The sequence below is a fragment of the Clarias gariepinus genome, chromosome 20, assembly GCF_024256425.1.
Source record: "Clarias gariepinus isolate MV-2021 ecotype Netherlands chromosome 20, CGAR_prim_01v2, whole genome shotgun sequence".
Lineage (NCBI taxonomy): Eukaryota > Metazoa > Chordata > Actinopteri > Siluriformes > Clariidae > Clarias > Clarias gariepinus.
This window is the reverse complement of record NC_071119.1, coordinates 10,964,300-11,108,478: the sequence shown is the minus strand read 5'-3', so window position 1 is coordinate 11,108,478 and position 144,179 is coordinate 10,964,300. Positions and strand designations below refer to the sequence as shown.

Below are 144,179 nucleotides of genomic sequence, written 5' to 3'. Positions count from 1 at the left end.
GTACTTGTAATACACTAAAGTGTATATATTTTTTCACTGGGGTTCCCCTGACGCCAAAGGCATAATCTGTTAATTTGAAGAATTTCACAGCATCTGCTTTTAAAGCTTTCTCTTCTTGTTGCGTAGATTTTCAGCTCCACCTTTTCTTTTTTTCAATTTTCATCCATGGCTATTATTCATTCTTTGCTGTATCGAGAAAGGATCCATATCTCTCCCTCTGTAAATTGAAAGTGAAAGGGGCGTGGCTTCAGAACACGTATGGAATAGGATTACAATACATTCACATGCACACAAACTGTGCCGTTTTGGGCCGGATAGCCGGGGAAAAAGAGCTCAAAGCCAACAATAGCGTTCAGCACAAAACCTTTATCAGCCTTTTTTAGCGTCACAAAATTATAATACAAAACATACAGTAAAAGTAAAGAAAAGGGTAAAACAAAAAAGCGTTTTGGTGGGGGGAGCAGCACAGCTGAGCTCCTGCTCTGTTCTCTCCTTCTCACGCGCACACACACACCTCCTCAGCAGACACGCGCAGCAACTCATAAGGGCTGTACATACATTATGTGGTCTACAACATGGTAGTGGTTTGTTATTATGGTTTCTGTCATTTTTAAAATAAATTTACGTACTGACTGGGCCAGACACATTGACCAGCGGTCATTGCCTAGCCCATTATTGCTAGCTGTAGCGGCGGTCCGCGGAGCAGGTATTCAGGGAAACTACTCGATTTTAAAGGTTCAGCCAATAGCTGCGCAGGTCCAACCCACTGGCACTGACTGACAGAACGACTCATTCTGCTGAAAAGTCACATTATGAAATAAATAGGCCATCGTGAAAAATGGGATTTTTAAATAAAAACTGTCTTTGATAAAATTACATTTTGGAACAAAAACAGCCGGAATTAAATAAAATGCCTCTGCAGTAATCTCTGTTATTGGGAAAAATAATGACCATAAAATATTATTTCATAATAATAAGTAAATTTATATAGCAGAGAGCAATATATTACACAATAATAAGCTTTTTTTTTCAAAATGTGTTTCATTATTTCACAATATCATTCTCATATTACATATCTGTGTCTTATTTATTCATAGAGTTATTTATTTCATTATTTCTTATTTATTTATTTATTTTTGAACACTTTGGAGTTCCATAAACTAGGGACTGTTGAGGTCAGTGGTGACCATTGCATTTATTCCCATTTTTACGACTGTGGTAGGACCTCTGATCAAAATTTACACACTCATTCACACACTACGAGGTTTTTGGGAACCCCCTTTTTCGAACTGTGGGAGGAAACCAAAGTAGTCTGAGAAAACCCACCAAACACAGGAAGAGCAGGCAAACTTCATGCACACAGACCCTGAGGCAGGAATTGAACCCGGACCCTGGCGGTGCATGGCTCAAGTGCTAACCACTAAGCCACCATGCCGCCCATATTATAGCATCTATAAATACACAACTATTATATGTTAAAAAAAAAAAACATTTGGACACGCCTTTTAATATCATGGTTTTTCCTGATTTTTATTTCCTTCTACACTGTAAAGTAATACTGAAGATGCTGACTTAGATATTGAAATGTATCTGCTACTTCTGCTCTGTAAAGCGGTTACAACAGCTCTAATCTGAGGTGCTGTTTGTTAATTGGTGATTTTTGAGACTGGTAACTCTAAATGAAGATTTTTGATTCATGAGTGCCAGTTTCATTGTGATGCTTGATGGGTTTGTAAATGCTCTTCACAATACTGTTCTTGCAAGAAGTGTTATAGAAAGGCTCATCTCTGTGTCTCAAAATAACAACTGACTTGTTGTTGTTGTTACTGATTTACCTAATGTATTACCATATGTGTTATTTCATAGTTTGGGAAAAAATAATTCAGTTTTGCTCTAGAATGTAGTTAATGTTACTGTATGTGTTTTCAGTCGTCTGTTCAGCAGTCTGTTAAAAGTCTTAACTGCCTGGTAATGGAGAACCCCTATGCTGAGTGCCAGTGTAGTGGGTTCTTCCTTGAACAGGATTGGATACATATGATCTATGAATTGCAGTACTGCAGAGTGTGTTTGACACATCATTCTTATTTATAGCAGTAGTAGAGCTTTATTCTCATTACTTAAACACAACAAAATGACAGTAGGTATCACATGGCTTAAAATAAATGCCCTGCCCACTTTGCATGTGTGTGTGAGTGTGTGCATGCATGTGTGTGCATCCTGTGTGTGACCTATGTGGTTGTTGGTGTAACGTTTTTCTTTTTTTGTGTCAGAGAGCGGTGGTTAAGGCTGATCTCAAACCAGTAGAACTTGTTTCTTGCAACCTCACAGTAAAGCTGCATAAAAACTTCTGAAAAAGTAAATCTACAAATAATTCCAGACTTTCTGCAGAAACCTGTCGACTAATTCATATGACAGAAATAAACCTGTTATTAATATATTTATTGGTCTGGAAATCAGAAAGTTAAAAGTCTTCATTTTAGTATTTATATAACTGCTAGACTTTAACGACAACATCTAATTTATGCATGACAACTTCAGCTCAAAAATCCTTACACTTTGACCACAAGAAGCCACTGATGCTCCTCCTCTATTATTTTTCAACTTCCTCTGACTCTTTTTAATTACATCATCACATGTAACTCACTTCCCACAGAGTACAGAGGCTCAGCGTGTCAGTAACATTTACACATAGGTTAAAGATGCTTCAGTCTTCTTCTGAGCGAGTGGAGATGGTGGTGGAGATCTATGAAAGTGCAGATGGTGTTAGAGGTCACGACCTTGATACAGGGAAGGAAGGTGCTGGTGCAGAGAGACGTCTAGAAGTACAACGTACAGGTACAAAATGTTCAAGTTTGTATAATCAGAAGTGTTAAAAACTTATAGTATTGTATAGATTACAGTGAGAGGAGATGATGGTGGATATCTGTGAGAATGTAGACACTGTGAGAGATAACACAGAGACGGAAGTGAGAAAATTTCTCTCTTTAATCACTTTTCCAAACTTTGCATTTCTTTTTGATTACAATTACAGATCATCAGTGTGTTACAGTATCTGTCTGTGTTCTGAGCTCAGCCATGGACATTTAACTTAAAATTCTAACATTTGCATTAATTTCTACATTTTTATATACAGTATATTGCTGAGTTTAAGTTACTTTTTATAGTATTTATCAGATGCTCTTAGGCAGAGTGAATTACAGAAATGGTTTAAAGTCTTTATTAAACACATCCTCATGCTAATCCACTTGGCCAGAGACAAACCATGTCAGCGTCGCCCCTAGTGGTACGTAGCTGCAGCCACTTTGGATTTTGTGTCTTCATGCAAATATACATACGAGTATGAAGAAAGTGTTTGAATGTTTTCAGTCTTTGCAAAAATCCAAAATGTTTCTGAAAATCACCAAAGTTTAGCTTAACTTTTCTTTATCAAGGTGCAGAGGGAGAACAGGTGATGTGGTTCAAATCTGCAAGTCAGTTTATTTAAAACCAACAAAAAGCCACGAACATTACCGCATGTACTGTATTTAGTGTAAAGGGAGGAGTTTCACAGTGATGGCTGGATAGAGTTACTGATGAAGGGATTTGATTTTACTGAAGTTTGTAAGATTAAACTGCACCAAAACTGATTAAACTGATTATGGGCTCAATAAATTATATTTCTCTAGTGTTGACTTAGTCCAACTTTACATCTAATAACAACTTTTCATCAAAAGGTAAGTTGTCTCCCATTGTAGCCCATTCATGTAGTTGGTTTAAACGATTGTTTTTAAAATAAAAAATTAAATCAGGGTACCCTAACAATACCTCAACAATTAAAACACACAAACATTACTTTAAAAAAGTTAAAAGAGTGATTTGCATAAAACAGGAGAATAGACATTCTATTTGGCTTAAAGGTCAATAAAATGCCTGGAGACCGGATTCTTATCAGTATCTTACTGATTCTTTTACATCATAATAACCATGTTCTGAATTAGCAAACATTTGACTTTGAAGACTATTTTTTTGTCAAAAAAAAAGAGTATCTATGGCAACAAGAGTTCGTTTCTCAACATGTGAATCTGAGGGGAGTGTATCTCTCCAAGTCCAATAATAATCATTCGGATGGCTTCATAGGTGTACGTCCAGTCCTTTTGGAATTCAGTGTTTGGAGCACAGACCTGACTACTGAAGCTCTGCTACTCCTTAACTGTTGAACAATTCAGGGTTTTCTAATAAATAAACGTTTAGCTCGCTAACTCCTGTACAGTGCAGTAACATGAAGGCTAACGTTAGCTAAGCTCAACTCAGTAATGTCAAAGTGCCTCAGTATAATTATAAACGGAAAAACAAGGGTTTTTTATACAGTAATGCTAACTGGCTAAAATACCTGTAGGCTAACTGTAACATATTTAATTTAAATAAATAAATAAATAAATAAATACTTACCCAGAATAAAGAGTTCACAAAGTGTCCATCTTCACCTCTTTAGTGTAGTTTGATAGCATCAGTGCGACAGGGGGGTGGGGGGTGTAGGCCTTATAAAATCACATGACTGCATCTTAATGAAGGTAAATTACTGACTTCACTTGATTTTTTTAGTTTATTCAGTCTGTGACTTCAAAGTTTGCAAGAACACAATGTTACCTGTTGTCTCAACAAATCCCACTGGAAGAAGTTAAACATCAATACAATATTAATTCATTCAACATTTATCTAGTTGGAGTTTTTATAGTGTATTAATGTTAGTTCTGTATTTGGAGACTAAAGGACGTGTATTTGTGTCTATGTACCTCTAGGAGGCAACACTGCATGGAGCAGGTGTTACAGACTGACTGTAGTGTGTGTGGTGCTGCTGTGTGTTCTCCTGCTGACTGCCGTCACACTGCTGTGGATCAAATACAACAACCTGTATACAGAGAGAGACCAGTTCCTGAGGACATTTTGTGTTTCGTGTAAGTAAATGAATTTCGTGTTAAATTTTCTGCTGAACAATAAACTATTATCAAGTTCTACAGAAGTACAAGCTGTAGTGCTGCAGAAATGCCATGTGCTCTTCATATTTAAACTGAGAAACAAAAAGAGAAAATAAATGCTGCGCTCAGAACACAAAATGTTTAAACTAGTTATTTATCTAATGCTTTACTGAGCGACTTCTCTGTATTTACATTATTTTTGTGATCGTCAAATGTTTCTTTCCCTTCATTAATCACCTTTTTAACTCACAAATTATCTTTAATAGCATCATTTCTCCTAGTTTGTGTTTGTTTCATTATGTGCAGTGTGAGAACAGGTGCATCTGAATAATCCATTCATCATCACTTTAACTCTCTGTACATTTTATTATTTATTTCTTTAGATAAATGGACAAGTTTAAACTCCAGTATTTACTTCATGTCTACTGAGAAGAAGAAGAACTGGACTGAGAGCAGACAGGACTGCAGGGACAAAGGAGCAGACCTGCTGATCATAAACAGCAGAGAGGAACAGGTGTGTGTGTGTGTGTGTGTGTGTGAGAGAGAGAGTTTTACACACACTTTATTGTGACAATTTAGAAGAATGGACTATTTAATATTTTTATTTTCTATATATACACACATACACACACTTATTCATACATATACTGTACACGACTCATGCACACACCCATACATGCACACATACAATGTATTAACATATTTACATTATTTTTTGTGACCCATCCCGTGACCCTCCACCCCACTAAAAAAAAGTCTTTTAAGGTCTTAGTTCGAAGTTCATTAGCTCTATTACATTTTATAGTCGGTTTATTTTCTGAGTCATGAGTGTGTAGTTGTGTTCATTATATTATTCTGTCCCAAGCTGCTGTCAGTGTCCATGTCCTGTGTTCTTTCTTTGCTGGAGCAGGTTTCAGTTTCTTGTTAGCTGATGAGGGATTTTTTTAACATTTTACTGTTTCCTGGAAATAAATTGGTTAATTTGTTCCTCGATGTCTCTTTGCGGTTCTCTGTGTGTGTGTGTGTGTGTGTGTGTGCGGTGCTACATCCTGCTTCTGCAGGTTTTACTGATTTGTTTCGTGGTGGACGTCTCGTCTCTTTTTCTCCTGGGTTTCAAGGTCATAGAGCCGCGCCCACTCTCTCACTCTAAACCTTTAGCTTTTTTTTTGTAGTTTTTTTGTGTTTTATTTACAGTTTGTAGTTTGGTTTCAGCTGTTGTCCATGTTTTTCTTCTTCTTTTTGAGTGACGGTTTGTTTTTTGTAACCTGTTATAACGTTTTTACTACCCGTTTCCTCTCTGTTTTGGACAGCTGTAGGAATAGGTTGACCTGCTCCTCTATGTCTACAGGTGTGTGTGCGGTGCTGCACCCGGCCTCCTCACTCTCTTGTACCGCGGTGCTCTGAGTCTGACTACGCGTTTTCCGCTTATTTGTCGGTTCTGTTCCGGACGTCTCCTCCTGTGTTCTCTATTCGGTTTTGTTGTGTTGTCTTTAGGTGTCTGTGGTGGTGCGTTGGTCTGCGGCTGCTGTGTTTTGGTGGAGACATTGAGGGCGTGGTCACTGTCAGCACTGAACACTGTACCGGCATCAGGTTTTGCACTCGCGCTGTGTACAGTGGTACCGGTGTTGAGTTCAGCGCCAAACGTCAGGTGTGTCTCAGTGCTGCCGGTGTGTTCAGGGCTGAGCTTTTGAAGTTTAGGCACGGACTCCTCGGTGCTCCCCCGCTGGCTGTCCTCACGCTGCTGCCGCTGTTTCCTGGCCGTGTCGCCTTGCGGGCTGCATGGCTCTGTGCGGGCAGCTCAGTCTTTTGTGACCGACGTCCCCACACTCGAAACACCTCAGCCCCTCCGTGGTGGCGAAGACAATGTAAGTGTTGTTTCTGTCTTTAACTTTAAAATTAACGTTCAGTGGGCCCTCCTGATCGTTTAAAATCATTAGGACTTACCTGCGAAAAGACAGGGCGTGCTTCATGCTCAAGCTTTTACACCCGAGTGGAATGGGTTTTATAGGGCCGGTGAACTTCCTAAAGCTCTTTCAGTATCTGTGCGTCCTTAATGAACGGGGGGACGTTGAAGATCACCACTCATGTTGCTGGCACAGACATAGGGGTGACCTGGACCATGATGTCTCTCACTCGTATCCCGTTTTTTGTTGTCATGGTCACGAGTGTTTTTTGGTCAGGAAGACCACCACTGCTTTATTAACCCGGGAGGTAAAGTAGATGTTCTGGCACCCAATCTGCTCCCCCCTCACTAGCAGAACTTCCTCCAGCAGTACACCGTCTTCCACAACACACCTGACGCTATTCTGGAGAGATAAAGTCTCCCCTCCGGCCTCAGAGGCCATGGTGCCCTGCTCACTCTCTCTCACTATAATCTTTTAACTTTTTTTGTTTTTTTAACTAATAACATAAACAAAAAATAAATAAATAAACTCAGCATTAGGTCTTAAAACTTGGCAGGACGCCAGATAGCCTTGTGCACGCTCACTCACACCCAGAGCATGTGCAGAGCGAGAGAGAGAGACTAAAACATTTTCATTGTGTTGTCATTTACAGGAGTTCATCAGTAAACAGCTAAACAGCTCTGTGTATTGGATTGGTCTGAGTGACAGAGATACAGAGGGAGAGTGGAAATGGGTAGACGGTAAACCACTGACCACTAAGTAAGAAACTCAGATTCCTTCTGTCACTGTTAATTTTTATGTTGCTGTAAAATTAATAACACATTGAAACTGTTCTCCAGCTGGAAAACTAATAAAAATTATTCTTACCATATTTATATTCCCGTCGTGTCCCAATGTAGATCTCAGTAAACAGAGGCTGAGAGGATTCAGTTAAATGTGTGGAATTGAAGGAAACTGAACACTGAACTGAGTCTGATTCTGATTCTCTGGATTTCAGGTTCTGGGGTTCAGATGAACCGAGTAATACAGGTAAAGGTAAAGATGAGGACTGTGTTGAAATTTATTTTTATTCAAATAGTTACATCTGGAATGATCTGCCATGCTCTGTTCCACTACACTGGATCTGTGAGAGACGTCTTTCTCAGTGACATTTATCATGTTATAATAAAGTGTTTAGATACACATTTAGAATACATTCAGTATAAAAGACAGTATGTTGAGGATAATTGAATATCAGTGTATGATGTTTTGTCAGAGTGAACTCAGTAATCAGTCAGTGATACAAAGTGCACAGAGACTGTTCATGTCTGCTCCAACAGTAACGCTTTTAATCCTTTTAATATCATTTAAACAACTCACTTTAAAAATAAAATAAACTTACATCTTTATAAAATATCTCTGGCACTGCAGTCATTTTTCTATAAAGAAGGTAACAGTGTTTTTAACATGTTTTTATAATAAATCCATCTGTGATTAATTTTTATTTTTTTGTAATGTGGCACATTTTATCTGTTTATAGTTTAGTTTAATGTTGTGGAACATCTGTACAAGTTATTTTCTGTTATCACTTACGTTATAGCATGTATGTGTAAAAAATAAAAAAAATAAAAATACAACACACACACACACACACACACACACTGAACGAGAAATCACAAGGCACAATCTCCTGTGTACTGAACACATACTAATGAAAAAAATAAATTTACTGTTATGAAGTAAATATTAATATTAAATGTCCTGCCCACTTTGTGTGTGTGTGTGTGTCTGTTTGTGTGTGTGTGTGTGTGTGTGTGTGTGTGTGTGTGTGTGTTGTTATGGAATGTTCTAATGTTTTACTATAGGAGATTGTGTGCATTGTGTGAAGCTGAAATTGTTTCAGATATTAAAGCAGGGCGAGTCGCAGCTCGGCGAGATCGTTGGAGTCTTAAGAAGATGCGCAAAGTTCTGGCGAGAGGAAATGCTGCAAAGACCCTTCCTCCTTAAATAGCTACATCATCTGTGGAGAAAGAATCGGTTGACATTTGCAATTCTGCAGGCAGCAAGACTGATGTTATCTGCAATGTTCTTCACACCTAAGATGTACTATGTGATGTAATGTCCGACAGTCAGCAAGACGCAGGATAAGAATATGTATTCTGTTGATTATGTTAAATCAAGTTAGAAGCAGTAGAGAGCAGATTGGTTCATCAGTGTTTGCCTTATAAGGTTAGAACCTGCTAAGTGGTTAGTGGAGCAAGGGTTTTGGAACATGAGTCACAGGAACAGGGTATAATAGAGTTCTGTTGCACTTCAATAGTGTTCTTAGGCAGTGGTACCATGCATTGTTAATTTAAGTTCACAAGATGTTGTGTTCTGTTATTTTTCTATGAATCCTTTGCTTAGTTATACTTATTTACCATTTATTGTTTTTCTTTGCTAAAGTTGTAGTTGCTTGCAATATAAAAATAATAAAAAGGCTGCCTCCCATTGTGAAGTTAGTACCCCCAGTACTGTGCCGCAGCTGTGAGATCTTTGTGTTCGGGAACAGACGATTCCAGGGACTACATTTCCAAGGACACTTTTTAAGGCGAGTGTTGCGCTGACCTTTACCGAATTTGACACAGAAAATATTGGTTTTGTATTTATATACTATTGGACTTTTAAAAAAACTTTATGGTATGCAAGAGAACTGCAGCTCAAACGTCTTCACACTTTGACCACAGGAAAACACTGATGCTCCTCCTCTAATGTGTAACTTCCTCTGACTTCATTTTCTAACAGCAGCACATTTAATTCCCTTCACACAGAGTACAGAGACTCAGCCTGTCAGTCACGTCCACACAGAGACGCATCATTTCATGTTATAGTGAGTTTTTATAGAACAGAGATGTTTCAGTGTTCTTCTGAGCAGGATGAGATGGTTGTAGTTCTCTATGAGATTGCAGATGATGTTGAAGGTCACGACCCCGACACTGAAGACACTGAAGCAGTGAAACGACCAGAAACACAACACACAGGTACAAAATGTCCACGTTTGCATAGTTAATAGTTTCATAAAATACAGAAATGCAGTAATTCAGGCTTGTATAGATTACAGTGAGAGAAGATGATGGTGGACATTAAATTCTAACATTTGCATGTACAGTATTTATGCAGTTTTATGCACAGATTATACTGCTGAGTTTAAATTACTATTTTTAAAAAATGACATTTACTTAATTTATTAGATGATTTTATCCAGAGTTGATTACAGAAGAGCTGTGGAGTCTCTATTAAACACATCCTCATGTTAATTCACTAGATCAGGGACAGAGAGTATAGTGTACAGAGAGTATGTCATAGTCGCCCCCTAGTGGTGCACAGCTGCAGCCACTTTAGATTTTGTCTCTTCATGTAAATGAGCTGTGGTGGAAACATGCTTTATGTTATGGGAGATCAACAGAGGTGGAAAGAGTAATAAACTTGTGTACTCAAGTACAAGTACTGTTACTTCGGAGAAAGTTTACTGAAGTACAAGTAAAGTTACCATTATATAAATCTACTCAAGTAAAAGTAAAAAGTAGCTCTTTAACAAAATTAAAATTACTTTTAATAATCGCCTGTAAATAGCTATAAGAAGTGCTGGAAAAGCACCGAGTGTAAGCTCGGCCGCGATCACGTGACTGCTGCTAAATTAGAAGATCAGGTCGATCTGGTCCAAGCTCCTTAACTTTATTTCTTTCTTCGTCCGATCGCCTTGCGAAGGGTATTTTAGCAAAGATATTACAGCATTTCCTCTTATATTTCTCTGGATTCCACGTCAATGACTATTCAATCCATTAACTAACAATCTGCTGACCGTTAATAAGACTCGGGGAATGGTTCAATCACATGAGCCTAAATATTTAAAAACAATATTGATTCGCTAAGAACAAAAGTGGTAAGGTTCAGGGCGCGCAGTGCTGCGCCCTAAAGATCCAATTAAAGCACAGCTTCAAATCACATGCTTTTCAAAAATGTAAGGTATTTTTGAAAAGCATGTGGTAAGCATGTGGTGGAAAAAATGTACATAGACACTCTTTTGTCCGGCGACCACGAATGAACGTAATACAGTTCACGTAATACAGTCTGTCCACGATTCGTCCTCTGCAACTGATCCAGAATGCAGCAGCACGTCTTGTTTTTAACCTCCCCAAATTCTCCCACACCACCCCACTCCTCCGCTCCCTGCACTGGCTTCCTGTAGCTGCCCGCATCAAATTCAAAACACTGATGCTTGCCTACAAAGCTAAAAATGGCCCGGCACCCATTTACCTCTCTGCGCTAATTACACCACGCACTGCACCACGTTCCCTCCGATCCTCCAGCACTGCTCGCCTCATCCCACCATCTCTCAGGGATCGAGGGCGGCATTCATCCAGGCTCTTTTCTGTTCTGGCACCTAGGTGGTGGAATGAACTTCCTCTAGATGTCCGTACATCAGAGACTTTGACTATCTTTAAACGACGACTCAAGACTCATCTGTTTCTCCAGTACTTGGACTAACCCCCCCCAAAAAAAAAAAAAAAAAAACACTTCTTAGTTGTGTTGGACTAATGGCACTTAGTTATTAAACTAGTTAACCCAGTGTAAGTATGTATCCAATTATGTAAACATTAAAGCACTTTTTGTAAGTCGCTCTGGATAAGAGCGTCTGCCAAATGCCTAAATGTAAATGTACAGTTTAGTTTTTTATTTATTGTACATAAATTATATTAAGAAATACAGCGGAATATTGTGACTAATTGACTTTATTTCATTATTAAAATGAATAATTATTCCGTTAAATAATTACATGTTAAAGTAACATTCTTCTCTGCCTAACTATAAGGGGGTGACGCCCCAGCACCGCTCATTGACCGGCCGACACTGATCAGTAGTGAATATGGTTTCAAATGTAGCGAAGTACAATACTTCAAACAAAACATACTTTAGTAAAAGTAAAATTTCAAATTTTAAAAACTTCTTTAAAAAGTAGAACTCAATTACAGTAACATGAGTAAATGTAATTTATTACTTTCCACCCCCACACGAGTATGAAGAACGTGTTTTCAGTGTTTCACTGTAAAGGCATTAGAAAAAAAAAAGTTAATACATTTTTTTAAGCACTCATCATGGTGCAGAGGGAGAACAGGTGACGTGATCCAGATCTGCAAGTCAGTCTGTAATTTAAAACCAGTTTAAAGCCCCGCCCCCCTGCATGTATTTAGAGTAAAGGGAGGAGTTGATGTGATGACCGGATAGAGTTACTGAGATGTTCTCCGGCTCACTGCTGATTTGGGTATAAATGTTAGTTCTGTATTTCGAGACTAACAGTTTGTGTCTATGTCCCTCGAGGAGGCGACACTGCATGGAGCAGGTGTTACAGACTGACTGTAGTGTGTGTGGTGCTGCTGTGTGTTCTCCTGCTGACTGCCGTCACACTGCTGTGGATCAAATACAACATTCTGTATACAGAGAGAGACCAGTTACAGACCCAGTACAACAACCTGACTATAGAGAAAAAACTGTTACTAAGGACATTTTTTGTTTCGTGTAAGTGAAAAAATTTTCTGCTGAACAATAAACTATTATCAAGTTCTACAGAAGTACAAGCTGTAGTGCTGCAGAAATGCCATGTGCTCTTCATATTTAAACTGAGAAACAAAAAGAGAAAATAAATGCTGCGCTCAGAACACAAAATGTTTAAACTAGTTATTTATCTAATGCTTTACTGAGCGACTTCTCTGTATTTACATTATTTTTGTGATCGTCAAATGTTTCTTTCCCTTTATTAATCACCTTTTTAACTCACAAATTATCTTTAATAGCATCATTTCTCCTAGTTTGTGTTTGTTTCATTATGTGCAGTGTGAGAACAGGTGCATCTGAATAATCCATTCATCATCACTTTAACTCTCTGTACATTTTATTATTTATTTCTTTAGATAAATGGACAAGTTTTAGCTCCAGTATTTACTTCATGTCTACTGAGAAGAAGAAGAACTGGACTGAGAGCAGACAGGACTGCAGGGACAAAGGAGCAGACCTGCTGATCATAAACAGCACAGAGGAACAGGTGTGTGTGTGTGTGCGCGCGTGTGTGTGTGTGTGTGTGTGTGTGTGTGTGTGTGTGTGTGTGAGAGAGAGAGAGAGAGAGAGAGAGAGAGTTTTACACACACTTTATTGTGACAATTTAGGAGAATGGACTATTTAATATTTTAATTTTCTATATATACACACATACACACACTTATTCATACATATACTCAACTCATACACACACCCATTCATGCACTTATAAAAGTCTTAAGTCTTAGTTCGAAGTTCATTAGCTCTATTACATTTTATAGTGTCATAAGAGTGTAGTTGTGTTCATTATATTATTCTGTCTCAAGCTGCTGTCAGTGTCCATGTCCTGTGTTTTTTCTTTGCTGGAGCAGGTTTCAGTTTCTTGTTAGCTGATAAGAATTTTTTTTAACATTTTACTGTTTCCTGGAAATAAATTGGTTTATTTGTTCCTCAATGTCTCTTTGCGGTTCTCCCTGTGTGTGTGTGTGTGTGTGTGTGTGTGTGTGTGTGTGTGTGTGTGTGTGTGTGCGGTGCTACATCCTGCTTCTTTACTCTCCTGTGTTGTGGTGTTTAGAGTTTGGCTGCAGGTTTTACTGATGGGTTTCGTGGTGGACGTCTCGTCTCTTCTTCTTCTGGGTTTCAAGGTCATAGTGCCGCGCCCACTCTCTCACTCAAAACCTTTTTTTGTAGCAACATTCCCTAGTTAAAACAACCCAATAAAAAAAAAAATTGGGAAAAAAAAAAACGAAAGTTTTTACAAACTTTAGGCAGACGCCAAATAACGTTTTACATGCTCTCCTCACACACAGCGCATCTACAGGTTGAGAGAGAGAGAGAGACTAATACATTTGCATTGTGTTGTCATTTACAGGAGTTCATCAGTAAACAGCTAAACAGCTCTGTGTATTGGATTGGTCTGAGTGACAGAGATACAGAGGGAGAGTGGAAATGGGTGGACGGTACAACACTGACCACTGAGTAAGAAACTCAGATTCTTTCTGTCACTGTTAATTTTTATGTTGCTGTAAAATTAATAACACATTAAAACTGTTCTCCTGCTGGAAAACTACAAAAACAATTCTTACTATATTTATATTCCTGTTGTGTCCCAATGTAGATCTCAGTAAACAGAGGCTGAGAGGATTCAGTTAAATGGGTGGAATTGAAGGAAACTGAACACTGAACTGAGTCTGATTCTGATTCTCTGGGTTTCAGGTTCTGGGGTTCAGGGGAACCGAGTAATTCAAGTGGAGGTAAAGATGAGGACTGTGTTGAAATTTATTTTTATTCAAATAGGTACATCTGGAATGACAATAAATGCTCTGAGTCACTACACTGGATCTGTGAGACACGTCTTTCTCAGTGACATTTATTATGTTATAATAAAGTGTTTAGATACACATTTAGAATACATACAGTATAAAAGACAGTATGTTGAGGATAATTGAATATCAGTGTATGATGTTTTGTCAGAGTGAACTCAGTAATCAGTCAATGATACAAAGTGCACAGAGACTGTTCATGTCTGCTCCAACAGTAAAGCTTTTAATCCTTTTAATATCATTTAGACAATTCACTTTAAAATAATATCAACTTACATCCTTATAAAATGTCTCTGGCACTGCAGTCATTTTTCTATAAAGAAGGTAGCAGTGTTTTTTTTACGTGTTTTTATAATAATATTTAATTATTAAATATTAGTAATTTATTACAATTTATTTCCTGTTATCACTGAATATATTGAATGAATCTCTATATATATTGAATGAAAATCTGAATATATTGAATGGATTCTGAATATATTAAATATTACAATTCAATATATATAGAGTTTAATTCAATATATTCAGACTTTCATTTAATATATTCAGACTTTCATTCAATATATTCAGAATCCATTTATTATATTCAGAATCTATTTAATATATATATAGTTTCATTTAATATATTCAGAATCCATTCAATATATTCAGACTTTTTATTCAATATATATAGAGTTTTCATTGAATTCTCTTATAAATATTTTCCTAAACAGCTTGCCATAATATATATATATATATATATATATATATATATATATATATATATATATATATATATATATATAGTGGCGTAGGCAGGGTTTCGACTGGCAACCATCATGCTTTGCGGGAGGGGTTGCTGTGTGTTTACCCTGTTGTGGAAAGGTGTTTAAGTTAGTGGCTTCGGCCATGTTGTGTGTTAGGTGTGTGTGTTCTATTGAATGTTTGATTCATTGCTGAGGCTAAAGTGAATGTGGTTCTTCTGTGAAGGTGCTGTTCATGCTACAGTGCTGTGCTTAAATAAAGTACTCCCAGCCATTTGCATTGGGCAGCAAGGAAGCTCACTCGTCTCTCCAAGTTCCTTCTTAGCGGTTAAAAACGCTACAATATATATACAGTGGCTCGCAAAAGTATTCGGCCCCCTTAAACTTTTCCACATTTTGTCACATTACAGCCACAAACATGAATCAATTTCATTGGAATTCCACGTGAAAGACCAATACAAAGTGGTGTACACTTGAGAAGTAGAACGAAAATCATACATGATTCCAAACATTTTTTACAAATAAATAACTGCAAAGTGGGGTGTGCGTAATTATTTAGCCCACTTTGGTCTGAGCGCAGTCAGTTGCCCATAGACATTGCCTGATGAGTGCTAATGACTAATTAGAGTGCACCTGTGTGTAATCTAATGTCAGTACAAATACAGCTGCTCTGTGACAGCCCCAGATGTTGTCTAAGAGAATATTGGGAGCAACAACACCATGAAAGCCAAAGAAAACACCAGACAGGTCAGGGATAAAGTTATTGAGAAATTTAAAGCAGGCTTGGGCTACAAAAAGATTTCCAAAGCCTTGAACATCCCACGGAGCACTGTTCAAGCGATCATTCAGAAATGGAAGGAGTATGGCACAATTGTAAACCTACTGTACCAAGACAAGGCCGTCCACCTAAACTCACAGGCCAAACAAGGAGAGCGCTGATGCAGCCAAGAGGCCCATGGTGACAGGGACAGGGAAGCTGGTCAGAGTTGATGGGACGGTGGATGGAACCAAATACAGGGCAATCTTGGAAGAAAACCTCTTGGAGTCTGCAAAAGACTTGAGACTGGGGCAGAGGTTCACCTTCCAGCAGGACAACGACCCTAAACATAAAGCCAGGGCAACAATGGAATGGTTCAAAACAAAAATTATCCATGTGTTAAAATGGCCCAGTCAAAGTCCAAATCTAAATCCAATCGAGAATCTGTGGCAAGATCTAAAAAACTGCTGTTCACAAATGCTGTCCATCTAATCTGATTAAGCTGGAGCTGTTTTGCAAAGAAGAATGGGCAAGGATTTCAGTCTCTAGATGTGCAAAGCTGGTAGAGACATACCCTAAAAGAATGGCAACTGTAATTGCAGCAAAAGGTGGTTCTACAAAGTATTGACTTAGGGGGCTGAATAATTACACGCACCCTACTTTTCAGTAAAAAATGTTTGGAATCATGTGTGATTTTCATTCCACTTCTCACGTGTACACCACTTTGTATTGGTCTTTCACATGGAATTCCAATAAAATTGATTCATATTTGTGGCTGTAATGTGGCTATTCAAGGGGGCCGAATACTTTTGCAAGCCACTGTATATATATATATATATATATATATATATATATATATATAATAGCATGCATCTTTATACATTTGGAATCTGCATCTACATTTTCTGTTGCATGTATAGAATTAGTTTCAGCTGAAACTCATTATCAATGGTGTTAGGGTCCTCATGTAGTGATAATTTGTTTCTGCCAAATCACTAAAACTAACAATGGACTATGAGAGGTGGTTGGTTATTTATTTATTTATTCCCTACAAGGGCACTAACTACACAGACCAAACTGTTATTTTCTTGTAATGTTATAAAAATTCTGAATATAAACAAACAAAAAACAGCTTTTTTTCTCAGAGGCAAACGGAAAAGTGAAGTTGTTCAGCTGTTTAGTGTCAATATGTCATAAACAGTGAAACAACGTGGACTTATCGCTGTGCTTGTTGTAACTGAAAAAATGCTGCAACTGCTTCAAAGTCTTTCCACTCTGTGACCGCTGAAATTCAACATGACACTACTTTAGGCTACGGCTTGACTCATTTGCATACCGACAGTGATTGGAATGTTTACCGAGGGCTCAGGGAAGGTGTTTGTGTGTGTGCGTGTGTGTGCGCCTGCTTATTGTACTTTTATAAAAAATTCTAAATCTAAACAAACAAAATACAGCTTTTTTTTCTTAGAGGTAAACGGAAAAGTGAAGTTGTTCAGCTGTTTAGTGTCACTATGCAAATGTTACACTCAGTGTAGGTACCGAAATCTCCGAATTTAGTTCTCATTGAGTGTCCACGCATCACTTCACATTTCCCTCACTTTTATTACATGATTCTTATGTGAGCATAAACAGTGAAACATTCCGCAAGTTTATATTACACCGCGGCCAAGTGAACCACATTCCCGCCAATTAGGCGCGTGGTCCGTTGCCTAGCAACACTGAACAAAACGAGGCATACAGTAATCGTGGTGTTCGCTTTGATTATGACATAGCATAGTTTATTATCTGCTTTGGTAGATCTGATTTATTCAAATTCAATATTGTTTTAGCGATAATTTCACGGAAGCGAGTTCAGAACAAAATCGCTCCTCCTGCTCCATCCAAGACGTTCAGAAGTTTCAAATAGAATGAACGAACTGATAAATTTTCTTCATACGATATAAAATTAATTAGAGCTTTCCTTTTTGTTATAGTATGAAGCCCCTAGATGGACAAAGGAGGAGAAACGTCAGCAGAAAAGTCATGCCAAAAACTTTTGGTTATAATGCGAAACATGACTTGTTTTTTTTTCTTCTGCTGTTTTTTCCTCTTCCTTTGTCCCCTTAGAGACTCTGTAGTAGGATTTCTCAGTTGAATATGAAAAAGAAAAAATACCGCTGATTATCAACGCGCGAATGAATGGCGCATTGTCCAAGTTGATCTTGGAGCTAAACTATTCGCTTTGGGTAAAAGCACCATCTAGTGATCATTGTGTGTCAGCAACAGCTTTCCATTCAAAACAATAGGCGGTCAAATGACGCGGCGCGGCGCTTCTAGTGTTAAAGTACCTCTACCGGCTAGATCTTGATCGTGCTTTCCTGATCTTGCTACTCCTTTCAGCGTCCCGTGAACTTGTAATTCTTCATTAGCCCATTTATCTTCAATTTTTGTTAATCTCATTATGGGGATAGTTAGGTACACTTTATTCTCCCTTCCTATATAACACCTTTCTCCAGAGAGTGTTCAGTGTTTTAAGGGGATTTTACTACTTATGCACATATCTGGTGGCGGTGGAAATAGTTTTTCCTGTTTATTTTCCCCTTTTTGTTCATTTTCTTTAACCTCTTTTTCCCTTTTTAATATTATATTTATCATTTGTTGTTCAGTTTTCTCCTGTTCCCTTTTCCGTCTAAGCTTTCCTTCTTCCTTAAAAAAGTCTATTAAAATCTTTAAGTCTATTATTCTTAACTTAAGCTTGAGTTTTTCTTCTTTTCTTCTCCCCAGCTTATGATTTTTTTGTCCTAATTTAGTACATGCTTTTAAGTTGAATGACCCATAAGTAGGCCATTGGTCTGGACCTCCTTTTGTTTTTTCATGCCATTTTTTTCATATGCTTTCTGATATCTTTTTCTAGCAAATGGTGTTGTTCAACTATGATCTCTACTGTTTTTTTTTATTATTATTTTGGGACTTTATTCATTTAATAATTTAGTTAATTTATTTTATATATATATATATATATATATATATATATATATATATATATATATATATATATATATTATTTTATTCTTTTTTCCTAATTTATTTATTTATTTGTCTATTTATCTTTGGTTTCCTTTAGCAGAATCCTCTGTTCTCCACACAATGGCATCATTCCCCCCTCCACTTGTTTAAATTAATTATACATGTAACTCCTGGTACATATGGAACACCAGATGGCGCCACAGAGTCAGCATTGAAAGACTACAATACAGCAGTAAATGAATTCTAATCTAATTAGAATTAGTTCTAGTCATAGGACCACAAGCAGCTAGAAGTAAGCTTTCTGATCACACTGATTTTAAATGGCCTTTCTGTTCTGTCAAGTGCAACAGCGAAAGACCTCGGTGTGATTATGGATTCCAGCCTTTCATTTGAAGCACATGTAGATAATATTACCAGGATAGCATTCTTTTACCTCAGAAATATTGGCAATATAATGTATTGTCCCCAAATTTTGCACAAAAACTAGTTCATGCTTTTATCATCTCTAGGTTGGATTATTGTAACGCCTTACTGTCTGGTTGTTTAACTAGGTGCATAAATAAGCTTCAGTTAGTTCAGAATGCAGCAGTGAGAGTCCTCACTCGAACCAGAAGATACGAGCACATCACCCCTATCTCCACGGGTGATCTTGCTCTCTGTTCTCCCCCATTACTCTATCTGATGCTGGATTATTCCTTCAGAGCTACAATGTGTTACTGTTTTTTTTTTCTTCTCTATGTCTCCGGTTTATCTCTCCAGCTCATGTAGATTTTGCCATCGTGCGCAAACACATCTATCCAACTCTGCCAGATCCCACTTAAGGGATGTTCCAGGAGTGATATAGGCGCATTTGCCACCAAGAAGTTATTCTACTTTTGTTACTATTACTTTCAATCATGCGTGTATGTTACTGCATGTATACAGTGGGGGAAATAAGTATTTGATCCCCTGCAGATTTTCTGAGTTTGCCTGCTTACAAAGAAATTAAGGGTTTATAATTTTTATCATAGGTTTATGGTACAGGATAGAGACAGGATATCAATCAAAAGTTCAGAAAAAGCACATAATACAAATGTTATAAATCGATTTGTATTCCATTGAGGGAAATAAGTACTGTATTTGATCCTTAAGTGAAACATGACTTAGTACGTGCTAAGGAAACATTTGTTTGCAAGCACAGAGGTAAGACTTTTCTTGTAGTTGCTTACCAGTTTTGCACACATTTCAGGACGCATTTTGATCCACTATTCTTTACAGATTTTCTCTTACTTTTAAGATTTCTTGATATAATGCTTGAGATAATTCACAAGCTCCTCCCTTGTAGTCCTGCACTGATCCCTCATTTTTCTCATGATTATTCTTACCCCATGAGGTAAAATCTTGCATGGAGCTCCAGACTGAGGGCGATTGATGGTTACTTTGTATTTCTTTCATTTGCAAATAATCACTCCAACAGCTGTCTCCTTTTCACCAAGCTTCTAGCTCATGGTCGTGTAGCCCATTCCAGCCTTGTGCAGGTCTACAGTCTTGTCCCTGACCTCCTTTGGCACCTGCTTGGTCTTGCCGATAGTGATGAGATTTGAATGAAAGATAGAGATTTTGTGGTCAGGTGGCTTTTATACACATTATGCGTTGTTGTTTTTAGGAGCTCCTTCTTAAATTATTATGTGTACCATATGAGCACATAACCAGTCTGTGAGAGCCAGAATTATTGTTGGTTGCTTGGGGATCAAATATTTATTTCCCATTACTGAAATGAAAATCAATTTATAACATTTGTATTGTGTGCTTCTATTCTGTCTCTATCCTGTACCATAAGCCTTAGATAAAAATGATAAACCCTTCATTTCTTTGTATATATACACATATATATTAGTATGTATATTACTTACTCATGTGGTATTCTGGTTTTACCGCCACGCCTCATTTGGGTTTGTGCGTTTGATGGCTTCTACCGCTGAGTGGTGCTATATAACTATAGACTGACGCCTCGAGCATCAGTTCATTCTCTCTAGGATTAACACTAGAAGCGCCGAGCAGCGGTCATTTGACTGCAAGGGGGTAAAAAAAAATAAATACTTCACACTCGATCAAATTCCAGGACCCTCCTTCCATGACTTTTCCTAGATCTGTGAGCTTAATCACCCTGTATGCTTAAATTTTTAAAATCGCACCAGTAAAAGCCAGTATGAAGCTTTTTTGCTCTTATTTACGTGAAATCGATGACAGCTGCGCGGCGGCATGACGTTTCCTGTCTTTTCCAACCTGCGATTCTCATTTCTCTCAGCAGATGGCGCAAGGGATCGCGCCAATTATTTATGCGTCATTCAGTGCGTATATGTAACTATCTCAGGTTTCATTCCATATATGCAGTTTATATATATATATATATATATATATATATATATGCTTCCGTAAAATATCGACAATTCGCCATTCGTTCTGGCGTTGATAATCAGCGATATTTTATAAGGACATTTAGGGGATTTCGCTTTACTTAATTTTATAAGGTTTTGAGAAAATTAATTAGTTTGTTCGTTCTGTTAGAAGCTTCCGTGAAATTATCTCTAAAACAATATTGTTTTACATATTACATATGTAATGACCCCTCCTGAGGATATAAAGCCTCATTATTGAATTTGAATAAACTAATTGAAACTAATTCTATACATGCAACAGAAAATGTAGATGCAGATTCCAAATGTATAAAGATGCATGCTATATATATATATATTCCGCTTCAGCGTGTTTCTTAATCTTTCCCTATATATATATATATACTTTTCAAATAAAATCGCTATTACTTGAGCCTGAAGTTTAGTTTAGCACACAATGTAAGCAACTCACATGTATAGAATTAGTTTCAGCTGAAACTCATGATCAGTGGTGTTGGGGTACTTATGTAGTGATAATTAGTTTCTGCCAAATCATTAAAACTAACAATAGACTATGAGAGGTGGTTGGAAGGTGGTACTCTGAATATAAACAAACTAAATACAACTTTTTTTTTCTCAGAGGTAAACGGAAAAGCGAAGTTGTTCAGCTGTTTAGTGTCACTATGTCATAAACAGTGAAACAACGTGGACTCATCGCTGTGCTTGTTGTAACTGAAAACCGCTTGAACTGCTTCAAAGTCTTTCCTCTCCGTGACGCTGAAATCCGACACGACACCACGTTAGGCTACATCTTGACTCATTTGCATATCGACGGTGATTAGATGTTGACCGAGGGCTCAGGGGAGGTGTGTGTGTGTGTGTGTGTGTGTGTGTGCGCGCGCCTACTTCGTGTACTTTTATAAACATTCTAAATATAAACAAACAAAATACAGCTTTTTTTCTCAGAGGTAAACGGAAAAGTGAAGTTCTTCAGCTGTTTAGTGTCACTATGCAGATGTTACACTCAGTGTAGTTACCGAAATCTTTGATTTAGTTCTCATTGAGTGGCCACACATCACCTCCACATTCCCCTCGCTTTTATTACATGAGCATAAGCAGTGAAACATTCCACAGGTTTATAATACACCGCGGCCAAGTGCACCGCGTTCCCGCCGATTAGGCGCGTGGTCCGTTGCCTAGCAACACTGAACGAAACGAGGCATAATCGTGGTGTTTGCTTCGGTTATGACATAGCATAGTTTATTATCTGCTGTGGTAGATCTGATTTATTCAAATTTAATATTGTTTTAGCGATAATTTCACGGAAGCGAGTTCAGAACTAAATCGCTGCTCCTGCTCCATCCGAGACGTTCAGAAGCTTTAAATAGAATGAAAAAACTAATAAATTTTTTCCATACGATATTAAATTAGGTAGAGCTTCCCTTTTTGTTATAGTACGAAGCCCCTAGATGGACAAAGGAGGAGAAAAAACGGCAGAAAAAAGTCAAAAACTTTGGGTTATAATTCCTGTACTCTGTAGTAGGTTTTCTCAGTTGAATATGAAAAAAGATACCGCTGATTATCAACGCGGGAATGAATGGCGCATTGTTCAAGTGCAAGTTGATCTTGGAGCTAAACTATTTGCGCTTAGTGAAAGCGCCATCTAGCGATCATTGTGTGTCAGCAGCAGCTTCCCATTCAAAACAATAGGCGGTCAAATGACCGCTGAACCGCGTTATTAGTAGGTGACACTGGCGCGGCACTTCTAGTGTTAATGAGCCGCGCTCCGTTAGAGCTACACATAGTAGCGGATAAAATCAAGTGAAGTAAGTTGTAGTTAAACAAATTTATAATCACAGTCTTAAAATTACAGTACAAATGTAGAATTTAAATTAAATTAAATCTTATTAGGATTTAAGCAAAGTAAATGTTAACACAGTGAGCCTTTAGATTGTATCATGTGTAATTATAAAAGCTACGCATATGTTTTTTTGTCATCTTATATTTTGTGTTCTTTAAATTTGTAGTAGATTTATTAACTGAAATAAATGAAAATAAATTACCATAAAATTCTAACATTGTCAGGCTGTGCTACTGCGTCAGCAGATGCCGATGTGTTTTTGCCTTATTATAAGAATTAAATGTAGTTGGCTGTTATGATCATCATAATGTTCTTTAATAAATAATAAAAACATTTTAACAAATTACATTTTCACATCCCAGCATGGCGTTGCACTGTACCACCACCGGCAAAACCTTATAAAATACAAGTAAAACATTAATCGAATTTATCATCACAGTACTAAAATTACAGTACAAATTAAATTAACTTAAATATAGGCGTTTCTTAGTTCCATCGAATTTAAGCAAAGTAAATGTTAACACAGTGAGCCTTTATATTTTATCATGTGTAACACTCGCGTAGCCAGAAAACTCTGGGTGTGTGTATCAGAAAACGTGGGTGAGTCACAGGTGTTGTCAGATTAATGGGCAAAAACTATATAACAAACCTATATAAGCTACATAGCCTTTATAAGACTTTACTTTTATTTAAGTGCACGCACAATGACGACAAAACGTTATGATGTAAAATAATGAAAGCAAACAGAGATACAGCGCTATTCTGTATCGGTTTCTGTGAACTTGAGCACGTCAGAAAATAAACCGAAACTCCATGTATACTCGCCTCACAGACGTGAAAAATATATCCTTACAGAAAGCAAAATGTCTGCTTTTATATAAACTAATGTAAAAAAAATCAGCTTATGTAATTCGTAGGAAACGTGGATTACTAAAGCGCATCAACTCACAGCCGAAATGAAAAGACATCAATTTATCAATGAATTATTAAAATGGCCAATCAGTTTTCTTGCTGTTTTCCCCGACGCATTCATAATCATTAGTCTAGTTCTGCCGGTGCTGTGTTTCTTACCCCACCCCCATTAAAAGTGTATTCAGAGAAAGCCTCGCCCGCGAGAGGTTGTGCGTGGCGGTTCACTACACAGCAGTAACATATTTGTATATTATGACTGAGATACGGCGGCTCACATCAGCGTGCGTTTCGCACAGCGCCGCAAACACACCGCTCATTTAACACGTATAAATGTGTGTTTGTTATATTTCAGGGAAAGAGAAATCTCTTATAAATCTCTCATATCGGCGTGCGTTCATCTGACATCAAAGTGAAAAAGCGCATGCGCGCGCCCCGGGTTCACGCGAACATTTTACATTCACTAAAAGATTTATTTACAACCATATTTCGGCCATTCACACACATGCATTGTGCTATGTTGTTTGTACACACTTTTACTTTTCCCCTTCTAATCTCCCCCTTAATCAAAATGCTCCCGATATGAGCCAACACGAGCAGCTTTGTTTCATAAAGAGAGGCGACATATACTCGATTAAACACTGCATTTTTTAAAAGTGAAAGTGCGCACGATGTGAGCAGCTTTAATTATTAATAATTAAATAATTATTCAATGCTGGACATAAGCAGCTAAAATCAAGATGAATGTTATTCTTTAGATTATTATTATCATGTTTTTTTTGCTGTTTGGGTTCAGCGTTAAATGATTATTTGAAACTGAAGCTTGTAGATTCATGCCAGAGTCATTTTATCATACAAAGATCATTACGTTGTGTTCGGACCACTGACTCCAAAATTGACATTTTTACCGTTAAAAATAAAAATGTTTTTACAAACCCTTGAGCTGTTGTTTGTGCTGTTTTTTTAAAATAATAACAATAACAGTAGACAGAGAGAAACATAGAGTCTGTCTAAACAAAATTAATTGCAGTCATTTGCAAAATGTCCCTTTGCGCCACCTGGCGGTCATTTCACAAATTACTTTAAATTGTGACTGATTTATTTTGGCTGTTGCCAAATAATGCCAAAATTGACCAGTGTCCTCTCAATGGCCAGCAGAGCTCGGCTGCTTAATCGGCCTTGGCCCATTGTGTTTCGGGTGTAGGACTTGAGCCGCTTTAAAAAGGAGAAGCTCCTTTCTACACCTGCAGATGTAGCTCCAATTGTTGCCACTAATGAGAACAGTTTGTGAAGCTGAGGCATTGCACTGTCCAACTCCATGTCTTTAAGGAACACCAAGTAATCACACAGCTTTCCCCTGTTACCCTGCAAGTCCTGATCTGAATACAGGACTTGAAGTTCTGACCTCAGTCTCCCTGAATCAAAGTGATGACCATAACTTTTCAGGACACTTTGGAAGGCCTCCTCTGGAAATACTTGTCTCATGTCATCAAATTTTTCTGGATTGGCTAATTCTAAGAAGAGCATGCTTTTCAAATTTGAAAAACGTCGAGGAATCTGCTCCAAGATGTTATCAAGGATGGCCATGTACAGATTTCTGTATCGCTCTTGGGGATCCTGTAATTGGGTCAGACGGCGCTTTCTCATGGGCTCATCTCGTGGGTCTGATGTTAAATCTGCTGTTTTGGCATAAACAGCTTGGAAAGCCCCCTCTGACCTCTTCTCTTTGACAAATGCAAGAAGAGATTCAATTCTTTTCTTGCAGTAAAGAACATCCATCGCCCTCTGCTGGACAATATCAAAGACTCAGAGAAGATTTGTTCATATGTGTACAACATGAACACAAACTCAAAATCCTCTAGTTTCCTCACAAAGCCTTTGGCACAATCCAGTCTATCATCATCCATTGTTGTATCTGCAATGATGTTCTCAAATGTCTGCAGGAGGCCATCATAATTGTTTGCCACAGTGCTCACTATCCGTGATGTGAAATTCCACAATTCCGCAACCTTAAACAGCCTGCAGACTCCTGAAAACTTTTGGAGTGCACTTTTCTTTGGGCCCATGTTTATTGAAATTCTCTTTTTGCTTTAATTTTAGCTCCCAGGAAGCGCTCTCCTCACTCATCTCGCCTGAGGATCCTTCTGAGAGCAGGCGGGTATTCCAGAAAGCAGGTTATGTGACATACCCGGATAAGTTTGAAGGTAAGTTAGTGGATAACCTCAACTTTCGGTTCCAAAAACGGAGGTAACTTTCTGGGTATGTATATAACCATAGCAACTTACTCTCTGAAGATAACCTGCTCGGTAGGAGGTTATATTCCAGGGTAAGTTTGTTTCAGAAGGTTATTCAGCATGGCGCCCCCTTTTAATGATAATCCCGTGGACATGGAGGCACAAATTATACAAGTTTTTTTTTGCCAGGAGAGAGTTATAAGACCGCGTATTGATGTTTTTTAATTCCTAATGCTTATTTGAAAGAGCGTTATTGGTTTTCAATGAAATCGTTAATTTACTTGAAACCGCATATTGCAAATGTCACAAACCGCGGGTCTGCGCTTAGAAAACATTCTGTACATAGCACTTCGGTTTTTTGCATCCGGGCATTTTTTGTACAACGTGGGCGATGCAGAGCATGTGGGAAAGGCAACTGTCTGTCTGGCACTTAAACACTTCTTACACACGTGTGTACAGTTCTTTGGCCATAAACCTTAGCATGGTATTAAAGAGGAATTCCACAGAGTGGCAGGTTTGTCCTTTGTAGTAAAATAGATGATGCATACTAATGATGATGCCAAATGGCCAGGATCTGTGCATGATGCCAGAATTTTCCACAAGTCATCATTATGCCAGACATTTCAGCAGGGTATGTTTTGCTCTATACAATGTTGTTTATATATATATATATATATATATATATATATATATATTAGTATTGTACACTTGAATCATTACAGGACAGTACAATGGTTACTTGCTGGGGGACAGAGGATACCCTGGTCTGCCCTATTTAATGACACCCTACCCTGAATCTGATCCTGGACCACAGACACGCTTTAACCTGGCTCACAGTCAAACACGGGCCAAGGTGGAGATGACTATAGGGATCCTCAAGTCTAGGTTTCAGTGTCTGCGTGGGCTCTGGGCCAGTCCAGAAAGGTATAAATAGTGGCTTGTGTTGTGCTTCACCACATTGCCACTATGAGAGGAGAGAGCCACCTTCCTTGTATTGAAGAAGATGGCCCAGAGGAACCTCTACAGATTTTTGCACACAACAGAGATGGAAAATTACTTTTATTAAATTGTTTGCACTGGTCTGCTGCACACTTCATTTCTTTATTTCCTGAAAAACAATTAAAGTAAAATGTGTTTTTTTTAATGACATTGCTTTATATACACAACACTTTTAACATGCAACAGATTAATATACGCCTAAGTTCTCACCTTAAGGCGACTGTCACAAACTCAGCCTCATGGTATAGTGAACATTTCTGAGCGTTTAACCCTATTTTGATTTCTCGTTGCCAACCCAGATTGTCTGTTTATTCCCTACTGCCTGCCGCCTGCTTTTTGACCCTTGCTCTGCTTACTGGATTTACTCTCTCGGATAGCCGCCTGCCCTGACTCTTCTGCCTGGACTTTTGACTCTGCCTCTAGTTAAACTACATTGCTCGGTTTGCTCCTATTTGACCCTGATCTACGTGTTTTGAGTGTTGTTGTTATTAAATTTGCATATGGATCGTAACCCTGCTGACTCCGCGTCACAGAAGACTTCGCCACTTACCGATCCAGCAACCATGTCTCAGCTCACCACAGAACTGTCTGCTCAAGCATCCGTGTTGGCGGCTCAACAGCAACAACTTAACCGCCTCACCGCAGTCACCGAGGAACTGGTAAAAGCACTACAAGGACTCCATCCGCCGTCCGCCGAACTGCTTACCCCCACTCCTCGGCTAGCGATGGACGCCTCGACCTCACCCACAATGACGGCCAGCCCGCGACTGGCGTTTCCGGATAAACTCAACGGGAAACCCTTGAAGTGTAAGGGCTTTCTGTTACAATGTTCCGTGTTTGTTAACCAGCAACCCACCCTCTACCCTACAGAGACTAGCCGCATAGCGTTTGTCTGCACACTATTATGCGGTAGGGCTCTCAACTGGGCCACGGCGGTATGGAGGGAGGACCGCGTCGGTTTTCCTTCCTTCGCTGACTTCTTACAGAACTTCAGGGAAGTCTTCGACCATTCAGCGGAGGGCAAGAAGGCTGGTGAGCAGCTACTGCAACTTCGACAAGGCAATGACTCCGCAGCTGACTACGCGCTAAGCCCGCACACTCGCGGCTCAAACTGGGTGGCCGGACGGCCCCCTTAAATTGCTGTTCCGCAAAGGACTCAGCACTGAACTCCAATCAGAACTAGCCTGCCGGGATGAGGGCAAACCCCTGGCGCGGTTCATCCATCTCACCATTCGCATCGACAACCTCCTAAGGGCACGTCGCCCACTACGAGCGGTTCCCCCTGCTTTCTCCACTAACCCGCCATGACTGGAGAGTGAACCCATGCAACTAGGAGTCACTCACATCAGCCCAGAGAAGAGGGAACGGCGAATGCGAAGGAACCCATGTATCTACTGTGGCTTACCCGGACACCTGCGCTCATCCTGCCCCACACGCCCCCTCGCAAGTCTGCTGCGGTGAGTTCTAGTTCTTCGTCACATACTCATATTGAGATTCCCGTAGTATTGAAATTCAAAAATAAGATTGTTCGGACCGCAGCTCTTGTGGATTCCGGCGCGGCTGGAAATTTTATCGACCGCGATTTTGCCAGAACCCATGCCATTCCTCTTATACAGTGCATCTCCCATGACAGTCATCTTCTGGGCTCTGGGCAGATTCAGCACACCACTGACGATCTCACCCTGTGTCCCGGGGCTCTCCACACTGAAACTATCCGCCTGTTTGTCCTATCTGCATCACAAATGCTAGAAAAACACAACCCGGTGATTTCCTGGACAGAGAAACAGATCCTACGACGGTCCGAACCCTGCCAAGCACAATGCCTCTCTCACATCCCGTCCAAAGTGGAGGGGAACGAAACCAGCTCTAGATTATCCAACATCACAAAGTTACCCAGGGAGTATCGGGATCTAGCCGACGCCTTCAGAAAGATCAAGGCGTCACAACTACCTCCTCATCGATCCACCGACTGTGCCATCGACCTGCTACCAGGCAACCAGCCTGCCAAGGGCCTAATATTCCCCCTGTCTCAACCCGATTTCGCCGCCATGAAGGCCTACATAGAGGGGGAACTAAATAAAGGCTTCATCTGTCCATCCACTTCACCCGCCTCGGCGGGGTTCTTCTTCGTAAAAGAAAAAAGATGGTGGACTCCGTCCGTGCATCGACTACCGCGGTCTTAACGAGATGATGGTCAAGTCCCGCTACCCACTCCCACTGGTCCCGGCGGCCTTGGAACAACCACGCACTGCCAAGTTCATAACCAAACTGGATTTGCGCAGTGCCTACAATCTCGTCCGCATAAAGGAGGGGGATAAATGGAAAACCGCCTTCTCAACTACCACTGGTCACTACGAGTACCTCGTCATGCCCTTTGGATTGGTCAACAGCCTGTCAGTGTTCCAGGCCTTCATCAATGATGTCTTCAGGGACATGCTCAACTGCTGGGTCATCGTTTACATTGATGATATTATTATCTACTCTCTAGACTCTCTCCACGACCACGTAAATCATGTCCGATCAGTACTTCAACGCATCCTACAGCATCAATTATACGCAAATCTAGGTATTTCCAGGTATTTCGGTTCTACGGTCTCCCAGAGGACATCCTCTCTGACCGTGGGCCCCAATTCATGTCCCGAGTGTGGGCATCATTCTTTAACCTACTAAACATTAAGGTCAGCCTTACATCAGGGTATCATCCACAGTCCAATGGCCAGGCTGAAAGACTAAACCAAGAACTCGCTTCCTCAGATCATATTGCCAACAGAATCAAACAGACTGGAGTCGCTACCTCCTTTGAGCCGAATATGCTCAGAACTCTCTCCGGAAGCCCTCAACTAATCTCACACCATTTCAATGTATCCTGGGATTCCAACCACCACTCTTCCCATGGTCCGGTGAGAATTCCGAACTCCCAGCCATCGATTCCTGGATCCGCCGAAGCGAGGAGACGTGGAATCAAGCACACGTGCATCTCCAGAGGGCCGTTCGTCGCACCAGGGAACAGGCTGATCATCGGAGACGCCCAAACCCTGCCTATCATCCGGGTCAGTGGGTTTGGCTATCTACCCGAGATCTCCGCCTTCGGCTTCCATGCAAAAAGCTCATTTCCAGGTAGGTGGGTCCATTTAAAATACTTAGAGAAATAACGCCGGTTTCATTCAGGTTGGCTCTACCCCGAAATTACCGTACCTCACCCACTTTTCATGTCTCTCTGCTCAAGCCCGCTGGTAGGTCGAGAGGAGCGGAGGATCCGGAGAAGGCAAGTGACCAGAGTAACCCCCCTCTCATTGTCGAAGGCGAGGAGGTCTACCAGGTCCATGAGATCCTGGACTCACGTCGCCGGGCCCGAGGTCTCCAGTACTTGGTGGACTGGGAGGGATACGGACCAGAGGAACGCTCATGGGTCAACGCTGAGGACATCCTTGACCCTAGTCTGGTGAATGACTTCCACAACTCCCACCCGGGCCGGCCAGCCCCTCCAGTACCTCCTCGCGTCAGAAGCCGCTCGCAGGGGGGGCGCTCTGTCACAAACTCAGCCTCAGTGATTCCCTCCGATCACCACCAGAGGGAGCCATCACCAGAGTACTAGTTCCCATTCAAACTCCATTACCCACAACCCCGTGCTTGGGGCTGATCACCAGCACAGGTGTCAGCCATTATCCACAGACCTTAAAAGAGCACACTCACACTCACCATGTCGCGAAGTCTTGTTTTGCTGTAGTAAACATTTCTGAGCGTTTAACCCTATTTTGATTTCTCGTTGCCAACCCAGATTGTCTGTTTATTCCCTACTGCCTGCCGCCTGCCTCTTGACCCTTGCTCTGCTTACTGGATTTACTCTCTCAAATAGCCGCCTGCCCTGACTCTTCTGCCTGGACTTTTGACTCTGCCTCTGGTTGATCCCCTAATAAATTCCTTTGAGAGTATCTGTGTCTGCTATTGGGTCCTTTTCTTTCCTGCCTTTTCCCCCTCTGTGACAGTACACTGCGGCCATGGCAGACCCAGCAGACACTTTTTTCCCCAGGACGGGTCCAGGGGAAAAAAGCCAAACTCCAGTCCAGGACGAGTAACCGATCCGAGGCTAGGCTTCGCCAGACTGTCGCCCAACAGGGTGCTCTTATTAATTCCCAGCAGCAAAGCCTTCAACAGATTTCCCAAAGTTTGTCACAGTTGTCAGCCCAGTTTCAGCAGGTCTGTTCAGTTCTCCCAGCTACACTCGCACCCCTAGCTCAGCATGACCGCCCAGCACGGCACGAACCTCGCCTACCGAATCCCCAACCCTACGTCGGAGACCCTGGCACCTGCCGCTCGTTTTTATCACAATGTTCTCTGCTACTTGAGCTCCAACCCTCGCCTTTTCCTACGGAGCGCTCTAAGGTGGCATACATAATCACCCTGCTTACGGAGAGAGCCCGGGAGTGGGGAACGGCCGTCTGGGACGCTAACGACCCTTGCTGCACCACCTTTAGCGCCTTCACAGAGGAGATGAAGAGAGTATTCGACCATTCGAATTCGACCATGTGGGAAGGGAGGCCGCTAGGCAGCTCTTGGAGCTCCATCAGGGTTCCCGGTCCGCTTATGACTACGCCATTGAGTTCCGAACCTTGGCAGCCACCGCTTAGTGGGACACTCAGGCGCTTTACGATACCTTCCTAAATGGACTCTCTGAGCCAGTTAAGGACCAGTTGTTGTCTCAGCAGCTTCCTGGAGACCTGAACGGGTTGATGGACCTTGCAGGGCGAGTGGATTCACGCCCCGACGTAGGCACCGCACTTTTAGCCAGACCGGGCAACGGGTTGGGACTTCTTCCTCACTGACCATGCCAGTTGCCGCTCCTGCTGAGCCCATGCAGGTTGGGCGAACCCAGATCTCGCCAGAGGAACGGCAACGCCGGATGCACGCGGGAGCATGCCTCTACCGTGGCCAGGTTGGGCACTTGAAATATTAAGAAACATTATGATCTAAAAAAAAAAGAAAAGAAAAAAACAAACAAAAAAAAACACTAATACAGTTTCACTGTGGCATCTTTGCAAACTCCACAGAATCAAAGGGTAATGGTTCAATGGAAAGCTGCTCTTGAAGTGGCACCACAAAAAGCATGTTTTTCCCATTATTTGACACCGATTTCAGAAGCCGAGTAGAGTATCCATCGGAGTCTGTGGGAATTATAGACAGCTTACGCCACCCACCACCACCTAACAGTAAAATCAGAGAAGAATCAAACTCAGAATGCTGCCTTCATGTGCTATCAAAACTGAAATGTGGTATTGAATGTTCTCTTTTGTTGTATTTACCACTGGGAAGCTCAGTGATCATTTTGATGCCCAAGTTGCCCAGACCATAAACTTTAAACAAGGTGGAGGAAAGAACAATCTCCTCCTATGACTGCTATGCATTATTGTTTTTTACACAATATCTACATTACTTTTTAATGCGTTTTTACATTAATGAAATGTCACTTAAAGAGTTTATGTTTTACCCAAAGCAAAAATTGTCTGTATTGGACAAAGATTCCAGAAACAGCAAAGCAGCAATTTAATGTTACAAGCTTGTAATTAGGACTTAAGAAGTGTAAAGTAGGACAATTTAGATAGCACAAGGCAGCAGCTTAATTTCCTATTTTCATACCCTTTCTTCAATGAAATCAGAAAGATGTAAATCCTTTATTACATGTTTTATTTATACTTGACATGCAAAATATAAATACCTGTAGACTTGTAAAACATCCAGCCCCCCTGAAGAACTTTTAATTTAGGAAATTCTTCCTCAAGCAGAATGACAATCTAAAACAAGCACAAAAAAAAAATACGTTCATCATTTATTTACTGTAAGTTATGGAAAGAAAATATTTGCATCATATAATTACTTGCATTATTATAATGTTTGCAATTACCTCAGAGTGTTTAAAATTGTCTGAAACAGTTAACAGCCTTTTCCCAAGCCCAGCATGTACAAGATCTAGGTCTTCATCTCCTTTTGGAGTAAACAGGCTTGGTTTGGAGAGCACATGAAATTGAAAATCATTTTTTTTCATGATGCCTGGTTTGGCAAAAGAAAAAAGTTTTTTGCCCCTAGGCTGATCATTTTCAGTACCAAGTTATTATTACCATTGAATATTACCATTATTTAGGTAATGTTAACCGGTGTTTGTTTACTGCTTAGCCGCGGAGCTTTCTCTGCTCATGCGTTCTCCTGCATGGTATTTTGTTGTAAGATGTAAGCAGCGGTACAACTCGTGTGGCACAAAGTTTCGTCCTGGTAAGTAGGTTTCATTTTCTCTGGTTCATGGAAAAGATGTATTTTAGGTGTTAGTGCGCTACCGGAGTTTGACGCGGTGCCGGTGAATAGCTTGAAGGCGGAAGTACTTGCCCTTCGCATTGACTGAGAACAGCGCTGCTGTTTCTCCTGTGTTTCTCCTTTTGTTTTCTTTTCTGGTTTCTTTGTGTTTTATTGTATTTGTTTTCTTTCCTTTGGTGACCTGCTCCTGGCTGTCGGTTATATCAGGCCGGTGTAATGCGATCACCAATTGCTGACTGTATAAGTGATTTGAAGTTACCCTGCTACGGTTCGAAGGCTTGTTTGGGCTTTTGGCTATCTGCATTTGTGATTGTTTTGTGGAGAGTGTTGTAATGTATCTTCCGGAGAACTCTGAATTTCATACGACCATTTCAGCGAGCAGTTAGATTGAAATTTTCATTAAGTATTTTTTTTTTTATTGTTATTTTGTTTCTTTTCCTATTTCCTGTTTCTTTAGTGTTTGATGTAACTTTGTTCTCTTTATTCTTTTTTTGGTTCTTTTATATATTGTGTTTTTTTTGGTTAATTTGGATGTGTTTTTGTTTATGACTGGATGTAATTTTGTTAGTCCATCTTAGGCACTGAGTCCTGGTGGTAGTATAACCGTGTGGGGTGTAGTGCTGCTCGGATTCACGGTTTACCTTGTGTGAGTGTGTGTGGATGTGTGTGAAGTGCACCTTAGGATTTGTACCTCATTTAGCCTGCCCCTGCCGCTGGGAAGCCTGTGCCTGAAATTTCTGTTTGTTTCGTTCTTCTTTTGTAAGTATTGTTTTAACTTATTTTTTTCCTTTTTGTGTGATTTTTATTTTGTAAGTACAAAGAGTGCCCTGTTCGACCTATATTGTGCGTGATGGCGATTTGATACATAACATTGCATGCTATTGAGTGTTTTAAATTATTTACTGTGACTTAAAATAAATTTTGTACATTGTACACTTGTCTCTCTGAGTTACTTAGCCTAAAAACTTGTGTTCCTTAATTGGGCTATTTCCCCGGTTAATTTAAAAAATAATTTACATCCTTCCCCCTCCCTCAGCGTTGCCACACTTGGAAAAAATAATAAACTTACCGAGTACTAAAGGCCCCCCAACTCCTTAACTGATAAACACTTCAGGGTTTTTATCCAGCTTTCGTCAACTAAGCACTAGCGCTGCCATGCAAAAGTCACGGCCAAAGTGGGGAAAATATAAACCCGGTTACGAGGGTTTATCTCGCTAGCTCCTGTTCATCTAGCCTCAGCTTGTGTCTCTCATGGACTGCATCACATTATATTCCAGTCACAGAAATAACCTGCAGATTAACTTTTACTCAAAGAATAAATAAATGCTGAATTTATCCTGACAACACTCAATCAGATTCTGAAGGCATTTTCAGAAAGCACAAACACTCTTCCTCGGGTAGTGCAGCTTTTTTAATAGAGACATTAATGGTATTTTTGAAGCTTTAGCATATTTTTGAGGAAAAAAGGAGTGACATAGTGAGTTTGTGACACTGACAGTAAGCTGTAATGTTAACTCCAGACATGGTTAACAGATCATTAAGTTATCTAAAGTCACATCTGACCGCTGCTGGTGCTGCCAGTGATTTTCAAAATGGCAGATAAAAAAACTAAACTGTGAAATAAACTGTAAACTACTCTAATCAAATTTTATAAAATAAAACACCACTTACCCCGAATAATCCATTAAGCTGCCATCTTCATCTCTGTAGTGCAGTTCGGCGAGGGTGGGGTGGGTTGTTAAAATCACGTGATTGCAACTTAGCACAGCTAAATTGCTGTCTTGTTAACGTGTTCTTAAGAACAAACTGCCATCTACTGGTGGAACCAGGTAAATGAATAAATAGGGGTTGAATGGGCGTGTTTACTGTGAAATCTTGACACACGGGGCATCCATGCGACGAGATCTCCAACCAGAGGCAGGGCACCAGGATGGGTCAGGCAGGTCCAGAGGGCAGAGGGAGTCTGGATCACTGGCAGCTGAGGAACGACAAAAAAATAGTACCTAACAACCTTTCGTCAAACTCAATCTTGACAGTTTTATTGCCCCTTTTATGACCTTTTATGACCTTTGAGTTGACCTTTGGATGACCTTTAGGATTTTTTTATGACCTGGAGTTTTCGATAAAAGGTGGGTGTAACGATGCTTATGCATTAGACATCGTTTCATTTTTAATGTTGATGCTAGAAGTTGATTGTAGGTGCTTAGTGTTTTTGTTTTATTAATATCAGTGAAAATGAATGCTTATGAGGGTATAATTTCGGAGCTGCCTTTGACGGCTGTGTATGAGTCGTCTTTGACTAGAGCTCCGAAGAAACGTGTAATGTATTTGCGTCGAACTCAGCGACCACCGCGTGAACCGCTCCGGGAAGAGCTGAGTCTGGATCAGGGGCGCAAGTGGGGATTTGTGTTTAAATACTTAGACGGGGAGATGTTTTTCTATCAACTGGAGAAAGGTGAAACATTCAATCCGTGTTTTAAAAAACAACGATCACCTCAAGCGACTGGGGTGTGTTGAGCTTGATGATTTTCAAGTTACTTAAAGAAAAGAAGAAGAAGATTGAAGGAGCCTTACCAGCGAGTGAGAGTGAGAACTTAAATCTCTGGCATGAAATTGAAGAAGAAGAAGAAACTCGTGTCGATGAAACAACATCAAAGACTGTGCTGCAAAGCGAATCGAAGAAGAAAAGACTGAGAATAATATGGGAAACAAAAGCAGCAGCTACGGGTAGATGGTTTTACCGCGTGAGCTGGGGCTTGACCAGCGAGAACGAGCCGGAGGGATCGGTGACCGTGGAGCGTTTCAACACAGAGTGTGGTGTATTTCACCCGACTCTGAGCGTCCCGATCGACGGCTGGATCAGAATGCACGAAGTTTTCGGGGAGCGAATCACAGGACTTTTCCACAAGAGTCGTGATTGGAGGGATCAGCTCGTGACGAGGCGCGCTCTCTTCTAGCTCCGCCTCTTCTTCAGGCGGGCAGTTTAAATCCCTCTAGTTCGCAGCTTCGTTCATCCGACACGTTTTCTGACTTTATGTCAGCGGTGTCTTGGCGAGCGACTCAGCACAAACTTCTGTGTCTTCAACAATGTCTGAAAGTCAGCAGTGCGACTGGGAGGGCTGTGAGTGCGCGACGGTTACGCTGCGTCATGATGGTGATGAGACAGACGGATGGCTTTCCCGTGTTCATATGGACGCGATAAAAACTGTGGTGACAAGGCTGTTGTCTATAGTCGTGTATCGCTACCGAGAAGAAACCTGCTACGGTTGTATCGTAGACCATCCTAGTCAGAAACACCACGAGTGTCTGTGGGGTTTTACGGACGACTTTTTCCGCGACAACTTTGAAGAAGTGCGGAAGAGACTGTGGACTGATCGTTTTATTCCGTCCATTCTGCGCTTTCTGGAAGCGAACAGTCTGTCACCAGCGGACGAGGTTAAACTGCGCGGGGTGTCCGAGACCTACCTGCATGAGCTGAGAACCACCGTGGACATCGAAGAGACGCTTATACAGATACTGAAAGACTTAACCGGAGAGGACGAAACTACGCCAAAGAACCGAAGCTTGGAAAAAGTTGTGAACTTTTGGTACGGGAACGAGGTCTGAAGAAGAAGAAGATGGGTAACTGCCTGCGGAAATTGAGCTCGTATGCGCACGAGTATCTGGTGAGCAGCGAGATGCAGAGACTGGTGGTTAAAGTAATTGAAAACAGAGTCGACGACGCTTTAAAGTTTAAAACGAATTTCATGTGTGTACCTGACGATGTAAGGAGATTTGAAGAGATTATGTGTATTATTAAATCTGTAACCGGTTCTGCAAACTGGGACGAGCTTGTGCAGGCAATATTACAGCTGAATGTGAATTCCCCAGTCATTACCTTTTGTAAGATTATTGATGTTTTAAGTGAAAAAGAAATGGGCATGCATCATATGTTTACACTATACGCATTGTTTGTTGATATTATGGTTATCTTTATAAAAAACAATCATTCTGTAGAAGTAGTTAACGACATTAGGAAAATTTACCATGTTGTTGTGTATAGAAATGGTAATGTATTACTTACACAAGTTTTGAAAGTAATCAAACGCTGCTGATATTACTATCGTGATTGATTTTTTCTTGTATGATGTTTTAAAAAACAAATATTGATGTTTTGTATGTTTAAAAAATAAAAAATAAAATAAAAATGCCATTGTATTCTTTATACAAGCTTTAAAAGTAATCAAACGTGAATGTTTCTTTTTCTTCATGTATAATCTTTTCTATATAAAAAAAATAAAAATGAGTTAAAACAAAATAAAGGATATTCTTTTTTTCACCTATACACTTCACTCTGACTAAAAACCAAGGGTAAAAGAGTCATAAAACAACCAAATCCTAATTGAACACTTCACTCTGACTAAAAACCAAGGATAAAAGAGTCATAAAACAATCAAATCCTAATTGAGCACTTAACACTGACTAAAGACGGAGGGGTCATAAAACTGTTACACTTCCTAAACGTGGGACAAGGCTAAAAGGGTCATAAAACAGACACTTCCCAAACGTCCATCACCCTTCACAGTGACAGAGACCAGGGGTCATAAAACACTTTTCTGCGTCAAGCTAAACAGATCATAAAACTCTCTCACACACACACACACACACCTTAAACGACAATAGTATACATCACAGACACAGAGAGCGAGTCATAGCCATAAACACTCATTCCGATCAAGAATAAAGTTATTAGAGATGTCTCAAAACCTCGATAGGCTGATGAAAAAAATATATTACGATCCTTCACACCCCGCCAGTTTCGGCGGGGTGCAGAGGCTGCATAAGGCCTTACAAAACGAAACGGGTCGGAAAATAAAACTCATGAGGGTTAAGGAATTTCTAGCTGAACAAGACGCGTACACGTTGCATAAAACGGCCCGAACGCGATTTCCACGAAATAAAGTTTTTACATCGAGACCTCTCAACCAGTTTCAAGCGGATCTCTGCGATATGCAAAAACTGGCGTCGTACAACGACGGATTCAAGCATTTACTGACGGTGATCGATGTTTTTTCTAAGAAAGCCTATGTAAGAGCTATAAAGAAAAAATCTGCTACAGAAGTAACCAACGCCTTCGCCTCGATTTTAAAAGACAGCGGGGTTCCTCGTTTCCTCCAGACAGACAAAGGGGGTGAATTCTACAATAAAACTTTCCAGACTCTAATGAGAAAAAATAACATTACGCTTTTCAGCACGTCCAGCGATGTGAAAGCCTGCGTGGTCGAGAGATATAATCGGACGTTAATCGCTATTTTACCGCTAAAAACACTTTTAGATACATCGACGTGTTGCAGGATTTCATCAAAAGTTATAATAACACATACCATTCTAGTATAAAAATGACCCCTATGCAAGTGACTCCCGCAAACACTTCTCAAGTTTTTCAAAACCTCTACGGTACGTTCCCTCTACGGCATAAAAAAAATTAAAGATGAATTTTAAAGAGGGCGACCTGGTGAGAATATCCAAGCTGAGAGGTGTTTTTGAGAAAAAATATACACAGAGTTTTACGGATGAGATATTTACGGTATCCGACTGCATACCGCGTTTTCCTCCTGTGTATAAATTAAAGGATTATGACGGTGAAGCGTTAGAGGGTACTTTCTACGAGGCAGAATTACAGAGAGTAAAGGTCGCTAAAGACAGAGTCTTTCAGATACAAGAAATTCTGGGAGAGCGTATGATAAGGGGGGTGAAACATTATCTGGTGAAATGGCGAAACTGGCCTGAGAAATTCAACAGCTACGTGAGAGCCGGGGATTTGATCAATGTATAAAAAAATCAAACTCGAAGATGCACAGTCATTTGCGCGATGGAACCTTCAAGCAGAGAGGCTTTCTACATCACCCTACCCTCGAATGCCAGCTGCGACGTGTTTAAGAATAATCCGAGTTCAAGTTTTCGAGTTGACATGGCCAAGCATATAGTCCTCGACGGTGCGTGGGAAGTGGCGCTGACTGATGTTTCATATTCGCATTCCTGGCATAACCTACCAAGAGAGGGAGCCGAGTTTAGGTGGATAGACACTTGGGAACACGAAACTCGGGGCGACGTCGCCGAGATGGATTTGAGTGCGTTTACCCAGCATAAAGTAAAATTAAAATATGGTGTTTATGAAGACAAAGACCAACTCATGAAAACTCTGGATGAGGAATTTCGCCAGATAGGATTAGACGTCGGGCTGAGCTTTAATAGACCCCTACAGAGTTTCCAATGGATGGGGAGCGGTCGCTATCGCCTGCATTTTACAGCCCCGCTGTGTTTCATGCTGGGTGTGAAACCTGGTAAATGGTTTACGGCAGGCCCCGGCCCAAAAATATCCCCATTCCCCGCTGACCTGAAAGCGGGATTTTATCATCTCTATGTTTATATCGACGTCATCACTCCGCAGATCGTAGGTGACGCATACGCGCCTCTGCTACGAGCGGTTAAAATAGAGGGGAAATATGGAGATGTTATCACTCGCTCATACGGCATCCCCCATTACGTACCCGTGGCTAAGAATCATATTGAAAACATACAAGTGGAGATTAAATCTGATCAGAATAAACAGGTAGTCTTCACCTACGGTAAGACGCTACTCACGCTCCATTTCAGACCTGTTAAAACGTCATTATGGCCTCGTTAACTTACAGAGCTGACCCCAGGCGTTTTGTAACTTATTACGAGAACCAAGTGGGCGGATTACCGGGCTTTAACGGCGCCCCGGTCATGTACGGACGAGGAGTCGGGTCGGTTTTTTCGAGACTGTTTCGCTTTATAATACCTTTGGTAAAAAAGGGTTTCAACGTCGCTAAACCTCATCTAGCATCCGCCGCTAAGGGCATCACTTTGGACATGATCAGCAGAGCCGTCAGGAAAGCAGGCGAAGGCTCGGGAGGTCAGGAGGGGTCAGGAATCGCCATTCTATCTCGAAGAGCCATAAAACGACTGCCCGGTCAGCGTGTATCAAAGTCTAAAAAAAGAAGAGTGTCTAAAAAGAGGAAATCAGTTGGTGAAAGTAGATCAGCAAGAAGGAGGTCGACGGCGAGGTCTCGCGACATATTTTAGAGTTGACTGAAAATAAAAATAAATAAATAAATTTAAAAAAATCAGACATGGCTCTTTTACACGAGAAATCGGCCGAATGCGCCATGACGGAGCTCGACTTATTCTCGGCCCCTATGACCCAGCTTTCTATCGAAGAGAGCCAACGCATAGAGATTCAACCTTTATCCGCAATAACCGATAGAGGTCCGATAGAATTTATAATAAACGGTAGCGGGCATCATTATCTGGACCTTTCTGAAACATTATTATTTTTAAGATTGAAAATCACTAATCCTGACGGCTCGGATATTCTGCCAGACGCACCAGTGGGTTTAGTGAATTACCCATTAAACGCCATTTTTTCACAATGCGACGTTACATTGGGCGATCGATTAATTTCTCAAGCCAGCGCAACGCACCCTTACAGGGCTATGATAGAGACTTTGCTCAACTATTCAGAGGACACTCTGAAAAGTCAATTCAGCGCAGGTCTGTTTTACAAAGACACAGCGGGAGCCATGGATTCAGTGGTGGTGGTAAACGGCCCCAATCGAGGCCTGGTTCAGAGGGCTCGATTCAGTCAGGAATCTAGGGAGATTCATCTATTAGGAGCCCTTCACGCGGACATTTTCTTCAGCGAAAGACTCCTGTTAAATGGTGTTGATCTACGAATCAGGTTGATTCGCGCTAATGATGAATTTTGCCTCATGCATCCGAGCAATCGTGCTTATAGTCTGAAAATACTAGGAGCGTCTCTTTTCATCAAAAAGGTCTCAGTCGCAGCCGCAGTGCGTTTAGGTCACGAGGCGGCCTTGACACGAGGCAATGCCTTATATCCTATTTCACGTATAAACGTGAAGACCTACTCTATCCCGGAGAATTCCCGCGTGTGTAATCACGAGAATCTGTTTCTGGGGGCTACCCCCAAATACGTGGTACTGGCTATGGTGAATCATGAAGCGTTCACAGGTAAATGTGACCTTTCGCCGTTTAACTTCATACACAACGACGTTGAATATCTGGCGCTGTGTCAAGACGGTAGACAGATCCCCGCCAAAGCGTTTCAACCTCAATTCAACAGCGGCTTAGCCATCAGAGAGTTTTACAACATATTTACAGCTACAGGGAGACATCTGAAAGATCTACCACTCGCCATCGACAGACAGGATTTCCACGAGGGATACGCTTTATTTGTTTTTAATCTCAGCCCCTCCGAAGACACAGAGGCTGTTTCTCCCGTATCCAGCGGTTCTTTAAGGCTTGAATTACGTTTTCGCACCCCACTTCCCCACACAACTATGCTGATAGTGTACGCCTGTTACAATTCGATTCTTGAAATAAACTCTAAAAGAAACGTCCTACTCGACTATTACTAACTTTATTCCGCCGAAGGAGGGGGAAAATGAACAATCATCAGCTGGAAAATCTTCTCCGTCATCTCCTGGGAGATTCGTTCAGCGGCGTTTATGCCTCTGACGAGCTACCTATGCTATCGAAAAGTTTTCATCGGCCGGCCTATTTCATAGTTAACACGCACCCCCGACACATGCCAGGAGAACACTGGCTCGCTCTCTCTCTGGACGCAGACGGGGAAGCGAGCTTTTTCGACTCTTTTGGTTTCCCCCCTGACTTTATGTATTATCCCAAAACAATCCTGGATTTTTTGGAAAATCAGAGAGGAGTGAAAAACATCTTCTACCATAACAGACAGTTGCAGAGCCCTGTGTCGGCAGTCTGCGGTGAACATTGCGTGTATTATCTGTGTCATAGGGCATGCGGACTGGCGTACGAGGACGTGCTATCTTATTACGGAGATGATGTGATAAAAAATGACAGGATGGTGTCGGAGTTTATGAATCGCTACCAGAGCTGTATAAGAAGTCGTCGAGCGGGTCTATTTAATCACACTGTCTGCTCTCTCAAGATGTTTACAGAGTGTCATAATATGTAACTTGTATTACGATTCTTCTCTGTGTATGTTTTTTTTTTATAAACCTTGATATATAGTCAAAAGAGTGTGATACCTTTTTTTTTTTTTTATTTATTTATTTTTTTTTTTTTTTACCATTATTATTATTATTCATTTACCTTGATATATATGCGAAAGAGTGAAAAAAAGACATGATACCTTGTAAACGAATCAATAAAGATTTTATTTTAAACGGACAAAAACAGTGTTGTTTATTCATTTCATTTCATGAGAAATTAACCCATCGAGGTGAAATATTTGCGAGTCGCATCATCTTCCTCTTCTTTTTCTTTTTTTCAATTACTGATAGAAGGGGTGTCTCTGCGCGTGGCGGAGAGGCTGCGGTATCAGTGTCGTAACTTTTAACCGTCGAGCCGTCAGCGCCACCTTCTTTAAACGATTCAATGTCCCGCCGCGCGTTGCTGTTGGGGATGGTCGATAAGGGGATATTCAGGCTTGAGAGTGTCTGCACAAAAGCGTTCCAACCCGCGGGGCGCCTGTTAAGAGCCATCTTGCGGGTGCTTGTTAAATGTTTCATCAGATCGACTATGTGGGAACCGTTAATCACACGTTTCTTAAAAATAAACTCCCCATTTTCGTTCCACTCCCCCGGTCCCGAGGTCTCTGATATCTTATGTAAAATATAAGTGGCATTCCTTTTGAAACGGGGGTTAATGCATTCGATAACGTCTTTTAAAATAACGTCTTTCTTTTCTTTCTGAGCCTCGACGAGGCTTTCGGGTTCTTTTGGTAAAGTAAGGGCGATCTCTCGAGTCTCGCCTTGCTTCTGTTTCTGAAGATTAAGGTATCTTTGCAGGAGAACGTTGTACTTTTTAATTTTTTCGTCGGGCGATACCCCTTTCTGATCCAGTATCTCTCTCATCTTCTGATCCAGCTCATTTTCGGCTCTTTCTCTGATATCCTCGCCGTGCTTAACCTTCTCGTTTAGATGGTTTAGTTGTTCAAACATTTTTCGCGAGGTCATTCTTTATTTATTTAGAAATGGCACCGCCGATCAGCTGCGCTACGAACGGTAGAGCCGTGCCGAGTAATGGTAGAAGAAAAACGCCTGTTTGAAGAATTTTTCTTTTCTTGGATACAGGGGTCTTCTTGTCAGCGATCAGTCTAATGTGTTTCTTCTGTCGCTGGAGTTTCTTATACTGATGTCTGGACACGGGGATATTACCTTTCAAAAGGTTTAAAGCAATCTCGCACAGAGCTCTGATGACATCAGCGGAACATGTATGCAAAATAGCTTTACGCTGGCGCAGCGGGATAGAGACTAAGGATCTGAGCAGCGGCATGTTTCTTTTCATACGAGCAGACATTTTATATATTTATTTATATATGTATATTTTCAATCTGTTGAAAATATTACTTTTTCTTTGGTAGATATACACAAGCCGTCTCTGCAGGTAGTAGACCGGCTCTCAGTCTGAAGCGGTCTGGACAGGCGGGTGTCAAGTCTAGTAATAAATAGCTGTGTGGCTTATTTGTAGCGTCTTCGTAACTCTCTAAAAAGAAGGCCCTCTGTCTCGGGAATATCTGATTCGCTAATATAGACATCTGCAGCTTGTCACGGGGGTTTTTAAATAAAATAAGATGAGTGCAGTTTAAGTTCAGGGTTCTACTGTATTTACCTTTATGAAAAATGTTCTGAGTCAGAAACATAACAGACATATTTCTGTGATGGCGATACTGTGTGAAAATTTTAACCACTTCAGGATGGTCGGAGGCTTCCAAAACGACGTCGTCCAGAATAACCAGATGATTTTTATCTTTAGGAAAAACTGTTTCATCATCAAAGGAATCAGGCAGACCTTCTAAAAACGTTATCCTTTTATTCAACATTTTTTGTAATTCACTGTACATTGGTTGAAAACATGTGTATATCCAAACAATATTATCAGGCTGTGTATCCAAAACATGTGTACAATTCTCCAACACATTCTTTACAAAGAAAGTTTTTCCTGATCCACTGGGTCCCACAACCAGACATGAAAAGGGTCATTTTAATCTAGGGTCGAAAGTCGTTTCCTCCGCAGCCTCGATGTGTGACATGTTTATTTATTTATTTTTATTTAGTAGCCAAAAGGTAAGGTTCCGCCCCCGGGCAATAGACGTCTCTTGTCAAAAACAACGCGAAACCTTTTTTCGAACGATGAGTTTTTTAAACGGAAACCGTGCTTCTCCCGAACTATGCTATGTTGAGGGGTCGTGAGAAAACTCTCGTGTGAGCCACCGATATAATCCTCGACGAGGTCTTTCACAGTGTCGAAGTTGATTCGTTGACAACACTCGTACGACTGTGTGATGCCCTTAACACGCAGCACTACTTTAGACGCCCTAGTCTGATAGGCGTAGCTTTTAGGACCGGCAGAAACGAATTCTTTTATCGTATCACCGTCCAATTCGTCCGTTAGTTGACCTAAATAATTACCCATCTCAAGAGGGGTCTCGCCTTCTCTGGTTATATAGATCAGGCTATCGGTGTCATAATCTGATCCAGGTTACTAAAAAGGGTCATTCGGCCGTAGCCTGTTGTAAAGGCTGCAATAAAAACATTATCTGTTTTGTTAGGGGGTGCGACACAGCGCTCGCCGTGTTGCCATTGTAGCATAGCGACGTTCTCATTTAGGAAGCTGAAATAGTTAACGTTATGGTTACCTGAAAACATGTAATTAAAGAAGATTTCAGGATCGCTTATGAGTTCCGTGTTAATCATGTTGGAGCGCTGAGCGAATTTACCCCAGAAGCTGTTCAGACAAAGTTTAGCCACCTGTCTTTTGGCTGGATTAAAGGCTATTTTAGCAGCGTCTAACAGAATACCCTGATTGGTGTTATACTCGGCTACGTAACGCTGTTTACCCTCATCGTCTGTAACCTCAGATGGATAACCGCTCGCCTCTTGCTTGCCTTTTAAAAAAGTTTTGATGTAGCCCTTGAATAAGTCGGCACTCTTCTCACTAAAATGCCATACCTCTGTGATCTCGGCTACCACATAGCCCTTATCTAAGGCGAGAGTAAACTCTGGCGTTATCCAGACCCCTGTCAACGCTCGTTCTTCGTCTGTGTGGGGGCATGAACCTCGCTGGAAATTCAGGTCTGCGCATGTGCGACAAAGAGTGAAAACCAGACGTCCTTTCTCCGATCTATAAGGTAGAACCGGGAAAAATAAACCTCTGGGAGGTAAAACACGGGCTCTTATTAAACCGAAATAATCTCGAGGGTTTCCAAAATCCTTAAAAATTATTTCAGGATGACCTACGGGGTAAGGAAATGTATAATTCACATAAGGGTACAGCGAGGTCACGTCTACGTATCTCACGCTTTCAGTGGGGCCCGCTGTGTACCGCAATCTTACAGGGCAGGTCCGGCCGCCGTACAACGCATCGCGGGGGGAGAGCGGTTGAGGGGGGTTAAAGCTCTTAAGAAAACTCTGCAGACCCTGATGGGTCTGTTTCATCTCCTCCCACGTATGCTCCCTTATTGCTACGACCTTCACCCCGTGTTCATGTTGTAAACGCCTCAGTTTACCCTCACTCTCCTCGTTCATGCACTCATACGTTTTATCCGTTAAAGGATTAACGTCCTGAGGAGAAAAACACTGTGTACAACCGTGATAGAAACATCCTTGAAATTCAAAAACTGTCTGCACCCCGTTTACCACGGCATAGCCGTCTACAAAATACCGCCCCAGCTGCTTCTCGCCTCTGTTCAACGCGTGCTGGATAAAGATGTTCTCGCTGAACATGATCCATTCTAGCCATTGAATACCCGCGTATGAATATCTTTTACACTGCCTCCTATAATCGTCGGGCGATGGTATAGCGATGGTGCGCTCATCCAGGAATTGCGTGCGAAAAACAGACATACACGCAGACGCTATGGTTGCTGACTTAAAGGGGTCGACCCCCGCCTCTTCGATATACTCCTTTCTAAACATGGCGCACGCCGTCATGAGTATCTCTGTGTCGTTTTTACAATAACGCCGGGCTTCCTCCTGAAAATTAAAAGTGCCCTCGCACACAGTGCTATACCATGTCAGAAACTCACGTCTATGTTTCTCGCTCATCTGATCGACACCGTAATATTCAGGGTCTGGATAAGCGCCTACATAGTTCAGATTCGCCTCAGAGCTGAACCGATGAGGAAAATAACCTTTTACCTTATCGGTAAAACCCAGGGCTTTTGGAAGCTGAGACAGGGGGAAGGGGAGAAAAGACGCCGAATCGATGAATTTATGTTTATAATCAGGCTCTGTGAATAAAATCACTTTACTCCCTTGCATGACGATCTCGGGTTTTATGCCTAGTTCGATCATAGCATTGATTACAATGTAGCCGTCGAATCCTTTTGAATTATGAGCGATAAAGATGGCTCGGTTGTAGCGAGGTCTCCTGAAGCGCAGAACGAAATCTCTAGCACAGTCAACTCCCTCGGCACACCACTCTTTACCCGACAGTGTTTTAGTGCTCACAAAAAATGGTGTGTGCGCGCCGTCTTGATTTGGAAAAGTTTCAAAATCGTAAAAGACGATTTTTCTAGTGTAACGTACATCTGCGGCCATAGGGAGTATGTAACAAAGGTGTTTGTCTGTTTCTGAAGTAAACTCTGTTTTTTGGCCGCAGATCAGACACTTAAAACCGGGGCATTCGTGAGGTTTTGAAGGCTTTGTCAAACTCACGGAATACAGTCTTTTGCACGTTAAACATTTCTTCACCGTATCGCATTGACTCGCATAGACACCAGCTTGCGGATGCCAATTTTTAACCTTATGCTTAGTTAAACAGTAAGGAGAGCGACATGATCTATTACACTGTCTACACGTTATATATCTCGATTCGTGCTGGCTGCAGCCCGAATCCAAACACACGTTGCAGTGGCCTTTGCATATATGTGAAAGGGCGTTTTCGTAACCCTTGTAACAGAATTCGCATACCTTACGGACACCTAGAAAGGCTGCGACATTTTTTAATCCGTAGTAGTGGTTCTGAAACAGGAATAAAAACAACGTGGTGGATTTCCGAGGAGAAGAAGTTTGGAAATTAGCCAGGGTCTCTCTCCCCTCGGTTCTGTAAAATACTACAATTTTACATTCCAACACACGCTCGAATTTATGTATGTCCGAAAAAGTTACAGGGGTATGTTCAGACAACCCCGCCTGTGTATGAATCTCCCGAGCGAGCGTTTCAGCTGCAGCATCGGTGATTTCAGGATGAAGCAAATGAGCAATGTTGATAGCAAAGCATAACTGATTCGTTGGATTCTCGACTATGTAAAGAAATCTCTGTTTTTTTTTAAGGATTTCGCAGTTCAACGTTTTTTGCAACAACCTCTTCCCGCCGCCTCGTTGATTTCTAACAATCTGTACAACAAGCTCTAGGGTTTTATCGCAAAACACAGACATGTTAGACTGTACCAGACGGTCTAGTAAATCCTGGAAAACCGAAAGATCGGCTCCTTCAGAGACCCGTAACATAGAAGAGAGACCGCTTCTCAGGCTCTCGCCTCTTAACTCCAACTGTAGCACGTCACCCTCTTGAGCGTAAGAAAGCGCCTTATCGACTATGTCATACACGCCACCCATCACGTTCCCATAGAAAGCGCCGTAATCTGCTACATCGCCCTGCGGTATATTTAATAATTGTCTTATTTCTACATTATTAAATCGGGACCTAGTCACCACCCGGGGCTCGTTAGAGGTGTTTTCCCCAGGGGGATTAACGCTACTTTGATCATTAGAACAGGGATGATCAGAGGGGGGTTCTACTAATGAGGTGTCAAGATCAACACCTCCTCTTCCTACTTGCTCTGTTTCGACCTCTTGGTTATCGTCTACCGGTAAGTTTAAGGGGAGATAAGGGGCCGAGACAGAGCGGGGAGGATCCGCGGAGGCTCCTTCTACATGATTATTTATGTTTGATAGCTGTAGTAAGGTATTTTCTATTTGAGCGACTCGAGAAGCTAAAGACTCGGGGCTAGAAGCGTTATCTGATAATATTTGGTGACCTGAATGATCAGGTGCCGAATGGTGTTGATGTATGTCACCCTCGTCGTTTACAGACTCGGGCTGTCGGAGGGCCTTTATTTGATTTATTATTGTCAGATATTCTAATTGCAGCTGATTCGCTGTAGAGGTTACTTCATCATCTACCAGTACCTCTTCAGAGCTACGTAAAGCGTTTGTTAGTTGTAGTACCGCAGCTTCTATTTCAGAAAGCTGCAACGCCAGCGACTCATTATCTGTCGCGGGTTCATGGTGTGTTTCACTGTTTATAGAGTTTATGTTATGAGTAATTACAGAGTCTGGGCGGTGAAGGGCCCTTATTTGATTTATTAGAAGTTGATATTGTTGCTGATCAGCAATATTGTTATTATTATTATTGTTGTTGTTAGGAACCGTGAGATCGTTTAATGGTTGAATATGTAACACTGGTTGTGAACCCCGTGAATCAGACGCATGTAAAAACAACGGCAAAGAGTCTTGAATATCATCAATATTATTTACTATCTCATTCTCCATCTCTAACATTTCCACAAAGTCAATGGTAGCAACATCCATACCATCATTAACATTTACAAATGAGGCCATAGTTTATCAACAAACCCGTAAACACAGTAAAAAAAAACACAGAAAAAACAAAAAACACACAAGCAGAATAAAAAAGAAAAAATCAACGACGGTTCACTTGAAAAGTTGCCCTATAAGCAATACCGACTGAGGAGAGAAGAAGCTCTTCCCGCTGAGTGGTCGGATGGTAGGGATGATACGGTCCTGAACTACGCTTGTAGCTCCTGTAGCTCCTGTAGCTCCTTCGGCGTCTACGACTCTCTGTGTAGGAATAACAGACGAAGAAAAGAAATTAGGTCATGAAAAGTTTTTGCACCATATGCGCTAAAGAACCAGGGCTTAGCCATGACCCCTAGAAAAAAAAAACTCACCGCGAGCCGATGAAGAGGATGAAGAGGACGATGAAGAAGTTCTCCGTCGGCGACGAGTGGATCGAGATCTCTCGCCTGACTTCTCCCGTTCACGGCGTGTTTCAAGAGGCTCAGCCTGTCGCTCGGCTTGTTCCGCCGAGGTGCTGCTATTAGAGGGGTCCGGCTTTTGTTCAGAGGCCTCCGCTTGGCCTGCTGTAGATACCTCTTGGGGTTCGGCCTCGAGGACGCTCAACAGTTCAGCGTCGTCTACTACCAACGAAACAGTGTTCGTTATTATTTTAAAATTGCAAGGCACCATCACGAAAAATAATGATAATAAATAAAAGTAATAATAACCCACCGTAACTAGGATCAGCCTGTAGCTGCTGCGGCCCGATAGGCGTAGACCGTGTCGGTTCAGCTGTTTTAAAAATCAGCGTTTATAAATCTAAAAATAATGAAACTTTGTTTAGCTACAGCACTTTCTTAAGAAGATAGAAATAAAACTGGATACATATATACATTTACAAAAGAGATAAAACTCACCGTCTTGCCAGCCGGCTTCGGTTACGGTGTAGCGAGGATCGACAGTCAGATTGTTTACTGCGAAGGTCAGAACGATTTTTCTTTTTTTTTAAAAAAAAAAACAACTTAAAATTCGTGTATATAAAAACAAGTGAATCTAGTTTCTACCTGGAGCCATAGCGATGATGTGCGACGATCAGGTGTTCTCCGGACCCGCGACGAAATGACAGAGTTTTACGGTTTACCTCCTCTTCTACGTATTTTTTATACATCCCTCCTTATCGCACCCCAAAGAACAAATAAACACACACACACACACACACTAATATACACACAGACGGTCGTAAAAAGCGTCAAGAAGTTTCAGACCCCTCAGGTAACTCTTTAACCTACATGCCGGTCATAAACACCCCCAAACAGCTCTCCTAACACAGGGTTTGATAACTCTAACTGAAAAAGGTATTTTAAAAAATCACCCAAAGATATAGGAAATAGCCTGTTTTTTTTTTGTTTTGTTTTGTTTTTTACTCTACTTTTGACTTTATAAGTATAGGTAAAAACAGTTAGGCCTACAACCCATAGCCTTAGAGTAAAGTACGGCTAACCTGAACATTTCCGTCCTATGCGAGCGTGGGACATCATACGTTGATAACTCTTTTTTTTTTTTTTTTTTTTCCACCATTACTAGTTTTTTATTTTATTTATTATTATTTAAAATGTATTTTTCTTTTTACGTAGCTACATTTCTAAACCTATATATTTTTATTTATGCGTATAAAACATTCGCTTTTAGACGAACGTTTCTAAATGTCGTAAACTGATGAGGAGGCGTGACTAACTCGTCACTACCATATCCACCCAATCACAACTTCCAAGGGGGAAACCCCTTTGATTCATTCACTCGTTTGACAAACTCAGCGCGCCTCCCGTACCAGTCGCGACTTCGCTGCTCAGACGCAACACTCTCTTGACATCGGACAAGCCCGCGCAGACCTCGCTTCTGTCTCCTTCAATCTTTTTCTTAGACTCGCTCGCGTGATCGCAACGCCGCTTTATTCACCTCAACGAAACCAACTTTTTCCTTCTTTAGCGACTCGGGGCTCTCGCCCTCTGGTAACGTTTATTCTTCTACTCTTTAACTAACTTAAAAACTAACATCTTCAACAGTCCTTTGTCATTCAAAACTCATCCAAGTTTTTACCAAAGTTAATAAAATGTTTTATTGTTCACCCTTAATATATAAATAAATTCACTCTGTCTTAATAGTTAAACACAAGCACCTTGAAATCGAGTCCCCTCACCAAGCATATTTTTCATATAAAAACACCCTGAACAAATTCATATAATAAATAAATAAATACGTATATAAATAAATACGTATATAAATAAATACGTATATAAATAAATACGTATATAAATGAAATAAATCTAAAAAATAAATAAATTAAATAAGTGAATAAAACGATGTCTAGCGCATAAGCATCGTTACCCCCCCCCCCCCCTTTTTTTTTATCGAAAACTCCAGGTCATAAAAAAAATCCTAAAGGTCATCCAAAGGTCAACTCAAAGGTCATAAAAGGTCATAAAAGGGGCAATAAAACTGTCAAGATTGAGTTTGACGAAAGGTTGTTAGGTACTATTTTTAACGACATGTGTAGCTTGACAGAGAGAGGGAAGAGACAGAGGGGGAGATAGGGAAGAGAGAGAGGGGGAGAGAGAACAGAAGAGCGGAGAGCAGAAGAGGAGAGATAACAGTTAGGTATGGTCGCAGTCACATAATGTATAATGTGAATGTATATTTAGTGTAGAGTGCAAGCAGAGACTCTGGCGGGACTAACTATAACAGCATAACTAAAAGGGGAGAGCCAGAAGGAAACACAGACATGAGGGCTCCTTGAGATGTAAAGCAAACAATCACCTCACCGTCAACAAACCTGAGTGATCAATGAGAGTGGGAAAGACAGCATCTAAACATACCAGTTCACCATAATATTCTAAGTCCATGAGTCCCCCAGATCTGCCCACTTTACCCAAGACAAATCCATTTATAAAAATGCTTGATTAAATAGATAGGTTTTTAGCCTGGACTTAGAGTCCCAAAAATTATTTGGAAGACTATTCCATAATTTTGGGGCTTTGTAAGAAAAAGCTCTGCCCCCAGCTGTAGTTTTCATAATACGCTGTACTGACAAGCAGCCTGCATTTTGATTCGAAGTTTCTTTAAGGGTGATACTCGGTATGCTCTGGATCTAAATGGGGTGTCGTCAGATAAAGTGATTTTGTGTCTCTCTAATGCTGTTTTGCCCAAGATGTTGGAGGTGGTGCGGGGCCAAGCGGCCATTAGTTTCAGCAGCTCCTCTTCATTGTCGGTGTCCCAGGATGTCACACTTTTTGTGTTTTCCTCCGCGCATAGGAGATCATCAGGAGTCACCGGTAAGGCTAGATACAGGTTAGCTGTAGCCGGGAGATGAGGGTGTCTCCTTAGAACTGACGTAGATGGCGCAGAGTGGGGTTGGGACATTATAAAGGGATGATAAATGACTCCCTCCTCTATTTTCAGCCCGTACTCCCCGCGTGCGACGTCCAAGGTGGCTCCTGTGGCTTTTAAGAAGTCCAGCCCCACGATCAGAGGGAAAGCCAGGTGAGAGTTGCTCATGACGTATGTGTCCAGCTCACATTCGATAGTGTGCCAGATGTAATGAAGCCTTCTCTGGGTTTGCGCCTGGTGTGTTTTCCCATCAGCCATAACAAACTTCTGAGGAGAAGGAACATCACACCTGACTTCCTGTTCGCAGAGCTGCCTCCATAGATGTTCCCTCATCAGCGTGTAGGAGCTTCCTGTATCGACCACAGCATTCACCTTCCTTCCTTGCACTGTTACTGGAACCAGGAGAAGCGAAGGAGTTGCCAGAGGTTGAGCAATGGAGAGTCCCGCTGCGTGCTTTGAAGGAACTCGCTCACCTGCCTTCTTATGACTCTTTTCCTTGTTGTGCTGGGAGTCCACCTTCTGCCAATAGTCTTTGGAGCTCTTGCAGTCTTTTTCCACCCTAGACCCTATCTTCACCAGCTGTTCCACGCTGTTCACTGTTCCTCTCAGACATCCTGCCACTCTTGGGTTGATGTTCTTCAGGATTCGACCCACTAGTTCTTCCTCGGAGATATCAGGCTTCCACTTCATACAGAGGGCGCGGTAGTCATAGGCGAAGTCTCTAAGGCGTTGACTAGGCTGCTGTACCAGAGACCTTAAGTTTTCTTCCACTTCTGTGAGGTAGTCATCCGGTAAGAAAGCCGCCATAAATGCCTGTTTAAAAGACTTCCAGTCCTTCACCTTGCCTTTCTCTGCCTTCCACCAGCTCAGAGCAGGTCCTCGTAGTACTGTGCTGAGGGTTCCTAACAGTTCTGGGCTGGGCAGTGGTCTGATCTCCAGATAGTTTTCACACTGTTCGATGAAGTTAAGAACATCCGCGTCTCTGAAGCGTCGCCAAAGGCTGGAAACTCCAGGCGGATGGGTGGTCGGCCATAAAAGGAAGAAGAAGAGGGTGAAACTGAGGAGGTAAGCTGAGCAGAAGCGTGTGGTTGGACACAAGGAGGAATGTCGTATGTTTCATGACTGCTTATGTGCTTTACCTTTGCCGTAGATGCTGTGATCGCCGTGCTGGGAGAATGTAGAACAGGAGATTGGGGAGATGCAGGGGTGTAGGCCTTTAACCTTTGGATGGTGGGCGTACTTGTGAGCCGTAGTTTTTTCATCTGGTTTTCCCAGATTACGTCACGTCTCAGAAAACAGTCAGTGACAGCTCTTTCCAGTTTCTCCAGGGCCTCTTGGCAGTAGCGCTCCAATCCTTCTAAGCTAGCGTCCACTGCGTCCCGAAAACTGGTTTCTCTGTTCAGACTGCTGTTTACGGATTGTCTAAAATCCTGCTCCAACGTGTTCACTTTGTCAGTAAGCACCCCAATATCCTCCTTGCATTGATTCAGTTCCGTTTGCAATGTATGCACAACATTAATATCAGACACATCATCATCATCATCATCATGTCTGTCAGATATATATAGTGAACTAATCAAGGAGGTTATTTGAGCTGTAGGGTTACGGCGTGTAACAAATGCATCATCTACATCCTCCAGCACATTATTAGCTACAGCAAGGTCGGCCTGCACGGCACCACTAGCATTAGCATTAGCAATGTTAGCATCCATTTTGTTCTGCCAAGACACACAAAACCGGACAATACCCGAAAATACCGATTCCCCGTACGGGCCACCACTATGTAACACTTGGATTTAATTAAATTACTAGTTACTTTGCTACGGGGTCGAGAATCAAAATACGGGTTTTTAAACAACACTTCCGGTATTGCGCAATCAAGACAGGACAAGTAAAGACGCGACACAATAACTATGTATAAACCAAACCAAAGTGTATTAAACCAAACAAACAAACAAAAAAACAAACAAGGTGCACCAAAACCAATATATACAAAATATATACAAATATAAACAATGTGTATGGTGTATGCGGGTGTGTGAGTGCGTGTATAATTGTCCAGAGTTAATGATATTGCAGTGGGTGAAATGATGCACGGGAGAGATTGGCTCGGCCTCACCGGTATTGATGACAAATCCGGGAGCTCGAGCAACGGAACGAGAGGTGAATTGTTAGTGTCTATGAGGAATAATCCAACCGGGGGAAAGTACTCCTTCAGAACCATCCAACAAACTCTCTCTCTAAAAAAACAGCGCGCTAGGTAAATCTCTCCGTCTCGAGCCACTTGCCGGTTCCGGCTTTATACCGGCACACGTGACACGACGCCGCTTCCGGGTTCTCTCGCGCTGCGATTGCGCATGCTCGCAAGAGCTTACCCTGTGACCAACACTGTCAATGGGGACAAATAAAACCAGATCGGGCAAATTTACGAGCACAGGTGAGCAGCATTAGCTCCTTAATCCATTTCCCTGTTTGTTAAAATGCCCTTTTATGTGGCTGCGCTACACTGTACAAGGCTGCGTCATATAACGTCCAGAAGGCGGTAAAAGAGGCGAAGCAGCGCTACGGGAGGAAATTAGAGTCACAACTCAAACAGAGTGACTCTAGGAGTCTGTGGCAGGGACTAAGGACGATTACGGACTATAAAACACCAACAACCGGTATGACGAACGCGACGTGACTTTGGCAGACGAGCTGAACACCTTCTATGCTCGCTTTGAGGAAATCCTAAAGACGCTAGCGATGCTAATGCTAGTGACTTTAGCATGTTGCTAGCGTTATGCTAACAATATTAGTATGTCGTTAGCATGATGCTAACAATTTTAGCATGTGGCTAACATGATAATATTAGCATTTTGCTCTTAACATGATTAGCAGGTTGCTATCATAATGCTAATATTATTAGCATGTTGCTAACATGATGTTAAGCTGATTAGCATGTTGCTAGCATTATGCTAACTATATTAGACTTTTGCTAGCAACATCATTGGAATATTGTTAACTAGAGTGATTAGCATGTTGCTAGCATGACTGTTTTGCCACAGCAAGCACCACTCACATTTTCTTCAGAAAAATACCTCTCTGATTGTTGTATTTTGTTCTTCATATTTGTATTTATGTTATGCCTTTAGTTCTCTCGGCATGTTAAGATTGGATGGTTATCTTTCAATAAATTGCCACTCTTTAGAGAATCTTTGTGCTCGTGAAATTACTGGGGGGAGCTACAGCGGGGCTTAACAATGATCTCAGGCCCGGTGTCTTATAACCCCGCGGTAAAACTGAATAAAACCCTCTGAAAAAAGTACATTTACAAATAATTCCAGATGTACTGCAGGAACATGTTGACTAATTCGTATGACAGAAATAAACCTGTTATAAATATATACATCAGTCTTAAAAGCAGCAGGTAAGAAGTCTAATAGCTTTGTGTAATAATGGTATGAGAAGCAAAAGTATGATGAATCAGTACAATGTATACAGCATAATAAGACAGAAAATGTTAGTTTTGTATTTATATACTATTGAACCTAAAAACTTCTATGGTACGTGTGAGAACTGCAGCTCAAACGTCTTCACACTTTGACCACAATAAAGCACTGATGTTCCTCCTCTAATGTTTAACTTCCTCTCACTTCATTTATTTCACAACACATTTATTTCACTTCTCACAGAGTACAGAGACTCAGCCTGTCAGTCACATCCACAAAGAGACGTAGTCATTTCATGTTATAGTGTGTTTTTATAGATCAGAGATGTTTCGGTGTTCTTCTGAGCAGGATGAGATGGTTGTAGTTCTCTATAAGATTGCAGATGATGTTGAAGGTCACGACTCCGACACTGAAGACAGTGAAGCAGTGAAACGACCAGAAACACAACACACAGGTACAAAATGTTAAAGTTTTCATGAATAAAAGTGTTACAAACTATAGAGATGCAGTAATCTATGCTTATATAGAATACAGTGAGAGGGGATGATGATGGATATCTGTGAAAATGTAGACACTGTGAGAGCTGATACAGAGACGCAAGTGAGAAAAATTTTCTCTTTACTCACTTTTTCAAACTTTTTTTTCTGATTATAATCAGATTATCCGTATGTTACAGTATCTGCTTGTGTTTTGAGCTGAGCCATAGAAGTTCAACTTCAAATTTTAAAATTTGCTTTAATTTCTGCATATTTTTATAAAGATTATACTGCTGAGTTAATTTTTTTTAACAATTACATTTACAGCATTTAGCAGATGATCTTATTCAGAGTAAATTACAGAATTGCTTCTGAATCTTTATTTAACACGTCCTCATGTTAATTCATTAGATCAGGGACAGAGAGTACAATGTCAGAGTCGCCCCCTAGTGGTTCGCAGCTGGATTTTGTTTCTTAATGTAAATAAGCTGTGTTAAAAACATGCGTTATGTTAGAGGAGATCAACATATACACTAGTTTGAAGAAAGTGTCATTAGTGTTTTCAAAAATCCTAAATTTTTGTGATTCAGATCTGCAAGTCAGTTTATTTAAAACCATCCCAAAACCCCGCCCATTACTGCATACAGTGGTGATTGGATAGAGTTACTGAGATGTTCTCCAGCTCACTGCTGAAGGGATTTGATATTAATGAGACTGTTGAGACTGTGAATATTACTGTAAATACCGAAAAAATATTTGTCTTTGTGTTTATGACATCTAGCAGGAGACACTGCATAAAGCACACTAACTGTATTGTGTGTGGTGCTACTGTGTGTTCTCCTGCTGACTGCCATCACACTGCTGTGGATCAAGTACAACATCCTGACTGCAGAATACAACCAGCTACAGACCCAGTACAATAACACACTGACTATAAAGCCAGACCAGTTACAACACCCTGACTATAGAGATAAATCAGTTACAGACCAGTTACAACACCCTGACAAAAGAGAAAAACCAGTTACAGACCAGTTACAACACCCTGACTAATGAGAAAAACGAGTTACAGACCAGTTACAACACCCTGACTAATGAGAGAGACCAGTTACTGAGGGAGAGAGATGAACACCTGAAGACATTTTGTGATTTGTGTAAGTTAATGAAATTAGTGTAAAATCTTCTGCTCAACAATAAACTATTATCAAGTTCTACAGAAGTACAAGCTGTAGTGCTGCAGAAATGCCATGTGCTCTTCATATTTAAACTGAGAAACAAAAAGAGAAAATAAATGCTGCGCTCAGAACACAAAATGTTTAAACTAGTTATTTATCTAATGTTTTACTGAGCGACTTCTCTGTATTTACATAATTTTTGTGATCGTCAAATGTTTCTTTCTCTTCATTAATCACTTTTTTAAACTCATATTATCTTTAATAGCATAATTTCTCCTAGTTTGTCTTTGTTTCATCATGTGCGGTGTGAGAACAGGTGCATCTCAATAATCGATTCATCATCACTTTAGCTCTCTGTAAATTGTATTATTCATTTCTTTAGTTTTAGCTCCAGTGTTTACTTTATATCTACTAAGAAGAAGAACTGGACTGAGAGCAGACAGGACTGCAGGGACAAAGGAGCAGACCTGCTGATCATAATCAGCAAAGAGGAACAAGTGTGTGTGTGTGTGTGTGTGTGTGTGTGTTTGGGTGCGCTTTTGTGTGTATACAGTATGTGTTTGTGAGAGAGAGAAAGAGAGTTTTACACACACTTTATTGTGACAATTCAGGAGAATGGACTATTTTACATTTTCCCTTTATTTATATACATATTTATATACACTTATTCATACATATACACATACAACGTATTACCACTAGAAGCGCCGCTCCAGTATCACCTACTTTTAACGCCGTTCACCGGTCATTTGACCGCCTATTGTTTTGAATGGGAAGCTGTCGCTGACACACAATGATCGCTAGATGGCGCTTTTACCCAAAGCAAATAGTTTAGCTCCAAGATAAACTTGCACTTGGGCAATGTGCCATTCATTTCCGCATTGATAATCAGCTATTATTATAAAAATATTTTTTTTTAAAATTATTTTCATATTCATCTGAGAAAACCTACTACAGAGTCTCTAAGGGGAGTCACTAAGTCTTTACTTTTAAGTTAAATAATTTTATAATGTTTTGAGAAAATTCATAGTTTGTTTATATATATATACATAGCATGCATATTTATACATTTGGAATCTGCATCTACATTTTCTGTTACATGTATAGAATTAGTTTCAACTGAAACTCATGATCAATGGTGTTAGTGATTAAACTCGTGATCAATACTTAGTGATAATTAGTTTCCCCCAAATTATTAAAACTAACAATAGACTATGGCACTCTCTTGAGAGGGGATTGGAAGGTGTTATTCATTTATTTATTCTCCACAAGGGTGCTAACTACACAGACCAAACTGTTATCTTCTTGTACTGTTATTAAAATTCTAAATATAAACAAACAAAATACAGCTTTTTTCTCAGAGGTAAACAGAAAAGTGAAGTTGTTCAGCTGTTTAGTGTCACTATGCAGATGTTACACCCAGTGTAGTTACCGAAATCTTTGGTTTAGTTCTCATTGAGTGGCCACACATCACTTCCACATTTCCACATTCCCGAATAGGCGCGTGGTCCGTTGCCTAGCAACACTGAACGAAACGAGGCATAATCGTGGTGTTTGCTTTGGTTATGACATAGCATAGTTTATTATCTGCTGTGGTAGATCTGATTTATTCAAACGCAATAATAAAGCTTTATATCCTCAGGAGGGGTCATTACAATGTTTTAGCATAGATCTGCTCCATCTAAAGCACTGTCACACTAAAAAAAACATCCAACAGTTCAGTAGCTTCAAAGAGAATGAACAAACAAATATATTTTCTCAAAACGTTATAAATTTAAGTTGAGCTAAATCCCTAAATCTCCTTATAAAATATCGCTAATTATCAATGCAGTAATGCATGGCGAATTGTCAATATTTCACGGAAGCATATCCTCAGGAGGGGTCATATATATATATATATATATATATATATATATACATATATATATATATATATATATATATATATATATATATATATATATAAACTGCATATATGGAATAACACCTGAGATAGTTACATATACACACTGAATGACGCATTGATAGTATGCGCGATCCCTTGCGCCTGCTGAGAGAGATGAGAATCGCAGGTTGGATAAGGCAGGAAATGGCATGACCGCCGCGCAGCTGTCAGTGATTTCATGTAAATAAGAGCAACATAGCTTAATACTGGCTTTTACTGGTGCGATTTAAAAAATGTAAGCATGCAGGGTGATTAAGCTCACAGATCTAGGAAAAGTCATGAATGGAGGGTCCTGGAATTTGACCAGGTGTGAAGTATTTTTTTTCCCTCATTGCGGTCAATTGACCGGTGCTCGGCTATTCTAGTGTTACATACTTACAATTTATATATATATATTTTGTGACCCGCTCGCGCTGTGTACAGTAATGGCGGGGTTTATGTCAGTGCCGGGTGTGGTGTGTGTCTCTATGGTGCCGGTGTGTGCTGGACTGACCTTCGTGAGTGCTGACTCAGTTGTATCGCCGAGGCCCGCAGCAGACTCAGATTCCTCTGTATTTTCCTGCTGGCTGAGACTTAAACATTTTCACTGTGTTGTCATTTACAGGAGTTTATCATTAAACAGCTGGACGGCTCTGAGTATTGGATTGGTCTGAGTGACAGAGATACAGAGGGAGAGTGGAAATGGGTGGACGGTAAACCACTAACCACCAAGTAAGAAACTCAGATCCTTTCTGTCGCTTTTAATTTTTATGTTGCTCTAAAATTAATAACACATTGAAACTGTTCTCCTGCTGGAAAACAACAAAGAATATTCTTTTTATATTCCTGTAGTGTCCAATGTACATCTCAGTTAACAGAGGCTGAAAAGATTCAGTTACTGTAAATGTGTGGAATTGAAGGAAACTAAACACTGAACTGATTCTGATTCTGATTCTCTGGGTTTCAGGTTCTGGGCTCCAAGAGAACTAAATAACCTACGTGATGAGGACTGTGTTGAGATTTTTAAAGTTTAAAGGGATACGTCTGAAATGATCAAACATGTTCTGATTCTGAACGCTGGATCTGTGAGAGACGTCTCTCTCAGTGACATTTATTATGTTATAATAAAGTGTTTAGATACACATTTAGAATACATACAGTATAAAAGACAGTATGTTGAGGATAATTGAATATCAGTGTATGATGTTTTGTCAGAGTGAACTCAGTAATCAGTCAGTGATTCAAAGTGCACAGAGACTGTTCATGTCTGCTCCAACAGTAACGCTTTTAATCCTTTTAATATAATTAAAACAATTCACTTTAAAAATTAAATTAAATTACATAAAATATTTCTGGCACTGCAGTTATTTTTCGAAAAATTTTAACATTTTATCTGTTTATAATTTCATTAATGTTGTGGAACATCTGTACTGTTATTACTTACAGTATAGCATGTCTGTGTAAAAGAAATAGAAACACACACACACCGAATGAGAAATCACAAGGCACAAACTCCTTTGTACTGAACACTCTCTAATGAGGGAAGATTTTACTGTTATGAAGTGAATATTAATATTAAATGTCCTGCCCACTTTGCATTTCTCTGTGTGTAAGTGTGTGTGTGTGCGTGCGTGCGTGTGTGTGTGTGTGTGTGTGCATCGTGTGTGTTCTATGTGGCTGATGGTGTGAACTTGTTTATTTTCCCTTTAGTGTGACAGAGCGGTGGTTAACGCTGATCTCAGACCCGTAGAACTTGTGTCTTGTAACCCCGCAGTAAAATGGATTTTAAAAAAAGTACATTTACAAATAATTACAGATTTACTGCAGGAACATGTTGACTAATTCATATGATAGAAATAAACCTGTTATAAATATACACATCAGTCTTAAAGCAGCAGGTGAAAAGTCTAATAGCTTTGTGTAATAATGTTATGAGAAACAAGAATATGATGAATCAGAGAGTCATTTTATTTAATATTTTTTATTATATTACAAACTGTAGAGTGTTTTGAGCTCAGCCATAAATGTTCAACTTTTAATAAAACATTCTATAGATTTCTGCACTTTTATATACAGATTCCAAAAAAAAAAAAATTACATTTACAACATTTAGCACATAATCTTCAGAGTAAATTACAGAAATGCTTCAGAGTCTCTATTAAACACATCCTCATGTTAATTCACTAGATCAGGGACAGAAAGTACCATGTCAGAGTCGCCCCCTAGTGGTTCGCAGCTGCAGCCACTTTGAATTTTGTGTCTTTATGCAAATGACCTGTGTTGGAAACATGTTTGGAAACATGCTATTTCTTTCTAAACTGTAAAGCAATGCTAAATGCGTTGATTCAGATATTATGTGGTATCTGGTACTTATGCTCTGTAATACCTTCATAATGGCTCTAATCTGAGGTACTGGTTGTTAATTGGTGATTTCTGAGGCTGGTGACTCTAAATGAACTTCTCCTCTGCAGCAAAGGTTAGTTTTGGTCTTGGTTTCCTGTGATGGTCTTCATGACAGACAGTTGCATCATGGTACTTGATAGGTTTTGCAAATGCACTTGACAATATTGTTCTTGCGAGAACTGCCCCAGAAAGGCTCACATATTGGTCTTAAAATAACAACTGTTGTTGTTGTTACTTAATTAACTAATGCCCTATGTGTTATTTTATAGGTTTGAAATTTTAAATAAATCCAGTTTTGCTTTAGAATGTAGTAAATTTAGGTGATTTCAGTAGTCTGTTCAGCAGTCTGTTAAAGAGTCTTAAGTGCCTGGTAATGGAGAACCCCTGTCCTGAGTGCTACTGTAGTGGATCTATGAAATGCAGTACTGCAGTGTGAGTTTGATTACAACAACAACAACAACGATTATTATTATTATTATTATTATTATTATAGTAGTCTTCTAGTCTCCTTCTCCTCCTCCTTCTTCTACTACTACTACGATCTTTCCTCGTTCTTCTCACAGAAGCAGTCAGACCTGTGGGAGTAACCCACATTCTGAACAACTTTTAGATGCTTTTATTGTTTTCTTTTTTTTGCACTTTTTATATCACAATGACACACCATGCTTATAGTAGTAGAGCTTTATTCTTTTTGATAAAAAAATAAATAAATGACAGTAGCGATCACATGGCTTAAATAAATAAATAAATAAATAAGCATTTCACTGCATATCGTACTGTGTATGACTGTGTATGTGACAAATAAAATTTGAATTTGATTTAAATGCTCTGCCCATGTTGCATGCCTGTGTGAGTGTGTGCAAACGTGTGTTCATCCTGTCTGTGACCTATGTGATTGTTCGTGTGACATTTTTCTTTTTTAATGTCAGAGAGGGGTAGTTAATATCTCAGACCAGTAAAATTTGTTTCTTGCAACCTCTTGAAGCTACATAAATACTTCTAAAAAAGTAAATCTACAAATAATTCCAGACCTACTGCAGGAACATGTTAACTGATTCATATGACAGAATTCAACCTGCTATTAATACATTAATTAATCTTAAAATAAGAAAGTGAAAAGTCTTCATTTTAGTATTTATAAAACTGCTAAACTTTATCTACAATATCTAATTTATGCGTGACAACTGCAGCTCAAATATCAATATTTTTTTTTTATTAATCTTTTTAAAGATTTGATTTTTAAACGCCATCCATCACCCCTCTGACTGAATTCTCCACAGCAGAGTTCTGGTTAAAGAAAACAACAGACTTTTTATAAGAACAAAGATGAAACAATTTCACAGAATATCTAGTTATATATAGTTTTTGGAATTCTGATGATGGGTTAAAGCTACATATTGCTTCATATTCAAAAGGGTTTAATTTTTCAAGGGTTTTACTTTGTCATTCTCAGGAGTAACTACATTAACTGATATAACAATCATGCTGTAGATGAGCATTGCAGACTCTTAAGCCAAAATTCACGGCTATTTATATGTCCCTTAACCTACCAGGTACTCAAGCGCCGCTACTCTTTAACGTAAAACAATTGTGAGTTTTTCTCAAACTTTTGTTAGCTGAGCACTCGCGTGGTCGTGTGTGCTGGGGTGAGGCATGGTGCAGTCGCTGAGAAAAAGTCAGGAAAAAGTGGGGGAAAAGACAAATAAACATTTAGCTCACTAACTCCTGTACGGTGCAGTAAAATTAATACTGTGGCGTGGGCGGGGCGCCGGCTGACGACCGTCATGCTTTGCGCCGGGGTTGTCAATGTGTTCACCCTGTTGGGGAAGGGTGTTTGGGTTAGTGGCTTCGGCCATGTTGTGTGAGTTAAGTGTGTGTGACGGACACACAATGTGCTCCGGTTTATGCTTAGGCTGAATTGGTGGTTATCGAGTAAATGTGCTTCCCAGGCTATATATGTGTCTGTGGGAAGTAATAAAGAATACCCAGCCATTTACATTGGGCAGCAAGCAAGCTCACTTGTTCTCCAAGATCCTTCCAGCGGTAAAACGCTACATTTGTGTCAGAAGTGGGATGGAGAATTACGAGTTCGAGCGCACTATCGAGGACCTACGGAAGATCCAAGTAGGCCGCCGAGTGGCAGAGCAACTAAGGAAAGAGAAAAAGCTACTTCCTGATGGGGCTAGCCTGATCAAGCCAGGGCGACCAAAGCAGAGCGGCGAAATGAAGATTCCGAATTGAAGAAATGAAGACTCATCGAGAGTCCCAGTGCCGGAGCAAGTTCCAGCTCTGTGCACTGGCAGCCAGGGAGGCAAGCTGCAGCTGCACCTTCCCTCCAACAATGGTGCCATCGAACCCAACGCATAAGGGTAAGCCACCTCCCACAGCCGTCTTTGTTCCCCCAACTGGCGGATTCAACTTCCGTTCGGGACGTGTAGGAAATCACATTGGGGTCTATGTGGACTGTGTTTTGGACGACGTCTTACTACGGGCGCTCGTGGACACTGGTTCCACTCTTTCGCTGTTGCGCTTTAGATTACTGGGGCAAAGCGAGCGCGTTTGCCGACTGCCTAATCCAGCCTTCAATGTTTGCATTGTTTCTGGGAGCTACGTGCGGATACAGGCGTGTCGCACGGTTCAAGTGAAAATAGGTAAGTGGACTCATGCACATGAATTCTTTGTGGGTAATATTGAGGAGGATTGCATTTTGGGGTTGAACATTTTAGAAAGATGGGGTGCGGTGCTAGACTTAAATAACGAAACTCTGCGTGGTAACTTTGGGTTAGCCAGATTGCTAATACCCAAACCACAGCCGGACATGTTAGTAGCACACACCCGGGGGGCGGAACTTCCGGTGGTTGCACCAGGTAAGTATCCAGTAGCAGGCCGAGCAGGAAAACTACACGCTAACGCCGGCGCTTTATCCCGACGACCGGGCAACAAAGTTCGTAGTTGGTACTGCGAGCGAGTTAAAGGGCACGTGTGCAGTTGCGACGTAGAACCCTCGACTCCGAACATTCTCCCCGTGCAGTCCTCTGGGCTCTCCGGCGGTGATTAGTCGTCCGAGCCGGCGTGCAGCCGAGTTACTGCGTCGCCTAGAGCGCCAACCATAGTCGTTTCGCCTGTGCCACAGCTAGACCATGATCAACTCATTGCCGAGCAGGAGAAGGATCCGGTTCTGCAAAGGGTGCTAGATCGGAAGCGGGCGTGAGACCGGATTACACCGTGGTCGCTCACCTAGGGCGAGAGGTAAAAGCTCTTTGCTCCCAGTTTACTCACCTAGCGTTTCATAAAGGGTTACTCTACCGCCGCTGGGAACGGCCGCGCGGCCCGGGCGAATGCTTTCAGCTGCTGGTGGCAAGGTCTTTGCAAACATGTGTACTGGATTTGGTGCATGGATATTTTGATTCGGGACACTTTGGGGTGAATAAAACTCTGCAGCGGTTGCGCGCTTATTTCTACTGGCCGGGCTGTCATACCGACTCTTTGTTTACCGATGCGACCTCTGCATGGCAAAGAAGGGCCCCACCCAACCTCGCGAGCATCGCTGCAGGACATAGGGCACCTATGGAGCGTATGGGCGTGGACACATGCCGGCGAAACGTCAAACTCTGCGAAGGCCGGACTGCCTCAGGACAATGTTTGCCTTCCTCCCTCCCCCACAAAAGGACCCCGGCGTTCACAGCGCCAGCGCCGACCGCCTTCACGCCTCCAAGACTAGTTGGGGAAGGGTGTTTGGGTTAGTGGCTTCGACCATGTTGTGTGAGTTAAGTGTGCGTGACTTGTTGAATGTGCTCCGGTTTATGCTTAGGCTGAATTGGTGGTTATCGAGTGAATGTGCTTCTCATGCTATATATGTGTCTGTAAGAAGTAATAAAGTACTCCCAGCCATTTGCATTGGGCAGCAAGCAAGTTTACTTGTTCTCCAAGATCCTTCCGGCGGTAAAACGCTACAATACTAATATTAGCTAAGTTCACCTCAGTAATGTCAGGGTGCCTCAGTATAACAATGAACAGAAACACAAAGGCATCATGTAATGCTTACTGGCTAAAATACCTGTAAGCTATTGAAACATATTTTATTTAAATAAATAACTAAGAAGACAATGTTACGTTTTGTCTTAACAAAGACCACTGTAAGAAGTTAAGCCAACAATACAATATTAATTCATTCAACATTCATCTAGTTGGAGTTTTTAATATTGTGTAAATGTTGGGTCTGTATTTCGAGAGACTAAAAGAATTGTATTTGTGTCTATGTACCTCTAGGAGGAGACACTGCATGGGGCATTGTCACAGACTGACTGTAGTGTGTGTGGTACTGCTGTGTGATCTCCTGCTAACTGCCATCACACTGCTGTGTGAGAACTATAACATCCTGACTACAGAGAAAATACAAAAACAGAATACAACCAGCTACAGACCCAAGACAATAACAACCTGACTAAAGAGTTAAAGACCAGTTACAACAAACTCATTACAGAGAGAGACCAGTTACTAAGGGAGAGAGACGGACACCTAAGGGCATTTTGTGATTTGTGTAAATTGTAAAAGTTGGACGGCGTACAAGTTGACTGTCTAGGTCGCAAAGAACGGGCCTTGGAAATGAGGAGCAAGCTTGCATGACAGTGTCTATAGGGAGATAACCCTGTTGGCAAACATGACTATGTCCCCTACATGGTACTTGGGAGCCCTGATGCAATGGCAGTCTTCCTGTTTCTTATATGAGGTGACTGATCGTAACATCTTGCCCATTGCCCATTGCCATGTCTGTTTGCAGCAACGGACAAAGCGTTGGGCAAAGGGAATGTCCACTTCTAGACCACAGGCAGTAAGGATGGGCGGACATGTCTCAGCCTCAATCACTCTCAGCACTGGAGCCCCCCAGGGGTGTGTTCTGAGCCCCCTGCTGTACACATCTGACTGTGTGGCCACTACCAGCTCCACCACCATCAATAAGTTTGCTGACGACACCGTTGTGGTGGGCCTGATCTCTGATAACAACAAGACGGCCTACCTGAAGGAGATTAGGAATCTGGAGAACTGGTGCCAGAGGAACAACCTCCTTCTAAACGTCAGTAAGACAAAGGAGTTGATAGTGGACTTCAGCACCAAGGAGGAGAGGAACTACCAGACCCCTGTCATCAACGAGAGCCCAGTGGAGGGAGTGGACAGCTTTAAATACCTCGGTGTTCACATCATGCAGGACCTGTCATGGTCCTGTCACATCAACACCGTGGTGAAAAAGGCCCGACAGGGTCTCTACCACCTCAGACGCTTGAGAGACTTCCGACTGCCCTCCAAAGTGCTCAGGAACTTTTACTCCTGCACCATAGAGAGCATCCTGATGGGAAACATCTCAACCTGGTTCGGGAACAGCACCATGCAGGTCAGACGAGCTCTACAGAGGGTTGTGCGATCAGCTGAGTGCACCATCCACACAGAGCTTCCAGAACTGCACTCAATCTACAGCAGGCGGTGCTGGACCAAGGCCAGGAAGATCGTGAAGGACCTCAGCCATCCCAACAATGGACTGTTCTCTCTGTTGAGGTCAGGAAAGCAATTCTGCTCCCTGAAGGCCAACACAGATAGACTGAGGAGGAGCTTCTTCCCGCAGGCAATACGGTCTTTCAATCACAATCACACCACCACACAGTACTGACCCACACATATGGTTTTTACACACACACACTGGACATTCTGGACATATGTTTACACTAGTGGCCACTGCAAAACTACACTTCGTGGTCTTAAAATCACTCCATCTCAAGTCACTTTAAATAAATCACTCTAAGCATATTTGCACTGCATAAGTCACTTTAAATATGTGGATTGCACAACCATGGACATTACCATTCTTTTATTACAATTTATTCCGCTGCTCTTTTTGCTCTACTTTTCTTTATATATTCTCCATATATTTTCTATATTGTGTATTTTTGTGTAAAGTTATTATATTTTTAACCTTTATTTGTATATTTTATTTTATTCTTTCCTAGTTAAATTTACCCTTTATTTTAATTTTCATATTTATTTCCTATTCCTATTCTTTTATTTTTAGGTCACGAACAGTTGTCTAATCGTTTCACTGCATATCGTACTGTGTATGACTGTGTATGTGACAAATAAAATTTGAATTTGAATTTGAAAATTTGAATTTGTACACTGAGTATCCAAAAGCACCTAATAAGAAAAAGTCCCTGGAAAGTCTCTGGACATGATGTAATGTCAGCAGACTCATGGGGTGGGTGATCCTAACTGTGATGTCAAATTAAAGGAACACAGACAAATAACCAAAATGTATAAGAAAAATAAGCGCCACCCCTTTATTTTTAAAATTAGTGAAAAGATCGTGGAAAGTTATTTGGTTATAAAACTTATAATGGGAAAAACATGGAGTCAGATGACGAGGTACATGACGTAACGAAACAAGGTAGAAGAAAGTATCATTATAATGGGTTATTAGTTTGGTAAGTGATGCACAGAGGAGGGGGCAAGATGAGCGTCCCTCCCCTTGCAAAAAATGTATAAAAAAAAGTACATATGGCACAGATCAGTCTGTCCTTTTTGATGCTTGGATTTACAACCTAGGCATTTTTAAGGCTGGTTCACTTTGTTTTATTGCTGCAATAAAACTTATCCTTACTTCATCTAGATCTGCACGGAGTACGGTGTCTTTCTTTGATTTCTTTAAATAAAATTTTTTTTTTTTTAAATCCATCACAGGAGTTGTGGGCATATTTGACCAACTGGAGGAACTTGCTACAAGTGGTACAGATGTCGCCATTAAGAATGCGCGTTTTCCCGGGAGATGCCGAAATTTAGCACGCGGCGTGCTGCGACTTGCCGCAGGCAACATTCGGGAATTTAAATAAATGTTTTGTCCTTTACTAAATATCCACCACAAACTCTACTCTCTCTCTTACTATATATCCTTAGTAAGGGCATAGGCCCTAAGAACATCTTTATTTTTTTGTTTTAGTTTCCAGAATCCCTTGCGTTCTCACGTAGACGGCGGAGCTCTGGTTATTTTTATTTTTATATTTTAATTGTGTGTGTGTGTGTGTGTGTGTGTGTGCATGTGTGTACGGAGAGTTTGTGTGTGTCTGCGCTTGCGTGTCATACACAATGTATGTGCTTCATTTTATTTTCATAAGGATGAAATGAGATGCCTAAATTCGTGCTTTGAAATTCATAGTAAATTTCTTATATAGTATTTGTAATGTCTTAACAGGGACAAATTAATAAAAGATGTGGCAATGCCTCGGTTTAAATGGTTTTAAATTAATTTAATTACCTGATAGTGGACTACCTTATAATCTGATAGTGTTAACTATGCGAATGTCCTGATTCGTGAATATGCCAACATATCTTATTTAAAACGTAAAAATGTATTGCCATTATCAGAAGACATGAATGAACTATATAGAATTTTATCATATTAAGTAAATATTATTTTATGAACACAAAAGTGCTTAGGGCTTTTCATCATGTTTTTTGCTGTTTGTGTCCAGCATTGAATAATTTTTTCATCCATTATTTGACCACGGCTGGGAATAAGAGCTGGAATGTGATTGTAAATTTATGACTGAAATAAATAAAGCTGTTCTTTGCCGTGCGGAAACCCGCTGCTCATACTTTCACTTTACAAAAGGGTAGCATTTTGATTAAAAGGCTGCTAATCACGCGCGATTTATCGATAAAATTGCAAACATTCTTGGCCAGAAATGCACCAAAGACAAATACATGTACTGACTGTATATAGGCTACTCGCGTTGTTTTCGTGCGGAGAGATTGTGTGTGTCGACGCACGCTTCACATGTAGGTTGGTATACAGGTCAATCTGCATTTGAAAAGTCAACCAGAATCTCTCTCATTACATGCAGTTTGTAATTTACTTGCGATTGTACTTTTAAAATGTAACCTACGTATCTACAGTATAAGCATATTTAACTACTTTAGCAGTGAATGAGAAATTTGGTTGGTCTGGCTTTTAGATAAAGTTCTTATTTGATATAATTTTATTATTTAATTAATTGTCTTATTATAAACATGATTCTTATTCTCTATATTCTTGCCGAGTATAGTCCTTCATCTCTGCATTTTTCCGCACGCATTTATTATTCTTCTGATCAAAACGCTGCCTATGTTAAGGCTGCGGGTTTATACACGCCGTGAATGAATTTTAGATGAATTTTAAAGCATCTTTTTAGGCCTCCAAACTCAGAAGTCTACGTGTTATAGCTGATAACTGCTCCTTTAATCTGCTGGTTACAGCGGAGCGTCGACTGCTGATCATCGTATAGTAACCTGTACAAGCCAATCTCTTCCCCCAAAAAATAGTGTGAATGTCTGCAACAATCACTGACAATTTAATTAAACACAAATATATAAATTATATTTTCTTTATACATAATATTTTATATATATATATATACATACATACATACATTGGATTTAAGTGTCATAAACATTAAATGTTTAGTTTTTAAATTAAACTCATGACTCATGAGTATTATGTCTCAGGGCTCTTTGGATCACTGAAATAAATCTCAGACATGTGGGATAATTAGTTTGCCAGATAAGCCCAATTAAACAAAAAGTATTGAAGAATGTTGTTCCACATTATTAAGCAGGCCACAGGTTTCAAGCAATATGGGAAAGAAAAAGGATCTCTCTGCTGCCGAAGAGCGTCAAATATTGCAATGCCTTGGACAAGGTATAAAAACATTAGATATTTCATGAAAACTTAAGCGTGATCATCATACTGTGAAGACATTTGTGGCTGATTCAGAGCACAGACAGGTTCGTGCAGATAGAGGCATAATGAGAAAGGTTTCTGCAAGACAAATTCATCGGATTAAGAGAGCAGCTGCTGAAATGCCATTAAAAAGCAGCAACCAGGTATTTGAAGCTGCTGGTGCCTCTGGAGTCCCGTGAACCTCAAGGTGTAGGATCCTTTAAAGGCTTTAATTCAGCCACCCCTAATCAATGCTTACAAGCAGAAATGGTTGCAGTGGGCTCTGGCATACATAAAGACAAGTATTTAAACAGTCTTGTTTACTGATGAGTGTCGTGCAACCCCGGATGGTCCAGATGGATGGTTGTTGGATGGCCACCATGTCCCAACAAGGCTGCGACGTCAACAAGGAGGTGCCGGAGTCATGTTTTGGGCCGGAATCATGGGGAGAGAGCTGGTAGGCCCCTTTAGGGTCCCTGAAGGTGTGAAAAAGACCTCTGCGAAGTATATTGAATGACCACTTTCTTCCATGGTACAAAAAGAAGTACCGTGCCTTCCATAGCAAAATCATGTTCATGCACGACAATGCACCATCTCATGCTGCAAAGAATACCTCTGTGTCATTGGCTGCTATGGGAATAAAAGATGAGAACCTCATGGTGTGGCCACCATCCTTCCCTGACCCCAACCCCATTTAAAACCTTTGGATAATCCTCAAGCAAAAGATCTATAAGGGTGGGAGGTAGTTCGCATCAAAACAGCAGCTCTGGAAGGCTATTATGACATCCTGCAAGAAACAAAAACTGTCCAAAAACTCACAAGTTCAATGGATGCAAGAGTTGTGAAGGTGATATCAAAGAAGGGGCCCTATGTTAAGATGTAACATGCCCTGTTAGGATGTTTTTGATTGAAATAACTTTTGATTTCAGTAAATATGACCTCCTAAAGCTGCAAATTTAACAAAAGCCCATTTTCAGTTCTTTACAATCTATAAAATGTTTTAACACAGTTGTGCATAATAATTTAAAACAGTGCATTTTCAGTTTTTTATTTTTGAATAAATTTTGTTATCATTAAGAGGTTTGTTCAATAAAATTAAAATTATACCCTAATGGTTGATGACTTGAAAATTATACTTGCAATGTTTGCAAATTTGCAATGACTAATTATGAAAATCAGTGAAAGATATCATTTGTGTAATAATTTGGAACATTGTGTATATGATACTTTTACTACGCTGAAGGACCATTTAAAGCTATTTATTCATTTATCTTTTATTTGCTTACTTACTTACTTACTAACTAGCGAATGCTTTTTAAGGGCTCTAAAACTACGGCAGTATGAATGACAATGGAATATCGGAGAACGTGCAAGTTGACACCCTTGCACCGATCACTAACCATTAAAATGTTGGATTTGAATTAAAATGCCACTATATATATATAGCATGCATCTTTATACATTTGGTATCTGCATCTACATTTTCTGTTGCATGAATAGAATTAGTTTCAGCTGAAACCCATGATATATATATATATATAATATTTGTGTTCAATTAAATTCTTAAATCATCGTGTTCACTTATGGGTTTACTGCATAAGCACCAGAACAAAAGGTCTAGGGACAAAACAGAGAAGTTTCTTTTCTCGTTTTTTTTTTTTTTGCATTGAGTTTAATCATGCAGCACTTTTAGTATTCATAGCAAAAGCAACCCAACAGTATGATTAAAGTACCCAAAATAACACTGAATTTTGACCCAGCATAAACAACCCAACAATGTGTTTACAGAAACCCAGCATTTTTTTTTGTGTACTACTACAGTACTAACGAATGGAGAAAGTGCAGTCAAAGCCCGGGGATTCTGCTTGCTGTCACGTTGTATTCAGAGAGTAGTACATTTTTTTGTGGTGTTGTTTTTTTTTTTCATTTAAAGATAATACTACACACTGCTGCCATAATTCAATTTGAGTTTTAAAAAAGGCCATAGATAACAATTGTGAAAGTGTGTATACATTTTTGTTGCCCCTCTGTATTTGTTGATGGACAATAGACTAGACCAATATCTGTTGATGGGCCACAGACCATGTACAGTGGTTACTCAAGGGGAATGTCTATGACTGCCATGCACTCTGTCACGGCCAAACGGCAACAGCCAAAATAAATCAGTCGCAATTCAAAGTAACTTGTAAAATGACCGCCAGGTGGCGCAAAGGGACAAAACGGCTGCAATTAATTTTGTTTAGACAGACTCTGTTTCTATGTGTCTATTGTTATTATTAAAGAAAACAGCACAAACAACAGCTCAAGGGCTTGTAAAAACATTTTTAACTGTAAAAAAATTTCAATTTTGGAGTCAGTGGTCCGAGCACAACATAATAATCTTTGTATGATAAAATGACTCGTGGCATGAATCTACACGAGGTGCTTTAGTTTCAAATAATCATTTAACACTGAACCCAAACAGCAAAAGAAAATGATAATAATAATCTAAAGAATAATAATTATCTTGATTTTAGCTGTTTATGTCCAGCGTTGAATAATTATTTAATTATTTATAATTAAAGCTGCTCACATTGCGCACACTTTCACAAAAAAAAATTGCAGTGTTCAATCAGCAAGTATATGTCGCCTCTCTTTATGATAGATGAATATTTTGACTGAAACAAAGCTGCTCGTGTCGGCTCATATCGGGAGCATTTTGATCAAAGTGGAGATGAAAAGTGAAAGTGTGTAACAACAACACAGCACAATGCATGTGTGTGAATGGCTGAAATGTGGTTGTGAATAAGCCTTTTAGTTAATGTAAGATGTTTGTGTGAACCCGCGGCGCCGATATAAGAGATTTATAAGAGATTTCTCTTTCCCAGAAATACAACAAACACACAATTATACGTGTTAAATTTACAAATACAAACTCCTTGTCTGTCCAACGTTCTTGCAGTGTTAATGTGTGTGCTTTGCAATGTCAGACACATTCAAATGCAAATAATACACCCTCCCCAGGTGTGAATCAGCTGTTCTTACGTTTACACTCGGAGAAACTAAAATGCACCCCTTCCAACTGTGCATGGTTTCAGCAAACTGGGGAAGAACTTGGATCTTGCTTCAGGCCTCTTCTTAAATTTGTGTAAATTTAAAATATTCTGGATTCTACATTCTAAATTTGACATTGTTACCGTTTTTAAATATCTCTTCGGAATGATTCCCCAACATCTCCAGGGTGAGTGGAAGGCTTCTGTGCATGATGGCCAGGAGGGGGCTCTCATCTAGGGCCTGGAGAGCTAGTGGGACCTTTAATGCCTTGGCAGTAGAGGGGCTGATCAGGTTCTGGTCTGAGCCGGAGTCAACAAGTGCCAAACAAGAAATCACAAGGCACAAACTCATATGTACTGAACACTCTCTAATGTGAGGAAATTTACTGTTATAAAAAAATATATATATTAATATTACATATCCTGCCATGTTGCCTGCCACGATTGTGTGCAAGTTTGTGCGTCATGTGTGTTTCATGTGGTTGGTGCTCTGACCTTCTTAATTTTCACTTTTGTGTGACAAAGTGGTGGTTAACGCTAAATGCGTTGCCTAATTCAGATGACAAAAATAAACCTGTTATAAATACATACATCAGTCCTAAAAGCAGCAAGTGAAAAGTCTAATATCTTTGTATTATGATGTTATGAGAAACAAGAATATGATGAATCAGTTCAATGTCTACATCATTATAACACAGAAAATATTAGTTGTTTTTTTTTTTTAAAGATTTGTTTTTATTAACATAATTACTTACAGGATGTGAACAGAATGTATAAAGGATCTACAGTTTGTTACATTACTTACATCCTAAGTACAAAGAATTAACATTTTCAAATTTTGAACAAAAAAATAATAAAATAAATAAAATAAATAAAATCAATACTAAACAAAAACAAATGTTACAGTACACAAACATTTCCCATCCCACCCCCCACCCTCTTCCCTTGTATGGTTGTCAGTTTCTTTTCGTTTATATATCTAAGTAGTCTATACAGTTTATACATATATTCATCTGTATACTCACATACTTAAATCTACAAATTATTCACAATAAATGCATCAATGAGGAGGTTATACAAGATAGAACTGCAGAGGGCTAATTTGAAGTCGATCCAGGAGGGCTCATACTGACCTGGGCAGTCAAGTCTAAAGAAGGCAAAATGTCCATGAAAGGGCCCCAGATTTCTCTAAAGGCTGCATGTTTCCCTCTCACATTATACAATATTTTTTCGGGTGTGCAGTAAGATACAAGCTCATTAATCCAATGTTTTACTAGCGGTGAATTTTCAGATTTCCAATTGATCAGAATACATTTTTTAACTGCTGTGCTCGCTAATAAGATAAAGTATTTTTTGTAGTAATTCACATTAATAAAGCTTGTATCCCCCAGGATCCATAGTTTTAAGTCCTCTTTAATTTGACTTCCTATTACCCTTGATGTTAAGTCAATGACAAGTTTCCATAATTCTTCTATCACTGGGCAACTCCATAGCATGTGTATAAGATCACCGTCAATCATTTTACATCTCTGACATTTGGAAGAAATGTTGCTGTCAATTTTATGTAACCTGTAAGGAGTGTAGTATGTCCTATGGAATATATTAAATTGAATTTGCCTGTGTTTTGTGGAGGTTAGTACAGTCTGTGATTGTTCCAATAGATGACACCAATCTGCCTCCTCATAAGTACAGTCTAGGTCTTTCTCCCATTTCCCTTTTGTAGATGTTTTATCATAAATCGGTAAGTTTCCATTGATGATACCATATATAGAAGATATTACTCCTTTTGTTGATCTGTGTAAACTATTACATAGGTGGAATTCAAGAGGAGATTCTTTCGGGATATATGGGAATGTTTCTTTGGATTTCTCCTTAACCCAGTCTCTAATTTGTAGGAATTTGAAGAAACTTTCTTTGGGAAGGTTACATTTTTCATTTAGTTGTTGGAAGTTAGCAAAAGTATTATCAATGTATAAGTCAGCCACTGTGTGGATTTCTCTTTCCTTCCACCCCCGCAACATTGAGTCAGCTAGATGGTGTGAGAGGTTGGGATTACCCCACAAAGGTGCTCTTCTAAGAAAAGAAATATTTGTGTCGAGAAGTGAATGAGATTCTTGCCAAGCAGCAAATGTATTCAATATTATTAAGTTATTTGTGAGTGCAGTTAAGCATTTTTTTGTGCCTATGAATGGAATATCCTTTAAAGCCATCGATTTCATCTCATGTTGTTCTATTGGGACCCATCTAACTTCACTGTTTCTTCGCATGCAGCCAGACCCAAATCGCTCTGTACTGAGAAGCAAGGTAATAATTCCTAAAATTTGGTAAGTTGAGTCCTCCCCTTGAATATGGAGCCTGTAGAGAGATGAGTTTGACCCTGGGGTTTTTTCTTTGCCATAGAAAAGGAGTTAAAAGTTTGTTAAGTTCTTTGAAAAAACTTTTGGAAACATTAATCGGAAGACATTGAAATAAGTACGTAAACTTGGGTAAAATGCTCATTTTAATAGTATTAATTCTTCCTATGAGAGACAGAGGAAGATCAGTCCATCTTTGAAGGTTAAGTTTAGTTTGTTCCAATAGCTTTATATAGTTATGTTTAAATATATGCTCATTTGTTTTACCAATTTGTATACCCAAATATTTGAAACCAGTGCTGCACCATTTTAATGGGCCAGTGAGTGCTCTAATATTATTGTCCTGTATATTCAGTGGTAAAATCTCACTTTTACCATAATTTAATGTATATCCTAAGACTGCACTATATTCTTTGAGGCATTTCAACAGAGGAAGGACCGATGCTTGTGGATCAGTTATATATAATAAGAGATCATCTGCATACAGAGAAAGTTTATGTTCATTTGTGCCAAATTTAATTCCTGTTATGAAGGTGTTAGAGCGTATGGCGATGGCTAATGGTTCGATAGCGAGTGCAAAGAGCAGGGGGGAGCTTGGACAGCCTTGCCTGCACCCTCTAGATAGTAAGAAAGTGTTAGACAGAATGTCATTTGTTAAAATATTGGCTTTGGGGGCATTAAAAAGTGTTTTAACATATTGAATAAATTTCTCCCCAAAGCCCATAGCCTCTAGAGTCCGAAATAAAAAGCTTGGTTCAATCCTGTCAAATGCTTTGTTTGCATCCATAGACATTATTAACATAGGATTTTGATTTTTTTGAGCAGTGTTCAGTATGTGTAGCAGTCGCCGCACATTGTCTGCTCCGTATCTGTTTTTAATGAAGCCTGTTTGGTCAGCATGAATTATCTTTGGAATAACATCTTCCAGTCTTAGAGCAATTAATTTAGATAATATCTTATAATCAACATTTAAGAGGCTGAGGGGTCTGTATGAGTCACATTTCTGTTTGTCCTTGCCCAGTTTTGGAAGCAGTGTGATTGTTGCAATTTCCAATGAGTCTGGTCATTTTTTTTTTTCTAGAGCTTCTGTAATCATGTTCGCGAGTGGGGTTAATAATTTTTTTGAAAAGGCCTCGTAATACTCGACAGGGAAGCCATCTGGTCCGGGAGTCTTGTTATTTTGTAAAGAATTAATCGCTTCGAATACCTCCATTTCTGATATATCTGCATCCAGCAGATCCCTGTCCTCATCTTGTAATTTGGGAAGAGTTATTCCATCCATGAACCTTTTTGCTCCAATATTTTCAGCATCCTGGCCAGTTTTATATAAATTTTCGTAAAATTGTTTGAATTCTGCATTAATGGATGGTGAATTATCAAGGAGTCTGCCGTCCTCGGTTAATATTGAATGTATAAATTTATCAGATGTTTCCTTTTTAATTTGCCATGCCAAGAGTTTACTTGTTTTGTTTCCGAATTCTTAATAGTGATATCTAGTTCTGGCCATAGCTGCTTCCTCTTTGCTGGTACATAGATTATTATACCGCATCCTTGTTTTTTTAGTGTATTAAGATGTTCTTCCTTTTTGGTGGCAATGTATTCCTGTTCCTGCTTTTTAATATCTCTTTCCAATTTGGTGAGTCTCTCTCTAATTTGTTTTACCTTGTGGGCACTGTATGATAAAATATGGCCTCTCATGTAGGCTTTAAGAGCTTCCCAAATGTTGGCATGCGAGGAGGTAGTCATATATAAAATAAACTCAGGATCTTTCAACATGTAATTTTTAAATCTCCACCTGCGGGTTGTGGGTTGCGGAATATCAGCCATCCATGAGAGTTTTATAGGATTATGATCTGAGAAGGTAGCTGGTAGATAGGAGCATTCTGTAACTGTAGCTATCATACCTTGTGGCATTAAGAACATGTCAATTCTAGAGTGTGTATTATGGGTAGGTGAAAAGAATGAGAAATCCCTCTGGTTTGGGTTAAGATTTCGCCACACGTCAGTTATGCCTATATCTTTCAAACCCTGGTTTAGTGCTGTTGCTGCCTTTGATAGTAAAGATGTTTTGGGTAGTGATCGATCCAAAAGAGGATTTAAAACGAGATTGAAGTCTTCTCCCACAACACATTGACCCCCAATTGTAGCCAGTTTCATAATCAGATTGTTAAAGAACGACGGGTCATCATAATTGGTCCCATATATATTCACTAAGGATATCTTGTTCCTATTTATTTCACAATCTACAAGTAAAAATCTGCCGTTTTTATCCTTTTCAACCGAATTTAATTTAAAGTTCAAGTGCTTATTAATGAGCAAAGCAACACCTCTTGCTTTTGAGGAGAAAGAGGAGTAGAAAACATTACCCACCCAGTCTCTGCACAGTTTTAGATGTTCAGAGTCAGTGAGGTGGCTCTCTTGTATAAATGCAATGTCTACCTTTTGCCTCTTCAAATATGTCAACATTTTCTTCCTTTTAATTGGTGAGTTGATCCCTCTTATATTCCAAGATATACATGTTAGTTTTCCCATAATATAAATTTTTCATGTAGATGTCTCAGAAGGATAATCTGAATCTGAACCTGAGAATAATCTGGATTATGTGAGTAAGTAGAAATTTGAGTTTTAGTGGGAAACCATACAAAACCCCAAAACATTAAAGTAAAAACCCGCCTAATAAAACCCTTGTAACTAAAACACATTAGGTAGGTAACGTTAACTCTCTTAAGCAACTGGTGTGGCTCCAGCAACTGCTGTTAATTAAACACTGGCCACTCATAACAATTTGTATAGGAACGTTTGCAATTTTACAATAGTTGAAATAAGGCAGAAATATGCAAGTTATAAAAAGAAAAGAAAAAAGAAAAAAAATGATGAAAACTATAATCCAATTCTACCATTCTGATATAAACCCTAACATCATGTAGATTAGTTTGCACGTAGGTTCCACAGTTTATCATCAGTCAATGTCTCCGTTGTTTTAAACATTTAAAACTGACCGTATTCAATTATTATGACGTAGCTTGAATCACAACACTTCTTATCAGCGTTTATACCGATGGGCTGTGTACTGCTGTCACTTTAATTAGTTTTATTACTCACTTGGAATGTCTTTCAAAAACCTTTGCACTTCTGCTGGGGTGGAGAAGAACTTAACTGTTTCCAGATACTTGATGCGAAGCTGGGCTGGGTAGATCAGGGCGTATTCCACTCCCTTCTCTCGCAATATCCTCTTCATGTCACGGAACTCATCTCTCCTTCGCTGCAGGTCTGCGCTGTAATCTGGGTAGAATGATATCCTTTTGTTCTCGTATGTCAATTCTCCTTTACTTCTGGCCAGTCGAAGGGTTTTTTCTTTGTCTCTGAAGTTCAGGAATTTGGCGATGGTGGGCCGCGGTCTATCCAACTTCTTCCCGATGCGATGTGCTCTTTCCAAAGTGACAGGTGAGGTGAAGTTATCCTTCCCCAGCATTTCCGGTATAAACTTTTCCAAGAATCCCACAGCATCACGACCCTCAGCTTGTTCTGGCACATTTATTATCCTAATGTTAGACCTCCTGCCGCGGTTTTCCAAGTCGTCAGTTTTGTCTTTGAGGTTTGTTATCAATTTCTCCATTTCGCCAACACGGTCGCGCGCATCTTTGATACTATCTTCATTTGTACTCACTCGTGTCTGTATCTCCTCAACCTGTTCCGCCAGCGTAAAGAGTAAAGACTCGATTTTTGTTAATGTTGTTTGTATATCGGCTGTTTTCTTGTCAATATGCTTTGTGAGGTCGTCTTTAGTTTCTTGAATGGCAAGGAGAAGTTTACTGAAGGATGTTTCTTTTTCCCCGTCCGCCATGTTTCCTGCGGTGCCGTGGAGTTTGAGTTGTGACTTTCTTTTGCTTTTTATGTCTTAAGTTGTAGCTTGCCATACAAAGGTGATCTTAATAGCTTTGCCTCATGCAAACAAATTAAATTGTTGAGAGGTTAAATCAGGATAAAGGCAGATGCTAGGTGCCACTACCGAGAGCTCACGAACACACGTCTGTACTCATCCGCTGCATCCGCTGACTCCCGAAAATATTAGTTTTGTATTTAAATATTAGTGGACTTAACAAAAACGTCTATGGCATGATTGAGAACTGCACCTTAACACTAGAAGCGGCGAGCAGCGGTCATTTGACCGCAAGGGGGTAAAAAAAAATAATACTTCACACTCGATCAAATTCCAGGACCCTCCTTTTCATGACTTTTCCTAGTTCTGTGAGCTTAATCACCCTGTATGCTTACATTTTCAAAATCGCACCAGTAAAAGCCAGTATAAAGCTATTTTGCTCTTATTCACGTGAAATCGCTGACAGCTGCGCGCCGGTCTTGCCGTTTCCTGGCTTTTCCAACCTGCGATTCTTATTTTTCTAAGCAGATGGCCAAGGGATCGCGCATTATATCTATGCGTCATTCAGTGCGTATATATAACTGTCTCAGGTTTCATTCCATATATGCAGTTTATTTTTTATATATCCATCCTTAGGAGGGGTCATTACATATTACATATGTAAAACAATATTGTTTTTAGAGATAATTTCACGGAAGCATATACTTCCGTGAAATTATCTCTAAAACAATATTGTTTTACATATGTAATATGTAATGACCCCTCCTAAGAATATAAAGCCTCATTATTGAATTTGAATAAATCAGATCTACCACAGCAGATAATATACTATGCTATGTCATAACCGAAGCAAACACCACGATTATGCCTCGTTTCATTTAGTGTTGCTAGGCAACGAACCACGAGCCTATTTGGCGGGAACGCGGTGCACTTAGCCGCGGTGTATTATAAACCTGCGGAATGGTTTACTGTTTATGCTCATGTAATAAAAGCGAGGGAAATGTGAAAGTAATGTGTGGCCACTGAATGAGAACTAAATCAAAGATTTTGGTAACTACACTGAGTGTAACATCTGCATAGTGACACTAAACAGCTGAACAACTTCACTTTTCTGTTTACCTCTGAGAAAAAAGCTGTATTTAGTTTGTTTAAAAAAAAACTTAAACTTAAAACTTGTTTGCATGCGCCGAATCGATTCTTCTTCCCTCGGATAGTAATGCCTGTGCATGTGGCCGTGATGACGTATTTATGACAGTGGTTTAACACACAGCATTCGTATGCGTAATTTCGCAATTCGTCCGTGAAACAGAGGAGTTGTAAAAACGAGTTTTGTATAGTATATTTCAGAGTTGTGTTGTAACAAACACACAAAATCTCGAATCTGTAAGCTGTCGTGGCCGTAAATTTTGGAATCCAACTCAGACAAAAGACAGGATTACACACAAATCTTTTTTTTTACGCACAAATATTTTAGAGAGTGATCTTATTCCATACCAGTGTGGTAACAAAGTTGCTTTTTGATCCTTTAGGCGCTGAACAGAAGGGAAGATCAATATCGTTCTACGCTTTTTGTTGGTGTGCGGCATTTTGCGATGATCCCTAAATTATTCGTTGCGCCGTAGAGAATAATGGTGTTTATGCTTTTAAACATGTATAATTTAAGGCGGATGTAGCTGAAAGACAATATAGAGAGGAAATATATGTAAGTATCTTATTCGCGGATTTATTTACGCAGCTATTGAATTCGGAGATGCGAATATCAAACTAACTTTACCGCCGTCACAAACAGGTGTTATTCGCTAAAATGCCCCCCTGCCACGGATTGCCCCCACCATACATAATCTCTATCAATTATTATATTAGGACATGCATTCAAAGGTTTATTATTATCGAATATATTATTACTATTATAATTAACCCTAGGCACGTGACAGCAGTCGAGACGATTAATACAAATCCCCCAAAATGATTATTTTATGGCACATTTATTTTGCATGGGTTTGTCAATGTACAAATAACAAATTATTTATTACAAATTACACTAAATAAATATTGTTTGTGGTGAAAAATTACAGGAAACGATTTTTATTATAAAATAAGCAATATAAAAATATACATGTGCTATATGAAAAAAATATATAATTTATATATTTTGCCCCATACAACCTTTTTTTTATATTGCTTACCTTATAATTAAATTCATTTGTTGTAATTTGTAAACCTAAACCTATGAATTTAGGTGGGCAATCCGTGGCCTAGGTCGGGGGCATTTTAGACCATAACACAGTAGCGTACTGTATGTAGTGAGCATAATAACATCAATGGATACATTTGTTACATGGACCACAAATAAACAGGTGATTCAGCACTATCAGCCTAATCAACCAAAAATCCAGCCGAAAGGAAAACATGATGAAGCCTATGTTGCGCTTGGATTCATGGTGGGGATGGTGGGGGCAGAGGAGAGACCTCTGTGTGTTTTGTGTCTTAAACCGCTGGCAGCAGACAGCATGAGACAAAGTAGGAAGACACTTATCGACAACACACCCCAGTCACGTTAATAAGCCACTTAACTTTTTTGAAAGTGACAAAGTAAGCCTGTTATAACAATTGCACGTGTATTTTATCTGTTTTAAACTTGGTGTTATTTGATCTTATTGGTTTAGAAATTGATTTTTTAATAAATAGTACACTTGGCCGTTTTCGTTATCATTTTGTTGACAAGTGGGGCTTGAAAATTCGCCCACCGCCTTAAGTGGGGAATGACAGAAAATGTTTGAGAACCACTGCTTTAAGCCATAGTTTGTATAGCCAGGTGATGATGCTGCACCAAAGAGATGAACTTTCATGCAGAATTCCTGTGGTTCTGTATTTATGTCTCCATCCTTCCACTAAAGGAAATGTAAATAGTCTCTGTCTGCTTTAAACACATGGAACTGATGGAACATCATCTTGATGTTACACATGAGTGCAATATGATATTGTCTAAACCTGATGAGAACACCAGCTAGGCTGTTGGTCAGATCTGGACCAGAGAGTAAAGTTAAAGACAACACAGAGCTTATCTGTTTTTTTTGGGGGGGGGGGGGGGTTGAAAGACTCCATGGTGGGGTATTTACCATTTTCCCCCTTTCTTTCCTTTACCACGGATTTCTTCTGCATCACCCTTTTAGATGACTTCATTAATAAACTTGACATAATGGTTCCTGTAGTTGTCATCCTTTTGCAGCTTTCTCTCAAGATGACTGAGCCAGAAAAGGGCTAGTTGTTTATTGTTAGGCAGTTGGGGTCTTTCTTGAAAGGGTAGTGGCATCTCATAATGGCCATGAGGATTTTTTAAAATGCCTTCCTAACATTTTCAGAAACATGATGTCATCCTGAGACAGTCCTATTATCCTTATTAGTATTCTTAAAGTCAGACTCAATCGCTTTAACAACACCAGAGGGTATCAGTTCCTTGACAGCATCTCTGTGGCACACGTCTGAGATACTTTGTGTGTCATGGTAAGATCGTGAACAACCTACAATACTCCGCCCTAGATCTGTGCGAACTGCATAAGGTTCATTATCCCTTCCCAAAATTACTTGCTGTGGTGCCTGTGCCCTTGAGCAGTTGTAGCCTATTAAGAGACCACCTTCACATTCCAGCTGTGGTGGAATATCCTCTGCTATTTTGCTAAGATGATTCCAGTGCCTTGACGTTTCGCAGGTAGAAATGTGTGTTTGATTTACTGGTATGCAGTCTTTGGTGTAGGCGAGAGGGACATCAATGAGGATTGTGGAGTTACAGCCTCGTAGAGCGACCTGAGATCCTTTAGCTGTGCACTAATGCGTTTCTTCACATCATGGTGGTTAACTTCAGTCTTACAGGATGTGCCTTGATTTGTAAGCTGTGGCTAACTTTTTGATCAATGAAGACTGTGTCACTTTGTGTATCCAGCAGGGCATAAACAAGTTTCTCCATACCTGGATTGCTGACAGAAGAAAGCCATACCGGCACAATCATGGTGGTGTTGGAGGGTGGCTCTTCAGTCTTCAGACTGAGAGATAATGTTGTAGCTGCTTAATCTGTATTACTCTGACTTGAGACTGATTTTTTTACTTTGGTAAAGTTGTCATCATGGAGACAGGTTGGATGTCACATAAGTGTCTGTGTCGGCTGTCCTTTGCGCTATGGCCTGATTTTAGGCAACCATAGCAAAGTTTTTTCTCTTTCACATATTCACGTCTTTCATCCAGAGACATCCCTTTAAACTTAGAACAGCTATGCAGACAATGTGTCACAACCTTATCATCAAGTCCCTCTGCAGTCACTGTGAGTATCAAACTTGGGTGTGGTGGGACTGATGAGGACAAGCTCTTACTGTAGCATCCTTTTTGAATAAAAACAGCTTTTACTGATAGTCGGAAATCCTTTATTATCTCATGCACATGATTTTACACCAACTTGCAATTTGACTTCAAACCAACTGCAGACATAAGCACTAAAAAGAAAACAAATAGGCTAAACAACAAATTAAAACATTGTAGGACCATAATTGAAGAATGATAAGCTTAATATAAAAACAGATTTAGCTCAACATATACAATAATCATATATCCCTTTAAAAATGGATGAAAAACTTTCAAACCTTGTTTTCACTTTCAAGAGGAGCTAAACAAAAACACAAAAACTTTGTTTAACTTTGTTTTTATTTGTCATTTAAGGGTTCCCCCCCCCCCTCCTTCAGTGTTATTTGTATCGAGGATGGGAGAAACGTAATTTCGATTCTCTATATGTATGCACTGTACATTTTGCAGAATTGACAATAAAGTTGACTTTGACTTTTGACTTTTTATTTTTACATTTCTCCATTTAATGCATTTACTACTGTCAGTCTGTCCCTTTTATTTCAAAATAAAATTTCCGGTCATTTATACCCACCTTTATAACAATTTCAACTAAGTACTTTTTTACATTTTATATGATACATATTTTTTTATGGTTTTTTATGGTTTCAAAAGGAGGGGGGGGCGACTGTGTGGAATTTACCATTTTATTGGGATAAATCCTGAAAATAAAAAGAACTACTGTATTAAAAATGCACTAAAACTGTTTTTATATGTTTTAATATATTATTTTTATAAATGTTTACGTACCTTTTAAATAACTTGTAGAAATAAGCAATATTACGAAAAAAACTTTTACTGACAGAAAACACGTAAAAGCAAAAGTCACCACTCGCCGCTAGGGGTCAGCAGAGTATAGTTAATAAGGCAGAATAAAACAAAATACATTTTTCAAAAATAAGGGTTACGATAACAGACAAAACTTATCCCAAATATAATATAATAATATCTGGCTTCATTAAAAATAATTAATGTCTTCTAAACAACCCTTTTAATATTTTATTTAGAATTTTAAAAATGTATTATGCTCGTGTGCGGTGGGTTGACCAGGCTGTGACATTTAACGCATGCGCAGTGCGTATCGGTGCGAGTAGGGCGAGTGACGTCAGATCAATATGGACGTGCAGTCTGTGAATAGTAAGTCCGCGCTCATTATTTCTTTATGGTTTAATTTTAGTTTATATCAGAATGTCTTTTAATGTGCACTTAGTTACTTCTAAAGTTTATCTGCATTAATCAGTGTTTTGATTGACATTAGCGTTAGAGCTGCTTCGTGTATCACTAATGTTAGTTGGCTAGCTTGTTGCTAATAGTGCTAGGAAACTAACTGTGTGTGTGTGTGTCTATCTGTGTGTCTATCTGTGTGTGTGTGTGTGTGTGTGTCTGTCTGTCTGTCTGTCTGTCTGTCTGTGTGTGTGTGTGTCTGTCTGTCTGTGTCTGTCTGTCTGTCTGTCTGTGTGTGTGTGTGTGTCTGTGTGTGTGTGTGTCTGTGTGTGTCTGTCTGTGTGTGTGTCTGTCTGTGTGTGTGTCTGTGTGTGTCTGTCTGTGTGTGTGTCTGTCTGTGTGTGTGTCTGTCTGTGTGTGTGTCTGTCTGTGTGTGTGTCTGTCTGTGTGTGTGTCTGTCTGTGTGTCTGTCTGTGTCTGTCTGTCTGTCTGTGTTTGTTTGTTTGTTTGTTTACACACCGCAGTGAGTGAGGACAGTGAGGTGACTCTGATCCTGGACCCAGAGAAGAGCACGTTTATCGGTAATGCTCCTCTATACCAGTCAGCTGATGATCCCACTGCCTTCTACCTTGATGAAGCGCTGACTGTGAGAGTGGACCTCTACACTACTGGTGAGTTCTGAACTTTATGTTGGGGACCAACATTTCTACATGATCGCCATTTCTTTGTAAAACACACATGAAGTTGTCTCTCCAAACTTATGATGGACTTGTGTAGAACTCGAAACGGGATGTCGGATCCATGTCCAGTCCATGCTAAAACATGAATAGGTCTTGTCTCCAAGTATGTGGTTGCCTTCTGAAATGCACAAATTATATGTGTATAGCAGAAAATGAATTATAACTGCCTGAGTACTTCTGGGCTGATCCCTCACTTTTCTCATGATCATCCTCAAATTTCTGAAATCTTGCATGGAGCACCAGAGGAGGGAGATTTTCTGATTAGTTTCACTAACAAGTGGTTTTCTCATTCCTGTGAGTTCTCACCACATTGTGTTATCTTAGACATAGCTATGTTTTGTACTTTGATTTATTATTATTTTTAACCATGCAACTTTGCCAAATGTTTAAGTGATCTTCATAAATTTTTTCTCAGACAACAAAATTAACAGTTCTGTGCTATCCTTCCAGGTTTTGATGAAGTATTAAAGGTTTCTTAATTTTAAATCACTTTAGTTGTTTTCTTTGCTTGATGCTTTTTTTTTTGCCAATGTATGTGGACACCTGACTTCTGCAACCACATGTATTAAAAGCACACATTTGTATAAAATGACTTCTTATGGTATAGCATTACACTTTTTCTTCACTGGAATTAAAAGCCCCATCCTCATTTTTGCTTTAGAAATGTAGTTGTGCTGTGCTTGTGTAGTATTGTGGTTTGACGCCTGTCTCTGATTGTTTTTCTCGCACAGTAACCCAGCATGAGGATAACATCTACATCGTGGATGATGTGCCCCTCCTGCAAAATGAATCATTTAACAAAGAGCAAACGCTCTTTTTAATCTGCTTGATGCGTGAGCAGTTGGAGACAGATGGCGAAAGTCTGCTTAGGGCTTTAAAGGAGCTGAATCCTCAGACAAAGCCGAGTCGAAGCCGCAAGAAACGGGTATGGAGGGAAATGGCTAACAGACTTTCCAAACACTTCAACGAGGTCTTCCATCCTGATCACGTGGCGAGACAATGGTACTCACTTGAGGACGAATACAAAAGGGCAAAAGATGATATTAGGATGCCGAGTCAAGAAGAGGTGATGTTTGAGTTTTTTAATGAGATGGAAGAGCTTTTAGGTGGGCATCATGATGTCGAATTTCCTATCGTCGGCTCGGTGAAGGGGGTAGAGGTGCGCAGGCCGAAGGCGTTAAACGCAGACGGTGGAAGAGACTCGCCCGCAACAGCGAACACGGGGTCGGCCACACCAGCTGCCGCACCGACGGCTTCAGCGACACCAACGCGCCCTCCTTCGCTCAAGCGCAGGAGAACAGACGAGCACTATTTGGATCTTCTGGACTTTTTAAAGGAATCCATGGCAGCTCGACAGCGGCGCCACGAGGAAACTCTGGCACAGATGAAATCGGCTCAGGATGGGTTTGAGGCTTTAATGAACAGATTTCTGGACAAACTCTGATCTTCTCTTAGTTATATTCCTTTACATGTTTTTTCTCACACATTTTTAGTTTTTTACATTTTCATCTTTTACTCACAGTGCAATATCTCACTGACTGGACCCTGTTAATATATTTAATACTGGTGTACTTATAATATTTTATTTTGTCTTCTTTCGTAACATTTGAATTCCTGACTCTAATCTGAAAACTTGGAGTAAAGAAATTTACAAATATTGTGTGTGTCTTATTTCACTGTGATGATCGTTCCAGTTTTATGTGAAATGATGATTAGTTTTGTTAAAGAGTCACATAATGTAATTTTTAGTGTATTAATGAATATAGATTGCAAATAAAGAAAATCTCGCACTAATAAAATAGGGTAAAATATAAAAGAATAAGCCCATCTAAGAATTGCTGTACAAGTCAAATTAAGAATTTTGATTGTGTAAAATATTACAACTCTTTTTATTTCGCTATTTAATCTCCTGCTACATTAATGCATCTTATCCCAGTGTTTGACTTGTACCTGTATACCATCAAGGTAGAATGTTTTCTCAGTCTGTCTAAGCCATGATTGGATCGCCTGCTTTCATGTCTGAAGCGCTGGCCTCACGGGCAGAGGAACGCTTTTAATGGCCAAACATGTGGAAATGGCTTGGAGCGAGGTCAGGACTGTACGGGGTGTGACAATATCTTTTTGCTGCGTTCCTGTAATGTGCAAGTACAGTTCCCAGATGAGAGATGTATGCGTCTCTTTTGGATTTTTGTGACGTTATCCATAAATTTTCAAGGATCAGGCGTTTCAGTCCCTGACTATTCACAGGAACGACTGCACTGGGGTCCAAGCCACCTCTGTTGGAATCATCGGCCTTCGTTTAAAGTGTTTTACTGCAGCTAAGAGTCTCAGAAGGAATTTCACCAAGTCCCGGTTTGACTTGAACACCCCTAAAACATTACTGGGAAAAGTTTCCTGTGAGCAACATTTAATGTGGGAAAAAACAAACAATGCTGGAAAAGGTTTGGATGATTTTTTTTTTTTTAAATATACAGTTGCCTGGTTGCATAAGTAAACACACCCTTTAAAAAATATATAGCACTTTTTGCTTATAAAACATTATAAGGAGAAGGAATCTACAAGATTTTGGTCAAATTTAGGTGATTTTATGTCAGTCTTTGTTGCAAAACAACAACAAAATGCGATTAAAGTGGAAATTGTGATTCTGTGTAGTAGTCTACCGAGTTGAAATCAGTCAAGCGGCGTGCTTGCGTCATCAGCCGTCGACACGCCAGGGCGCACGATGACGCAGAATAAGTGCGCGGGAGGCTTGTTGCTTTTGAATGGGGGCCGCTTGCTTGTTTCCTAACGGAATATAATCGGTTCGTTCGGTAATAACGTTATCCTCGATATGGACAGTCGGTTGCAGGAAATCCGTGAGAGACAGAAGCTGAGGCGGCAACTTCTCGCACAGCAGGTAAACAAAGTGAAACGGGGTTTGTTGAAAAAGCCATTGTTTCTTCCCCGACATGGAGCACTTACAGGGAGCCTGCAGGCAGATTACAGCTGTGCGCGCGCGCGCGCGCGCGTGTGTGTGTGTGTGTGTGTGGACGAGCTGAAATGCTAATGTTCAACATGCTAAGATAAGAAAGTCTAGGTATTTATAATGATCACGTATATGTTTTGGGTAAATACATGTTTACTGATGTATAAATCTGACTGAATTGTACTTCAGTAATTACAACATTTTATAAAAGTTACTTACAAACTATCTTGGCTTTGCTTCAAACTCTCTGAGAACGATGTCATCTCTCCCAAGCAATAGTCTGCAAAATTTCAGGCTCGTACCTGCATTAGTTTCTGAGATATGGAGGCTTTAATGAGGACGCAGCCCTACTTTTACTGTTAAAACAAGTGCTACATAAAAAGTAACCACGTTTTGTAAGTCATTGCTTCTCAACTGTTCATCCTACATGTGTGAAATTCTTATGGATTGTTGTTCGTTATAAGATTTGCACAAGTTCTAAAACACAGAGTCTGCTGTTGCACACTTTCCATTTTTTTGCATGTTGAAAGTTGTATATAAAAGTGAGGTTTAAAGTGAATTTGACTCTAAAGTCCACACTGAGGGCAGGACGGTGGAGTAGTGGTTAGCACTGTCGCCTTGCACCTCCAGGGTCGGGGTTCGATTCCCGTCTCTGTGTGCATGGAGTTTGCATGTTCTCCCCTTGCTTGGTGGGTTTCCTCCAAAGACCTGAAATTTAAGTTAATAAGTGTTCCCAGATTGCCTGTAATGAGTGTGTGCCCTATGATGGATTGGCACCCTGTCCAGTGTGTATCCTGCCTCGTGCCCTTAGTCTCCTGGCATAGGCTCCAGGCCCCCGCAACCCCACAGGATAATGCAGTATAGAAGATGAGTGAGTGAGTAAACTTCACACTAAAGCACATGAGATCCGTTTTTCTTTTTCTTTTTTATTTGTATATTTAATACTCATTCTACTCCTGTTTCCATCCATAGTCCAAAGTTTCCAAATTGCCCATAGGTTGTGTGTGAATGTGTGTACTCTGGATAAAGATAATATTCGATGAGATAATAATCATTCTGAAGTTCATATTCATTTAAAACCAAGTGTGCATCTGCAAGAACTCCAACATTTTAATTTTCAAGGTTTCAAAAAAGGGGGAAAATAATTTCACTTCTTTTATTTTCATGTGTAACAAGATGTGTCATGCAAATAATTTTGACTTGAAGGAGCAAGCTTTAATTAACGGAGTTGCAAAAAATTGTGTTTATAGAGAGAGAGACAGTTGAATGATGTTCAGTAGAAGCAGATTGTAAATAAGAGTATTAATAATTACAGTAAACTTACACCATACATGTGATATAATCCACTGAGGTGAAGGTGAGATTGTTTTGAATAAGTGTAATCTTTAGTGTTTTGCTATTGAGATCATTAAGAGCGGCAGAAAATCTGTTAAGCTGCTCTAGTTGATGTTTAGGATGCATACCGCAGGGAAAAAAAGTAATCGTCGGACACAATGAAAGAAATAAACTTCAACAATAAGGCTGTTGTGAAATATAAAACATGTTTGTTTTTGCAGCTGGGAGCTGAAAGTGCAGACACCATCGGCGCTGTTCTCAACAGCAAACAGGAGCAAAAAGAGATCGAGGAGACGAGAGAGACATGCAGGTGTTCGTACATCCCATCGTATTTATACAGTATTCTGTCAAGCGTTATTAGAATTTTTTGTCGATTAGATGAAATTGTTGAAATTTTTACAGTCTTAGCTTATTGAGCGCTGTCGCAGTGCCAGCGATAATGCATTACAACAGAGCTCCTCGCGTGTGCTTCATTCATTACTCTCGGCTTTGTATTCTATATCTATAGATCGTCTTTCGACACAACAGCGACCGGCTCCAAACGTAAATGCCAGAACGAGGGAGAGGACGCAGACGAGGACATTGAGGATCAAAGAGTGAGTTATATGAGCTCTAGGCGAATAAAGGCACTTGTCATTTATATCACCGTGGTAACAGATGGCGGATTTGTTCCAGGAGGATGCAGAGCCTCAGCTGCTGGAGGACAGCGGTCCATTCGAGGAGGTCTACAAGGACTCCAGCACATTTTTGAAGGTGCGGTTAGAGTTATAATGACTCAGATTCAGTAGTTTAACGTCCTTCAGATTCTTCATGTATAAATTCTTCTTTTTAACTTTTTAATCACAGTCGTGGAACACAACCTCCATAATTTTTGATAATTTAATGCTATAAAAACTAAACTAAAAACCAGCCAATTCTGGTCACCAGTTCATCTCTATTATAAATGTAAAAATAATAAATTTAAAAAATAAAATTTTTTGGAGGCAATGTGGTTATACATGAATCATCAAACAAAAGAATCCAGAATTTTTCTCTAGCAACAAATTGCCACAGTATCTATACATATAATACAACTGTAAAGTTGGTGTGTCTGTTCGTTGAAGATTCGCTAATTTGAAATTTAAATAAAAAAAAAAGGCCTTACATCATAAAAAAAATCATTAGTTCATCTTAAAATTCAACAGATAGCACTGTACAAATCTAGTTTAACAAACACGATCTCACACCTTCATTCTTCGCACTTCACAGTAACGCGTAAAACAAATTTAGTTCATTCCAAAATTGAATATTTTTATCCATAGTGCTTTGAAGTTTCTGTCATTGGCTAGCGATCCTTACCCGTGTTACTAAAGATTACTAAAATACATGCAGGTTTTGCAATACACTTCATTCCTTACTGACGTTTAACCTAAAATCCATTTCAGATAGGTTCCATGTAATTGTGCTTTCTGTTTGAACCTTCTAATTCTTGTCTTTTCTCGCTCTGATTAGGGGACGCAGAGTCTGAACCCTCATAATGACTACTGCCAGCATTTCGTGGACACGGGACATCGACCGCAGAACTTCATCAGAGACGTGGGTGAGTGTCTTGTCATAAATCATTAAGATGAGAACACCAGAAAGCTGACGGACGGTACGCAGGTTGACTGGATGATTCGCTTTAATAAGACGTATAATCTGTGTGACAGGTCTGGCTGACCGATTCGAGGAGTACCCCAAACTCCGGGAGCTGATCCGGCTCAAGGACGAGCTCATCTCCACCACGAACACACCACCAATGTAAGCACGGGACGCTGTCTATGAAATAACATGAATCTGACATAACGTTGACGGTATATTGTGTATTGCGCGCTCAGGTACTTGCAGGCCGATCTGGACAACTTTGATCTGAGGGATCTAAAGTGTAAGTTTGACGTGATCCTGATTGAGCCGCCGCTAGAAGAGTATTACAGAGAGTCGGGCATCATCGCCAGTGAACGCTTTTGGACCTGGGATGACGTAAGCGTGGGTTTTTTTTATTTTCATTTGTTTTTGTTTTTTTCCCTCTAAACCTGGAATCAAACACTATGCATCTATCACTATGGTTTTAGATCATGAAGCTGGAGATCGATGAGATCTCAGCACTGCGTTCTTTCGTCTTTCTCTGGTGCGGGTCCGGAGAGGGGCTCGACCTCGGCAGGATGGTGAGCCCTGATGATAATCCGCACCACTTTTGAGTTTTGTGGTGTCATGGTTTAAAAGTGTGTCTGATCAGCGTGTTTGCTTGACAGTGTTTGAGGAAATGGGGGTTCAGGAGATGCGAAGACATCTGCTGGATCAAGACAAACAAGAACAACCCCGGGAAGACCAAAACGCTCGATCCCAAAGCAGTGTTTCAGAGAACGAAGGTAAGAATGAGGAGAAGTTACATCATAGTTAGAATAAAGAGAAGGTTTATACTTAGTATAATATGACTGCGTATGTTTCAGGAGCACTGCCTGATGGGCATTAAGGGCACGGTGAGGCGCAGCACGGATGGCGACTTTATCCACGCCAACGTGGACATCGACCTGATCATCACAGAGGAGCCCGAGATGGGCAACATCGAGAAACCTGTGGAGATTTTCCACATCATCGAGCACTTCTGCCTCGGACTGAGACGTCTCCATCTATTCGGACGAGACAGCACCATCAGGCCAGGTCTCCGTCTCATACACACTCGCACGCAGTTTTCACTCTATAATTGTCAATGGTTTTACTCAGTATGTGTGTGATGATTACCTTTTAGGCTGGTTAACCGTCGGACCCACACTGACCAACAGTAACTTCAACGTGGAAGCGTACGCCTCACATTTCTCCACCTCCCACCTCTCCGGCTGCACAGAGGACATTGAAAGGCTCCGCCCCAAATCTCCGCCCCCTAAACCCGAGGGGTGCAGAGGGGCTCCACGAGGGGGGCGAGGCGGAGTGGCAGGCGGGCGTGGAGAACGCGGGCGTGACAGGAACCGACCCAACTTTCGCGGAGAGCGGGGCGGGTTTAGGGGGCGTGGCGCTCCTCACCGTGGGTTTCCTCCACGATAATTTTTTTTGTTTGTTTTTCTTGTTGTTGTTTTTAAACAAATGATGACACAGAGCTGATTTATTTTTTTAATGAGCCAGCAAATAATTCTGCCTTTTGCTTTTTCTTTTTTTCATGATTTGAATCCAACTTGTACAGGAAATATGACCCTGCCAATGAATTTTATTCGTGCATATCTTAGGTTTTAAATAGTGAGATAAGGACTTTGTTAAGATCTGCATCACTGCTGTAAGATTTTGTTTGTTTAGATTGAATGTCGCCGACTTTTTACTGATTTTATAACTGCTCTTTTTAATTGGCCTGCTTTTTGTTTGTTTTTTTTCCCCCCAAAAAAATGTCATGTATGCTTCTTTTTGCAAATTCCTTTTGCACTGATGTTACTCTGACAGTAAAGGCAAAAAACAAACAAACATTCTTTACGCCCTCATGTCTAGACATCATCTCCCTCAACGTGTCTCTTTCACACATATTTGTTTTTACTGTATGTAAATGTGATGCCATGGAACCAAGGCGATTTTTAAAGGTGTATTTATTTATTTTTCACCAGTATTCAATGCACTCGAACCACTGTGCGTTCATCATGAGACGAAGATGAAGACGGCAGGGTAGAATGGGTGGGCTGGTTTCAGTTAAAAGTAAGGCATGGTGCTCACCATGAAAGGGTGGAATAATTTTAGAACTCATTAAAAGATGCTTTTTGGGTCAAATTCGAAGGATTCACTTGTAGTGTTAGTTGTTTTGATTCCCAACCAGAGCCCAAACCCCCCAGCCACTGGACGTGGGGCCGGTCCCAAGCCCGGATAAATGGGAGGGTTGTGTTAGGAGGAGCATCTAGTGTAAAACCTGTGCCAAGTTGTTGTGCGGACTGGATATTCTGCTGTGAAATCAGATGAAAGTTTGTAATATTTGGCCAATAAACCTAAATTACAATGGGAGTTGTACAGTAATTCTGATTGCAAACTGTAGACGGATGGATGAATAAAAAAATGCATGAATAACAAGATAGATATATATAGACATAATAAGCTAAGTAAATACCTAATCGAATTTAATATACAGTATATATATATATACACACACACAGTATGTATGTTTCCTATCGATTCCAATGCTGTAACCCGCACTCCAGTCCAGCAGGTGGCGGTAACGCACCTATAATCATTCAGCTGCCAAAATATAAATAAATGTAAATAAAAAAAAATGAAGAAGAAATGACTCCAGCTTCGGAGCTTTAATATTATCTTCCTGTTACTGAGTACAGGACTATATAAGCTATAACATGATAAACACTCATAAATTACAGAAACCTGAATTGTCTACTGGAGATTTTGACCATCTGCTGTTGTTTCTCTGCGGCGCCTGAGGACTCGACTGAATCACCAGCTAGCAGGCTAACTAATGTCAGCTCGCGCGCTACACTGAGCTCCAGGCTGCAGGTCTGTGTGTGTCTGCACCCAACAGTACTTATATATATATATATATATATATATATATATATATATATATATATATATATATTAGTTTTTATGGCTAACTTAGCAAGATAAGTAAGGTTAGCGCGCTAGTTAGCCCATATTGTGGTGTAGGTTGCTAGGTAACCTGCCCACTCTTGGACATGAGTAAAATCACCTGAAGAAAATAATGTAATAAAATTAAATAAAAAAAGAATTAAAGAATTGTGTGTGTGTGTGTGTGTGTATATATATATATATATATATATATATATATATATATATAAGGACTTTCAGATTTATTTCAGGGGAGTTTGTCATTTCTATACTCTCCCAATGTTTGGTGGCTCATAAATAATGGAACAAACATAAGGATCATCTTTAATATAATACTTGGACAAAAATCCTTTGCCATCAAAGACTGCTCGTAGTCGAGAATGACCAAAACACTGAATTTCCCCCCTTTAAGACGCTTTGCCAGGTCTTTACTGCAGTTACTTCAGCTACTGTTTGTTTCCGCGCGGATTTCTTTCCTTAGTCCAGTCATCAGTAAGGGAAAAGCATGCTTTATTGGCTTGAGAGCAGATGACCGACTTGGCAAGTGAAGAATCTCTAAATTTCTTTGCCTTGGGTAGCTTTCACAGCTTTGCAAAGCGGGCTTTAAACTGCTTCCAGACATGGCTGAGTGTAAAAGACATCAACGTCGACTTCAAGTCCATTACAAAGACCGAGCTGAACACTGTTTTGAGGCAGTTTTACGGCCCCATCCGGACAACCAAAGGGAGGCTCTACAGCATCAGCAGCTATCTATTGGGTTGAGGGCAGGTGACCAACTTCGCAAGTGAAGAATCTCTAATTTCTTTGCCTCGGGTAGCTTTCACTGTAAGTTTTGGGTCATTATCTATCTGCAGTGGAATTTATTCTTATACTTATATCTTATATCAGTAGTCTGGTCATAAATAAACATTCATACCCGTTTCCATTGGCAGCCACACAAACTTACACCATAACAAACTGCCTCCACTATGTTTGACAGATGATGATGTTTGCTCTGGATCACAAGCTGTTTCTTTCTTTCTTTGTACAGTTATCTTCTGCATGTTCATCAGTCCAAAGTTCTCTGACAAAGTCTAATCTTTAGACTTAGTCTAAACCTTTCTGTTCTTGTGTATTATCAGTCGTTTGCACCATGTTGTGAAGTGAAGAGTCTGTGTTCAATTCATAAAGTCGTCTCTTGACTGTAAACTTTTACAATGACGCCTACCTCCTCAGGAGTGTTCTTGACTTGGTGAGTGAAAGGGTTCTTCTTCACCATGGACAGGATTCCACTCTATTCCACTTTAGTTGTGTTCCGTGGACTTCCAGGCTTTTTGCGGTTGCTGATAGTGATGGGTCGTTCATGAACGGCTTGTTCTTTTTGAACAAGTCTTTAACATGACTCAGAAGAACGAGTAGTCTTGGAGATTTATTCATTTTCTACTGGGAGCGCATGCGCAAGTCATCGCAAGACCTCCATAGGTTATGTACAGGAAACAGAATTGAGCAATTCTTTTTCAATGACTCTTTTACTCTCAGTGGTTCGTTCTTTTGTCACCTGACCCCCATGGACGCTATGCAGTGTAATAGATTCAAAAGAACGAACGACTTAGACTGGAAGATATGAGAGGTGAGCTACTCATTCGGTTTATTATAATATGTCCTTAGCTGCATTGTAATATTTTCATTACTGAAACTATAGCCCAAATTTGTGTATGGAGACGTGTTGAAGGTCTGTTTATTGAAAATATAACATTTTATTTCTGATCAAAAGAATGAATGAACTAAATGACTCAAAAAATTATTCTTTCATTTTGATGAACGAGATTCGAAAAACCGAGTCACTGAAATTATTTAAACTTCTCATCACTAGTTCTTGTGCCATGTAACTGCTGGTCAGTCTGTTGTTCCATTATTTATGAGCCTCCAAAATGGCTGTAATTCCTGAATAGTTATTGCCATACTTTTGTCAAACCCCTCAAACTAAAGGTAAGTGTTTGTGTGTCTGTGTAAACTTTGCATTAACAGCACTAGGACCTTTAACTCTGTACTCCTTCTTCACAGGTCTTGTAATAGTTAATTACGCTACATTGTAATGAACTCCACCGAAAAGATGGACATTTTCACGGAAATTACATTCGATTCAAATTACGAATGGTCGTCGGGAGAGGACGAGGAGAAGGAAAAAAACCATGATACTTCTGTGCAAACCTCCCGGTGTGCTTATATGACATCAGCCGACCTCGACAAATTGGAGCAGAGCAAAAACGAAGCAAACACAATCAGGCAAACGGCATGGGCTTTAAACTGCTTCCAGACGTGGCTGAGTCTGAAAGACATCAACGTCGACTTTAAGTCCATTACAAAGACCGAGCTGAACACTGTTTTGAGGCAGTTTTACGGCTCCATCCGGACAACTAAAGGGGAGCTCTACAGCATCAGCAGCTACCTCGGACTCCGGGCTGGTTTAAACCGGTACATCAACGAGCCTCCGGTCAGCCGTTCATGGAATTTGATGCAGGACCCGGAATTCACACCGGCGAATAACGTCTTCAAAGGTGTTCTTAAAGAGATCAGAAGGGCAGGGAAAGTGGGAACGCACTACCCTCCGATCTCACCCGAAGACCAGCGCATCTTAAAATACTCTGCCTCGCTAAATCCAGACAATCCAAAGGGTTTGCTGAACAAAGTCTGGTACGACATTCAGTTGCACTTTGGACGCAGGGGCAAAGAGGGGAACCGGGTTCTCAAACCCGACTCATTCGTCCTGAAACGCGACAAGAACGGAGCACATTATTTCACCATGGCGTTCAACGAGGAAACGAAGAATCACAAAGACACCCTCGAGAGAGACAGGGACAGCCAGAAGGGCGCCATGTTCGAAGAGCACGGAAATCCCCTGTGTCCTGTAGCATCTCTCAAAAAATACCTGATGAAAATTCCACCGGGGGCAAAAGCCTTCTATCTGCAGCCCAGACGGGAAGTGGCTGCGACTGACACCTTCTGGTACACCACAACCCCCCTGGGAGTAAACCAGCTGTCCCAAATGTTACCCAAGATCTGCAAAGAGGCAGGGACACACACAACCTACACTAATCACAGCCTGAGAGCCACGGCCATGCAGAAACTGTCCGAGGCGGGACTCGAGGCAGGGAACGGGCACAGGTGAGGTACTTTTATATAAACACACACAGAGCATATGGTGACTTATTCAATTCAATTCAATTTTATTTATATAGCGCTTTTAACAATGGTCATTGTCTCAAAGCAGCTTCACAAAGATGAAAGAAATTCAATTAAAAAAATAAATAAATAAATAAATAATAAAAAAGTTTACTCCAGTAACTTATAAAAAATTATAGACTAAAACAACAAACTTGTTCGTCTCACAGATCTGAAAGGTCGCTCAAAAGTTACTGGACACCCACCACCGAAAGCGGGAGACGATGGATCAGCATACCGTCAGATCAAGTCGCTAACTCGATGGATTCACACACGCAACCAGAGCGACTCTCTGCAGACAGGCGACTTCCAGCGGACGCTTCCTCCTCCGGATCCGCGATAAACAGGGACACGCGGACAAATGTACATAAATCAAAGTAGCATGCGAAGCTAGGCTTACAACTGCATTACAGTCACACATCACAGATATTCAGTACTCATGTGATACACAAACACACGAGGGTGAGTCAAAAATTATCCACACTTTTCCTGTAGAATTTATTTTCATTACATTTTAGAAAAGACAAATACACCTCCTTGCTTTTAATACACCGCTGTCTTCACTTCTTCATCAGAAGTGACTCTTTATCCTCGTAGGGCTGCTTTCAGGGGAACAAACAGGTGACAGTCTGATGGAGCGTGATCAGGACTATAGTAAGGACGCTTTAAAAAAAAACTGAGGTTTTGTAAAGTGTCGACAGGAGTGTGCATGGTCATGCAAGGTCACGACACCTTCATCTATGTTTAATCTGAAGTTTAGTCTTCAGCTTTTCAATTAGCGTCTCACTATAACGAGCACTGTCGATTGCCGGACCATTTTCTTGATAATGTTCCAATACTTCTGGACCTTGAGAATCCCAGAAAACTGTAAGCATTGATGTATTTTTCAGCTTACGGTTGAATTTTAAACTTTTTCTCGCTCTGCGATTGAAGATGTTCCCGTTCTGTACTCTTGATGTTTACTCTCAGACTCGTAGTGATGAATCCGTGTCTCATCACCAGTAATGATTCTCTATAAGAAACTTTCACCTTGAGTATCGCTCCAAATTCTGTTTGCAGATATCCAGACTCTTCTGTTTATGCTCTCTGGTACACCCTCAAAAAAAACACACACTGACCTGGCATATCAAGTCAGGTATTTGGAAACAAAAGTTAGTTTTTGGTGCTATGACCAATATACGTGTGCAGTGAGTAAAATGTATGAAATATTCAAATTCTGCAAATGTCATTTAATTGATTGAATACCTTATCATCCTACAAAACTGAGAAAGTTGAAATGCTAAACTTTGATTTAAAGCATTTTAAAGAATTTATCAAAACTGTTTAGTCCAGTTATGATAAAAAAATATATATTTTATGATAGAAAAGCATTATTTTTATAAGTAGCAGAAAAATCCTGGTTTTCAACAGACGGCTGAGGGTTCACTCATTCTTACAATTCTGAATATACCGTGCTGCACGTAAACAAACTCGTACATGCCATATCTCAGCAACCGGACAGGATACAGTAATAAAGTTGGTACAAAAATGGAGCACACATACAGTAAGGTCAGTAAGTATTTAATCACCCTGTGATCTTTGGAGGGAGCTGAAACTCCGTGTTGCTCAGCGACAGCCCCGAAACCTGACAGATCTAGAGAAGATCTGTATGGAGGAGTGGGCTAAAATCCCTCCTGCAGTGTGTGCAAACCTGGTGAGGTTCTACAGAAACTGTTTGACTTCTGTAATTGTTAACAAAGGCTTTTGTGCCAAATATTAAAATTTTTTGACTCAAGTGATCAAATACTTTTTTGACACAGTAATAATACAATGTGATTTCCGAATTTTTCTTTTTAGATTCTGTCTCTCATAGTGGAAATGCACCTATGCTGAAAATTGTAGATTTCCCCCCTCATGATTTTTAAGTAAGAGAACTTGCAAAATCACAGGGTGATCAAAAACTTATTGACCTTACTGTATGTATAGGGTATATTGTTCAGTATTCTTAGATATCAAGAGTTCTCTTCACTTCTTTCTCAGATCATGGACTTCCCAGAACACTTCGATCAGATCTTCAAGCAGCTAAACTCCCAGCGCGTCCACGGGCAGCTGTGCGACTGCGTGATTGTGGTGGGCAGCCGGCATTTCAAGGCTCACCGCGCCGTCCTGGCCGCTTGCAGCACGCACTTCCGCGCACTGTTCAGTGCTTCCGAGGGCGACGGGAGCGTAAGCGTGATCCAGCTGGACTCAGATGTGGTGACGGCCGAGGCGTTCTCGGCCTTGATGGACATGATGTACACTTCCACGCTGATGCTGGGAGAGAGCAACATCACGGACGTGTTAATGGCTGCGACTCATTTGCATGTAAACACTGTAGTGAAGGCGTGTAAGCATTATTTAAACACTCAGACTTTGCCCAGGTCGCCTCACGGCGAGTGCCCGAGTCAGTCAGTCGAGCAGCAGCTGAGCAATAACACTAACTCGTTCCCCTCGCAGCACCTTGGCTTAAATATAATCGGCTCCGCACTTCATATAAAATCGGAAGACGACAGCAGCGGCGCCGGTCAGGAGGCGGGGTCAGTTTCAGGAAGTGGACCAGAGGACGAATGGTGCGAAAAGCAGACGTTCTCTCTGATTTGCTCAGAAGCGGAGAGCTCACGCGACCCCTCACGAGCCCAGGGGTTCGACGAAGATGGTGAAGACGGATTCTCTGGAGAGGAGGAGATTCTCAACACAGACTACGAGAGGAAAGGATACAGACGGACGGCGGCACAGGAGGACGTGCAGCTGCCCAGCCAATCAGACAGCGACCGTGCAAGCAGCGCGGAGCCTCTACTGCTGGTAGTGAAGGAGGAATATCCAGATGGCGACGGCGTACAAGCGATGGGCGGAGAAGAAGAGGAAGAGATGAAGGACGGCGGAAGAGTCAGTATATTTCTGTTTTAAATGACATGAATCTCATTTTGGGGTGTTAGATATTGATTTATTTACCGAACAGTAAACGCATATTTCGATTCTAAAGGCAAACGGCTCTGTGTTTTAGGATACTTATGAACTCTAATACGACATTAATCAATTTTCAAACTTAATTATTTCCTGTGTATATATTTTGGGTGGAGGATAATAAATGGACCGTCTAATGGACACTCTCACTTTAATGTATTTGAATAAGAACACTCAAAACAGTTTATTTAGTATAAATATTTCTATTACTCCTTTCCAATTCATGTGCTCACAAACCATAATGTACACACATCTCGTACCTGTATGGAGAAATATAGGAATATCTCTGGAAAATACAGAGCGCTGCTTTTTTTTTTTTTTTATTAGTTTAGTTTTTTTGCATATGCGTTTCAAATGAAAATGTTAATTTTTCACCCACAAAACTTACCACATTAATAAGCAGTGAAATGCTTATACTCCCTGTGAACAAAAAAGAAAGATAGGCGTGTAAAAATTATACGAGATTTAATACTGTACAATAGGAAATAGTAAACTCTGAGGTATAAAAGTCTTAGAATATATATATATTCAGTGGAACCCTAGGCTCGTATTTCAAAACACTCGTAAACCAAATCGAATTTTCCCATAAGAAATAAAGTTAACTCAAATCATTCGTTTCCAAGTCAAAATTTATTAAAAATCTTTGCTCGTCTTGGGGAACACTCGCAGTCCGAGGTTTCACTGTATGAAAATGCCAGCAGTAGTATAATTAAATGCATTTGGATCTTATATGTACAGCAGTGATCCAGAGTGGGCCCAGTAGACGTTCCTGGATGCTACTAATTCAGTATAACTATTATACATCTATAGCGTTAGACAAACATTGTCAATATTATAACCTGGCATTATGATGATGCCATAATCAAAACATGTTGGACTTCGTTTTATTTACTGGACAAGTGAATCGGGTGTGTCTGTGTTGGACATTCGGACGTTACTCCTGAACAATGTTGGCAATGCATTGTCTGTCAATTGCAACTCAAACTCGCAGCAGTATTCTTGGAAGGACCACTCTACCTGCTCATGCTGTTTCTGTAAATTGGATAGTTTCAATCCAGTGCTTGCGGAGTTGTGGGTCCCTTGTAAAGGCTCCGGGGGTGAACCTAGCACAACCTAGAAAATTCTTGCTCAATTGCCCAGAAGTAGTAACTCAGTGCAGCTGAGGCTTGAAACCTCCAACATTCTGATCAGTAACTCTGAGTCATAACCCTCTGACCTCCTATACCACTGCCCCGATATGAACCTTCATCACTTCATATTGTTTACTTTTTTTCATTCTGTCTGGAAATGAAAGAAGGGATGACATGCAAAGTAGCGTACCATTTACAGAGTATACTATTAATCTCTTTACACACAGCTTGTCTGAGCTGTTGGAGCATCAGGAACTAGCACTATTTCTTCTGCTACACATTTTACTTGGAAGATTTTTGTGTAACAAATGACTGCCTGCCAAAACCCCACATCAGTGGATATCAGTCAGCTGCAGCGCATTTGCAGAAGCCTGCACTCACGTTAAGTCGAAAATCAAAAATGACAGGAACAGTTTAAATTTAAAGCAGAACGATTTAGAAGCAGGCAATAAGGAGACAAAGGTTTTTTTTAAGTGACTAGTTTTGAATGCGCTCTTCTATCTTTCCAGTCCTGTATACCATCACTGAATCTTTTAGTTGTACACCCTACATCCTCTTTTAGTCATACTGCCCTACTTTCACCCATTCTTTTACAATTCCTCTTTTTATTGCGGTGTCTGCTGGCACGCTGAAAACAGAAGAAAAGCAACTTTTACTTTATTGTAAAATTCACCCATAACAAAACAGAAATGACATTTGGACTTTGACTTCAGATGCACTGAGACAACAATTTACTTGACTATGATTAAGCTTATAACCTTTGTAAAAGTCCACGAATAGATATTTGATTGTAAAAATAATTTTTAAAAGTGTTGGTAAAATGCTGTTCTCAATCACATATAACCTTTTAATATTTTTCATTAGATAGGGTTCTGTTGAGTAATCTCCAAAAACAGCTAGCTTGATGTTCGTGGTATGCACTGGTCAGAAACCACCAAAATTGGTCCAAGGAAGGACAACCAGTAAACCGGATGCACATGGGTAGTAAAGGCTAGTCTCTCTGGTCCAATCCCATAGAAGAGCTACTGTAACACCAATTGTTATGGCAGTTAATACTGGCTATGAAAAACCCTATTGAATATGAGCCTGTGGAGCCACAGACCAGTCAAAGTCCCCATGTCGAACCGTGTCCACCACAGAAATCGCCTACAATGGGCATGTGAGCATTCAAACCTGGATCATGGAGCAATGTAAGAAGGTCTAATGAATTGTGGTTTATTATCTATCTTATAGGATGGCTTGGTATGTGTGTTGCTTAGCTGGCAAGAGATGGCACCAGGATTGTAGTATGAGAAGTAGGCAAGCTTGAAGAGGCAGAATGATGCTTTGGGCAGCTGGAAAACCTTGCGCCTAGCTATTCATGTAGACGTTACTTTGATACATATCACCTACCTAAACAGTGGTGGATTTTAGACCTTATCATTTATCCTGGGCAGTTCTGCCTAATAAACTAAGAACATCATTAAAAGAAAGAAAACATGTAACATTTCTGTTTTTGATGTTAAATATCACATAACAGCTATTGAAGCAGACTTGCGTATTTTTGTTAAATAAAAAAAACAAGCCTTTTAATGTGATTTCATGTTTTTTTTGTGTTTTAGTATAAATTTACATACTTTCTGAAATACTTAAAGTAAATATTGTAAATATTTAGTATAAATACATGGCAATAATTTTAGTACTGTTAATATAACTATTTACATCTTAACAAATATACAAACAAATGTTGGTTTTTAATGTAGATTTTTCTTTCTTTCTTTCTGTTTTTTCAAACAACAGATGTACACTAAAACATTTTATGGAGCAAGGCCACGCGCCTTTCTTGCCCTTATACCCGAAAATCCTCAAGACTCTGATGCTGAAATCAGTGGCGATGATGACGATGATGATGAGGAGGAGGATGATGAGGATGATAATAATGATGACAAAATAGAGGATCCTGATTATCAGCCTACAAAAGCAGAAGAGCCTTGGGACGGCTCTTTTGTATCTATGGACGATGGCGCGGTTGCCTCAACAAGCTCATCTTCTAAACCTCCGCCTTGTAAGAAGCGGAGAAAAGGGAAAAACACCCTAAAAACCGTTTCCTTGGCAGAGCCAGAGGACTCCCCTGACCCTAGTCCACCCTCAGGCCCAAACAAAGGCACTAGGAGAATCTGGAAATATAAAGATATCGAGACATTCCAGGTACCTGAAGCAAGTTTTGAACCTCCTGCTGCTCTCAAGACGCCCTTCCAGTACTTCAAAATGCTCTTCACTGACAAGATGATTGAACATATTGTTCAACATACAAATCTGTACTCTGCCCAGAAGTTGGGGGATCCGGTCAAGACTAGGCCTGAAGAGATGGAAGATTTCCTGGCAATACTGCTCTTTATGGGTGTTTTCAACCTTCCATCATTGGAGGACTACTGGCACCATGCGTCACGTTTCAACATGATAGCTGATATCATGCCAAAGAAAAGATTTCAACTCTTACGTCGGTTCATTCATTTTAACGATAATCAACAGTGTAGTTATAGTCCAGACAGATTTTACAAAATCCGCCCACTTTTCGAGATGTTTCGAGAACGGTGTCTCCTGATTCAGTCCACATACAAGTACAGTGTGGATGAGGTCATGGTGGCATATAAAGGCACAAGGGCAGGCACTCTGCGCCAATACATTGCCAACAAGCCAGACAAGTGGGGCTTTAAATTGTTCTGCCGTGCCAGTTCATCTGGCATCATCCATGACCTCCTGCTCTATCAAGGCACATCCACGTTTTTCAACGTTGGGCTAAGCGAGCAGGAGCATGCGCTTCCTCTAGGGGCCAAACTGGTGACAACGTTATGCAAAACTATACCCCAGCCATGGCTTTCGGTCGTCTTCTGCGACAACTACTTCACCAGTTTCAACTTGATCCAGAACCTGCACACGAACCTGGGAGTCAAGTGCATCGGCACAGTGCGATCAAACCGCATCAGTGGAGCTCCCTTGATGACAGACCAAGAGTTAATGAAGAAAGGACGTGGAGCTTTTGATTACAAGTCAGCTGATGGGGTGATCGCAGTAAAATGGTACGACAACAAATGCATCAACCTTCTGAGCAATGCCTGTGGGATCATGCCTCTTTCAGTTGTTCAGCGGTGGAGCAGAGAGGCCCACGCAAAGATTGCCATCCCGTGCCCATCGCTTATTACTGCCTATGATCAGCACATGAGAGGCATTGATCTTTCTGACATGTTGGTTCACATGTACAAAACCCCTGCCAAGTCAAGGCGATGGTACTTTCCTCTGTTTGGCTACATCCTTGACCTGTCAATCACAAACTCCTGGCTGGTCTACAAAAGGGACTGTGGCCTACTGAACGAAAAACCAATGTCTCTCAAAATGTTCCGTCTGGCAGTTGCTCACAGTTTGAAACAAGTCAACAAGCCAGCATCCAGCATTGGCTTGTCATCGTTCCCCTCTCCACCACGCATGTTGTTTCAGAAAAAATACCACACCCCAAGATCCTCACGACCACAACCTGATGTGCGGTATGACAACTGTGGACATTTGCCACTTCACTGTGACAAGCGGGGGCGGTGCAACCTCTGTCCAAAGGGTGTGTCAAGATGGAAATGTCGGAAATGCAATGTTTTCCTGTGTTTAAATGCAAACCAGCAATGTTTCGTAGCATACCATGAAAAATAAAGTGGATCAAATAAAATCCAAAAACATTTGTACTGTTGCACCACCATACAGACGAATTTCTAATTTAGCTATTTTAAAAGTTTGACTTTCATGGATTTTTTTTTATTAGTGAATGTATTGATACTTTTACCATGAAATGATGTCTTAACCGTTTGGTAGATGCCTATACTAAAACACTGTGGGGTCTGTTAATTTACATTAATTGTTATTACGATTGCAAAATGCAATGTTCTATTGCTTTTTTTCTTTACTTTATGAGGATGCTAATGCGTAAAGTGCTCAAGCTCTCAGTCAAGAAAATGACCAATACTTCCTTACCAATTATGTGTTACCAGGTTTTTACTCAAGCAAATGTGTTGCCTTGAATACTTGTACTTGATGTAAAAAAAGTTCAGAATTATTTAATCCAAACCAGATTCAGTATGCGTAAACAACTGAGACATTAAAGCTTTTATACTTTGTTGACTTTAGTATAAATTTTTTGATAGCAGTGTTTTAACAGCACTACTCTGGGTCACAGTATGGTTAGAGGCTCGATGAAGACCAAGAATTACCACCCACAAGTCTTTGAAAGGGTAATTAAATAGAAATTTATTAAAGATATTAGAAAATCTTTTAAAATCCTTCAATTCTTTCTATAATCCTTAATATAGGAGCTTCAAATATGTAATTAACTAGTGACTCTGTGGCTACAGAAAATGAAACCCGATGGATGGAGGCACAGACTCCGCTTGACAAGGCTGAACATGGTAGGCTTTAGAGATAAGGGGGCCAACGGTAATCTCCAGTGTGTTACCTGCAAATCTTCACAATGATTCTGTACATGCAGGAATCAAATATAAGTGAGGCTAGCCACTGGCCTCCCAGGAACTTATTTAATTGCCATTCACCTTAATGGAAAAAAGTGGCTTGGTTTGATCGCCAGAGGCATTCTGGTGTTTTTATTTGCAGGACAATTCATGCCCATTGCACCACTTGCACCTTACAGGGAGATTCTGCCGCATCTCTCCAAGCGATTTCAGGCTGCTTGGGCCATTGAAGCCAAAATCAAGAATCTGTGGCTACAGTGGGCGCAGACAAATGTTTTGTCAGAATACCAGCTCCCTTGGTGGTACTCAGCCTGGGTTTGTCGACTTTCTGGAAATGCAACCAACTCAGATTTTATATCATTTTTTCAAACTCTTTCTACTGATATTACCATTTGTTTGAGAAAATTCACGCGATTTAACTATCTACAGATAACTTGCCTGCTGGTTAACCAAATCAAATAGACTTAATGCTTAACAGTTTATCCAAAGCAACTGGGTGTGGTGGATTGAATTTGAATGTAAAATAAGTAGAAACAAGGGAAGGTAACGATAATTGGGCTACATCTGCGTTGCTGCCAAATTTGTCCCCCGGCTGCTGAGCCCAGAGCAGAAGGAACATTGTGTTAAAGTCTGCCAATGAGGATGACCCACCCTTTATGTCAAGGATCATTCCCAATGAAGAAACTTGGTGTATGTGTGTGACCCTGAGACAAACTTCACTTGGACAGTCTTCACAGTGGAAAAGCCCATCATCTTCATGACTGAAAAAGGGCGAGGCAGGTTTGCAGCTCACCCGAGTGCTTATCATTCTTTTAGATATTCACAAGATTAGATCTTTTTGATACCCTGACATATATAGATGAAACAATTTGATCAACACCTAGCAGGTATGGGAATGAATCAGAGTGAGTGACTACAAGTGATTCGACTCACCTAAAAGAGTCAACTCCTCAGTCTCTCATCATTTCTAGGTGTTTGTCTCTCTCTTATGGCGGCACAGTGGTGTAGTGGTTAGCACTGTCGCCTTGCACCTCCAGGCTCGATTTCAGTCTCCGTGTGCATGGAGTTTGCATGTTCTCCCCGTGCTTGGTGGGTTTCCTCCGGGTACTCCAGTTTCCTCACACAGTCCAAAGATATGCAGGTTAGGCTAATTGGTGTTCCCAAATTGCCCGTAGTGTGTGAATGAGTGTATGTGTGTGTGTCCTGTGATGGATGGGCACCCTGTCCAGGGTGTACCCCGCCTTGTTCCCTAAGCCTCCTGGGATAGGCTCTAGGTCCCCGCGACCCTGAATACAGGATAAGGCGGTATAGAAGATGAGAGAGTGAGTGAGTGAGTGTCTCGCTCTTGATTAAATTATTCAGTACATACTTTTTATTTCGATTAACACAATAGCAAAACACTTTGCACTATGCATGAATATATTTACATTGTAATTATATACACAATAAACTAATGGTTTTATACACGTTTAAACATTTCTAAATAACTTATTTTGTAGCAAAACTGTAAATAATTAAGATATGTGTAATATTATGCACTTCTATGTGTGGAAGTGGTTTTTGGAAAAACATAAATACATAAAGTTATTATGATTAATTTACAGTAAAAAGAATATTACGGCTCTTTAGATATCCGAGTCGGTTCACTAAAAAAAGATTCGGCTCAAAGAATCGACTCGTTCGCTAATGATAAATGGCTGGTAGCTACCTGGCTATTTAACTGTTAGCGCACGATGGGATATTATCTGTTAATTCGGCGTTTAGCTAAACCATGATAGACGCTGTAACATGAAAAATGAATTGTATCCTGGTTGTGAGTATTTATTTGTCAGTTTATCGACCGGTTTGCGGTTTCTGAGGTAACTCAAGATACGACTACTTCATTAGCTAGCGGGCTAACTAATCTGATGTCGGCTAACTAGCTAGGAACCCCGAGGACCAGCCTGGTGGTTATTCTGTACACGCAAAGGTAAACCTTATAGGGATGTTATTTTGTACAAAAATAATGGGTTTTAGTTAGGTTAGTCATCCAGGGAAGTGACGTTAGCTTGCTAGCTAGCTAACTAGCTCGCTAACTAACTAGCCCATAGAGTAGTATAGGTTGCTAGGTAACCCAACGACTGCCAGGGTGCTACTTACCTCAGGCAAATATATGTATAAAATATAACGTGGCGCTGAAACCAAATAATAGTTGTTTATATGTTTTTACATTGGAGTGAATAATAAATTAATAAATATAAATTATAAATTGGTGTTATACTTTATAATGTTATGTTATGGTTTATTTAGACATAAAGGGGAAGCTTGTGGCTGCATGACGTCACTTCGTGGTCAGTCAACAGCGTGACATGAAGTGTTTTACAGTAATTCATGTGAAATTGTTTATTATTTATACACAGCTGTCAGTTTTGAGAATCTTCATTTTTACAAAGTCTGCTGTTGCAGTGTTTTTAGATCTTTTTGTCACGTTACTATGGTATACTGAAGTATAACTACAAGCATTTCATGAGTGTCAGAGTCTTATAGCAAGGTGCTCCATCATACTCGAAAAGGCATCGTTTGTCACTGAACTGTTGTTTGAAGGTTGGGAAGTTGCTCTCATTTTTTATTCATGGCTGTGTTCCTGGGCAAAAGTGTGAGCGAGCCCACTTGCCTGGCTGAGAATCAACCGCACAAATGAATGGTCTCGGGTTGCTTTACTTTTGGCATGACACAGGACTGATAGTAGCGCTGTATGTTTTTTTCGGCTTGTTTGAGAAGTAGGGAACTAACTGGTAGAGTTTGAGAAATTTTAATTGGGAACTGAAGTTTTTTTAGGGAAACCACCTTGATTTGGGGGGAAATGGCCAAGAAATCTGCATGGGCATACGATCGAATGAACCGAACCAAATGGCAGCTAAATTGTGCCTACTTCTGGGATTCAACATTTTTTCTTATTCTTTTCTTGATTTTGTGCAAGATTTAATTGAGATAGCACCGTGGGTGGCAAGAAAGTTAGTTCAGTCAATGAATATTTCTCCAAAATAAATAATTTTGTCCAAAAACTAAGGTGATTGTTCGCTGAATTGTGTCAGGTTTCAATTTCTCTTTTTGGTGGCATGATGATAACCAAGGAAGTAAACAAATCCTTTGTATAGTCAGGAGCGATTTTATTGGCATGTTCGAGACTGCGAGATTGACCAGTCAAAAATCCCATTACATTTCATCTGTTGTTATAAATCAGCACAACAACCTTGGAAGACAAGAGAGCTGGTTGTGTTGTTACTGACACCTGCAGTTTAGTTCTTGTGGATATCCGTCGCAGAGGACACTCATTAATGAAAACAATGTTTTGTTTGTAAACTTGTAATCGAACACACTCTTCTCTTCACTTCTTTCTCAGATCATGGACTTCCCGGGACACTTCGAGCAGATCTTCCAGCAGCTAAACTACCAGCGCGTCCACGGGCAGCTGTGCGACTGCGCGATTGTGGTGGGCAGCCGGCATTTCAAAGCTCACCGCGCCGTCCTGGCCGCTTGCAGCACGCATTTCCGCGCACTCTTTAGCGTCTCCGAGGGCGACGGGAGCGTGAGCGTGATCCGTCTGGACTCGGATGTGGTGACGTCTGAAGCGTTCTCTGTGCTTATGGACATGATGTACACTTCCACGCTGACACTGGGAGAGAGCAACGTCATGGACGTCTTACTGGCCGCGTCTCATTTGCACTTGAATACAGTAGTGAAGGCCTGTAAGCATTATCTGAACACTCGGACTTTGCCCAAGTCGCCTCATAACGAGTGCGGGAGTCAGCGCGTAGAGCAGCAGCAGCTGAACAACGGCGCTAACCCTCGGCTCCAGCGCTCGTTCCTGTTGCAGCAGCTGGGTTTGAGCGTCGTGAGCTCGGCGCTGAATGAAGAACCCGAGGATGAAGGGAGCGCGTCCGGCCGAGGTTCGACCTCAGGGAGTGGACAGTTAGAGCAGCGCGACGCTTTCTACCCACAACGCCGCTTGCAGAAGCGCAAACAGACGTTTTCTTTGATTCACGCGGAAGCAGAGAGGCCGCGGCAAAGACCGCGCGGCCCTTCACAAGCCCGCGGGATCGTGGAAGATTGCGGGGAGGAGGGAGGGGCTCGAGGGGAGGAGCTTCTGTCCCCAGACTCGCATAGCAAAACCTTAGATGATGATTCCAAACTGGACGTGGTGGTGATCGCCGTGGACGACAGAGAGGAGTACAGACGGACGGCGGCGCATGAGGACATCCAGATGCCAAGCCAATCCGACGGCGGCAGAGGGAGCAGAGCGGAGTCTCTGCTGCTGCTGCCGCGCAAGGAGGAGTACACGGACGGCGATGGCGGACAAGCCAAAGGCGGAGGCGAGCAAGAAGCACAGCGCATGCCGGTGGTGGTGAAGAGCGAGCCGATCAGCTCACCTGAACCCGCGGACGAGACGAGTGATGTCACATCGCAGGCTGAAGGCAGTGACCAGGTGATGGTTAAGTGTATAAAAGCAAGCACTGAATCATATACTGTATATGAGTGTAAATTATTGTTTTAATATAAAGTTATCTTTACAGTAAAGCAGTACATATAATTGTGTGTGCGTGCGTACTGTGTGTTTGTACTAAGGGTGTAGTTTCTTTTGTTAATAGTCAGCACTTCTTTTTCAGTTTCATATACATGTGATATTTTGCGTGTGAGGAAATCACACCTAGTCATATATTCACTTTCCCACGATCTCAGAAAAAAAATTCATGCATTTTTAAAGAATACAAAAAAACTTCATTCATTCATTCAAAAGAAGTCAAAGTAAAGTTTTAGTTTTTATATTATTTTAAATTTAATTTTATATGTTTATTCTGAGACGGACTGGGTTTCCCAGTCCATCTGCCGCACCCGTCTCCAGGGACAGGCCCTTTTTTGTGTATGTGTGTGTGTGTCAGATACAGCGAGATCTTGTCTTACAAGCATATGTTCTGTTAAACCACCCAGAACGAAGCCTCAAACTTAGTTTGAAGTCGTGCTGGAACAAGATTGCTCTCTGATCTCCGAGATGTACCAAAACCTCACTCGCACTCTCCACGACAGCGATAGTACAGACGTATGGTATCTCTGAAGAGCGGCAGAGGAAGTATGCACTTCCTAAAGAGCTGTATGAAGATGTGACATACGCTGGTTTCTGGTTACTGGTCAGGGATTGTGTTGCTTTTGTGTAATATCATCAATTAATATTTTTATGTATCGATCTTCTGTAAAATTACAGAGGCACGTGTGCTTGCCTTTATGGGTTAGGACAATGTAATAAATACCAGATATCAGAAAGTCTACATCTAAGCTGCTCCCACGCAGCGTGTGCGAAGTGCAAATGCGAAAGTTGTCGAAACATTTAGATCAATCGAGTCTAAAAACCTTTTTAACCCTGGTTCCGTTTGTTTCTTTTTAAGTCATTGTTTTTGATCGTGCTTCCATTTCTTGTGTTTCATTACAGGTGGAAGCCGTGGGAGAGAAGCTGGAACTGAGTCCCGAAGGCAGCGAGCACAGCTTTAGCGACCCTCAGCCCAGCTCCGACATCCTGATCTCAGAAATCAAGGGCCCGGTCATAGAAGAAGAGCGATCCGGCGAGACAGGAGGAGGAGGAGTCGTAGAGAGAAGAGAACGAGGAGCAGGTTTCCTGAGCACGATGAGCTTCGACCGCGCCCTAGTCCCGAACACTACCACAGGGGAGTGCGCGCTGGACCACGAGCCCCCACGTTTCCTTTTTGGCTCCGACTCGTCCTCACCCTCCATGCACCTCTCCGCGTCTCAAAACCTACTCTCGGCAGAGATGCAGGACTTCTCCAACATGCGGGCCGACTCGCTCCTCCTTCAGCCCATGCTCGACGGGATGGCGTCGTCGTCTTCAGAGCACCTGGCGCTGGAGTTCCAGAGGAACGTTTGCCGGAACGGCGCGTACCGGTTCCCTCCTTACCGACGCATCGCACCAAAAGCTACGCCGGGAGGCACCTTGATGCAGGACGCTGCGTCTTCGTCATCGGTGCTCGTTAACGGTGCGAATTTCGACGGTCCCGGCCAACGAGGGGGGAACTCGAGCTTGAACCCTTTGCCACAGTTGACCCGCGCATCAGCCGACGTGCTCTCCAAGTGTAAGAAAGCGCTCTCGGAGCACAACGTCCTGGTGGTCGAGGGAGCGCGCAAATACGCCTGCAAGATCTGCTGTAAGACCTTCCTGACCTTAACAGACTGCAAGAAGCACATCCGGGTTCACACCGGTGAGAAGCCTTACGCCTGCCTCAAGTGCGGCAAGCGCTTCAGTCAGTCCAGTCACCTGTACAAACACTCGAAAACCACCTGCCTGCGCTGGCAGAACAGCACCATGGCGACGGGACTGCTTTAAACAAGACGCCAAGCAGGGAAGTGCGTTCGCCTGATTAGACAACGCATCACTGTTGATAATAATGTTTTGCTTAACTGACGGTGCTTAAAAACGCCACGCGATTACTGTATTTTACATGAACTGTCACCTCGTGCTCCGAGTCTGTTCACTGGATAGATGTGCAATCTACTTTGACGGGGACGGAGAAATAGACATAAATGAGACAGACTTCTCTTCTCTCGCAGATGTAAAAGACTGAAGAAGAATAAGCACCAAAACTTTTTTTTTTAAACCTGCACTTGATTTAAATGTGTTTCCATCCAACTGATGATGGGTCTATGATGGGGGAAAAATAAATAAGAGGAAGGATTTAACATTATGAATGAATAACAATTCGATAACGATTTAACAATTGAAAAAAAAAATTGGTTTTATTTATAACATTTACAACATTTGTAATTTATTAGAAATAAAATTGCGTAACTAGTAAAGAGAACAATCTTTAGTGAATAGTGCAATTCCCGGTTCTTTTAAAAGGAAACGATGGTCATTAAAATGAGATGATATTATTATTTTTATTATTACCCAGAATCCTGTTATATCTCATGATTCATGGGAATTAATATGTTTGTTGCACAACATCATGCTGCCGTTTATAGTCCAGGTCGACCAAACAAGCTTCTCTGTTTCTTTTCCCTGAAGTTATTTAGACAGACCTGCAGTCCAGTGCTATAGGAACCGTGACGTATTTAGGCGAGCGCGTTGATGTCCGTCCGAGCAGAGCAGAGAATCTGGCGGCGCTGTGACGGACATTATCGTTAACTTCCTTTTCTCGCTTTCTCAATCCTTTCTCATCTCATGAAATTCTTCTTCCCTCCTTTTCATCCTCCTTTCTTTACTTTTTACCCATTCTTATTTTTTTTCTCCTTTCATCCTTATCATCCTCATTTTCTTTCTCACGTCGTCTCTTATTTTTTTTCTTTGTCCTTGCCTTTCCTCTGCTATTCCTTCCTTAATTCCTATCTTATCTCTCACTCATTTTGTTCCTCTCATGACCCCATCTCCTTTTTTTTTCCTTTCTTCTTTTCTTTCCTTACTTCCTCTTTTTCTTCCTCTCATGTTCTCCATATCTTCAGGTCTCCTATCCTCCTCCTTCCATTCTCTCTCGTGTCATTTTTGCTTTTCCTTCTTTTTTTCCCTCTTTTTACTTCCCTACTTCCTTTCTTATTTTTTCCTTTCCTTCTTCCTTTTCTTCACTATCTTTTAGCCTTGCTTTGTTCTTCCTTCTCATCTTCTCCTGTCACTCTCTTCCTTTTTTCGTTCCCTTCTCCCTCAGTGTTGATTAATTTTTCGACAGTAGTTCATGCTGCAGATGCAGATGTTTGTAATAACACACTTTCAACAGCTTGTACAGCAGACGTTCCACTTCATAAAACATTTTGATGGAAACATTAAAAGCAGCAAGCAACCCTTCTTTAACAAAAAAGGGCTCAGAAGTAAACCATGGGCTGAAGGCTTCCACAGGCCGGACAGTCACGCACCGTTTCTCTTCCTGAGTCAGACTGATGGGAGGTGTTTGTTCGCTTGTGGTCGTGAGCCGTCTTGTGATCTCTCTGAAAATGTTTGTGAACATCAGTTTTAGGGTGTCCTGAAAGGCGTGTGCTGTACTGTAGGTGTGTGTGTGTGTGTCCTTGCAGTGTACGTGAGTCTGTGTTCATCGTAAAGGGCTAAAAAAAAAAAAAAGAAAAAAACGTACGGAAAATGTCTCTAACTCCATTGTTTCTCCTGAGGACCTGAGAAACTGAACAGATGTCCTTTTTTTTTTTTTTTTTCTTGTTAAAGACGGTACAGTTGTTGTATGTTGATGGTGTGTAATGAAGTGTTCATGTCTTATATAAGCTAACGAAGAGAGAAGATGTATGGACATAGTTTTGTCCTGGCATTATTTCATTGTCCAAGGCGTCTATAACTTTGGCAGGTTTGTGAAGAATCTGAAACGGAGCGCAGGACCGATCAGCCGCCCGACCAATGAGGAGGAATCACCTGCTGCGGACGACAAAAAACTCCGAGAGACAGATCTGTTCGATTTTTTTGTGCTTACTGTCACGTTAATCACGTGTACGTTTCAGTTCAGAAACTCACACAAGATGTAGCTCTGAATTAAACCAGCTTTTATACACCTGCAGTTTATCCAGCCTTTTCTCTTAGTCTCTTATCTCACCTTCCCTCTAGTGATGGGTCGTTCATGAACGATTCCTTTTTTTTAAACGAATCTTTAACGTGACTCAGAAGAACGAGTAGTCTCGGAGAGTGATTCGTTCATTTTCTACTGGGAGTGCAACCTCCGTAGGTTATGTACAGGAAACAGAATTAAGCGATTCTTTCACAATGACTCTTCTACTCTCAGTCGTTCGTTCTTTTGTCACGTGACTCCCATAGACGCTATGCAGTGCAATAGATTCAAAAGAACGAACGATTTAGACTAGAAGATATGATGGTGAGCTACTCATTGTGTTTATTATAATATGTCCTTAGCTGTATTGTAAAATTTTCGTCACTGGAACTATAGCCCACATTTGCGTATGTAGATGTATAGGGAGTCTTTTTTATTAAAAACGCAACATTTTATTTTATTTCTGATCAAAAGAACAAATTGAACTAAATGACTCAAAAAAAAGATTCAAAGAACCAAGTCACTAAAATGATTAAAAGTTCTCATCACTACTTCCCTCCCTACTTTCTTTCCTTTTTTTTATTTAAATTCATGCTCTTTATTTATTTCCTTCCTTTCTTTTTCATTTAATTTTAACCCATTTTCCTTCAACATTCTTTCTGTTTACAGATTTTTGTCAATTCTCTCCTAAAATTCAAGTTATTTTTGTTTTTTTGCATTTTATTCACTTTTTATCTCCCCTTCTCTTGTTTTCCTCTTTTTTCTGTTTTTTATTCTTAAATTTTGCTCTGCTTTTTTGTCTATGTTCTTTTTACTTTTCTCTTTCCATTTCTCATTTTCCTTTCCTTCTTTGTTTATTTATTCCTTTTTTCTTGCGCTTGAAATCTATCTATCTTTTTATTTTCATCCTAATTTATTTATTTACTTATTCCGTTTATTTATGGCTTTCATCTTTCTGTTTTTAATTTTTTCATTTGTTTTTGTCTTTTTTTTTTCTTTCTCTACTTCTTTTTGTTTTTATATTAATTCAAAGATCTTACACATTTCACACATTTCCATCAGTTATTTATTGATTTTTACCTACACCGTGGCTGTGTGTCTGTAACTCTGGTTACTGGAACTGCAACATACAGAGCGATAAGAGTTTCGACTCTTCCTGCTGCTAGTTAATGTACACATGTAGTGATGTCACAGAATGACTCATTAAACCCAGCGTTCAGTGTTGTACATGTTCAAGTTTCACAGTGAACAATGTGTGTGTGTGTGTGGTCAAAATAGCACTTTATTTATTCCTCAGCAGTTTTAACACATGGGCTCTGTGTCTGGTTCTACAGCTGCAACTCCTTGGGCATGGGTTCTCCCCTGAGTCCGGCCAGCAGGTTGTTGGCGGCGAGAGCGGACATGGCGTTCCGTGTGGTGTAGGACGCGCTGGCGATGTGTGGCAGGATCACTAAACACACACACACACACACCATCTATGATCATACACTGTACATGAACCATTTAAGGGCAGTGATTCATAAAGTGTGGTGCTACAGTTGGGAAATCAGACGTCACTTATAACAGTTTTTAAAATAACAAAATATTTCTGATTAAGTATTTACATTCACAAAATTATTTATAACGTACACTCGTTTAATGCAGTCTGAGAAAAATACTAGGGTTAATACATTTAAACCCAGATGGAAAAATGGCGGTTTGACTGCTATCAGATGCTTAAACCAAAGTGTCAAACATTCATAAAACATTCCAAAAAATAATGGCACCGTTTTCCTGAAAATTGTTGCTTCTGAATATAAACAGCTCTAACTTTTAACATTACAAAGCTTACTGGTGTTTTAAAGGGGAAAAAATAACTACAAAAGAACTTTTTGTAATCTTACTTGACTAAACAAACTTAAATAAGCAAAGTGTATTTATTTATTTTCTGTAATTGATGCCTGAATAAACACAACAGGAGGACACTGTAATACTAGAATGATTTGGAGGTAAAAGTTACATGATGCCCTGAGGAGCAGGTCACGTGTCAAGCTGATCCCGAAGGACGAGAAAGAAAAGTGAAGCTGATTGGTTGGTTTTGTCACATGACCTTGTCTTCTCGCGCGCTCGCGGCATTCTGAAAAGTATGTTGTTTTTTTGTTGTTTTTTTGCGGCGTGGGCGTGTTTAAAATGACAAAACTGGGCGCGCGGTAGGTGCGCGACCCGTGAACGCGCGCGAAGACAGTGACAAACCACAGCGCGCGGCGCAGTCCGACTGTAGTGATGAGTCACTTTAACGTGACTCAGCAGAACGAGTAGTTCATTTTCTACTGGGCGCGCATGCGCAAATCCTCGCAAAACCTCCGTAGGTTATGTACAGGAAACAGAATTGAGTGATTCTTTCTCAATGACTCTTCTACTCCGAGTCGTTCATTCTTTTGTCACGTGACTCCCATAGACGCTGTGCGGTGCAATAGATTCAAAATAATGAACGACTCAGACTAGAAGATATGATGGTGCGCTACTCATTCTGTTTATTATAATATGTCCTTAGCTGCATTGTAATATTTTCATTACTGGAACTATAGCCAAACTTTGTGTATGTAGGCATATTGGAAGTCTTTTTATTGAAAATGCAATATTTTAGTTTATTTCTGATTTTTTTTTAAAAGGAACGAAATGAACTAAATGACTAAAAAAAATCAGTCACTGAAATGATTCAAACTTCCTGTCACTATGAAGGTGATGCCGCTAGAGGGAAACACTGAGTTTTTATTTATTTATATATATATATATATATATATATATATATATGCTGTAGCTCACCACAGTTGTTGAGTGTGAACAGTGGATGGTTGGTTGGTAAAGGCTCCGGTGTGGTGACGTCCAGTCCGGCTCCGGCGATTTGACCGGAAGATAACGCTGCATACAGATCCTCCTGATTCACCACACCTCCTCTGTACAACACACACACACAAACAGTCGACTATATACATCATTTTGTTAGCTTGTAATCTGTGAATGTTTGTCCTAGACCAAAACGTCTATTAGTTTTACAGTGACACTTGTGGGTGTACCTTAATTAAAAAAAAAAAAAAAAAAAAGGAGATTTGCATTGAGCCACACCCACAAACTTCCATAAAAGGCAATCATTAGGTTTTAAGTTTTAAGATGATTAAAAGAAGAAGAGTTATTGCTATTAAGTCATAAAGAGATGCAGATGATAGGAAACGTATTAGTTAAACAAAAAGGTCTTAGGGGACTGTTTGGATGTATCTTCATCTGGATTTGTGCTACAGGAAGTGTTTCCATTTAAGAAGGGTGTTGTTTTATGGGCTTAGGGACCTTCTGATCACATTATAATACCATACAGCAAGCTGAAAATGGGTGACATCGCCAGCTGTCTTGTATTTGTAAGTGCTTGGCTAGGTCACAGTCAGATCGATGATGTCATCACCTCACGCCAGAGTAGCCAGTAGCGTTTCTGTTGCGTACCTGCTAGTGTTGATGAAAATGGACGTGTTCTTCATCTTGGAGAAAAGGTTCCTGTTGCAGATGCCCTGAGTCTCGGGAGTGAGAGCGCAACACACCGCCAGGAAATCAGACCGTCTGGCCAACTCGTCCATAGACACTACACACACACAAACATGCCAGCACAAACAACTAGACCTTTTTGACTATCAGATGTCTGCGACTAAATACAAACTGCTCCCTAAATTTTTGAAAAATTCTACTTAATGATGTAACATTTAAAAAATGAACATAGATCTCACCGTATTCTGCCTGGATGGCCTCTGCCAGGTCCGGTCTCGGCGCTACGTCTGTGTAAATGAACTTCTTCACCTTGAAAGGTTTGAGCCGCTCAGCGATGGCCACTCCTGAAACACACATCAACATTACACAGTGTTTGGGAGTAATACTTGTAGCTGGCTCACTCCTGTATGTCCGCATGATTCGAAAGGGTTGCGCAGGTGTTCCTATTAAAGTGGCCGTTCATTGGGGGCCCGAATGAGAAAAGGCTCACCGATCCGTCCGAGTCCAAGGATGCCGACCGTACTGTCGGCCAACTCGTATCCACACAGCCACAGTGTTCTCCATGTTCCCCAGCCACCACTACACACACACACACACACACACACACACACACACACACTTAGACATTTAAATGCATAAACTAAGCACAAGTCCTGCCAATGTTTGTGTGTGTGTGTTAGAGAGAGTACGTTTTGGCTTCATGTGCAGCCTCGATAAGTCTCCTCGAGGTAGTGAGGAGAAGCGCAATCGTCAGCTCCGCTACCGCGTCAGTCAAAACTTCTGGTGTGTATCCTACACGGATTCCTCTAAATACACACAAAAGACAAACATCATTTCATTTTGGATGTCCATGCTCAGCCTTGGATCTTTACCGCAAATCAGAAACACAAAATCAGCTAAAGAATGCGCGACAACAAACAAACAAACCTTTTCTTTAGCTCGTCCAGAGACAGGTGATCGAACCCGACTGACATGGTGCTGACCACCTTTAAGTTCGGACCTGCGTTCATATGACAAAACACATTTTTTGTCAGCTTTTTATTTAACACGACTTGTGTGTCTCATGATCACTTGACTGCTTCACTGGGTCAGACCTGCAGCGTCCAAGACTTCGGCATCAATCTTTTCTGTCAGGACGCAGAGCAGTCCGTCGCAACCTTTCACCTTTCTCAGCAGCTCCTGCCGCGGTACGGGGTCGTCCGAGTCCCAAAGCTCGATCTGCACCCTGGAATGAGGAGACAAGGGTTACGCCGAATCAAGCAGCTCTGTGATAAATGCCTGCGTTTTAAACAGCGGAGTGGATCTCAGTATCCCTGAGTTCCAGACTCAGGGTTTTACACGCTCTACACACTCCCTGTAGGAACAGTTAAAGGTTCTAGGTGGAACTCCGAGCTTGAATCTGATTAGTTTTTAACTTACTGTGCAGATTTGCGCAGGATGTCCAGTCCCTGTGGCGGAACTTTACGCGAGACGTATACACGCGGTAACGTGGCCATGGCACGCTGCGTTCCTCTGAGCCTGGGCACGAGATGCCGAACTGCTGCTCTGCTCCACCACATCCTGAGCACATCAAAATACACAGAAACGCACACAACCCCCCACTGTTCAAGTCCCCTTTACACTTCACTCATCGGACTTTGGAACCTGACCGAAATCCAGGGGGAGTGTGTGTTAGTTTTGGACAGAAGCTGACGGAGGGGAGGTGGCGGACGCTCAGTACTCTGGGCCAATATGAGCCGAGGGGTGATGACACAACGCTCAGGATCAGTGCACTGTGTGGGGTCGAGTACAGGGCACACGTGATCACAAGCTTTTGATTATTTAATATTTTGAAATCGCAAGTCACGTTAAATAATATGAAATGTTATAAGCAAAACAAAAAAATTTAAGAAAGATGGTAGACTTGAGATAATTTGTGTCTGCGCTATCGAAGGTAATGTTTGACCACTCTGACAAACAAGGGCTAGTGATTGTAGACCACACACGCTCACACACACACACACACACACACACACACACACGTTTAACATATCCTTATAGGGACCTTGACATGATTATTAATACAGCCAGAGCTGTTTGTCTTTATCAGGATCTTACCCTAAACTCAGCAATCATATTCTGTCCCTTTTTTTTTTTTTTTAAAAAAGGACAAAAATATCAGAAAATCATAGTCTCTTCCTTACTTTTAAATTGTCTCTTGGCTCTTTTTCTAATTACTCTCTTAATCATCATTCTTCTTTTTTCTTCTTTTCTTATTTCCTCTTTCCTGTTCTTTTCTTTCCTATTGTTTTCTTTTCTTTCTTACATTTTTCCCTCTATATTTCTTTTCTATCCTATTCTCTTCTTTATTATTTCTCTTATTTTATCTTCCTTTCTTGTCTCTTCTTTTTTCTTTCCTTTTCTATTTTATTTTCTTTTCACTTTTCCTTTTCTTTTATTCTTTTCTCTTTTCTATATCTTTGCCTCCATCATAACTTATTTTTGGCTTGTATTGAGGTCAGTATTTTTGACTACACTGTACTACTGTATTTTTTTTTCTCGATCCTCCAAACCGGCAGATGGCGCAGTAACGCAGTTTCACCTCGCGAGCCATTGAATGAACAAACCGTGGAAGAAGTCGACGCTTCTCGGTCCCTCGCGCACAGTGACAGGTAACGTCAACTCACTCTAAACTCGTCTGGTCGTGGTATTTCGTCGTTTTGCTCTTTTCTGTCATTAATAAAAACCTTCCGACTCAACACTGTTTTCGAAAACAGTTCCAGCTCGAGGCTTTTTATGCGTAATAAACACCCGGACCAGTAATGAGTAAAAGCTAGCCGGTGAGCTAGCTAACGGCACTACTCTGAGTAAGCGGCTTTTCATCCCACCTGCATTGTGTCAACTCCCGCCCCTGATCTGTGATTGGTTGCTGGAATATTGGCAATACGACCGCGCTGAGCTGACCAATCAGCAGCGTGGGAGCGCAGAGAGCGAGCCAATCACAACGGGGGACGCGCTAAATGGCTGGGAAATTAAATAATATGAGTCACTTTGCTAGCTGTAGCTGATAACAGTCAGTGCCAGTCATCATTCAGGTTTGATTTAGTTTAGCTGCTGCGTAGTTATTGTGTGAGAGCTTATTCATTTCGCCTGGCAGTAAAAGTGTGTGTTGTGTTATGCAAGTGATATTATAATAAATTGTGTGTATATGTGTTAAGGTGGGACAGTCCCAATGAAAACACAGACCCCAAAGGACAACAAAAAGACTGAATCCTCTTCCTTTTTCAAGTGTAAATGATTTCTTCATCGAACACTCCACCTCCATATCTGTAAACATAACTATAAACTCGTGCTTATATTTGTTCCTGTTGTCCAGGCTGTCTTAAGTCCTCAGCGAGAGCAAGGCGTCCCCTTCCCCCCTGTCCAACATGGCTGACCCTATGGAGATAGACGACTCATTGTACAGGTAAGAATCGAAGTCGGGCCTCCTGTGTTTTTTCACGGCAAAAACCTAAACGCAAAACACGCTCAAAGTGTATTTCCATCTTCTGTCCTGAGTGTGCTTACTACCAGCTGATCAGAAGCTGGAGGAGGGGAGTACATTCTGACAACCTGTTTCTGATAGGCTCTTTTCAGTGCTCTCTGTGAGCCTTAGACTAAAACCTTATCATAAAATTATTAATGAAGGGATTAATAAGAGGCGGTTCCCAGCTGTAACATGAGGCAGCCCGGGTTTACCTTAACGCTCTGTGCATGCAGGCTGACGGTGAGCGACTATTCAACACGGCTTCACACACTCTGGATGATGAGAGAAACAGACTGTCAATTAAAAATGCATATATTCTAATATGTATAAAAACATGCCTGCCCTCGGTGCTTATTAATAAGTAGCCATGATTGACTCAGCAAATACAGAGTGACTGATGTGTGTGTTTATTAAAAAAAAAAAAAATGTTTAGGGCAGAGTTTCGGTTTTGTAATTCATTGTCGCAGCCTCGTTCCACGTGCTGCACTTCATGATGCGTGAGTATAGCAGGACCTTCACAATTTGGCGTGTGTGAGAGACGCTTAATGCTACAGTAGTTAAGGAATGGAAAATTTTAGCTCTTCATTCGAGCATAAGCTATTCTATTGGTTTCAGTCTTTTTATAGTCTACATAAAAAAATAGGAGAGTGGACTACGCTGCCTTTCAATAAATTGAAGTTGTAAATTTGTGATCCTTTCTCAGATCTTAATTATATTAGTGCACTAAAGTTTAGATATATTTAAATGAGTAATGTACAGTAGTTGGCTGAATGTCCAAAAAGCGCAGGTGCCATTTATTAATGTTATTTTCGCGGTATTTTATTTCTTACTATTGTGCAAAGATTAATCAACATTATTGAGTTAAATCAATAATTAAGAGTCTCTAACAAATTTGATTGTCGATTTGCTTATGACATCATGACACTTGATTCTTGCGCGAACTGTAAACGCTCTGATGTTTAGGTGTCGGGTTTACCAGAGTAAAGTGAATAATAGCCTGATAGCAAACACCTCAATGAGCAAAAGTCTCCTAAGTGTAGTTGGTGGGAAAGAGAGATTCACTCCTGAAGAGAATAAAAAATAAAAATTACTGACTGTGTTGCTGTGAGTTGGGTCTTTAGTTTCAGTTTTCCTAAATTCACACACACGCACACACGCACGCAAACCTTATTGGTGGCTTTTGAGCTTTACACATACTCTCTCTCTTTTTCTCTCTCTCTCTCTCTCTTAAACACACACACACACATGCGGATGACCTCACTTTCATTTCTGTCACCACAGACTTAATCTCAGATTTTATAAACATTAACTCCCATAACTACCATCTGCTATCTCTGATTCTTTAATAGATGGATAAATTGTTATATAGATAGATTCATTGATTTCAAAGACTTTAATTGAGGCCTTTTTTTTTTTGCTTTTCTTTGGTTTTACATTATGCTTCATCAGGAAAGTTAATTAAAAGACTTATTTTTAATGAAAGATTAATTTCTGCTATCTTGATTTTTTTGTACATGTTGTAATGAATTAACAATCTTAAGCTAAACTTAACAGCTGATCACTAAACACTACTGAGTAATTGTGGCATCTATAATCTGTTTGTTTCAATAATCGATAGATGAATAAATTTGCAAAAATAATCGTTAGTTACAGCTCTCCTGTTAACATCATATTTTTCTTCCAACAGCTTTTATGTTACTTTAAAATAAGAAAAAGCTAGTTTTTTTTTGTTACAGGAGGAAAGTCCTGAGTAGACTTAACATGTTTTTTCAGGGTTTATTTATTTTTTATTTTATTTTATTGAGTGTAATAAATGTGTTGGTTAAAAAAAAAAACGTGAAATTTTTTTTAAAAGAATCCTGTAGCCTTGATGGCCAGTTTAGCTCTTTTGAAACTCTCTCTTACTTTAGTCCAAAATTAGAGTAATTTTCAAAAGGAAATCTGTAATGAAACCTTTGTCTGACTTATGTCTGTCTGTCTGTTTTCTCTCTCTCTCTTTCTGTGTGTAGTCGGCAGCGGTACGTCCTGGGAGACAGCGCCATGCAGCAGATGGCCCAGTCCTCTGTCTTCTTGAGTGGAATCGGGGCTCTGGGTGTAGAAATAGGCGAGTAATCACACACTCATTATATAGATCATCTCTCCCACTACAGCTTCCACCACTGTCCTGGAGACTAACAGAAATATTCCCTCTTCTTACAGCTAAGAACATCGTCCTTGCAGGCGTGAAGGTGAGAGCGGATTTCTTAATTGATGAAACTTCAGTGCTGAATCTTTGCCTGTTGAGTGAGCTGTGTTTTAATGAAAGCTGTGTGTGTGTGTGTGTGTGTGTGTGTGTGTGTGTGTGTGTACAGACAGTCACGTTGCATGACAGTAAGCACTGTGACGTCTGGGATCTGGGCACCAACTTCTTTATCCGAGAGCAGGATGTCCAGAGCCGGAAGAAAAGGTAGAAGTATTTCACACACAGATTTGAAAAAAATCATTTGAGAAATCAGAGTTTATAAACTTGTGGTTTTTGTGTCTCAGGGTGGAAGCCGTGCACTCGCGGGTGGCCGAGTTAAACCCGTACGTTCAGGTCAGCGTATCGAGCATGGTCCTAAACGACACCACCGATCTCAGCTTCCTGTTAAAGTACCAGGTCTCACCTCGACCACACTAATACTAATAAATGCTAAATAAAGTAGATTTGTTTTAGATTTAAACTTTGAGGATTGACGAATATGAGTTATAAATGTGACTTTAATTTGTGTGTGTGTGTGTGTGTGTGTGTGTGTGTGTGTGTGTGTGTGTGTGTGTGTGTGTGTCACAGTGTGTCGTGCTAACAGAGACAAGTCTAAGCTTGCAGAAGAAGATCAACCGTTTTTGCCACTCTCAACAGCCTCCGATTAAGGTACAGAAACGTTCAGTACACACTTGTTGATCTTTCTTTCATCATGTTGCCATGGCGACCTTTCCGAGACGACATCATGTTTCCTTTTGCTCAGTTCATCAGCTGTGACGTGTTGGGGATCTGTTCGAGAGTGTTCTGCGACTTCGGCGAGAGCTTCGAGGTGTCCGACCCGACGGGGGAGGAGCCTAAAGAGCTTTTCATTCAGAATATCAGCCAAGTACGCTTACACACACACACAGACACACACACACACTTAACACTCCCTAAACACCTTTCTCTTTAATCTAAGTCAACAGCCACGATTTGAAGAGCAGTCTGTAACAGGGGTGCAGCGATTAATCTACAAGAGCAACTTAAAATTAGTCAAATTAATAAGTAGATTTTATTGCATCTACTTTGCTTTTCTAGATTAAATTTAATCAGAAAAGATAAATTTTTATGCAAATATTAATATTTATCTAAATTTTTACGCGCAAAAGAAACCTTAAGCTAGATTTTAAAGCAGATGGTAGAGCTTAGTGAATATTCGTGACAGTATTTAACCCGAACCTTTTATGCTTTGTGACTCCCGTCCAGGAGAACCCCGGCGTGGTGACGTGCATGGACAACCACACGCACGGCCTTCAGACCGGACAGAGTGTGTGTTTCAGAGAAATCAACGGCATGACCGAGCTCAACAGCACCACACACCAAATTACAGGTACACACACACACTCAGCAGTCTCAGAATTTAACTTCAGTTATAAACACACAGTAAAATGTAAAGTTATAAATGGGGTACATTTAGACTAATGATTAAAAGTGACTGCGACGATGAAGATGATGTCGTGGCACAAGGGCTTACAGCTTAGATTCAAGCAATATCACACGAGAGGGAGCTCTGTTGATATAAATATAAGCCTGAGTGCCGATATTCATCACAACAGCACGACCTTGGGTGCGATATTGCTTTCATACAACCGTTCCAGAAAAACACATTTATTATCCGCAGATAACGATTTGTTTGTTTAATAAACTAGCGGAAGTACCTAGTGGCATGACGTTTTTAATGTTATATTCGCCTTTCTTTTAAGTCATTATAAAATGTTTGTTTATTTTTATTATTATTATTTAATTATCATTGCTTATTATTTATTTCTTTTCTTGTTTTTATTAATCTATTGTTGTTATTTTTTTCATTTATTAATTTTATTGAGTTATTTATTTTTAAAAAATGATTTAGTTTTTCATTTTTTGTATTTCATCTCTTGTTATAGAGCATATATTCTATTATTTGGAGTCTATCTGCGTTGGGTTGGTGGAAAAAATGGTGTTTCTTTTTGTTTGTGTGTTTGTTTTGTATTGTTGTTTCTATTTAATCTAGAAAAAGAAAAAAATGCAATAAACAGTTGTTAACAAAAAAAGAAATAAAATTAGCAGAAGTAACTAACCACGACTGATAGTTAGTGTGATTAATAAGGGAGAAAGTAGTTTTAAATTCTTACTGGTACAATATGGACATAAGGTGATAAATAAATCTCATACTTTTTGATTTATATTTTATTATTCCACTTTACCAGCTATTTAGTGTGTGTATATTTACTTGTCTTACACACTTTCCTGTTTACACGGACATAGAACATATCCGATATGTGTCACATATGAACAAAAAATCGGAATTGGGTCACATTTACCTGACAGTGTTAACGTAGCCAAAGTGTTGTTTAAGACGCTGAAAGTTGTAGGACACCTGTGACTCGTCCCAGTGCTGTTATTGTCCGTTATCACCACCCGTGGAACTCCTCGCTTGTCCAGTCAGATTACTCGGCCAGAACTAACCATTGTAAAATTTGGAATATTACAAACTGTGAATGGATTTCATTGTGTTTGTGTGTCCGTGTGTGTAGTTACCTCTCCGTACAGTTTCACAATCTGCGATACCTCGTCCTTCCAGCCGTATCTCCATGGAGGAATCTTTCGAACAGTCAAGACGCCCAAAACCTACAGCTTTGTACGTCAACCCGGTCGATTTATCAGAATGATTCTGCCAAATGAACCAAAAATCTCTGGTCTCAGTTTTCGTGTGTTTTGTTTTGTGTGTGTGTGTGTGTGTATGTGTGTGTGTGTGTATGTGTGTATGTGTGTATGTGTGTGTGTGTGTGTGTAGGAGACAATGGAGCAACAGATACACAACCCGCAGCTACTTATTCCAGATTTCAGCAGACCTGAGGTGTGTGTGTGTGTGTCTGTGTGTATAGATATTATGTGTAGAGTAGATGTCATGGTGGTTTAATATTTATTATTTTATTTTATATATATATATATATATATATATATATATATATATATATATATACGTTGTGTTGATTTATGTTTCCCATTAGGCACCGCTCCAGATCCACACCACTATGATAGCTCTGGATGTCTTCCATGAGCAGCACAACAGACTGCCGAATACTGGGTAACCATATACTGTTTGTTTGTTTGTTTTTATACCGCTTGTTTTTCTTTCTTTCTGTCTTATGTCATCTCTGTCGCTCTTCGTAGCTGTTCGCAGGATTCGGATCTCTTGCTGAAAATCACAGAGGACGTCAGCGCGACGCTTAAAAGCAAAGTAAGCGGGCATTTATTTATAAATTTTTTGCCGGTTTGTTTTTTCCAGTAGTTTCCGTTATATATTTTTCAGTCTTGTTTGCGTTTAGGTGAGCGTAAACACGTCGTTAGTGAGGTGTGTGTCGCGCTGCGCGAGAGGCTGTCTCTCTCCCCTGGCAGCCGCCGTGGGAGGCATCGCCAGTCAGGAAGTGCTCAAGGCTCTTACCGGAAAGTTCACGCCGCTTCAGCAGTGGGTAGGTCAAAGGTCAAACTCCCCACCAAGCTGCTGTTGTATTGTCTATGATCCTGTTTTCAGCAAAAGAGTTTAAAAATCACTTTGTAAACGGATGTCTGTCTCAGCTGTTACTTACGAGATACACGTACCAATACTAGGGATCTATGCAAGGCATGTGATGCAAGACGGTTTTCTTTTTGTTTGTTTCTGTGTAGTTTTACTTAGACGCTTTAGAAGTGGTCCAGCCTCTTCAGTCTCTTCCTGTAGAGGAGTTCACACCAAGGTAAGTGTTTTTTTCTCCCCCTATTAAACTGCAAGCTCACCTAAATGCACCTGAACATGGACATGTACAACATGTTAACATGGGTATTATACTAAACACACTCTGTGAGATTTGCTGAAGAGAGAACACACAAGGCTTAATGTATAAATTTGTAGCAACCTTTAACGCTGAAACGTTCAATAAAAAACCTTTTTTAGAAATGTGTGCTGTGACAAATTGTATAAAGGTACAGTTAGATTAATGATTAAAAGTTACGGCGCAACGACGATGATGTCATGGCATTTGCACACAGGGCTTACAGCTTAAAATCAAACAATATCACACGAGAGGGAGCTCTGTTGTCATAAATATTAGCACATAGTGCTGATATTCATCACGACAGTGCGACCATGTGTGTGATATACAAATGTGAAATCCAAGCTTAAATAGATTTTATGCAAAAAAAAAAAACAATGAATTATTTAGGGCAGGCATCTATCTGGACCCTGATGCTTTTCTGATAAATGAGAATATTTAATATAGCAGTATTCTAATGCTTTTTACTTCTATACACGTCACTCAACAGAGCCAGTCAGTGCGATAGTTTACTGTGTGTAGAGAGTGTGTATGTGCGGAAGAACCAGAAACGATGACTTAAAAAAGAAAAAAGTAAGGTAGACTACGAAAACCGAAGCTTTAAAGATGAATAGACAGATCAATATAATGTCCATGTTCCCTGCAGAAATTTGTGATTAATGAACCGTGGCAATAATAACAAGCAGGAATGCGAAGCGCCAGTATGAGATAAAACACGGGTCGTTAGTGAAGTCCAAGGCAAAGATCCGAAGATAAATTGAAGATAGAGTTTGTATTCCAAACAAATGCAAGTAAATATACAAGGCCAACAAAGTTTAAACTGTCTACATGTTTAACGTAGTTATTGAAAATTGACAACAAAATATTATTGAAATGCTATTGAAATATTAAATTGGCTTAATTTATTTAGTTATAATTTTTTTTGGCTCGAAGAAAATTTCATTGACCCACTCTTATTAAATTTTAATTCCAGACCCCACACATTAGGCACATTCTTACCTTATTGTTATGAATTACTGTATTATTATGAAATGCTTACAGAGGTACTTGTGTGTGTGTTTGTGTGCGCGCGCAGGGGAGATCGATATGATGCGCTGAGGGCCTGCATCGGCCAGTCCTTCTGTCTGGAGTTGCACAAGCTTCGGGTCTTCATGGTGAGCAAGTTGTTGTGTAATCCGCTCCCAAGCCTCGTTCAGAAAGTTACATCAGGTCATGTGGAACAGTATTGATTGTCGTTATTTTTCCCTGCAGGTCGGCTGCGGCGCTATAGGCTGCGAGATGCTGAAGAATTTTGCGCTGCTCGGGGTGGGCTTGACCAGATGCTCAGGCGAGGTAGGGTCAAAGGTCGAAGCATGAAGTAGCTGCGCGTGAAGTTTGTGTCGGTAACGAGTTGTTACGGTTTGTGGTCTGTCACAGGTTTGCATCACCGATCCAGATCTAATAGAGAAGTCCAACCTCAACCGGCAATTTCTCTTCAGACCTCATCATATACGGGTCGGTCGTTATCTCTCTTATTAATTCATTAAGATTATTTATTATATATGCTTTTAATTTTAATGTTTATTATACATATTTTAAATGCTTTTTTTCATTATTTCCTTACTTATTAATTTTAGTTTACATTTGACTTCGTTACTAAGTGTGTTTCCTGTTTCCTAGTATTTTTTGCTTTTTGAATTTAAATGTAAATCTTTTTACAGTGACTTGCAAAAGTATTCGGCCCCCTTGAACTTTTCCACATTTTGTCACATTACAGCCACAATACAGAATCAATTTTATTGGAATTCCACGTGAAAGACCAATACAAAGTGGTGTACACGTGAGAAGTGGAACGAAAATCATACATGATAAATAACTGAAAAGTGGGGTGTGCGTAATTATTCAGCCCCCTGAGTCAATACTTTGTAGAACCACCTTTTGCTGCAATTACAGTTGCCAGTCTTTTAGGGTATGTCTCTACCAGCTTTGCACATCTAGAGACTGAAATCCTTGCCCATTCTTCTTTGCAAAACAGCTCCAGCTTAATCAGATTAGATGGACAGTGTTTGTGAAGAGCAGTTTTCAGATCTTGCCACAGATTTTCGATTGGATTTAGATCTGGACTTTGACTGGGCCGTTCTAACAGATGGATGTGTTTTGTTTTAAAACATACCATTGTTGCCCTGGCTTTATGTTTAGGGTTGTTGTCCTGGAAGGTGAACCTCCGCCCCAGTCTCAAGTCTTTTGCAGACTCCAAGAGGTTTTCTTCCAAGATTGCCCTGTATTTGGCTCTATCCATCTTCCCATCAACTCTGACCAGCTTCCCTGTCCCTGCTGAAGAGAAGCACCCCCAGAGCATGATGCTGCCACCACCATATTTGACAGTCGGGATGGTGTGGTTAGAGTGATGTGCAGTGTTAGTTTTTCGCCACACATAGCGTTTTGCATTTTGGCCAAAAAGTTTCATTTTGGTCTCATCTGACCAGAGCACCTTCTTCCACATGTTTGCTGTGTCCCCCACATGGCTTGTGGCAAGCTCCAAACGGGACTTCTTATGGTTTTCTGTTAACAATGGCTTTCTTCTTGCCACTCTTCCATAAAGGCCAACTTTGTGCCCCCCACCTGAGATGTAGATCTCTGCAGCTCGTCCAGAGTCACCATGGGCCTCTTGGCTGCATTTCTGATCAGCGCTCTCCTTGTTCGGCCTGTGAGTTTAGGTGGACGGCCTTGTCTTGGTAGGTTAACAGTTGTGCCATACTCCTTCCATTTCTGAATGATCGCTTGAACAGTGCTCCGTGGGATGTTCAAGGCTTTGGAAATCTTTTTGTAGCCTAAGCCTGCTTCAGATTTCTCAATAACTTTATCTCTGACCTGTCTGGTGTGTTCTTTGGACTTCATGGTGTTGTTGCTCCCAATATTCTCTTAGACAACATCTGAGCCCGTCACAAAGCAGCTTGTATTGCAATTTGTACTGACATTAGATTACACACAGGTGCACTCTATTTAGTCATTAGCACTCATCAGGCAATGACTATGGGCAACTGACTGCACTCAGACCAAAGGGGGCTGAATTATTACGCACACCTCACTTTGCAGTTATTTATTTGTAAAAAAATAAAAATAAATTTAGAATCATGTATGATTTTCGTTCCACTTCTCACGTGTACACCACATTGTATTGGTTTTTCACGTGGAATTCCAATAAAATTGATTCATGTTTGTGCCTGTAATGTGACAAAATGTGGAAAAGTTCAAGGGGGTCGAATACTTTTGCAAGCCACTGTATTTTATTATACTATTATTTGTAGTGTTTTTTTTATTCATTTATTTATTTTAAAGATCTTTGTTTTTTAATTTCTGTTAAGTTTTATTTTTTTATGTATCCATTGATACATTTATTATTATTATTATTATTATAGTAATTTGTGTATCTGTTAATATCTTGATTTATTTTTTTTACTTTTTCTTCTTCTTTCCTTTTTTTTCTGCTTTAAATGCCATTTGCTCTTTCATCCGTGCAGAAGCCGAAAAGCATCACGGCAGCTGCAGTTACGTTAGAGATCAATCCGGAGCTCCATATAGACGCTAACCTGCACAAGGTGTGTCCTGCCACGGAGGAGACGTTCAGTGACACTTTCTACTCGCGCATCAGCCTTGTCATCACCGCGCTTGACAACGTGGAGGCTCGGAGATACGTCGACAGGTAAGAGAGCTGTTTAAAGGGAACATCCAGAAACATGTTTTAGTAAATGTTAATATGATCTTTAGGGCCCTAATGAAAAGTTTGTAATATATTTAATAAAAAATTCTCAATGGTTGTATAAAAAAAACACTACTTTTAACTGGTAAAAACTAGTTCTGTTCTCAGCAACCTATTTCAGTGCATGTTTCTTTAAATGCTCATGACCTCTGCTGAGCCCGCCCCCCCCCAGTTCTGTGGGGCGTGTCTTCACAAAACACGTGGGGTATAGCCACGGGAGTGTAGTCCAGTGCGGGCAATGCTTTGGACTGCATTACCCACAAAGCATTGCCCACAACGCAGTGCTTTGTGGGTAATGCAGTCCAAACTGGAAAACGCTGGAATATAGAGCCTGAGCCTGTTTTCTTCAGTCGTTTTTGGTTTGATTTAAATACGGAACCTACGCGGAAGTTTGTAATATTGCCGAACGCAGAAATTAAAAGAATGGACATGCATCGACTCGATTTGTCTTTCTCATCACTGCACGGGCATGAATTAACGGGCTGTTACGCTGCTGCGAGCAACAACAACGACTGCTGTGTTCGCTATTACACCCAACAACTGTACACAACACTCGCTTAGGCGACATTTTGCTCCAGTGGCGAAAAACAATGGCCGTCAGCTTATTCTCACTCGGGGCGGGTCTTTGCTAAAACACCAGTGTCAATCAACTAGTGTAGGAGTGGCCTCTTGTGGTGTGGCGTCACAGTGACAGGCATTTGCGATTGGCCTGATTTCAGAAGGGGCATGTTATTGTAATAAATGAAAAGAAAACCACTGGGCGGCTCTTTATCATCGTAGAGTGGTTGTGTACGCGCTCTCCTAACACACAGTTCAGTCCAAACAGCTTAAAAAAGTGCATGTAGGCCTGTATCACATTTAAAGCCTCCAGTTGTGCATCAAAACTGTGTTTTTGTTCCCTGAACAGTCGGAGCGTGTCCAATCAGAAAGCGCTACTTGACTCTGGGACCATGGGGACGAAAGGTCACACAGAGGTCATCGTGCCGAACCTGACAGAGTCCTATAACAGTCATGTAAGTGTGTAATGTGCTTGTGTGGGATTTGGGTGAAATAAGTGTGTGTTTTGTAAATGAGTGAGTTTTATTTATTTATTTGTGTAGAGAGATCCACCGGAGGAGGAGATACCGTTCTGCACACTGAAATCATTTCCTGCTGTGATCGAGCATACCATACAGTGGGCCAGGGACAAGGTCAGACACACACACACACACACACACTATATTTAACAGACACAGGATTATATTTTTATTTTATTATTTATTCTCTCACTGTAATATTAAACCAATACTATTTTAAAATTATATCCATAAACTCCAACTGAAAAACACGAGCAGTGATTTACAACCTGCTATAAAATATATTTTTGTGATTAAAAAAGTATCTCAGCACACTTTCTTTAAAAGCTTTAAATTTTTTGTCCTTTATTGCATCACCGGTTCTTATATGATTCTTTTTTTTTCTCATTTAGTTTGAAAGTGCCTTCACTCACAAGCCCTCCATGTACAACCTGTTCTGGCACAACCATGTGTCAGCTGTGGATGTATTACAGGTAAGGTAGAGGTTTTAAATAGAAAGTTAATGTTCTACGACCTCATCTGCCAGTGACGAATACTTATGCTCAATTCCTGTGGATTCTCAGTTTGTTTTTTTTTTTTCCTCATCTTTTTTTTTGCAGAGGATGAAATCCGGGGAGACCATGGATGGAGCGTTTCAAGTTGTTAAGGTGTTAAATCGTCGCCCCACGTGCTGGGAGCACTGCCTGGCCGCCGCCCGTCTCAAATTTGACAAATACTTCAAGAGAAAGGTACGGTCACAGTAACACCCCACCGAACACGGCACTGAAACTCCGCTCGTAAACACGGCAAGCCTTCAGAGCAAAGTTACAATTTAATTGGTATTATAAATGAGGTAGTAATGTGGCGCCGTTCAGGTGGCGAATTGGCGGGTTGTGGTCTATACCCGGTCCGAGTGACAGTTCTGTCTGGACCCTGATGCTCTAGTTTAGAGAGTGTGTGGGGGGGGGAATAAATAATTAAAAGTGCAACGCTCCATGAATGGCTTGAAAAAGTTTCATTCAGAGATAAATGAACAGATTAATCTGTTTATTCGTCCTGTGGAAAAGTTTAAAACCAGTTTGTTCTGAAACTCGTGGTGATAATAAAAAACAGTAATGTGAAGCGCCAGTATGAGATAAAATGCGGGTCATTAGAGCAAACATTTCCGCAGCAGTCCGAGGTGAGGGCGCATAAAATAGTTCTTATACTTGCTGCCTAGCAGTGTGCAAATGAAGATTCACTAAAGATTTATTAAAGATTTTTTTTTTTTTTTTTTTTTTTTGTATTTCATACAAATACAAGGAAATGTCTTAGGCTTTCAAAGATCGGACTGGACACATGTTTAACGTAGTTACTAAAAATGTATTTTATATATAGGATCTTATTTAATTTGAATTCAGTACTCCTGCTGTAAAATATTTGCTCATGGACATCCTGTGTGTTTGGGAGTAAATTATTTAAGAAGTTTGTTCAGAATTATAGAAAAATCTGTGCATTTATAAATCGTGATAGTAACAAAATTGCAATACAAATCGAATCAGCATCTACTGTAGGTGTTGTGATATTAGTGTATTTATTGATCCTTGGTTATTCAGGGTTGCATTTTCTTTTATTATTTTTAATCCATGGATTTTTTTAAATTCATTGCATGTTTTTTTTTTTTAACCCATTTTGTCTTATTCTAAAGCACAGCTATTTTAGCATATACAAACATTTAAATTCATGCATGTTAATAATGCACTAATACTGGTATTGTGACTGTACAGGAATGTTTATTAAATATTAATAAAATATCCTTTTTTTTTTCTTTTATATCAGGCACTACAACTACTGCACTCATTTCCACTGGATACCCGACTGAAAGACGGCAGTAAGTCCCTCACTCTTCCCAGGACATGCTTAATGTCATCAGACCCATCACACCTGACCGACTAAGCGTCTACTCTGACTCCAAAGCCATTGATTGAGTTTGTGTTGTTTTTTGTTTGTTTATTTATTTATTTTCCTCCCAGCTCTGTTCTGGCAGTCTCCCAAACGACCTCCATCACCTCTCGAGTTCGATCTCAAAGACCAGCTGTGAGTAAAAGCAGATTTAATTCTGAAATTACACAAAGAGCTATATTAAAAAAAACAAAAAAACAGCTGTATGATATGTTTTATTTATATAATCTATAAACCTCCTGTAGGCACTTTGGTTTCGTGGTCAGCACGGCTAGGCTGTTTGCAGGGATCTACAATGTTCCCTATTCAGAAAAGGTAAAGTTCATATGTACAAATCTTTTTTTTCTTTCCTTTCTTCTCCTTTTTTTTAAATTCTACGATATTTACATTTCTTATTTGTTTTAACCACAGAACCTTAGTTATGAGGCTGTAGCAAGAGTTTTGTCTGAAGTCGAAGTTCCAGAGTACAAGCCGGCAGAGAAGGTAGCCCCTCCTACATCATACATTATAAGTAAACGTGTAAGATGTGTAAATCAGTTGGATCAGCTATGTAATAAAAACTGTATAATGTCTATTAATGCAAAATGAGTGATTACACTCATCAGTGTCATAAAAATGTTGTAGTCATGCTCAGCAGTAACTCATAGCTGTCCAAATACAGGTAGTTCCCGACTTACGAACGAGTTCCCGATGTTCATAACTCCGATTTGTTTGACAAAGTGAGTCTTGTACGTCTTTGACGCGAATATACAATGTAAAGCAGACCAATCCACTTCATCATATCTCTGTCCCCTTTCCTAAAATTTAAAAAGGCACCTAAGGAGGTGAATCCCACATGTGAAATATAACAGTGGTGTCTCTGCACCTTTAAATCATGAGGGGAATCCCGAAAGCCATTTTGCCTCAAAGCTGTTTTCCACTGTATTGAACTGTGAACTCTGTTTTGTTAACGATTTTCCGAAATTAGGATTATTTACCATCAGGACAGCTTTACGGGGCAGACATTTTCTATCATCGTGCTCCCGGACTGATTAAATGATCCCCGTCAGGCCAACTAATTTTTCCTGCACCCTCACACGCACGTACAATATACAGACTTTAGACATCTTATACATTCACTTACAAACTGAAAATATTGTATATAATTGTAATATATAACAAATACTGGTGTCTGGTGAACTGCCGTGTCTATTTTCTGTACTGTACAACGCGAGATACTTCCGCAATGGAATCAGAAGTAAAACCGCGGTTCATTCATATCTGCGGAAGTTCGTAACAAGGATGTTCGTAAATCGGGGACTACCTGTAATCGTAATTAATCATTAAAAACAGACAAATAATATGAATATACAGTAGATTAATTTTGTTTATATTCATGTGTGTGTCTTAGCATATAGAGACAGATGAAACAGTTAAGAAGCCTGATCACATGAAGCTGACCGTGAGCAGTGAGGAGGAAAGGGAAGCCATATCAAACCTGGAGGATGCCATTACATCTGGAGTTACACCAGGTACTTATTAATATACACACACACACACACACACACACATACACAGCTAACACACACCCGGCAATCCAGTAACTTCATGTCGATCATCCTGATGTCAGTTACTTTCCCTCCCTTTCCATCTGTAGAGGCCGTACGCATGACGCCGTTGCTGTTCGAGAAAGATGACGATGCAAACGGCCACATGGATTTTGTGGAATCGGCGTCGGCGCTGCGAGCCCGCATGTACTCCATCGAAGCCGCTGATCGCCTCCAGACGAAACGCATCGCCGGAAAAATCATCCCCGCCATCGCCACGGCTACTGCCGCTGTTGCTGGACTGGTAGGGACTCTCTCATCCAAAATACAGTTTTATATTGTAATGTCATGTCCACATTGTGTCCTAAATTCTGTCAAGAATTCTGTCAAGGAATAATATTTATGCCCACTTTTAATGCAACTTGTTTGAATCAGAGCTATAAATGTGACACAGGAATTTGTGCCCTAACCAGGTTGTCTTTTTCAATAACTAAAATATCTTTACACCCGTAGGTGGCGTTGGAGCTGATTAAAGTGACCGGTGGCTACAGCTTTGAGTCATTTAAAAACTGCTTTTTTAACCTGGCCATCCCCGTTGTGGTCCTGACAGAGACAGCTCAGGTCAAAAGGACGCAGATCCGGTAACACACAGATAGAGAGAGAGATGCATGAACACTTTGCTCACATCCTGCAGTAATATCGTTTTGTTTTAAGTGTTTATTTATTTATTTTTTAATTCTTCTTATTTATTCCTGTTAGAGATGACATCTCCTTCTCCATCTGGGATCGCTGGTCCATCGTAGGACATGAGGACTTCACCCTGTCTGACTTCATCAACGCTGTCAAGGTAAGTCACATGACCGATCCATTTAGAAATTGGCTAAGAGAGAGAGATGAGAGAAAAATCAATTAATGTACATTTCGCGATTCTTTCGATACATGTATCGCCACCGTACCGACTCCAAAATCATTTTTATTTATTATTAATTTTTTATGTAGGAGTCAAAAATGATCCGAACTCCAGTTATATTAAAGCTTCTGTTGGCTGCACTGTCTCATCAGGACACCCCACTTGTGATTTGCATGAAGAAAGAGCAGCGTGCAGTGATTCATGTGGTCTGAGGGTGTGTACTGTACCTCATGCTGAAACAACTCGTGGCTGAGCATAAACAGAAGAGTTTAAAATCTGCAAACAAAATTTGTACCGATACTCTAAGGACAGTGGAATTTTTTTTAAAGAGAATCATTACTGGTGATGAGACATGAATTCATCACTACGAGGCTGAGAAAAAGTCCAAAAGTCAACCATCAGCTGGAAAATTCATCAATACTTACAGTTTTCTGGAATTTTTAAAGTGCCCCTATTATGCGTTGTAAACATAAAGTATCTGCAAAGACAGTGCACGATAAATGAAGTTTTTGTCTATTAAAAAAAAAGTCAGCTCATATTCGCCTAAACGAGTCGTTAGCAATTCAAATCTTTTTCTGATATGGATCCACGTCACTAAGTAACATATTTGCATAATGTCCTCCCACGTTCTACATGGTGAACAACTTGCCCGCCTCCCACTTCGCGGCAGCAAAGGCATTCTGACACAGTTCCCACATGTGCAACTAAATAAATATTACAATGACGATGCTATCACATTTTACAATTAACATTACCACACTCTTGTTAACATATAACACTTACCACTAAGAAAAGTCCTGCTCCAGTCGTGCTTGCGAAACAGTTTCTTGTCGATGTGCCACTTCAACCGTTTTATTATCAGACTCCGGCTCGAATTGATAGGGTAAAATCGAGGCCATCTTTTCTATGTATTGACGGGTCTCCAGAGCCGTCATTCAGTTATGGTCATGGGCGTTTCGTTTTCCGACACATGCTGTAGCGGTAGACCAGTCATAAATCACTGCGCCTTCTGACCAATCACAGCAGTGAGGGCACATGGAAAGGAGGGGTTTAGACAGACTGAATTTTCTAACTGCTTCACACAAGTTGTTTACAAATTATTTAGAAATGGGGTAAAATTAAATCTATTTTTGCAGAAAAGTGTTTTTTGACCTTGCATACATGTAAACCTGTTTTAAGAGACTCATAAAGCAATATTAGCAACCTTAAAATGGCATAATAGGGGCACTTTAAGGACCTGGATTGAAAAATTATCAGGGTTCATCAGAAAAAGGTTCAACAATCAACAGCCCTCGTTACAGAGAGACTTCTTATTGAAGAGCAGGAGACTAAACTTCGGATTAAACACAGATGATTGATATACAAGCGGGCCGTGATCTGCCATGATGACGCACACTACTGACAAAAACTTTGTTTTGAGGTGTTAAATCATCCTCCATATAGTCCTGATCTCACTCTATCAGACTTTCACCTGTCTGGTCCCCTGAAAGCAGCCCTGCGTGGAGGAAGAATGACTTCCGATGAAGAAGTGAAGACAGCATTTTTTAAAACATTTTTTATGAGGGGACAGGAGAGCTTATTGACAGATGGACAAAGTGTATTAAAAAGCAAAAAGATCATGTCGAAAAATTATGTATTTTTCTTCTAACTAAAATTAATTATAATTATTTATTTTAAAAAAAATATATTTGGGGTGATTATAAAAAAATGTGATACTTACAGAATCGCAATACAAATTGGAGTGACACCTATTCGTAGCGATGATATCATAGCGATACAATATCATCGCAGTGGCCGCTTAACATTGTGTTTTGTTCTTAGGAGAAGTACGGTATCGAGCCCACTATGGTCGTTCATGGAGTGAAGATGCTGTACGTCCCCATCATGCCTGGCCACAGCAAGAGACTTAAACTAACGTAAGGCGTCGCTACCAAACAGATCCTGTCTTCCAGTAGGAAATGTTACAGTTTGAACTTATCTACACTCTCTCTCTCTCTCTCTCTTTGTTATCGGTGTAGTATGCAGAAGCTGATCAAGCCTTCAGCAGACAGGAAGTACGTCGACCTCACTGTGTCTTTTGCGCCAGAGACGGACGGGGACGAGGATCTGCCCGGCCCTCCTGTTCGCTATTACTTTAAACAAGAAAGTGGCGAGAAAGCCTGACGCGCACACACACACACACTCACACAGCTAACACACTCTCCCTTATCTTCCCTTGTGGACCACTAGTGGAGTAGCACTTGATCAACCTGTACATAGTAAAACTTTTTTTTTTTGGTTTGTTTTGTTTTCTACGGGTTCGTAATTTTATTGCATAGCTACGTCTGTGCCGATGCCTTAAGAAATATTGTGCGTCGAAGATGATGATGATGGAGGTAATTATTATATATTGTTAAGGGAAAACCCTGTTTACACTCCTAACTTAAGGCTTTTATTTTATTAGCGCAGATACCGAAAGAGAGGACGGAGCCGCAAAAATCGATCGCTTCCTAATGCAAACCGTTAACCCCCTTTTTTTTTTGGTCCCAGATCAAGACGGCGTGCGATACGCAAACTTAACCAGCTCTATTTATTTCCACGTCCCCGCGATTAGCCTTTAAAATATGAACATGCTTAACAACGAGATCAAAGCAAATGTTACCCGGTTACCCGCACGGATTCTCCAGAGGCACCGGATCGAGCGAGCACACTGAATAAATCATCACACAGCGTCCGAGTCGTAACGCGCGCCCTGCAGCACTGTGAGTGGTGTGTATTCCCGGTCGATCAGTACGCTTTCATCCCATTTCTCACGCATCGAAAAAAAAAGACTTTGGACGACTCGCCCGGATTTTCCAGCCTGCTGTGATTTTCTTTATTTTTTTTTACGATGTAGCACACAGCCCTGAATAAGAAGCGAGAAAGAGCGAGATCGTGTTTGTGTGTGTGCGCGCGCGTGTTCTCGTTCGCTTCCTTCGTCTTTAACATGTAACCATGATGTCCTCCGTATTCGTGACTAAAATGATGTCAAACATTTCACAGCTTAAAAAACAAAACAAGAATTAGTAGGTAAGAGAAGTATGAGAAGTATGATCGTACACAACATGTCTGTGTCTGGAGTGTTCAGTTGAACGTCTAATCCAAAATAAACTTTTCAGCCATGGTACAACATGGTGGTGAGTGTTTTTTTTTTTTTTTTTTTCAAATAATATTGTATAAATAACAAGTAATCCCTTTAAATTCAACTTCTCACATGTTCTGAAGATGCTTTTCTGCGTAACACATTTGTAGAGTTTGCTGTCAGCTTAAACATGTCTTATTAGCGTCATACTGTATAAAGTCTTTGTTGCTAGAACACATTTGCACATCTTTTATATGTCGGTGGTGTTGAAGCGCGTTGATGTTCAAAGCATGCTAAAAATAGTGCTCTTCAAACATTTTGTGTGTGTGTGTGTGTGTGTGTGTTATTGCAGCATGCATGCCGTGAACACCGAGCCTGCCTTTAGGTTTCCACGGCTCGACCTCGCCTCAGCAGACACGGAGTCATGTTCTCTGATCAGACCCGTGTATGAGCGAGTGTATGACTTCCTCCTCCTCCCATTGACCTCCCTGGTCGCCTTGGCAACAAGGCCACTTATATTCACACAGCATCTGAATTATATGTCAAACTCAACCTTAAGACCCAAGGTGTTTCATCACACGCTGCAGAGCATTAGCAACATGGCATTGAATTTCTCCAGCAGGGGGCAGCACAGGGTTTGCAAACTTTAACCTCAAACTTAACGAAGTCTTGGAGTTAAACATAAACACTTCAGTCAACGTCTCGCTTCTTTGTTTTCCTTTTCCTTTATTACACATCACAAACATATCATTTACTTTCTTTCTCTATCCCCCTTCCCTGCTTTTTTGTTTGACCCTTTTTCTTTTACTTTACATTCTCACTCTGTTTTGTCCTTCATTTTAATTTTTACTCATGACTTCTTTTGTTCTCCTTTTCTATATTAATTTTTTTCAATGTACACTTTTTCTTTGTTTTAAACCATTTTTTGTGTACTTAGTTTTTTTTTCTTACATTCCTTTTTTTTTTTAACCTGTCTCTTTCAACCTGTCTTTGTCGTTCTTCTTTATTTCATTAATTTTCTTATTTTCCTCTTTCCTTTCATTCTTTCTTAATTTTTTTTTACTTAAATATATGTTCTTTCTTTGTCATTATTAACCCTTTTTTTCTTGCCCTTTTTTATTAAATTTTTGGTTCAATTTCTCATATAACCCTTTTTCTTTCTTTGTTTATTGCTTTATTTGTTTAATTTCTCTTATTTTATTGCTTTCTTTTTGTCATTTTGTTTTTATTTCTTTCTTTAATGTAACTTTTTTTATTGCTTTATTTCATTTATTGTCTTTTCCTCCTTTTTTTCCTTTGCCATTTCTGTCCTTTTGTTTCTTTTTTTTCATAAATTTTCCCCCCTTCCCTTCTTTTCTCCCCCTTTTTTCGTTCTTTATTGTACCAATCCCTTGGCTCTCTCTGATCATTAGTTAAACAAGTTCAGCACATGAATATCATGACATCATCTAGCCTCATTTCTAATAAAACATCAAGCTGTTTTCTCCCACAGAAACCCACAGTCTATAAACAAAACATTTCAAAGGATTTGTACAAAACAAGTCGTTTATCGTTTCAGAACAGCGGTATTGATTCTCCTGTTAGCGGTTGTATGCGGCATCGATTACACTGTACGACCGATTTGGCCTACACAACACCACACGTCACCGTCAGTAATCATTTCCTGTGACATGAGGGCCCTGGGTGATGCTCCTCACGTATTCAACTACACCACATAATCATAAGGAAAGAGGAATCCCAAGGAGGACACGCCCACTCAGAGATCGACTCTCATTCCCAAATATGGACGTGTCTGGAGTCTGCAGAGTTCCAGTTTCTGCATGAAGCTCTTCTGGGTTTGTGTTAAAGTGGAGAATTTAGTATGATGTGAGTGTGTTGGTGTCTCTGTGGAAGAGAGTGGTGGATCGTGCTCCTGGCAGCCTTCCTTCTCAGACCTTTACTGAAGACAGAGAAAGAGAGAGCAAATGTTTGGTTCTGACGCAGACACTGGAATATTCAGCTGTCTGCTTTTGGATTGTCTACAGGTGGTACATCAACCGGCAGGAAAAAAAAACTGTTCAACAGATCCGACTGCAAGCTACGTCGATCCTGAACAAAAGAAAAATAAAATACGCTGGTTTTAATACTCGATCAGCTTCCTGTACAGCTTAGTCTGTTAAACTCACACTGCAAGGAAAAGAAAATAATTCTGAGCACAAATAATGACACAAATGCAAAAGTACAGTGCAGGAATTCAGTTAAGCCCTCAGTGTGAACTGAACTTAGCCTGGGGCAGACTAGGGTCAGGGGTCACACACACACACACACTCATAGACAAAGTCCTAGCCCTGACCCCCGGCTGTGAGCAGCTCAGAGTTAAAAATTACAAAGGAGCACAGATGGTTAATGATATCACCCCCTCCTCTACAGGAACAGACGTGGCCCGGCTCGATTTCAAACACACACACACTTAATCCTGACTCACATTTTATTCATTTAGTTCGCTTCCTCACCAGACTGAGAGGCCTGAAATGCTCTGTACTGTAACACTACCAAAAAAAGCTAGACATTCTGACTTTTTTTTCCCTCCAAACTCAGTATTTAAAACTTTGTTGGAGCAGCTGAATTCGTGACTGATTAGTCATATAAATTAAAATAATAAACAGGGAATAGAACTTTAAAGAGCTTTATGTTTGCTATAGACTAACACTTCAGCACATTTACTCTGTTTATTTTCTTGCCTTTGCCTCAGCCAAGTTTTCGGGTGTGTCTCAAATCGATCTCCAGTTCCTTCAGTCATGAACCGCTCTATAATATAAACACTATAGGAACACTTAAACCATGCTGTTCACGTTAAACATGGACTTAACTGTTTGAACAGTATACTAAAGTATATCAGGATATGGGTGTATGGGTTAAAAAGTGAACTAGAGGAAGATTTGACACAACAGACTGGATCACTATCGCTGGATGATTTAGTTTGTGGGTGTAATAATATGGTAAGAAATATTCTTTAGTAATGTTTTTAAAATCCAGACAATGGGACTAACTGGATTCAAGTGTTTACATGCACTTAAGTAATCTGATTACTACGAATGTCCTGGTTTAGCTCGGTCAGTCAGTAAGAGGTACTGTAGAGCTACAATCATTCATAAAACACACACCATTTCTAAACACAGAAGGGCCCTAAATAATGCATCCATAGATGAAATTATATATATTTGATAACTACGAAATTGGGCTGCAGAATTTGACTTAAATTACATTGCGATTTTTAAGATTTAAATTGTGATATGTAACTATAAACTATCTAACACACATTAAGGACTAATGATCTCATTAAGAGAATATTCACCAATATTTTTTATGAATTTAAAATTATTATAATAAAAAAACATTATACAAATACTTAAATGCTTTAAGTCACGTCAATTAAGTGTTATTTACAGTATGTATATGATCACAATATAGTGATCATTGTCACTAAGCAAATTTACAGAATTAAACTAAGGAATAGAGTTTAAAAGGTATTACGAAATATTTATAAATTATAGTGATTAGCAAGTCGAGGGCG

At 40.3% G+C, this 144,179-nt stretch overlaps 7 protein-coding genes across 11 annotated transcripts; 6 read left to right on the top strand and 1 right to left on the bottom strand.

Moving 5' to 3' along the window:
- The first annotated feature begins 9,684 nt into the window (after window positions 1–9,684).
- LOC128508267 (CD209 antigen-like protein E) lies at window positions 9,685–14,344 on the top strand. Its single transcript, XM_053479495.1, has 5 exons — window positions 9,685–9,858; window positions 12,197–12,394; window positions 12,787–12,917; window positions 13,782–13,888; window positions 14,126–14,344. The coding sequence occupies exons 1-5, from the start codon at window positions 9,729–9,731 to the stop codon at window positions 14,274–14,276; spliced, it is 717 nt and encodes a 238-aa protein (XP_053335470.1). The 5' UTR covers window positions 9,685–9,728; the 3' UTR covers window positions 14,277–14,344.
- Window positions 14,345–85,273: 70,929 nt separating this feature from the next.
- LOC128508730 (uncharacterized) lies at window positions 85,274–87,752 on the top strand. The gene is made up of 3 exons (XM_053480190.1): window positions 85,274–85,328; window positions 85,880–86,026; window positions 86,827–87,752. The coding sequence occupies exons 1-3, from the start codon at window positions 85,307–85,309 to the stop codon at window positions 87,537–87,539; spliced, it is 882 nt and encodes a 293-aa protein (XP_053336165.1). The 5' UTR covers window positions 85,274–85,306; the 3' UTR covers window positions 87,540–87,752.
- A 1,079-nt stretch (window positions 87,753–88,831) lies between these two features.
- On the top strand, window positions 88,832–94,376 carry mettl14 (methyltransferase 14, N6-adenosine-methyltransferase subun). Its single transcript, XM_053480102.1, has 11 exons — window positions 88,832–88,991; window positions 90,617–90,705; window positions 90,904–90,991; window positions 91,071–91,148; window positions 91,887–91,974; window positions 92,084–92,174; window positions 92,252–92,393; window positions 92,486–92,578; window positions 92,666–92,782; window positions 92,864–93,074; window positions 93,163–94,376. The coding sequence occupies exons 1-11, from the start codon at window positions 88,926–88,928 to the stop codon at window positions 93,453–93,455; spliced, it is 1,356 nt and encodes a 451-aa protein (XP_053336077.1). The 5' UTR covers window positions 88,832–88,925; the 3' UTR covers window positions 93,456–94,376.
- A 280-nt stretch (window positions 94,377–94,656) lies between these two features.
- On the top strand, window positions 94,657–106,417 carry LOC128508849 (uncharacterized). Of its 2 annotated transcripts, none has more exons than XM_053480334.1 (5): window positions 94,657–94,889; window positions 97,005–98,105; window positions 98,333–98,525; window positions 100,182–101,066; window positions 104,054–106,417. In XM_053480334.1, exons 2-5 carry the CDS (start codon window positions 97,036–97,038, stop codon window positions 105,950–105,952), a joined length of 4,047 nt encoding a protein of 1,348 aa, XP_053336309.1. In that variant the 5' UTR covers window positions 94,657–94,889; window positions 97,005–97,035; the 3' UTR covers window positions 105,953–106,417. The 2 variants fall into 2 exon arrangements, with proteins under 2 accessions (XP_053336309.1, XP_053336310.1); XM_053480335.1 differs by having other exon boundaries at window positions 94,657–94,913.
- Window positions 106,418–108,445: 2,028 nt separating this feature from the next.
- On the top strand, window positions 108,446–115,289 carry LOC128508858 (zinc finger and BTB domain-containing protein 5). 2 transcript variants are annotated; one of them, XM_053480347.1, is made up of 3 exons: window positions 108,446–108,730; window positions 110,144–111,226; window positions 112,226–115,289. In XM_053480347.1, exons 2-3 carry the CDS (start codon window positions 110,147–110,149, stop codon window positions 113,129–113,131), a joined length of 1,986 nt encoding a protein of 661 aa, XP_053336322.1. In that variant the 5' UTR covers window positions 108,446–108,730; window positions 110,144–110,146; the 3' UTR covers window positions 113,132–115,289. The 2 variants fall into 2 exon arrangements, with proteins under 2 accessions (XP_053336322.1, XP_053336321.1); XM_053480346.1 differs by having other exon boundaries at window positions 108,450–108,574.
- Window positions 115,290–116,547: 1,258 nt separating this feature from the next.
- Window positions 116,548–120,505, bottom strand: grhprb (glyoxylate reductase/hydroxypyruvate reductase b). Its single transcript, XM_053480134.1, has 9 exons — window positions 120,216–120,505; window positions 119,891–120,021; window positions 119,724–119,796; window positions 119,486–119,602; window positions 119,287–119,375; window positions 119,036–119,140; window positions 118,758–118,893; window positions 118,089–118,219; window positions 116,548–116,733 (listed from the first exon to the last, which is right to left on the bottom strand). Exons 1-9 carry the CDS (start codon window positions 120,353–120,355, stop codon window positions 116,612–116,614), a joined length of 1,044 nt encoding a protein of 347 aa, XP_053336109.1. The 5' UTR covers window positions 120,356–120,505; the 3' UTR covers window positions 116,548–116,611.
- An 815-nt stretch (window positions 120,506–121,320) lies between these two features.
- uba6 (ubiquitin like modifier activating enzyme 6) lies at window positions 121,321–140,674 on the top strand. 3 transcript variants are annotated; one of them, XM_053480153.1, is made up of 33 exons: window positions 121,321–121,642; window positions 122,152–122,241; window positions 124,311–124,405; window positions 124,501–124,529; window positions 124,653–124,747; window positions 124,828–124,939; window positions 125,111–125,191; window positions 125,286–125,408; window positions 125,768–125,891; window positions 127,078–127,181; window positions 127,338–127,400; window positions 127,555–127,631; window positions 127,718–127,784; window positions 127,873–128,016; window positions 128,213–128,280; window positions 129,431–129,509; window positions 129,607–129,687; window positions 129,772–129,849; window positions 131,856–132,037; window positions 133,002–133,107; window positions 133,195–133,284; window positions 133,563–133,643; window positions 133,770–133,898; window positions 134,968–135,019; window positions 135,162–135,225; window positions 135,336–135,405; window positions 135,502–135,573; window positions 136,481–136,601; window positions 136,727–136,920; window positions 137,130–137,257; window positions 137,376–137,463; window positions 139,348–139,442; window positions 139,545–140,674. In XM_053480153.1, exons 2-33 carry the CDS (start codon window positions 122,204–122,206, stop codon window positions 139,687–139,689), a joined length of 3,075 nt encoding a protein of 1,024 aa, XP_053336128.1. In that variant the 5' UTR covers window positions 121,321–121,642; window positions 122,152–122,203; the 3' UTR covers window positions 139,690–140,674. The 3 variants fall into 3 exon arrangements, with proteins under 3 accessions (XP_053336128.1, XP_053336126.1, XP_053336127.1); XM_053480151.1 differs by having other exon boundaries at window positions 121,322–121,447; XM_053480152.1 differs by lacking the exon at window positions 121,321–121,642 and adding an exon at window positions 121,864–122,065.
- Window positions 140,675–144,179: the final 3,505 nt, after the last annotated feature.

Excerpts from the sequence above, each read along its gene's own strand:
- uba6 (XM_053480153.1), top strand. The coding sequence starts at position 122,204 with ATGGCTGACCCTATGGAGATAGACGACTCATTGTACAG. Across the intron at positions 124,940-125,110 it reads GCTTCCTGTTAAAGTACCAG|TGTGTCGTGCTAACAGAGAC; the intron begins GTCTCACCTCGA and ends TGTGTGTCACAG. Across the intron at positions 137,258-137,375 it reads GTCAAAAGGACGCAGATCCG|AGATGACATCTCCTTCTCCA; the intron begins GTAACACACAGA and ends TATTCCTGTTAG.
- LOC128508849 (XM_053480334.1), top strand. The coding sequence starts at position 97,036 with ATGAACTCCACCGAAAAGATGGACATTTTCACGGAAATTACATTCGAT. Across the intron at positions 98,106-98,332 it reads GAGGCAGGGAACGGGCACAG|ATCTGAAAGGTCGCTCAAAA; the intron begins GTGAGGTACTTT and ends TTCGTCTCACAG. Across the intron at positions 101,067-104,053 it reads AGATGAAGGACGGCGGAAGA|ATGTACACTAAAACATTTTA; the intron begins GTCAGTATATTT and ends TTCAAACAACAG.
- LOC128508730 (XM_053480190.1), top strand. The coding sequence starts at position 85,307 with ATGGACGTGCAGTCTGTGAATA. Across the intron at positions 85,329-85,879 it reads GGACGTGCAGTCTGTGAATA|TGAGTGAGGACAGTGAGGTG; the intron begins GTAAGTCCGCGC and ends TACACACCGCAG. Across the intron at positions 86,027-86,826 it reads AGTGGACCTCTACACTACTG|TAACCCAGCATGAGGATAAC; the intron begins GTGAGTTCTGAA and ends TTTCTCGCACAG.
- LOC128508858 (XM_053480346.1), top strand. Across the intron at positions 111,227-112,225 it reads AGGCTGAAGGCAGTGACCAG|GTGGAAGCCGTGGGAGAGAA; the intron begins GTGATGGTTAAG and ends GTTTCATTACAG.
- mettl14 (XM_053480102.1), top strand. The coding sequence starts at position 88,926 with ATGGACAGTCGGTTGCAGGAAATCCGTGAGAGACAGAAGCTGAGGCGG. Across the intron at positions 90,706-90,903 it reads GAGACGAGAGAGACATGCAG|ATCGTCTTTCGACACAACAG; the intron begins GTGTTCGTACAT and ends CTATATCTATAG. Across the intron at positions 93,075-93,162 it reads AGACAGCACCATCAGGCCAG|GCTGGTTAACCGTCGGACCC; the intron begins GTCTCCGTCTCA and ends ATTACCTTTTAG.
- LOC128508267 (XM_053479495.1), top strand. The coding sequence starts at position 9,729 with ATGTTTCAGTGTTCTTCTGAGCAGGATGAGATGGTTGTAGTTCTCTAT. Across the intron at positions 9,859-12,196 it reads ACCAGAAACACAACACACAG|GAGGCGACACTGCATGGAGC; the intron begins GTACAAAATGTC and ends ATGTCCCTCGAG. Across the intron at positions 12,395-12,786 it reads AAGGACATTTTTTGTTTCGT|ATAAATGGACAAGTTTTAGC; the intron begins GTAAGTGAAAAA and ends TTATTTCTTTAG.
- grhprb (XM_053480134.1), bottom strand. The coding sequence starts at position 120,355 with ATGTGGTGGAGCAGAGCAGCAGTTCGGCATCTCGTGCCCAGGCTCAGA. Across the intron at positions 119,797-119,890 it reads CGAAGTCTTGGACGCTGCAG|GTCCGAACTTAAAGGTGGTC; the intron begins GTCTGACCCAGT and ends ATATGAACGCAG. Across the intron at positions 118,894-119,035 it reads GGCCATCCAGGCAGAATACG|TGTCTATGGACGAGTTGGCC; the intron begins GTGAGATCTATG and ends GTGTGTGTGTAG.